The sequence below is a fragment of the Anolis sagrei genome, chromosome 1, assembly GCF_037176765.1.
Source record: "Anolis sagrei isolate rAnoSag1 chromosome 1, rAnoSag1.mat, whole genome shotgun sequence".
NCBI lineage: Eukaryota > Metazoa > Chordata > Lepidosauria > Squamata > Dactyloidae > Anolis > Anolis sagrei.
This window is the reverse complement of record NC_090021.1, coordinates 260,619,972-260,764,150: the sequence shown is the minus strand read 5'-3', so window position 1 is coordinate 260,764,150 and position 144,179 is coordinate 260,619,972. Positions and strand designations below refer to the sequence as shown.

General features: G+C 42.0%; 1 protein-coding gene across 5 annotated transcripts; it reads right to left on the bottom strand.

Annotated features, from left to right (window-relative positions):
* Positions 1–23,493: 23,493 nt before the first annotated feature.
* BDNF (brain derived neurotrophic factor) lies at positions 23,494–114,485 on the bottom strand. Of its 5 annotated transcripts, none has more exons than XM_060766049.2 (2): positions 113,900–114,485; positions 23,494–24,592 (listed from the first exon to the last, which is right to left on the bottom strand). In XM_060766049.2, the coding sequence occupies exons 1-2, from the start codon at positions 113,900–113,902 to the stop codon at positions 23,831–23,833; spliced, it is 765 nt and encodes a 254-aa protein (XP_060622032.1). In that variant the 5' UTR covers positions 113,903–114,485; the 3' UTR covers positions 23,494–23,830. The 5 variants fall into 5 exon arrangements, with proteins under 5 accessions (XP_060622032.1, XP_060622050.1, XP_060622020.2 ...); XM_060766067.2 differs by lacking the exon at positions 113,900–114,485 and adding an exon at positions 112,659–112,960; XM_060766037.2 differs by lacking the exon at positions 113,900–114,485 and adding an exon at positions 112,471–112,545.
* Positions 114,486–144,179: the final 29,694 nt, after the last annotated feature.

Genomic DNA, 144,179 nt, shown 5'->3' with positions numbered 1-144,179 from the left:
GAGGGAAGGGAGAGGGGATCCTAGAATTGGTGGAGCAAATGTGCAACCCTAGAAGGAATCTGTTCCATTGAGGGGAATGATGCTAGATATAGAATTGTTACCCAAGGCAGAGTTAGCAAACATTGTCAAGAACCTTGGTCAATGAAAATATAGTCAACCTCTGCCAGAATGATAGAAATCTCAGGACTAGGTGAGTTATCCAGAATGCTTTTGATTCAGTACTCAACTGAAGTAGCAAGGAGAAAGGAGATTTAATCAGCATAATGCATAATGCTGATCATACCCAACTCTAGCTCTCATTCCACCTCAATAAAAAAAAGCTGTTGTAGTTCTAAACCAGTGTCTAATGGCAGCAATGGACTAGTTGAGGACAAATAAATTCAAACTGATCTGCCTTTCAACCAACAAGAAACACTTCTATCTTAGCTTGGTGAGGACAAATAAATTCAAACGTCACCCAGCTAAGATAGAAGGGTTTCCTTGTTGGTTGAAAGGCAGATCAGCAAACAGGGTTTCGGTTTATGTTTTGGAGGAACCTACCAGTGGATGTGTACTGGACTCAGTATAGGATGCCAGGAATGCATAAGAACAATTACAGTTAGTGCAGGAATTGTATCTGTCCCCAGTGGCATTTGACTTGGCCACAGGAACCCTAGAACTGTTGGGTGGGGTGGTGAACTTTAGCAAACAGACTATTATTGGTTTTGACTATATGCATGTATATTTTTATAAAACACAGAAGTCTTGGTAGTCCAATTTTGCCTGCCATAGCTGGGAGGCACAGGTTTTCCCTTACCATCATCCCAGAGGCAGTGCTGCTAGTAAAATCATGTAGCCAGAGGATGAGGAAGAAAGGAGGTCTGGGTGGATATAAGGTGGATTTAAGGTTGAGAGGAGATATGTTAGCCATGTATAAATATTTGAAAGGATGTCATAAGGAAGAGGGAGCAGGCGTGTTTCTTGCTGCCTTGGAGACTAGTGATTGGGGTTTTTGTGACCCCCTTTTCCTCTTTTGGATTGGGCCTGCTGAGCACCATCAAACAATGCTGGCTTGCCCTTGCCCCCGTTCCTCTCAAAGTGGAATGAAAGCCTCACAAGATTCTTCCTCTGTCACAATGTAGAGGAAAGTATGTCTTGGGGAGCTCCAATGGAGCTACCCAAATTGCTTTGCCCTTTCCTCCATCTGATGGTGCAGGGACAGGGACAGGGTGCCAATGTACCTTGTCCCATCCCTACCATGAAACAGAGTAAGGAGGGAGGGCGTGCGGAGTGCCTGCCATTTCCCCAGTTACTGCCAGTGAAATGAAACAGCCTCAGGGGCCCTGTGAAGACATCCTAGGACTTGGAGCAATGTGTTCCAATTACAGGAAAGGAAATTTGAACTGAATATTAGGAAGAACTTCCTGACCGCAATAGCTATTTAGCTGTGGAACTCTCTGCCTTGGAGTGTGGTAGAAGCTCTTTTTTGAGGAGAATTTTAAACATTGAAAGAATTAGCGGAAGTCATCTTGGAACCATTGGCAATAATCTTTGAGAGTTCTTGGAAAATGAGAGAAATCCCAGCAGATTGGAGGAGGGCCAATGTGGTCCCAATCTTCAAGAAGGGAAAAAAGGACGACCCAAAACAATTACTATCTGGTCAGCCTCACATTGATACCAGGCAAGATTCTGGGGCTAGGTTAGGTGGATCTGTATATGGTTAAACGGACGAACCCAGAGGATGCTCACCAATGCTTCCACTTCATCCTGGAAAGAAGTGACGAGTGGAGTGCCATCAACCGGGTTCCATCCTGGGCCCGGACCTGTTCAACATCTTTATTAATGACTTAGATGAAGGGTTAGAAGGCATGACCATCAATTTGCAGATGACACCAAATTGGAAGGGATAGCCAATACCCCAGAAGACAGGAGCAGAATTCAAACGACCTTGACAGATTGGAGAGATGAGCCAAAGCTAACAAAATAAAGTTCAACAGTGACAAATGCAAGATACACCACTTAGGCAGAAAAAATGAAATGCAAAGATACAGAATGGGGGATGTCTGCCTCAACAGCAGTACATGTGAAAAAGATCTTGGAGTCCTCGTGGACAACAAGTTAAACATGAGCCAACAATTTCATGCGGTGGCAAAAAAAGCCAATGGGATTTTGGCCTGCATAAATAGGAATATAGTGTCTAGATCCAGGGAAGTGTCTACCCCTTTATTCTGCCTTGGTCAGACCACATCTGGAATACTGTGTCCAATTCTGGGCACCACAATTGAAGAGAGTTGTTGACAAACTGGAATGTGTCCTGAGGAGGGTGACCAAAATGATCAAGGGTCTGGAGAAGAAGCCCTGTGAGGAGCAGCTTAGAGAGCTGGGCATGTTTAACCTTCAGAAGAGAAGGCTGAGAGGAGGCAAGATGGCCATGTATAAATATGTGGGGGGAAGTCATGGGCAGGAGGGAGCAAGCTTGTTTTTTGTTGCCCAGGAGACTAGGACGTGGAATAATGGCTTCAAATGACAAGAAAGGAGATTCCATCTGAACATTAGGAAGAACTTTATGAGTGTGATGGAGGCTTCTTTTTGGAGGCTTTTAAACAGAGACTGAATGGCCATCTGTTGGGGGTGCTTTGAATACGAGTTTCCTGCTTCTTGGCAGGAGATTGGACTGGATGGCCACGAGATCTCTTCCAACTTTATGATTCTATGATTCTATGAGAGACTGGGTCACCATCTATTGGGAGTGTTATAATTGTGCTTTTCCTGCATCGCAAAGGGTTGGGCTGGATGGCCCATGTGGTCTCTTCCAACTCTATGATTCTATGATTCTAAGAAGGAACTTCTTTGTTAGTTAAGATATGCCTGCATAGACCTTTTTCAGGGTCTTCTGCAATTTGTTGACATACGACATAGAAGTAGGGCTGAAAACAGTTGCTTGGTTTGCATTGAAATACACCAAAAACATGACCCATATATGTAGAAAGCAATTTGAAAAACATTGTTTTGATCACTACTAAAAGAGACATAATGCTCCCGAGAGAAAACCTAGCCTCCTGTTTCTATGCAAACTCATTTATTACACAACCCAATCAAAAAATTCTTGGTGTCTGGCCTAGGCCAGATCCTAGGGTTATTTGGGGGATTGATTCAAAAAAATTGCATTGGATACACTGTATCAGCTCTAGTTTCTTAGAAATGATTTTTAATGGGCAAGCAGATAAAGACTGGAATATGGCATATGTTCTGTATCTCAAAAACTAGAACTGATGGAAAATATTTTTGGAATCAGCAGGTCAAATATACCCAGAAACAGGTCTAACATTTGAGGCACCAAAATGTGTGTTGGCCAGTGTTATCAGAGGGCTATCCCTTGCTGCTCCTTTTTGTATCTCTATGTGAAACACACTAATCATCCAATTGGCTGGACTGGATACTAACTATGCAAACCATTTCCTGTGGAATAAGGCTTTGAGCACCAAAACATTCTCTTTGCCAAGACCCTGTCTCTTTTACACCTGATTTGTGACCCAGATCTCAGGCATGCCTGCTTTATATGGCTCTCCAGCACAGGGTGCCTGGATGAGATCAGATGCCTGTTCGTCCGCAGCCCAAACAGCTGAGAGGTGGGATTAGCACATTAGAAATGGGAGGCCTACCAAAGGAGATTAAAGCTTTGGCTTGCAGTAGCCACTGCATCCCGTAACACAATGTCCTCTTATGTTTTTAGAAAGAAGAATGCCAAGAGTTACTATGAAAAGCCTGCAAGGAAGAAAGAACTCAATGAACCAGGCTGTTCTGGAATGGTTTCAGTATCTATACCTTCCAACATTTTAGAAATGTAAACTAACACACATGCGGCTGAGCCACATTGGAGTGCGACTAAGATGGCAAAATTTATCAATGTGAAAGAACAAACAAGTGAGGTGAAGGTGAAAAGTTTACTTTTACCTGAGTACACTGGGAAAAGCAGGGCACTGTCTCCCCTTTTCTCCTTTCCCTTATGCTGAGTTAATTGCATGCAAAATACTCCTGCACTTTGAACTTAATTTGCAGCAATTGAAGTAAAAGATGAACAGAGGGAAAAGTGGAGGAGGAGAGAAAAACTGTGACATTTTAAAAACAGCTGAAAAAGTCAAACAGATGATTAATCAGGACAATTCCTGCCAAATTGGGGCAGTTGCAGGACATGAGCTTTGAGAGGAAATGTTGATGCTCAGCATACATTCTTAAAGGGTATCTTTATGGGGAGATGGCAGCACACTTGGAATATGGAGGTTTAAGAACCTGTCACCAACAGGAATGACCATCAGCAGCTTTTGCTTTTGCTGCCACCTTGATGCTTGGTCATGTCTTGGAAGGTTCGAGACCTAAATGGCTTTGTTATAAAAGAAACATTTGGTGCCTTTTTTGGCTTGTCTCATTCTCCCTTTTGAAGAAGGTATGTTGTTACTATTAAAGATTGTTTAATACTATTTTCTGTGCAGGAAATGCTGTTTCCCAATGAAAAAGTTGGGAAAAATTTGCTACCGGGCACAATTCAAAGTGCTGGCTTTAGCCTATAACAGTTCCGGCCCAGCTTACCTGTCCGAATGTAACACTCCTTACAAACCATCTAGGAATTTAAGATTGTCTGGGGAGGCCCTGCTCTCAATCCCGCCTTCTTTGCAGGCACGTTTGGCAGGGATGAGAGACAGGACCTTATCAGTGGTGGTCCCTCGGCTGTGGAACTCCTTCCCCAGGGATATTAGATCGGTCCCACCCCCTCCTGACTTTCCAGAAAAAAGCAAAGACCTGGCTCTTTGAACAAGCTTTTGGAAATGCAGCGTAATAGATAAATATGGTACTATGTAAGAGTGAACATGGAACGGCTTAGACGATGCTAATGGAAATGTTAAATGTTTTTAATGGTATTTATGACTGCTGTGGCATCAAATTGCTGTCAAATGTAAGCCGCCTTGGGCCAGGATAGAAATACTGTAAATAAATACATAAATAAATAAAAAGCCCACATGTGCATTTTGTGCAGAAGAGTCACCCACTATAGCATTTTCTGCAATTTCATACAATTTTTCCATGTAATAAGTCACCATAAACTGGAAACAACTTGAAAGATCACAACAACAACGAAGTCCCACAGTATTAATATTCTCATAGACTTTCTCACAGCAAGATTCAGATTTATATAGTTGCTTGTTGCTTCTTTTGAGAATGAAATTAGTGCACACCTATTAAAAAAGCTTTGATGCTGTGTTACAATCCAGCAAATTAATTCCTAACTTTGTATATTGTAAGCTACTTAATAACATATAGATGCTAAAATGCAACATAGCTCAAAAAAGCTAGACTGCAAGTTGGAAATCAAACTCTCTTGGCTTTATTTTTTCTTCTTCTTTTCTGGCCTTCCATTTGAAGCAAACATATAAAATATCATATTTGACTCAGTTTCCCACAGTCCTTTGGTTCCCTCTCCACCCCAAAACCAAAATAGAACAAAGCAATGTTTGTTCTTGTTAGGTTGAAAATACATAGAGTTCTGACTTGTAGTGCCAGGCAGATGTTTTGCACATGCAGAGCTCTACAAAGAGTTCTGGTTTGCTTGAAAGTTTGTGATCAGAATGGATTTAACAACACAGCATTTCTAGTGAACAAAATTCCCTCCCACTAACATAGATGTATGATCTTATTATATGTAACTATGTTGATGTATATTAATGATATACTCAACTATTCTGAAGGAGTCTCATAGTAAAATCAACCTATTTCCATTGTATGGAAGCTTATAGATGATTAGGCACATACTGGTTTTGTCATATAATATGTTGGCTACTCTGTGCCCAGGGTGATCATGGGGAAATCTAGTTATGTATTAGCCACACAAGCCCAAATACCCTAAAGGCATCAGATCCTGACTGATCATAGAAGTTAAGCAGAATCAGCCCTGGTTAGTATTTGTATGGGTGACTGCCAATCAATTCCAGATGCTGCATGCTGTATTGCAGAGAAAGGAACTGACAAAACTACCTCTGACTATTATTTGCCTTTGAAAATGCTATAAAATGTATTGGGGGGGGGGTCACAATTAAGTCTATAAGTGACTTGAAGGCTCATGTATAGTAAGCCAATTATTGGAAATTTCTAGTTCTTATCTTTCATTAATCTCTCTCTTTTCTTTCTCATTCTCTCAACCTCTCCTTATCCTTAAACTGAAAGGCTATCTTTCACTGAGCAAGTAGATTTATAGAATATATGTATATAAAACAATAATTGTGAAGTTCTACACATTTTCCTCTGAAATCAGAGAAGAGCATCATTCTTTGAACTGCATTCTCATTACATTCATTTCTTGGCCACACCTCTATCAGGGATGTCACCGCTAGAGTACCCAGTCACTCACCAATGCTTAACTCTTTGTTTACATCAAGTGCTTTCTCCTTGCTCTCCACATGTGTCACCCCAACACTTTTCCTTCTTCACTGATCCATGTGCTCCATTGCTCCAGCAGTGATGACAGCAGTAGTGGGGGAAAGTTACTTTTTTGTGTCTAATGCTATTGTCTGGCTCACTGTTTGTGTATTATTTTATTTATTTATTTAAAACATTTCTATTCCACCCTTCTCACCCCGAAGGGGACTCAGGGCGGAGGACAACATACAAACGGAAAATATTCAATGTCGGGACATGAATAAATTATATGCATACATAAACATTAAAAATATATGTTTCAATGTTAAAATACACTGTTTATGTGTCTATGCCGCATGCTAGGAGTGTTAGGTGAAATAATTTATTGTATATTTCTCAATAATCCTTGCATCTAGTATATAGAAACAGTGTGCCAGAGAGGGGAGGAAGGCAGGCCTGTAGCCAGGATTTCATTTCGGGGGGGGGGGGCTGAATTTTTTCAGGGGGGGGGTTTCGGGGGGGGCTGAGTTTCGGGGGGGGGCTGAGTCTGAGTGAAAGAGGGTCTAGCCTAGCAAACCTTTTGTATCATTACCCCAATACCCCCATGCATATGGGATATATTGAGTATGGTGATCAGATCATGATATGAATAAACATAACAGTTTAAATAATGCACCAGTAAGGCCTTTTCGCGAACCACCATGAAAATTTCGGGGGGGGGGGGGCTGAAGCCCCTCAAGCCCCCCCCCCCCCCCCGGCTACATGCCTGGAGGAAGGAGTGAAAGAAAGATAGAAAGAAATCCACTTCTCTTTTCCAATTGCCAAAGCAGCACCTAAGCAAGTGGTTATAAGGGCTTGGATGAGTGTGTGTGGATGATTTGAGAACAGGGGAAGAAGAAAGGTTTATCTTCTTCTCTAAGTAGATGTTTTGTGGATGTTTTACCGAAGGTGGTGGAAGACATCGATTTCTTATATGTAGCACAAGACACCTTTGGGTCTTTTAATGTTTATAATAGGATGGTTTTATGCTTTGTCTGAATGTTTACATTTTATGTATGTCTTATGTTTAATGGTTTTAACTGATTTTAAGTTCATAGTTACAATTAGTAATTAGTTGTTATGATTTCTGAGTGTCCTGTATGCTGGCATTGAATTTTTGCCATTGGTATGTTGTAAACTTCAAGGATGGTATCCTTGAAGTAACTGGCTTGACTTTGAAGGAACTGGGGGTGGCCACAGCTGACAGGGAGCTCTGGCATGGGCTGGTCCATGAGGTCACGAAGAGTTGAAAGAGACTGAATGAATAAACAACAAATATTGTAAACCACCTTGAGTCTCCTCATGGGTGAGAAAGGCGGTATATAAATACAGTAAATAAATACAGTAAATAAATACATACATTTTTATTTAGCATTATATCTTTGTGCTTGATTGTTGAAAGGGCAAACGATTAAGCTGCAATCTCACTGCTGATGCATCTGTCATTGCAGAAGTCTACTTTGACTTCTGTTTTCATCTGAGTTGGGAATGTTTGGGGATTGCTTCAATTGGTGTGAGATGGGGATGTGATACCTGATGTGAGATAAAAAGATCTGTTGCTGCACCTTTCTTCCCTTCTTAATATTTCATAGCAATGGGAATGCAAACAGGGTCAGAAGCAAGAGTACAGGAAACCAAGGTCAGAGTCCAGAAATCCAGCAAAGGGGCAGAAGAACCAAGATCCAGCGCAAGGATACAGAGTTCTCTGCTCCCCAGAGCTACTTCCCAGAGGCTTCTTCATTTAGAGGTCTCTGCTGAAGCTAATCTTCTCCAGCCTCCACCTTTAATCACTGGAACCTGCAACCCTTTTCTTGTTCCACAGGCTTACTAGGATTGCTGGGAAGAGTCCTTTTCTGATGGAGACCTGCCTCCAGCATTAGTTGATTCAGGCCAGTCAGACTGTTGATAGAGGAGAAGTATTTGCATCACTCCAAGATAAATTGAGAATTTATTGGGGATTGACTAACTGTGGGATTTATGAGCTAGTAATATGTTACTAAATGTAGAAGTATGCTTATATGTTTATTTTCAAAAAAAAAGTAGACTAGTGAGAACTAAAAAATCAGAGAGTGAGAGATCAGTGGGTTAATTTTTATGTTTTCCTTTTGTATGTAAGTTTTCTGTATTAGTTTGGTTTAGTACTTTTGTGAGTCATTGTAGGTTAGTGTTTTATATTAAGAAAAATGATTGTATTTTGTGTTTGATGTAATTTGTTTCTTTGCATATATCTTTGTTTGTATGATGGTAGGTTTGTTTCTTTGAATAAAAAATGTTTTTGAAAAAGGAGGAGGAACCATCAGAAGGAGGATCCGTTCAGACTATGTCCTCCACTCATTCTAAAGAAATTGTCTGTTGCCACCAACTGAGCTATACCTGATTGGCTGACTTTCCCTTTCTTATTTAGAGGCTGGAAACTAAGGGCCCTTTCAAACAGGCCCTATATCCTAGGATCTGATTCCAGGTTTTCTGTTTATCCCAGTTTATCTGGCAGTGCAGACTCATATAATCCAGTTTAAGACAGAAAACCTGGGATTGGATCCAGGAATATAGGGTCTATTTGGAAGGGCCCCAAGTTGGCTTCTGGAAAGAAGGTAAACAAGGCACCTGGCTAACATGATAACTAGCCAAACTGCTCGTCCCAGCTTCTTGTAAGCTTTAAAAATATATTCTGAATATGTCAGGAAATACTTCTTTCACTAGAAACCAAAATGTCTAAATTTGAGGCTATTGCACGTTGGACAGATCATGAGACATAAATAATTGAAATCGATTATAATGGTAGATGTCATAAAAGACAGTAGGAAAAGTTTAAGATTGCATTACAGGTGGCTCAACTCAGTCAAAGAAGTCATGATCCTGAATTTGTAAGAGCTGGACCGGACTGGTAATAGGGTCACTTGGAGGGGGGGGGGTCTCTCTCATTAATAGGGTCACCATAAGTCAAGCATGGCTTTACAGCATGTAACAGCAATCATGCTATTTAGGACTAGCAATCTGATTCAAGGAATAGCATTTTAGTTTTGTTGTGGTACTTCTTACTTTTTGTAATTACAGACAAAGCCCTAGGGACAGCTAAAGTTTATTTTAAAGCTATGAATGAATTTGGAAAGGCTTGCAAAAGAGCAGTACCACAATAATAATAGTAACCAGAGGTGCTTTTATGAGTGATGTATAAAGCAATTTCATATATCAAACATTTTAAGAGCTCATTGTGAAATGGTGTTTTAACAGGGGAATAATGAAATCAATTTTGAGTCTTGGATAAGAGCTCAGTCATTCTGCCACATGTATTTTCCTCTCTACATTATGTTTTGGCTCCTTTTTCAAAACAACAGTTTTGCCCCTGAATTGCAAAACTGTTTTTTCTAAAAAGGATCCAGTTTTTCCAACACCTTTCAGAACTGTCCACAATTGTCAGTATGATATTGTTGTTGGGTTTCTTTTAGAGCAAATATAGGGCATTTATTGTGATGATAACAAAAGATGACATAAAAAGAGAAAGAAAACATATTCACAATATTGAAAAACATTTAGATACATTTATTTTGATGGGGCAGTTTTGATTCTCGTAATTGGTGTAAATGTGCCACAGTTTCTTCTAGACAACTGTAATCTCTTCCCTTGAGCAGCATTATTTTGCATGTTGTCTGCATGTTGCCATCTTCCATTATTAGCAGGCATATAGCCGGGGGGGGGGGGGGTTGAGGGGCTTCAGCCCCCCCCCCCCCCAATTCTCATGGTGGTCTGCAAGAAGCCCTTACTGGTACATTATTTAAACTGTTATGTTTATTCATATCATGATCTGATCATCATGCTCAGTATATCTCAGTATATGCATGGGAGTATTGGGGTAATGATACAAGGTTTGCTAGAATAGACCCTCTCTCTGGATTACCTCTCCCAGAAGTTTCATGTAGATGTTGAAAAGCATGGGGGACAGAATGGAACCTTGCGGGACCCCACAGGTAAAAGGCCAGGGGTCCGAGCAGGTGTCACCCAGCTTCACCATCTGGGAACGACCCTCCAGGAAGGACCGGAGCCACGACAGAGCCATGCCCCCAAGACCCATCCTGGAGAGTCGTCCCAGAAGGATACCATGATTGATGGTATCAAAAGCTGCTGAGATGTCCAAGAGAACCAACAGAGTCACACTCCCCCTGTCCAGTTCCCTGTGGAGGTCATCCACCAAGGCGACCAAAGCCATCTCAGTACCATGACCAGGCCTGAAGCCAGACTGTGACTGATCCAGATAGCTGATGTCATCCAGGAAACCCTGGAGCTGAGAGGTGACCTCCCGCTCCAGCACCTGGCCCAAATTGGAGATTGGTCTGTATTTGCTCAAGACTGTGGAGTCAAGGGAGGCTTTTTTCAGGAGTGATCTAACCACAGCCTGTTTCAGCACAGATGGAAAAATCCCTTGCTCCAAAGTTGTATTAATGATAAATACAAACCAATCAATCAAACCACCTCTGGCCGATTTAATTAGCCAAGAAAGGCAAGGGCCCAGAGCCAACATGGTCACCCTCACAGCCCCAAGGACCCCCTCCACGTCCTCAGAAAGAACAAGTCGGAAAGAATCCCTCAAAACCGGACAAGCAGATGCCTCAGTATCTCCAACTTTCCCAGTGACTCAACATCTAACTCAGTGTGGTCAAATAGCTTCAGTAAAAAGGCACATTGGACATCTTTCATGTAATGCATTGTATCAAAAATGGTGATCTTCACTATTGCTAATGTGTAAATTTCTAATGGACAGATCACAACAGAATGCACCAAATTCAACCAGAGTGATTGTTCCGAGCCAAAGAAGGTTTTGATCTAAGATGAGTCACAGCAATCTTGTCAAGATGCCAGAGGAAGACGTAAAAGGAAGAGAAGACAGCCAGTAGTGTACCCTAAGAAAGATAGCTACAGGCATGGCAGAAAGTATGTGGGCAGCAGTGAAAGACAAACAGTGGTGACAGTAGATGAACATAAGCAGAATTAATCTGCTGTTGATTCAGCAGCTCCTTATGGACTATTATATTGTATCCATCTCACTAGTTTGATCCTAGATATGACATGAATACAGCATGTTATGTTGGGAGTACTCTTCCAGATGAAGCTACTACTGCCATACACCCCAGTGCACAGGGCTTTGACATGTCACGGAGAGATGAGATGCTTTATGAGGGACCATTAGACAAATTCAAGGAGAGCAAAGCTACCAGTGACAGACAGTGTAGGAGTTTAAGCAGTGGACTGGATATCAGGGTTTGATTCACTCAGCCATGGAAACCCACTAGGTGACAGTGGGTGAGTCATACATTCTCAGTCTCCATAATAAGTTCATGTGAGGGTTTTGAAGGCACACAAGAGGAAGACTATCAATAGTCAGGATCTACAATAGCTGTGCACTATCTTGAGATTCTGAAAGAGGATGCTTTTGAATAATGGTTTCTCAGAAAGAAGATGGGTAGAAGCCTATTACCCTTTGCAATCCTCATGTCCTGCCTGGGGGCTTTCCAGAAGCATCTGGGATAGATAACTACTGGAAATTAGATGTTGGACCTTTGGTCTGAGCCAGCAGAGCTGTTATTTTAATGTGGTGGAATGTCTTTTGGATGAGACGTGGACCATCTGGTATCACTGCCTTGAACATTCATCTGTGCACAGCACAGACAAAAATATTTCATGCTCTTATATGCAGCTGGAGCCGAAGTACTGATGTAAAACAGTGATACAGAAATCTTTCTCACTTGGTTCAGTTAAGATGCCACATGCAGTGTTTTGTGATTGTCCCCACTCTACAAGTTATTATCATTATATATTTATTTGGAATCAAATACATACTTTAGGTAACTGCTCCAGATAATTAGACCAACCTTTTTCATTTGTATGTTTGCATGTTAGAAAAATGGCATTAGTTTTCTAGAGGATATGAAATCTCATTTTGTCTTGTCTTGTTGGAGTGTAATGTTTCTGTTTCTGACCTGAAATCATGGAGCATCATTGCTTCCCTCTCCCATGTTTTATATATGGCTTAACTTCTCACTGTTGTCATCAGTTGTTCAGGAATTTAGTGAAACTCATATTATAAGAAATTTCTGATCACAATTTGGACTGAAATATTCAATTAGCTAAGGAGGTGTGTACAACTTGTAGACCATCTAGCCAAAATATCTTGTGTTAGCAGCTCACTATGGATAAAATAAACTTCCTACTTCCTGAGAGCAGAGGGACATGGAAAAGTATTCACAGGCCACAAAATTATCTGGTTCTGATACAGACAAATTGCATAAGCATTTGTTGTCACATGCCCTCACAGGAGTTGTTTTCAATTTATGGCAACCTTAAGACAACTCTATCACAGGGTTTCTTGGCAAGGTGTGTGTGACTGCTTTGCTTTAAGGGGTGTGACTTACCCAAGGTCACCCTATAGTAATCCATCGGCAAGCCTAATCAAAACTAGATAGATCAATGGTCTGGCTCAGTATAAAGCAGCTTTCTATCTTCCTAAATTTAGTTATGACAAATCATCTATTCATGCATTCAAAATAATATGGAGCAGCTGCTGGACGGTACTCACCAGACCGTCACTATCCATTTACAACCGTCTCACACGTGATTATGACATTCTGAATGAGGCACAGAATGCAGCTGAATGTACATAGAATCCTCTCCACAGAATTTCCCTTTAGATCTTCACAATGAACACACAAAGGGTAAGGACCAAAATCAGTGCATGTGGGGCTGGCATTCACAGCCACGCTGCTTTTATAGAGTTTGTGCCCTTACGCTTTCTTTTGAATGACTAAAAAGAAAGCCAAGAGCCTTCTTAGAACAGCAAAATAAGCCAGTTATGTTAAATCCTCTGACTTTCAAGTGGGACCATATGAATTAACTTGCTGTGTAAAAGTTTCTCTTTTTGGCTTGGCAAGAATTATTTAGGCCCAGCTTTGATGTAATAAATCTAAAAAGCGGTTTAAAACAATTACTGCAGCAATGGTCTATAATGGGAAAATGGCCCGGAAGTATCTAGTTCTGTTTCATTAAAAAATCAGACCAAAATGAGTGATTGGAATAGGAAGAGATGACATCCCAGCACAGAAATTACATTTGTTGGCAAAACTTGTTTCACATTATCCCCCCCCCCCCCAATCATAGCCACTTTAAAACACACCTCAGTGTTCTCTAGGGTGCTCTGTAACCAAATGAATAAGTATGCTAGAGAATATAGTACTGTGTATTTAAGCCTCCTGGAAGAATAAACTTATTTAAAAATGCAGTGGGGCAATAAAACATTTTCTTTTTTGTACCACCTTGGATTTTATTTCCTTGCCTTTTCATTGTACATCAAAATCAAAAATCTTTATTATGGTCATAGACCATAGACCATGTTTTCTTTCCTTTGGTTTCTCCATATAAAATTCTTAAGTGTTTGTATCTCTTGATAATGTAGCCCCATAGCACAAAGACAGTCCAAGACATATTTACGCCAGAGGTAAAACATGAGATGGTCCTGTCTCATTCTATGTATAGAAGTCAGCTAAGGTGGTGATACTACATGTTCTTCATTACACCTACAAGTAGCAGCCCAGCTTAGAGGATACTAGGCAGGTTGTATGGTAAAACAAAGCAAAACAAAACTATGGTCTGTGACAGGTTCTCTCTAGTACTTGTTGGCTCAGGTGATTACATCATCCTACCAGTTAGTTTCCAGGCAAAGTATAAGGAGTTGGTATTTATCTTTAAAGCCCTATATGGTTTGGGTGCAAGTTACCTACAGGACAGCCTTCCTGCATATAATTTGCCCCAAACACTGAGGTCCTCTGTGGGACAGCTACTCCAGCCTGCCAGAACCCGACTGATGACCCAGAGGACATTTTCATTGACTGTGCCATGACTATCAGGCCTACCCAGACAGTTGTAATGATGAATTTAAACTTCCACTCTATGTGTAACTTTTGTTTTTGTGTATTTTAATATGTATTTTATGGGAATATGTTTTAATATGTGTATTCTATAGAGTACGTTTAAATTTCTATGTGTTTTAGCAATGTTGTAACATGCCTCGAGCCGTGAAGAGAGGCGAGTAAGAAATAGTACTACTACTACTAATAATAATAATAATAATAATTCTACCAAATAGTAGGCCTGATGTTGTCAAATGCTTTCAGGATTTTTGTGATCTTTTAGGGCTGTATGGCCATGTTCCAGTAGCACATGTTCTCTCCTGATGTTTCACCTGTATCTGTAGCAAGCATCCTCAGAGGTTTATTCAGAGGTCTGTTGAAAGTGCAGCTGCAAAGCTGCAAAGTCAATCAGTGAGGGTATTTGCATAGAGGTAGCCTGGCTGTTGTGCCAGGTGTTGACTGGCACCTCATTGTTGGTTGTTTGCAGAGGTGACCCTAGGTAATTTTCAATGATAAGCAAACAGTATTTTGCCCCCCCCCCCAACCAATCACTGATATATATTTTCTCTTCGTCGTGGGAGTTCTGTGTGCCATATTTGGTTCAATTCCATCATTGGTGGAGTTCAGAATGCTCTTTGATTGTAGGTGAACTATACATCTCAGTAACTACAACTCGCATATGTCAAGGTCTATTTCCCCCCAAGAGTGCCTCAAGAGCGCCCCTGGCCAAAATCAACTATACTGCAAATGCTTACTTTGCGTAATGGGTTGAGCTGCCCCTGGTTGTTTGGGATTCCCCTGCTTCTGAGTGGTGTTCTTTATTTGTCTTGATTCTGGTGTTTTTTTAATACTGGTAGCTAGATTTTGTTCATTTTCATGCTTTCCTCCTTTCTGTTGAAATTATCCACATGCTTGTGGATTGCAATGGCTTCTCTGTGTAGTCTGACATGATGGTTGTCAGAATGGTCCAGCATTTCTGTGTTTTCAAACCATATCCCTTGCCCAGGTTGGTTCAACAAGTGTTCTGCTATTGCTGACTTCTCTACTGAATTAGTCTGCAGTGCCTTTCATGTTCTTTGATTTGTGTTTGGGCGCTGTGTTTGATGGGCCCTATGTAGACTTGTCCACAGCTAGGGACCACCAATGGGTGAGACGCTCCACCTTTCCAGACACCAAATAGCACTTTTCTTCTCTTTTTTTCTCGGAAAGATGAAGCTGTGTTGATTATGCATTGGTATTCATGAGTAAACCCATTCTATATACCATATTAAGAAGACCAGGTTTAATTTCTTTCTATGCTTAACCTTGTGTAGAGGCTAGTGATTGTGGACTGGACTAGTGAATTGCCCAACTTCTGCCTACTGTATTAATTACTCTGATTGTGATATCCTTTAGCCTCTCATGTTTCCCATCCTGTTTTCCATCCTGCTTGACTTCCAAAACCAGACAAGAACAAATATGTTCAGCATTTTATAGTAGCTTCCAAGTTGTTTCGAAATGTGTGTATGTGCATATGCTTTCAAGTCACACCCCATGAAGTTTTTGATAGGAATGCTCAGGCGTGGTTTTGTCAGTTTCTTCCTCTAAAATATAGTCCACAGCACACTGTATCCATTGGCAGTCTCCTATCTAAGTACTAACCAGAGTTAATCCTGCTGAACTTCCAAGAGCAGACAGGAACCGGTGCCTTTAGGGTATTTAGGCCACCTCTAAATTATTACAAAGAGGTATCTGTATCACCAGGGACTGCACCATTAGGGCAACTGCATTATCTCAGCATTGTAGCAGAGCCCAATGTTGATGCTGTTATGCTCCCCCAAACCTATCACACTGGTCCAGTAAGACTTGGGCAGCTTGGAATTGCCTATTAATTTCCCTTCAGTATTCCAGAGTGATACTCCCAAAAATCAGAATTCATAAAGTTGCTTTTGGGGCATTTAAACTCTCAGAATAATTAGTCTAGTGTTTCTCAAACTCTACTCTTCCAAATGTTTTGGGCTTCAGTTCCTACAATTCCTCACAGCTGGTAAGCTGGCTGAGATTTCTGTGAGCTGAATCCTAAAATACCTGAGGAGCACAGTTGGAGAAAAACTGCATTATTGGATGGCTTGAGGATTCTGGACATTCTTATCAAAAAGAGTAAACTTTCCAAGCTGTATTGTGAATCTTGAGTCTGTTTTAACTGCCATGGCAACATCCCATGGAATCCTGAAATTTGTACTTTAGATAGTAATATTTATGATTCTTAGCCAGAGGGCTCCTTTAGTACTCACCAACCTGCAAACCCCATTATTTCATAAAGTGTTGCCATGCTGGTTGAAATGCAATCATAGTGCTGTCATTATGGAATGTGAAAAGGAACCTGGTTGTAGCTTTTTGTCACACCAAAGAAACCCATCAGAAACATGTGAGAAGGACTACCAAAGTCCTTTCATCAAACACTCTTCAAAACCGTTGTTATTTGGGATGACACACCATCTAAATTAATTTACAAAGTACACACATGAACTTGTTTGGTTGTGTCAACCTAATTGGGATGTTCTTTGGAAAGAGGATATGTTGTAATGTTTTGCCGCATATTTGGAAGGTTGTCCTCCTTTCCTCTACTTTTTAAAAACTAGAGTACTTTAGGCCAATTTGATTGAAGTGGGATGGCAGTTCTGCTTTCATTTTTAAAAGTTTCCCATATATAGTAGCTTTCCTAATGCAAGCTTATGAGTTAAGAATTACTTCTTTACAAATATTAAGCAACATGACTACAGGACTGTTTTGTAGAACCATTTGCTGTCATTTCTCTGAAGAGCAAAACAAGTGAACCAAAAAAGGAAATATGAGAAGAATGTGCTTTAATTGTAAAGAGGTTTCAGGTGGTTTCTGAAGAAATTATTGGCATCTATATCTGGCCAAAAAAACCCAATGGATTGGATGTTTCCATTTTAAAAAGGGGGGAGATATTTAGGGATCACTGTCATCCCCAAGAGTCCGCAGGCTTGACAATGATGGGAGCAACTGATTTATTTAACAAAATTAAGAGTATGTCAGAAAAATCAGAATCAAATCTAAAGGTGCGTTTCATCGGACAATCACACTTGTTGCATGATAACCTTGTTGAAGCTCTAGGGCAGTGGTTTTCAACCTGGGGTCCCCAGATATTTTTGGCCTTTAACTCCCAGAAATCCTAACAGCTGATAAACTGGCTGGGATTTCTGGGTGTTGTAGGCCAAAAACATCTGGGGACCCCAGGTTGAGAACCACTGTTCTAGGGAAATAGGAGTCTGGAAACATGGTTGTTTTGAGAACAGATCCATTTAAATCAGTGGTTCTTAACCTGTGGGTCTCCAGATGTTTTGGCCTTGAACTCCCAGAAATTCTAACAGCTGGTAAACCATAGGCCAAAACACCTGGGGACCTACAGGTTGAGAACCACCAAGTTAAATGAATGTGACTTCAGCTCGTTGTGGCTCAGTTAGTCCCATCAATTTCAGTAGGTCCATGTTAAGTATGGCCAAATTTTGATCCAGCCCATTGACTTTGGCAGGGTAATTTTCTACAAAATGTGGGACCATTTCTTCCAGCAATCTAGAATTCCAATACCACAGGATTGTACAGTGCATTTTTTCTGTAAGTGTAAAAATTGATATAAAGGTGGACCCATGTTCTAGTTTACAATTTGACAATCTGTAAATAGTGGCCTGTTTTGCAAAAGTTCTAACCAGGAACATGACTGGATTACAAATCCCATCACCACAGGTTACTGAGGATTTTAGGATCTGTAATCCAGTGCATCCAGATGATGAAGATCTCATGAAACCTGTGCTTTGACATGTTATGTGCAAGAAAGAGTTCTTTTACAGTCACAGTATTGTTTCTCATAGCAGAGGAGTCCTCAACTCCACAACGAAACATGCGTATATCGAGCCCTTACTTGTAACCAGGACTCAAGAGATCAAGGGATACAATTTTTAGAAAGATCATGAAGTCAGAATGATCCCTTGTTTTGTAGATGAATGGAACTCACTGTGTTGAGTTCATAGATGTTTTTGAGGCTAGGCTTTTAATGTCCTAAATTAAATGGAAAGGCATTTTTTTTTCACTGTGGAAGAGGAACTCTTGAAACTCCAACCCGGTCTGCCAACTCTCCAAATATCAAACTGCTGCCTAGCTGCCTTACCAAGAAGATTTTATTGTTAAAATAAAAGTAGATTTTGTTTTGGGAAAAAAAGAACACACATCTTCATTGTAAAACGCATGTTTGGTTTACAATTAGAGAAAAGTCACATGGTCCCAAAACCCCCGAGTTTTTTTATATATATATTTTGAAAATATATTTAAAAAACATAAAAATCTATATTTAAACATATATTATATGTTAATCAGTACACTTAAATATAGCTTAATTATATTTACAATGTGAACCAGATGCCTGTAAGATTTAATGCCAGATTCAATATTTTTTCCAAAAATCCCATAAAATTATATAAATATACAATAAATATTTGTTACACATGGTGAATAATAGAGAACAAGGCCACAGACATTAACTTACATTTGCAAGAGGTCTTTTTAAAAAAACAAAACAATAGGGCCAATGACATGCATGAAATACTTTTGCCACAAACAGAGCACAGCAAAACTTCAATTAACGAGTGACATTTTTGAAACTTCAGTACAACTAAAACTGCCAAGCCCGTGATCACATATTTTTAAATAGTAGGTTTGGCATAGCATCACCAAGTGTGTCCAATAGTGCTTTTGAACTATGGGGGAGTAACCATGCTGGTTTGGGCTTACAAAAATTACAAATATCTTGCGGACTAATTTGTGATAAAATAATTTGTTGCATAGCAGATTTCTTTGATAGTCTTGTACCTAAAGAAGGAGCTGTATGTTGCTTTCTTCTTTGCACATTTGCAAAATGCAACAATTTATTCATTTTTAGTATCGAAAGGTTTACTTAGCTTTAGTCTGTAACCTATAAACCTATGAGTCTATTGATAAAACTGGACAATTACCTTTTTTGGAGGAAGTGAGTCTTACTTTGCATTATTTGAATGAAGAAATATTATTAGTCTGTATTGAATCTTCTGTCAGTGCAAAATATTTTCTTTTCTTTTTTCAGGGAAAAGATTTATCATTCCTAAGCAATTGTGTTGTACACTATCCAGATTTTGCTATACTGATGACAGAGCCTTGGAAATCCATGGGATCTAAGTTAATCCTTGTGTGTGTGTGTGTCAGGAGCGACTTGAGAAACTGCAAGTCGCTTCTATTGTGAGAAAATTGGCTATCTGCAAGGATGTTGCCCTGGAGATGCATGGATGTTTTTGACCATCCTGTGGGAGGCTTCTCTCATGTCTCCACATGAGCTGGAGCTGACGGATGGGCGCTCACCCCACTTTCCGGATTTAAACCACCAACCTTTCGGTCAGCAGTCCTGCCGGCACAAGGGTTTAGCCAATTGTGCAACCGGGGGCTCCAAGTTAGTCTTAACTAATTTCAAAGTAGTAACCTATAAAAGGATCCAATGCATCATGGTCATCAGGGAAACATTTATTGAAAGCTAATTAATAGCAAATAGGTACTAAAATATTTTTAATTGCTTCCTGTAATGGAAGACATTGCATCTTAATTAACTTCCTTTCATTGCTATACTATTAATCCAGAAGGAGGATTATACTTGTATTCCAGGAATCATTTGTACAGGCCAAATTAGGATGGTACACAATACATGAAATACAATCATTTTATTTTTCAGACTTTCCCGTCAATTCAACTGTTAATTCCATGACTTTAAATGATATCTTATTGCAATATGTTTGTGGGAATTTAGTTGGCCAATTTAGGTTTCCACTTAGAGACGAGTTATTGACTCAGCTAGTTATTGACTCAGCTAGAAGACAACCCTTTAATAGAAACAGACATGCTTTGGGAATGTGACTCCTGTTTAGAGTTGCTAAATTAAAAAGTGAAGAAGGTTCCTGTATATTTAATGATTCTGTAGCAGAAGGAATTTTGTCAAGTGTTGTTTGTCATGCAACCAGGTAACAAGCAAGCCCTCTGACAATACTTTTTCTACACAACTATTCAAGGTATCTTCTCTCCAACTCTACATAATGATCTGGGATCTAAGCAGGATCAGCCCTGGTCAATACTTGGAAGGAAAACTACCAAGAAATATCAGCTGTTAGAATATATTAAGAAGGCGGCAATGGCAAACTATCTCTGAGTATAGCCTGAGAAAATGCTATGAAATTCATGTAGTTGCCATAGACAACTTGAAGGCAACATCAAGCCACAAAACAGGGGAACAGCTATAATTTTGAATGAAATCAGAATCAACATCTGTTATCATAGTGTAAGAAGAAATACGGGAGGGATTACAATTCCTGACCTCAATTTCCACTTTCAAATGTGCAAGCAAAAGTAACCTTTGTTTAAAACATAATCTTAAAAAACCTTTCCTTTTCCAAATGTGGATTAATGCAACTTTGATTTTTTTTGATTTGCCTATACATTACAGCAGTATTGAATGCATATTTGAACATTATAATAAAGATTTTCTGGGATGTGCGCTAAAGTTGATAGTGGGAATTGTTTTTGGACGGTAAGGATTATTCAGTTGTAGTTGGGTCTCCTGTTTAAAATGGACAGTACCAACACCTGCTTTCTTTTAGGGGAACTTTTTATTTGCCTGACATGGACAGACAGAATTGATTAATGGAATGGTATCTATTCACATTGATCAATTGAGCCGATGTATTCTAACGGTGAACACATGTCTAAGGATGAGAGGCACATTTTAAAACAACCTCACTTTTCAGATAGTTGAGATCAGTCATAAACCTGGAATTCTTAACTTTTAAACAGTTTTCTCAGTTTTAGTTAATGGCCAAATTTTAGTTTTGATAATCATGCAACCGGGTGAGTATTAATGATAGTAGGTAGACTACTTTGCATTGCTAATTTAATTCAATGGGTAAATTATTAATATACATTTGAATTGCTAGGGCTAAAAAATCAAAGCTATCGAAAGCCACAAATCTTTAAAATGCTCAAATATCACCTAAAAAGCATAGTTTTATTCATAGCTTAGTTCACTGAAACAGCAGGTGAAACAGTAACCCAGTTTCTGGATTGTACTGTTTGAAATAAGTGGTTATCAAACTGGATCTCCAGATGTTTTGGACCTCAATCACAAACATCTTTGATAATTAGCTATGCTGCTGGAAGATCTGGAAACTGAAGTCCAAAACACCTTGGGGGCCACAGGTTCAGAACTACTGTTCTAGATGACCCAAGGGAAACTAGATGCACCAAGAGGGCTCTGGTCTAATCTTTTGTCTGACATACAAAGTTTGTAGGCAGAACATTAATGTAGACTGAAAAGAAGACTCCATCTGTAATGGTACATCCAGATGCAAACAGATCTCAACAACTGTTTGTACAAACTACACTCTACAGCAAGCCAAAATAATATTTCTAGCAAAACTCTAAAAGCCAGGAAGCATGCATCTTTACTGTGAAATATGTATGTGAATGCCCCTTGCAAAATTACCTTGTGTATATTGTCATACATGGGCCATAGGATGCATACCTTTACAAGGGTGGGAGTCATGTGGCCCTTCAGAGGTTGTTGGACTGTAATTCCCAGCATCTCTTAACATTGACTCTCAGGGCTGCTGAGAGTTGCAGTCCAACAATTTAATCTATGACCAAGTTAATTTCTTGCTGTATTATGACTTTGTGTACTCATTATCTATTTGTGCTGTAGGTAATTCTGGGGTAGACAATAATTATCCTTCACCTGAATCTTCAGTTCTGTGCTCAGTTACTGATATATGCATCTCACTGAAGTCAGCTTTAATTAAAGTGCATACTACTGATGCCAGGATTGCATCCTAGGGTTAACTTTTAAACAAAAACTGTGGTTCTACAGGATTATGTTCCCTGTAGGAGTTAAGGCTATTGTGTGCTACCTCTCCAAAAGACGTAGACCTTTACAGGCATATTTAGATGCAACAGGTAGTTGGGTTTTGAGGTAGAAGGCTCTGCCTACCTGATTCCAGAGCCACTCCTTCAGGCCTGGATTCTTTCATATTATCTCAAGTACAGAAAGTAGCAGGTGTTTTGAGAACTAGGGCATACTAGGCATTCCTTTTGCAATAAGAGCATCAAGTGGCACTACGTATTTTCCTTCATCAAAAAAGCCTTTCCTGCTTCACTGCAAGGCTATATTCAATGGGAATTGGTGCCACCAAAAGCCAATTGATTGTAGACCCACAAGGAATGGGTTGGATCCATGCATTACAATGTTGTGGCACCCCCAAAATATTTCCTTAAATGGAATCTGATCTTTGTGTGATCCCCTCCTGTTGTGAAATTTTCTGTGGTATTTCCAAGAAGCCATAAATACAAACCCTATCTGCTCCTGCTCCAGTTCTAGTTGCATGGCTGCTGGCCCTTAACGGGGATGCGATTTTCTGTCCTCATCAAGAGGTGTGCTTGTCAAAAGCCCAATGCAACCTGGCACCAAATCCAATGGGTGCATATCACCTGTGTAGGTGGCTCTCCCTTGCAACTGCCTTTGTTCTCAACACCCTAGGAGAACGGGAAACGTACTTGAAGACACTGTGATTTATTTCCTTCCCAAAAGAGGGAAGGTGAAATGGGGAAAACCCATTTACAACCAACATGTAACAAGCAAAATGCAAGCCTTTTCAAGCAATAATCATAGAATTGCATGGACCAACATGAAAGTGCTGCTTGCAGACTAGGAAAGAGCACTCATTGGGAGGAACATCAACACTGCCTTTTTTTTCAGTTGCCTCTTTTTTTATTATTTTTTTCAGTAGTCTGATTTGATATTGCAAACACCTTCACAACATACAAAAAAACCCCAAATTTGTTTTATCCAGAACATATACGGTGATGATGGGGAGTTCTCCCATCTTTTAAAACCATGTGGGAATTTCAAAATTAAAATTAGAAAAAAAATCAACAGTAAAACTATGACAACAGCACCTTGACATTGTTTTAATTCCAACGCTACCAGAAGAATTTTAAAGCAGTAAACAGATATAATACTAACAAGAATAAAGATACTTACTGTCTAAAATGTAAACGGAATGTTTTGGTTCAATTTTTTTTCTGAAAGAGGACAGTTTATCATCAATTCACAATTTAAGCAGCATGCAATTTTATTTTTTTAATTTTTTATCATTTTCAATTCTTGGCAATGGCAACAAACCACAATGTTAGAGGAATGTAATGCAAATTTGTTTTGTTTCTCAAAGTTGTGCGCAAATGAATATCTTTTTTTCCTCCTTTTGTTCCCCTCTAGGTCATGGATATGTTCAATAAATAGATTGTGGAACCACTGTACTGTATAAACCTCATTTATACATGCAGTCCATAAAATTATTTTCTTTCTTACTGAATAATTTACCCTGTTATGTATATATACAAATAGATAAATTTTGTCTCAATATAATCTATACAACATGATTCCACTATCTTCCCCTTTTTATGGTCAGTGTACACACACAGGAAGTGTCTATTCTTATAAACCGCCATCCAACTCTCTTTTTGTTATCCATGGTGAGAGCTCGCACGTAAGACTGGGTAGTTCGGCACTGGGAATTCCAGTACCTCTTGTCTATGCCCCTGCAGCCCTCTTTCGTATAACCCTTTGAGTTGCATTTGGTCTCATAAAAATATTGCTTCAGTTGGCCTTTGGGTACAGGTACTTTTTCCAGAACAGTAACCGTTGCCCCTGACATGTCCACCGCAGTCTTTTTCTCAGCCGCTGTCACCCATTCACTAGTACTGTCACACACACTCAGCTCTCCACGGCGAGCAGGATCGGAGTGACGCCGGACCCTCATGGACATGTTTGCAGCATCCAAGTAGTTTTTATACTCCTCAAGCAGAAAGAGCAGTGGAGGCTCCAAAGGCACTTGACTGCTGAGCATAACCCGAGACGAGTACAAGTCTGCATCCTTGTTTTCCTTGCTGGGCTGGACAGGCTGCTGCTCATCCAGGAGCTCCTCTATGACATGTTCAAAGGTGTCTGCCAAAGATGTCAATCCCCGTGTGGCATCATTGGGCCCACCTAGGTTCTCCAAGTTTCCCTGTGTCCGAAGACCGGGATAAGCCAAGCTGCCTTGTCCTCTGAGGCTAACTTCTTTCATTGGGGCAGCTTTCATGCAACTGAAGTATGAAATAACCATAGTAAGGAAAAGGATGGTCATCACTCTTTTCACTTGGTGGAACTGTTCAAGAGAGAGAGAGAGAGAGAGAGAAAGAGAGAAAAGAAATTCAAAACCAATACATTTTAAACATCCACAAGGCACAAAACATGTCTAATAACTGTTGAATAGAATTATGCATGCAGAATAACCTCATGTCTTTAAACCCATAAAGGCATCAGGTCTGGTTGAAGATATTTTGTTTACATAGTAAATGACAAGATGGTTCATCCTCCCATTCCATGAACTAAACAGACCAGAATGACAAGTGAATCTTATTTTGGGTGGAAAAATAAGACTATATACACTGCATCAGCAGGCTAGTGTAGGGGACCCAAGGGAAGCTATGTGGCCTGCATGGTTGTATACTCCATCATGTTGGCCTTTCAATATCAGCTGCCTGATGTTCAACTGTCAGTCTAATCAGCTTAGTATATGGAATGAGAAGGGCACCAATTTGTCCTTTGCCACAAAGCTAAGCATCTATTGGTTGCTAGAGTAAAACCAATTGAAAAAATGGGTTGAAATAGATTCATGTAAATAGACCCCATTGACAAAATCCAGTAGGATTTAGGCCAATACATCTAGGGCATAAGGTAACTATATAGCATAAAACAGCTCCATACATATTATACCTTCTTAATGATAGATCTGCCCCTAAGAGTTATCACTGATAGCAATTCATATTAAAGACTTCCAGTCAAGCATCAGAAATTCACACCAGGTCAGTTGATGTGCAACAGGAAACAAAAGTCCTTTTGGCCAAGGGGTAATGCCGCTGGGACTGTGTATTCTTGGTGGGGTAATACATGTAAAGCCATGTGCAACAATGTTTATGCACTTTCCCAGTTTCATCTTTTATGTCATCACCAAGGCATTCATTTAGAGCGCTAGCTACAGCAGATGCCAAGGATTGGACCACCCCGCTTAGAACAAATCTGAAAAAATGTTGGCCGGGAAGTCTCAAGGCCCTTTTGCAGTAAATGTCACACTTTAGGCATGATAATTAATTATCCTCTATTTGCATGACAAGTGTAACAGCATGTTTGGAAAGGTTACTAAGCATCTGTGGTATGCCTGTAGTAACAAGACAAATTTCAGTAAGTTGATTGCCTTTCACAAAAAGATTTCAGCCTGGAGGTTGGGACTATTGGAGCTATAATATATTTAATTTTAATCCCTCTTCCCCAGCTCTAATCTTGTGGCATCAGACCTCCCCCCCCCCCCCACACACACACCAGAACAACACCCTAGGAATCAGGGAAGCAACATCATATCATGTTATACAGAACTGAGATATTTTGGATAAGGGGAAGTGGTTGAGAAGAAGAGACTTGTTGACACACTAGGATGGGACATTTTTGTTCCCCGAAATAAGGCATTCTTACTGAACCTGCACAAGACTAGTCTAACAAAGTATACATCCTGAAACATTGTAACCTGAGGGCAGACAATGAATCAGTTTTGTGCTATATACATGTTTCTTATTCTTATTTGCAGATCGCTCCCAAACATGTACATTATTCAAAACCTGGACAATCCTGTATCTCTTCTATTAGAAATAATTATATAGCCTAGGGATACAGACTATGCAACTCTTAAAAATGGCTAGATCACAATTCCTATCATTCCTTAAAACTGGCCAATTGCAGCCGGTGACTTCCGTGTCAGTGAGATTATATATCCACTCTAGTGTTTGATTCCAAATTTTCCACAGAGTTGCCCAAGGTGATGAACCCTTGTGGGAGACAGAACCTTGGATAGTACCTTTAAAAATCAGACGAAAGCTCAAAACCAATCAGCCATCCCACAGACATGTATGTTATCAGGCACCACTTCCATAGGCCAAGATGGTTACAGTTAATGGGAACTGGCCATTCTTTTTCAAAACATTATTGGTTAGATGTAAGTTATTTGTAACATTGTCACAATTGCATATACACAACAATATATTATTATTATTTACCTCATATAACAGTCTGTTGATTACATTTTATCTTTTACAGTTCTATACATCTATTACGTATTCCTATCCATTTCCCCCCTCCCTCTTCCTCCAACCCCCCTGCCTCTGGAAACAGAGGTGACTCTACTCATTGATTTATATTATTTGTTCAATCATGAAGATTTTTTGGTTCACTTCCTTATATTTTTCTTTCCCTTTTGCTCTGGTTATAAGCTCTTTCCATTTCAACTCCCAGTTCTCCTTTGAACGACCATTCATATGTTTTGTTCTCCTTTCAATTATGTACATAGAGCTTAGAAAAGCTTTTTTTGTTTAGCTTTCCACATAGTCACTAGACTGGGTGATTATGGGATTTGTGTCCAAAGAAGTACAATTTCCAGCACTGCTTATACTGTACTATAGCACTTTTTCTGATGGGTCATGTTGCTCCCTAAGTCTCCCAAGGAACAAATATCTAGATTTCTGCACTTACTACTACAACTACCTATTGTCTGTCTTCCCAAATCTGAAAAGTTTGCTTCTCTCTTTTCTGTGCCTGTCTAAGCCGTTCTTGTTAGAAAGTATTACTCACATTTCTAGAGAAGCAGCTAACCCTCATTCCAGTGCTTTTGAAGTTGTGTCGGAAGTACCTCATACTTGGCAGCAAATACTGGAGTAAACATTCTTTCTGTTTGCCAACACGGTACCATGTAAAAAGACTTGCTTTCATAATAATCTATGTGGAATGAGGAATCCTAACACTTGTCAGAGGAAAAGCAAAACAAAGAAGCTTTACGTACTAAGGCAGGAATTGCCCAGATCTGAGGCCCTGGCATTTATATGAGGAAATGTTCTGCTGTTAGAAGAGCATAATCTAATTTCATCATGTCCCTTGGATACAACTCAATCTTCTTATTCATATATATCATTATGGCATGGACATATAAATATTAATCATTTACCTGTCCCTTGCAGGTCATACCTGAATGAACTGTTTCTAGCAATTATTCTAAGCCCTTATAAATGTGTTGTTTAACTTCATTAGGAACATTTTCTCTTTTCACAAAACTTGCCTGAACTGTTACAATGTAGAGGTGACCACAAAAGAGACACAATGCAGTGGTTATCACTTAACTGATAAACAAGCAAGTGGCAAGATGTAACAGCAAAAAAAAGAAGAACTGCATATTCTCACCCTGGTCCCACGGGTGCCTGAACGCTATACACCACCCACCGACCACATGGATTGCCATCTTGCACTTTGTTTACTGCCATTTCACTCCAAAGAATTACACTCAAAGGCTGCTAAAGCTGTTTGAGAGTCAGGCTTGTTCCATATGATGGTGTTATACACCCCTAAATCACAATACTACCTAAAAGGAACTTCAAGGAATAGTGGAACGTAACAATGGAGAGATCTGAATGGCTTGCACAGAAAAGCAGTAATGGACTTTATTTCAGGATCTTTGGCTTTTTCATACTTAAAGTCAAATATATCTTCAAGAAGAGGAAACATAAATTGGGGCATCCTTGTTTGGGAGGTGTTAACTGGCACTGGATTGTGAGCTGTTTGGAATTCCGCTGTTTCTGAGTGTTGTTCTTTATTTACTGTCTTGACTCTGGTGTTTTTTAAGTACTCTGGTGTTTTTTAAGTTCATTTTTGTAGCTTCCTCCTTTCTGTTGAAATTGTCTACATGCTTGTGGATTTCAATGGCTTCTCTGTGTAGTCTGACATGGTGGTTGTCAGAGTGGTCCAGCATTTCTGTGTTCTCAAACAATATTCCTTTTCCAGGTTGGTTCAACAGGTGCTCTATTATAGCTGACTTCTCTGGTTGAATTAGTCTGCAGTGCCTTTCGTGTTCTTTGATTTGTGTTTGGGTGCTACATTTGGTGGTCCCCATGTAGACTTGTCCACAGCTGCATGGTATACAGTAGACTCTTGCAGTGGTTACAGGATCCCTCTTATCCTTGAATCTAATGTGCCATTGAAGCTAATGTGCACCTCAATTTTCAAAACCCTGAAACCAAAGAAGTATTTGCTGGCAAATGTAATGTGCAATGGCAAAAGTTGTGCTCTGTGAAATTTGGCAAAAAAAGGTATGCTTTACAGTGGTCACATGCTTAGAATTCCGTCTTTAAAAACAAAAGTGTTAGAGCACCAAAGGACCCAGCAATGGAAAAGAAAACCTTGGAGTGCATCTATACTGTAGAATGGATCCACTTTAACGTCTCAATCGTATATTATCATGTAGTTTTACAAGATCTTGAACTTTCTCTGCCGAAGGTGCTCCTGAAGAGACTTCCCTTTTTGCTTTGACTCAGAACTAAGATTACTGCATTATGTAAATCCAATGGGAAGGTATTTTAGCAAAAAAAGGTGAACATTCAAATAAATACAGTAGATTCTGAATCATTGCTCCTTCTTAAAACCAGTTCTTGTTGGCCACAAAGAACAATAATTTCCCCAATTGGCTGAAGTTTATTTCTGTTTTCTTGTACTTTTTTCTTATTTCCTTTATCATGATGACGGGTTACATTCAGACAGTTTCCACTGTGAATTAGCAAGAAGTTTCAGCCAAGCACAAGTTGTTCTGATGGTAATCTGGCTTTTGGTGTCCACTGAAGATTTGTATTGCATCTTTCTATCACACAAATTGTTTAGCAACCAATGCACCAAGCTTTTGATGACCACCTTTACCCCCAACTTCTCCTCCAAACACTTACAGAGTGTACCTTCTACATAAAATGAGTATGCTAACCAGGGAAATCTGTTAAACCATTTGGGTTGAAAACTTAGATGCCTCTTCTTATCCACAGGAAATACATATCCTGGTAATGGATTTTGTACTAACTGAGCTTTCATTTGGTCATCAGAAAGTCTTATTCATATAAAGTCCAAGATCTAACAATGCCTCAGCTTCTTGACTTTGCTCCTGTTCCATGGTTTCTTTGGAAGGGCTTGGATTAGATGGCAGGGCTTAGATTAGTGCTAGACACCACAGTTTCCACCTGCAGTCCAGGTGTGCATGTTCTGAGGTCTTCATCAGTACCATCAGCTGTAATGGTTCTCAATCTGCTGCCTTCTTGGTCTTAAATATTTGGCTTTTTCTTTTTTGCCATGAATTCCATAATGTTCAGTTGCTTTGATAGACATTTAGGCATCTTCTGGAGTTATCTGGATAAAAAGAAACACTAACAGCAACTAACAGGGATTTAAGTTTCAGAACAACAACTCAAGCTAGTAGACAATTGCACAGTAGGACAGCTGTTTTTGGAATGATCCACAGCTGCTTTCATGCCTTCCTTTTATACCCCAGTGGGAGGAGCAAGAGGGGGGCATAAGAAAGAGCTCTGAGAAGGGGGAAGAGCAAGAGAACAGTGATGTGACTACTTTCAGGTGTTTTAAAATAATATTTCAAAAACTATTGAAGATAATTACATGAGGTAAAAAACAAATGAAACTACATAATAAAATTTATAATTGTGTTCGAATTTCATGAAAAAAAATGTTGATTAGAATCAGACATACAGTATTTTGAAAGATCTCTTCTACATATATTTTCACTTTAAATTGGAATATCTTAAGACCAAGATCTATGACCCACACATATGATTACATTTTTAGAAACTACATAAAAAACTTTTAATGTGATACCTAGCTATTAAAAATCCTTGATAGTTTAGGAGGAATTAGACTTTCAAAGCAAGCACAAATGATCATTGATATATGCCTGGAAACACTGTAAATTATATTTACACTTAAGTTTTCCCCAGGAGTTTAACCTGGGGAGTCTGATTCTGATGTCAGTTTTGGTGGATTGCATCATCTTCACACTGAAGATGTTGATTAAACACCTGCAACGTCAAAATTTGGTCTTTGCCACTATGTTGGCTCATGCTGCAATTGCAAGTAAATTGGCAGAAAGGTAGGTAATGATAGTGTGAATAAATTACCAAAATTTGGTTGAGATAATGCTTGCAGTTCTGGAGGAACTCTAATTTTTGCTACTCATAGACTTAGCAATTGGATTTGGTTAACCAGTTTAAATTCATGGGTAAACCAGGTTTTTGTTAACCTGAAAGGTTTCCTGGGGGGAGAGATTTGAACCTGTAATACCCCCACCCCATCCCATCCCACGCCAGCTACAGGCTTGGATATGGCTGTAGTCAACCAGTATGATGGTTTGAGGATTGGATTGGAATTCTGAGGAAATTATGATTCAAACCAGGGAAACTTATGGGGCAACCCTGGGTCCATCCCACTCTTAGAAGACAATGTCAAACCTCCTCTGAATAAATATCATTTCTATGATACTGCCATAAATCAGATTTGAAAGCACCCAACAATAACAAAAAGGGTATTTTGTTTAAATAAAAACATTTTAAAGGACTCCTGAAAATTTTTGGTGTGCTTCTAGTGAAAGAGGCTAAATGCAAATGGTAGTCCAAGCTACCTTAAATGCAATCCCCTCAATGGACATTTGGGTCTGCGAAAATGATTAAAGTTGAATGTTGCTGAATGGAAATATGTAAGCGCAATAGCTCTGATAAATCTACTCCACTTTAGGCTGGACTATAAGAAGCACAATGCACACATTACAGCCATTGGTTAGACAGAACTTGACACACCACTCCATTGATAGGAACTGCACGGATATCGAAGAAATATGGTTGAAAGGATCTAGAAGGTGAATTTCTATTTCCAGTGCCCATTTTGGTGCTGGTTTGTCAGGTTGTGCAAGATACAATAATGGCAACTGAACTGTCTGTTCATTATTCAGAACTTCTAACCCACCTTTACCAGCCTAAATGGAACACTTAAGGAAAGATGTAATCAACAAGGGAAGCTAATAAAATCACTTCAAAACTCAACAGAGGATTACAATGGTAACCACATTAAAATTAAAATGTCAGGTGAAAATTAAAATGTCAGGTGAAAGAAAGGGAAATCAAATAAAGAACTGACTGAGAAAAATATCACTGAGCAGTAGTGGAAGATAATTTTAGAAACTGCAATGGAAGAATATATGAAGAAGTATGCTGGAGTATGCTGAAGAAGTATGATGGAGCCCCCGGTGGTGCAGTGGGTTAACCCACTGAGCTGCTGAACTTGCTGATCAAAAGGTCACAGGTTCGAATCTGGGGAGTGGTGTGAGCTCCCACTGTTAGCCCCAGCTTCTGCCAATCTAGCAGTTCGAAAACATGCAAATGTGAGTACATCAATAGGTACCACTCCAGCGGGAAGGTAACGGCATTCCATGCAGCCATGCTGGCCACATGACCTTGGAGGTGTCTATGGATAATGCTGGCTCTTCGGCTTAGAAATGGAGATGAGCACCAACCCCCAGAGTTGGACACAACTGGACTGAATGTCAGGGGAAAACTTTTACCTTACGGTGGATAGGACAAATAATAATTTCACACAATTGCCCAGAGAAACTCATTAGCAGGACACGAGAGCAACTGCACTGTCCCTCTCAGCTTTTCTGGCAACCACTAAGATATATTGTTTTTGACACGGAGTATATAATACATGGTTTTCTTTACTGGTAGTCTCTGTTGGCCCTACCCCTCCCCCCACCATGAATTTATCTAATCATCTTTTGACAGATATTCAGGTTAGCAGTGATTAACACATTTTTGATTGTGAATTCCACAATGCAACCTTTTAATCAGCAAGGTATTCTACTTTCTAGGCACTAATATGAAAAAGGTCTTTGTCTCTGATGGTAAAGGGACATGCAGATTGACCCCTTAAGTATCCCATTAGTGCCATAACCTTATTTTGTGCAATGTGATACACATGTGCTTCTCCTTGCTTTTTGCTTTTGGGGAAGGAGTCAGATTTAAACACCAAGACTAATTCACCTGTCAGGTAGTTTGAAGCAAAACTTAGGCTAGTGCCCACTTCACTGTTGACCCCTATCTACCAAGTGCTTGGTGCTGCCAGAGTTGACAGTGTCGATGATACATGAATGCCATCTGTCTACCCTAGGTGGGATCCAGAGAATTATACCAATTCATCTGTGCAGCCAAGAGAGCTTTGAAATTGTGTTTTTAAACTATGTAACAAACTGAAGGGACTTTCAAAAACAGATTGTGATGTGAAATGGCAGCTTGCTGTTCTAAGGGGAAGAGAAGTCAGAAATTTCACTATACATAGCCAAAGTTCCCGGTGCATCTGAAGTAAATTTTCCATTCCAGTCCTTTAGTACAAGATGCAAGGTTGTACTTCTAACATGAGCAACAGGGAAGGTTCTGCATAAACTATCTGGTTATCTTCCAGGTTTAGTGTGCACATTTATTTATCGTGTCAGGCAACCGAACAGTTGTATTACATTTTTGACAGAACAAACATACAAAAGACACAGAGTTTGCAAGTGTGGTAGTTGATTAAATGTCCTTTGACCAGTATCTGGCCACTTGGAGTGCTTCTGGTGTTGCCACAAGAAGGTCCTCCATTGTGCATGTAGCAGGGCTCAGGTTGCATTGCAGCAAGTGGTCTGTAGTGCACATGAAAATCCTAAATAAATGTGGAAATTGCAGCCACAATTAAAAGGCAAAGCTAGGAAAAATGCTTTTGAGGAAGGATAAGGGAATCGCAGCTCCCAGTGAAAGGAATTCTAGTTATTGCAGGACAAAAATTTAACTTTTCCATGCTCTGATTCTCCAGCAATATGTTCACTCTAAAAATCCATTATCATAGAAGATAAAAAGTGAAATACCTCTTAACTATTGTCAGATATGATGTTTTATATGCTTCTGTTCAGAGACAGAGAGGACAATGTATGGCTGACTATTCCTCTTTCGGAAATCCAAAATCTGAAATACTCTAAAGTCAAAACTGTCCACATGGGTGGCCGAGATAGTGAAACCTTTGCTTTCTGATGGTTCAATGTACACAAATTTTGTTTCATGCATAAAACTATTTAATATATTGTGCATACACAGACTATATGTATAAGGTTCATATGAATCCAAAATGCACTTCATGTTTAGTCTTGGGCCCCATCCATCTCCAGGATATCTTGTCGTATAAGGAAATACATATATTCCAAAATCCAAACATGCTTCTAGTTCCAAGCATTTGGGATATTTAACTTGTACCAATAAACTGTTCAGACATCCATGCCTACATTATTTGAATTACAAAACTGAAGGAGGCAGGACAATCAGGTTCAAATGTGCTTTCCTGTTTCTATTAATATATTTGCCCTCTGCATATTAATTGAAATCATGTTGAACCAGATTTATTTCTCAAGGATGCTGTGCCATCGGAAACAGTTAAGATCAAATCTCAGGCAGGACCATAACTGTCAAACAATCCCATTTTCAAAAGAATGATAGATTGCATGATCAAAAATATGAGCCTTCGTGTGATTTTCTTTTATGTGTTTGGTCAAGTTATCAAGTTATTGCTTGGGCAAGTTATTTGATTTGCAGGCTATTTTCAGCTCAATCTCCTTTTCTCTACTGAGGCACAGTATAATCCAGATGGTACCAGAAAGATGCAAGCTTGAAAACTGAGGAATGAAAAAGGTTGTCTGGGCAGCTCCTCTGTAACTGCGAGTCTTCAGTAGACCTTTCAACCCATCTAACATACACAGCCTCAGAACCAACTATCTTTGTGTTTTTGTAAAAATCAAGCAAGTGAGCAAGCAAACAAAATGCCCTGATCAGAAATAGCAGCATAAAGCACCCCATAAAATATGCAGACCCTGGAGTACAAATCATACTCTGTTGATTTAAAAAATTACACTACTTCCATTTGTTGTTTCTTAAAGTGGTTTTGAAAATGGCCATATGCATGTGTGTGATAAAGAGAAAAAGAGCTGTGCTACTTTTACTGTTCAATAATTGTATAGGTGTGTGTACTGTACTGCAAAAGAGACCATGTAAGTGTACAGTTTTTACAAGTTTTATGTATGAGCATAAACCAGAATTGATATTGTTTTACTCAAAACTTCCTATACTTTTAAGCTCAGTGGATAAATGTGAATTCAATGCTGTTCTGGAACTGCATGCTCTAATACCCAGCATCTTGACCATTCCCATCTACTACCACCACTGGTTTAGTAGTTGAATACAGTGATGGAAAGTAATGGTGGCTAGCAGTTCCATATCTGTGGGGTGGAGAATCTGTTCCAGATTTTAGTGCAAACTTTCTTTGCGGCCACTATTGCGTCTGCAAAGAACCGTCCGGCCGAACTGTTCCGAGTTGTCAGAGGCCTGTTAAAACCCACCACTCAGGATGGGTGCCCTGATGACTCGGCAGCTCGCTGTGAAGCCTTTGCTCAGTTCTTTGCAGACAAAGTCGCTTTGATCCGCTCTGGACTGGACACCATATTAAAGGCAGTCTCTGAGGATGTAATACGAGCATCTGCTTGTCCAATTTTGATGGATTCATTTCAATTAGTTCAAACCGAGGATGTGGACAAGGTGCTTGGAGGAATGAGACCTACCACATGCATCCTAGACCCCTGCCCATCCTGGCTTCTAAAGGAGGCCAGAGGGGGATTGGCCGAGTGGGTTAAGGTGGTGGTTAATGCCTCCCTCCGGGAAGGCATATTTCCAGCCAGCTTAAAGCAAGCTGTGATAAAACCGCTGTTGAAGAAACCATCACTGGACCCCACTCAATTGGTTAACTATCGGCCTGTTTCCAATCTCCCCTTTTTGGGCAAAGTCATGGAACGTGTGGTGGCCTCACAACTCCAGGCATTCTTGGTAGACACGGATTATCTGGATCCGGCACAGTCTGGCTTTAGGCCGGGGCATGGTACCGAGACAGCCTTGGTCGCCTTAGTGGATGATCTCCGTCGGGAGCTCGACAGGGGGAGTGTGTCCCTGTTGGTGCTACTCGACCTCTCAGCGGCCTTCGATACCGTCGACCACGGTATCCTTCTGGGATGCCTTGCGGGAATGGGTCTCGGAGGTACTGCTCTGCAGTGGCTCCGGTCATTCCTCGAGGGCCGGTCTCAGAAGGTGTTACTGGGGGACTCCTGTTCTACCCCACAACCTTTGTTTTGTGGGGTTCCTCAGGGTTCAATACTATCCCCCATGTTGTTTAACATCTACATGAAACCGCTGGGCGAGATCATCCGGAGTTTCGGGGTGCGGTGTCATCTGTACGCAGATGATGTCCAACTCTGTCACTCCTTCCCACCTGCTACTAAGGAGGCTGTCGAGGTCCTGAACCGGTGCTTGGCCGCTGTGACGGTCTGGATGGGGGCGAACAAATTGAAATTGAATCCAGACAAGACAGAAGTACTCCTGGTCAGTCGCAGGGCCGAACAGGGTATAGGGTTACAGCCTGTGTTAGACGGGGTCGCACTCCCCCTGAAGACACAGGTTCGCAGTTTGGGTGTGATCCTGGACTCATCGCTGAGCCTGGATCCCCAGGTTTCGGCAGTGACCAGGGGAGCATTCGCACAGTTAAGACTCGTGCGCCAACTGCGACCGTACCTTGGGAAGTCTGACTTGGCCACGGTAGTCCACGCTCTGGTTACATCCCGCCTTGACTACTGCAACGTTCTCTACGTGGGGTTGCCTTTGAAGACGGCCCGGAAGCTCCAACTAGTCCAATGGGCGGCAGCCATGGTATTAACAGGAGCAGGGCGCAGGGAGCATACAACTCCTCTGCTGTACCAGCTCCACTGGCTACCGATTAGCTACCGGGCCCAATTCAAAGTGCTGGCTTTGGCCTTTAAAGCCCTAAACTGTTCTGGCCCTACATATCTATCCGAACGTATCTCGGCCTATCAGCCCACCAGGACCCTAAGATCTTTGGGAGAGGCCCTTCTCTCCATCCCGCCTGCTTCACAGGTGCGGCTCGCGGGAACGAGAGACAGGGCCTTTTCTGTGGTGGCCCCGTGGCTTTGGAATGCCCTCCCTATAGAGATAAGATCAGCCACCTCGCTGATGGCATTTCGGAAAAAACTGAAAACATGGATGTTTGAGCAAGCATTCGGCTAATCCGATGCGATGAAGTTTTTGATCAAGGACTGGCAATCATAGACAACGAAATTGGATTATGATTTTAATTAAGAGATGCATTGGTCTGTATTGGTGGCCCAATACTGTGTATTGTATATGTATGTGTTTTATATTTTTAATCGGAATTATTGTTGTTTTTAAATGTTGTAAACCGCAATGAGTCGCCGTTTTAGGCTGAGATATTAGCGGTATACAAGTGTACTAAATAAAATAAATAAAAAATAAAATAAACTTTAAAAGAGGTATCCAAGACACTGAACTCCATCCCAGGAAACTGAAAGAAAGCTTCTTTCAATTTTGGACTAAAATATGAAGTCAAACTTCGTGCCAATGACACAGAAGCCCCCGCTCTCCATTGAGGGCAAACCAGATTAACTAAAAGCCATCCATGAGATGTAGGAGGAAAAGAAACACCAACTTTAATTTAGACACTGGATTCCACAACTATGAAAAGAAACTTGTCACCTCCCTAGAATTGGTAAATCAAAGAACAACCCTGCACCAAGGTGATTTTCAAGCTTTCTGCCTTCAGGGAACAAACCAAACCTCTCAGATAGTCAATATATTGATTAGGACAAATTAGAGAACTTGGGAAGGAGGTGGATTTCAGTTCAGCACTAATGAGAGGATAGCATTCCCTATCATACATGAAGACAGCAGTCTAAGTGGTGGGGAGCAAAATGTCACTGGGGCAGTGAATCTAGTTGTAGCTACCTGCAGTTTCTCATTTTGCTTAATGGTAGGGTTGGCTCTGTTAGCATGTTAGTAAGCCTTCACTCTCTGTTGCCTCCACTCTTCCTAGTAAGGCAATTATGGTGGCAGCATGGGGTGAAAAACAATGACAGTCAAGAAAAAAATCTGGGTTGAGCTTAGTTTATAGTCCTGTCATACAGAATAATAAAATGTAGAAGCCCATTTCCCTGTTTGGCATCTTTGCAGGTTTCCTATACAGTCAACTTAATACTTAAGATACATTACAACTTAAGAGACACTAACTGGGCATGTTTTGAAATGCAAATCCTAGGCAGATAGTGGCAACTGATGAGTTTCATCTTAGTGGATTTGTGAATTTCCTCTAGATTTTAGTCCAAAGTTGAAAGGAGCTCTCTGAAATGTTGAACCCTTCCCTCAAATATGTTCAGCCTCTTGGACAACCCCTTCAAAAATCAGACAAAAACCCAGAGCAGATTCACTATCACACAGATATTGAAGCCATCAACCACCAGCATATGAAGTATTTTTGTTCAAGTTCAAGTCTGCATAACACAAGCGTAGCAAGGTGAAAGGCTACTGTTAGGTTGCAGTTGTTCTAAGATCTGAGGTGGTAAAGTAACCACTGTGTATCTGTTAATTATTCTTATAGAGGCAAATTAATGATATATTGTCGAAGGCTTTCATGGCCGGAACCATTGGGTTGTTGTAGGTTTTTTCGGGCTATATGGCCATGTTCTAGAGGCATTCTCTCCTGTAAACTGTGGCAAGTTCTTGGTGGCATGGGGATACTAAATCACCTTGTCTGTCTCCTGAGGAATCTGTATAAGGACCAAGTAGCAACACTAAGCACTGACCATGGAACAACAGACTGGTTTAAGATTGGGAAAGTTGTACGGCAGGGGTTGTATACTCTCACCCAACCTATTCAACTTGTATGCAGAACACATCATGCGATGTGCAGGGCTTGTTGAATGCAAGGCTGAGGTAAAAATTGCTGGAAGAAACATTAACAACCTTAGATATGCAGATGATACTATTTTGATGGCTGAAAGTGAGGAAGCTGAGGAGCCTTCTAACCAAGGTGAAAGAAGAAAGTGCAAAAGCTGGGTTGCAGTTAAACATAAAAAAAAAAACCAAGATTCTGGCAACCGGACTGATTGATAACTGGCAAATAGAGGGAGAAAACATGGAGGCAGTGACAGTCTTTGTACTTCTAGGTGCAGAGATTACTGCAGACGCAGACTGCAGCTAGGAAATCAGAAGACGCTTACTTCTTGGGAGGAGAGCAGTGACCAATCTTGATAAAATAGTGAAGAGTAGAGACATCACACTGGCAACAAAGATCCACATAGTTAAAGCAATGGTATTCCCCGTAGTAACCTATGGATGTGAGAGCTGGCCCATAAGGAAGGCTGAGCGAAGGAAGACAGGTGCTTTTGAACTGTGGTGTTGGAGGAAAGTTTTGAGAGTGCCTTAGACCATGAGAAGATCAAGCCAGTCCATACTTCAGGAAATAAAGCCCAACTGCTCATTGAAGGGAAGGATAGTAGAGGCAAAGATGAAGTATTTTGGCCACATCATGAGAAGACGGCAAAGCTTAGAGAAGATGATGCTGGGGGAAATGGAAGGAAAAAGGAAGAGGGGCTGACCAAGGGCAAGATGGATGGATGGGATCCTTGAAGTAACTGGCTTGACTTTGAAGGAGCTGGAGGTGGTGACGGATGACAGGGAGCTCTGGCATGGGCTGGTCCATGAGGTCATGAAGAGTCAGAAGCGACTGAATGAATAAACAACAACAAATCAATAAATGGACCCTAAATACCCTAGGCCAGTGGTTCTCAACCTTCCTAATGCCGTAACCCCTTAGTACAGTTCTTCATGTTGTCGTGACCCCCAACCATAACATTATTTTCGTTACTACTTCATAACTCTCATTTTGCTCCCTTCATGAATCGTCATGTAAATACCTGACATGTAGGATATATTTTAATTCATTGGACCAAATTTGATACAAATACCCAATATGCCCAAATATGAATACTGGTGGGATCCGGGAATGGGGAGTCATTTTGTCATTTGGGAGTTGTAGTTCACCTACATCCAGAGAGCACTGTGGACTCTAACAATGATGGATCTGGACCAACTTGGAATGAATACTCAATATGCCCAAATGTGAATACTGCTTGGGAAAAATAGACCTTGAGATTTGGGAGTTCTGGTTACTGGGATTTATAGTTCACCTACAATCAAAGAGCAATCTGAACTCCACTAACGATGGAATTGATCCAAACTTGGCACACAGAACGCCCATGGCCAACAGAAAATACTGAAAGGGTTTGATGGGCATTGACCTTGAGTTTGGGAGTTGTAGTTCACCTACCTCCAGAGAGCACTGTGGACTCAAACAATGATGGATCTGGACCAAACTTGACATGAATACTCAATATGCCCAAATGTGAACAGTGGCGGAGCTTGGGGAAAATATACCTTGACATTTGGGAGTTGTAGTTGCTGTAATTTATAGTTCACCTACAATTAAAGAGCCTTCTGAACCCCACCAATGATAGAATTATGGCAAACTTCCCACACAGAACTCCCATAACCAATGGAAAATACTGGAGGGATTTGGGATGAATTGACAGTGATTTAGGGATCCGGAGAGCACTGTGAACCCAAACAACTATGCCAAAGGAATTCCGAAGACCATCAGAAATATGTGTTTTCTGATGGTCTTCAGTGACCCCTCTGAAACCCCCTCGCAACCCCCCCCAGGGGTCCCGACCCCCAGGTTGAGAAACACTGCCCTTGGAACACTGATCTTGGGAGCTAGGCAAGGTCAGCCCTGGTTAGTACCTGGATTGAAGATCACCAATGAATACCAGGTGACCTTCCAGAGGCAGAACTGGCAAAATCACCTCTGAGTATTCCTTGCCCAAGAAAACCCTATGAAATTCATGAGATTGCCATACATTGACATCACTGCTAGATAAGGAAACACAAGATTACAGTTTTGCAATAAAACAAATGTAAGTTTAATGTATCCAATGAAGCAAGTGGTAATCTATCCACCCTTTTTCTGAAAGTCAGCTACACTGAACTTCATGCAAATTATTTCTGAATAAACTCACACAGAGTCAAACTAGCATGTGTAACATATATAGCCCAGAAACAAGTCAATGGTATACCAATTTTTACTCCAAGTAATGGTAATAAAATTAGGCAACTGATTTACTTCTGTTACCATTTGTGTAAAATTTCAGGCTGCTGAGGTTTACTAAAAGAAACCTTCAAAAGAATCCTGCTTTATTTATCTTTTCATAGTGTGTTAACAGATACAAAAACGGAGTACATGTCAGCACATGATTTGCAAAGAACAAATGTACTGAGAGCAAGTGGGGATTAGCATTCAAATGCATGTGCCATTGGCTGTTCAACACACACAAATTATCCTCCAGGATATTTATTCATCCAACTCTATAATTATTTTTTTAATTACTGAAAACACCCTAAACAAGCATACTAAATGCACGCTAATGAATTTGAATAGCTCTAAAATGACAATCCTCACATTTGCCCATTTGGTAGTTGATGGGTTTTATTCAGATAATAAAACCAGTCAGCCATATCACAACAGATAGTAGCAATCAACATAAAGCAAGCCATTGGAGGCTTCAAAATAAATGGGGTTAAGTGGGAAATGACTTATTTTTCCAAATGAGGTGGCACTGTTTTGTTTTAAAGGCATAATTGTTCTTCATCCATCAGCAAACAATTTAACTATCAATTACCTACTCAGTATTGTTAACTGCTGCCAGAATTTGTAAAATTGCAGGCATCTTCCATTCCAGGATGCAAGTGCATGGAATGTAAAGGCCATCTCATGAAGCACACCTCCTCCTTCACAGATCTTAAAAATACGATAATCACAAAATAAACAGATGTCCAAAAACAGTCCCTGGAAGCTTAAAAAGGGTGAATCCAGCCTAACTTCATTCTACAATGGGGGTGCTGCTACAGAGCTCTGTTACATGCCCCCACCAACCTGACTTCATGGGGTCTTTGAAAAAATAACAAGGCTTCCTATGAAGATCTCAGATTTCTGCAATACCCATATGGGATGAGACAATCTTTCAGGCATCCTGGACTCAGGCCATTTAGGGTTTTGCAGGTCAAAATTAGCACCTTGAATTGTGTGTAGAGGCACATTGGAAGCCAGCATAGTTCCTGATGGACCAGAGTTATATAGTCTTTAAAATGCACTCCTGACACTAGTTTGATTGCTGTATTTTCACTAGCTACAGCTTTGAAACACTTTTCAAGGACAGCTCCATGTAGTGAGCGTTACAGCAGTCTAACTGGGAGGCAACCAACATAAACTACTGTGGCCAAATATGTTCTCTCCAGGAAATGGTGCAGCTGGAGCACCTGGCTGCTGCAGCAATCTGGCTTTCTGGAAGCAGAGTTAAGCTGAAGAGCACTCACAAGCTATAAAACCGATCATTCTGAGCAAGTGTAACCTCATCCGGAACAAGCTAGGATCCCAACCCCAGGTTGACTTTTCTAATGGTTAACCGCACTGTTGATTAAAACTCGGTTATTCAGCTACACCCAGTCCTTTGCTGCATTCAGACAATGTTTCAGGGCCTCCACAGTTGTAAAGGAGAGATATAGCTGGGTATCATCAGAATATCCAACCACAAAATTGTGGATATCCTCTTCCAGTGGCTTTATGTAGATAATTGGTTTTCACCCTGTGGGTCCCCAGGTGTTTTGGACTACAACTCCCAGAAATCCCAGCCAGTTTACCAGTTGTTAGGATTTCTGGGAGTTGAAGGCCAAAACATCTGGGGACTCACAGGTTGAGAACCACTGAAGATGTTGAAAAGCATAGGGCACAGTATTGTAGAACCCCATGTGCTAATGGTAAAAAGACTGAACAACGGTCCCCAGCACCACCCTTTAGGGGGATGCTTAGACAAAGCAATGCCCCATATCAGCCAAACAAACCAATGTTCTACATTGAGTTTTTTAGACCCAGGTTCTCAAATCCCCTATATTTGCTTATTTTCAATAGTTTGAATATCAAGTCTAGACCTTTCTTAGAATCTAGAACTTCATATCATTACAACCTTCAAAATACATGTCTTAAATATATCTATTAAGAGATGGATATTTGGTCTCCAGCTTCTGTAGTGAATGGATAGTAATGGGATAGTAATGGTGGTGAAGCATTTGAGTATGGCTTAGAATTTGGCTAACTCTACAAGATCCATAACTAAGGTTTCTCCTTGTGTAGTTCCACAGGCAACCCTTTCCCCAGCCTCCTTACCCATTCGCTACTGTAAGCAAACCCCAGTATGTCATCATTCCCATTTCCTGCCATCCTATGTCCTGTCCACCAATCTCCAGAGATTTGTGATCTGGAGATCATACAGATCACATTGTTTGCTTTCACATTATTTTCACCCCTACTCTCCATGCTACCAACAGTTTGTTGGTGTGGCATGTTGGAAAGAGAAGAATGTCTCTAGAGTTAGGAATAGCCTCCTTTCATTTCCTTTTGAATTTATTATTTAAGATACTTTTACCCCACCTTTTTCTGCCAAGTAGACTTGAGGTGGCTTATAACAGATAATGCAATGCGAAGGTTTAAAACATAGTTAAAATCACAATTACATTGACCCCTTACTACCTCCCCTTTCTGGCCCCCATAACAATGTACAGATGAATAATAATAATAATAATAATAATAACAATAATAACAACAACAACAACAACAACAACAATCTTTTATTTGTATACCTCTCTACCTCTCCGATGGGACTTAGGGTGGTTTCCAACATAGGTAAAACATTAGAATTACTGATATAAAAACATACAGAAAATATTATAAAAACATACAAATAATACCATATGACAGTCATACATATCAATTGACCTGCTAAAACTCATTGAACCCCTTAAAACTCAACCTAGCCCTGACACATTCCATCTTTAGTTAAGGACCTGAGTGGAGATAAGGGTCTCCCCTCTTGACCTCAATGCTCACTCTGGTGTATGTATATAGGGGGACACAGTGTTCCAGGTAGGCTAGGCTGAGCCATATAGGGATTTATAGGTAAGAACTGGCACCTTGAATTGAGCCCGGAAACAAATGGGCAGCCAGTGGAGCTGCCTCGAGAGCAATGTGGTATGCTCCCTGAGATCAGCTCCAGTTCCAATCTCTCCAGGAATGGGAGCAGATGGCACATAAGCTTTAATTGTGCAAAAGCCAACCTAGACACCTCTGCCACCTGGGCCCCCAGATTTAAGGCGAAGTCTAGGATGATCCCCAAACTGTGAGACTGAGGTTTTAGGTGGAGTGTAACCCCATCCAGCTCAGGTTGTAACATTATTCCCAGACTGATCTTCCACAAGATCCGCAGTACCTCCATCTTGTGATGCTTTGGAGTTCTGCATAGGGCAGAAAACTCAACCAGGTTATCCGTGTGAAGTGTCAGTTTTGCAACAATAAAGGTTACACAAGGGCATGACTAGGCCCTTTCTAGGCAGCCAAACAGGAATGCAAGATCATGATTTGTAGGATCCTCTTAGTTCATCCAAGCCTTTGGAGCAACAAAAAGTTTATAAGAAAAAGTGCACAGTTCAGAATAGCAATGGACAGACATGCTCATAATGAACAACTTTTCATGGGCAGAAAAAGAAAGCAAGAGGGAGAGTGGCCTCTCCACGTCCTAAGTATGATACTTACCTTTGCTGATATTCTCACTGTGGGTGGCACTGATAAAGGAGGCAATGAGAAGAGAAAACACTTTGCCATTATCCATCGCCAACAGTCCTCAGAATTAAGAGGAGTTAGCAATATGCCGTGTTCAACTGGAAATGCCAGTTTGCACGGGCTCCACTAAGTATTTGACAACAGCAGAGGTTTGTTTTGCTTGTTTTGAAATGGTTATTTGTTAGCCACATTGTCAATCATTCTCTAGTTATCCACATCTTATGTACAGTTGCCTTTCAGCCTTTCAGCACATGCCCAGTCTAATCAGTTGCTCAACATAGGTATTAGGATGCTTTCCTTATTTGAACATAGAATCAAACTAGTCTTTTTATGTCATGGTAGCAAAGAAAGAAAATCTCACCATGTGGAAGCCTGGGATTCCACAAAAACACAGCATAAAAGGACAATATGCAGAGATTTGCTATCATGATCAAGACCTTAACAGCTGAGTATGGCCAGACTAAAGGAAGTGTTTGCAAAAAGTAATCATGCAGAGCTAATGCATCCATGTTAATTAATCCATTAAGAAACACTTGTAAGTCATGGCAAATCAGTCATGGATGATTTCTTGCCCTGAGTAGTACTTCCTGATTATTTACTATCACGACACTTTAATGACATGCTTTATTGCCATGTTAGTAGAGTTTCATTGGAAATCTCTGATCCTTGAAGAACTCTTGGAAAAAGAGACCCACTCCACAATTAGAAATATTTACACACACACACACACAACCATTTTATCAAGAAATAACAGTAAATTAATTGAAAACCACCATGTACTGGTAGTATATAATAATTAGGCATGAGTGCTGCTGCGGAATTTGCCACAACCTTTTCATGCCCCCAAATGTATATAAATACACCCCTACCAAAAATAATACAAAGTGATTTATACATTTATCAGATTTATAACTGTATACGCAGATATGCATTTATATAAATTATTTATACAAAGCTCAATACAGCTTTAGACAGAGTTTCTTTCTCCATAGATAGCAAAGGCGTTTGCCCCTTGCTGGAGAAGTTGTTTGAACCTTTCACTCCTAATTTATGGATTTCCAACTTTCCATTTTAAACCATTCAGCAAAAGGAAAAACCTGGTTTATTTCAGGCTTGTCTTTAGATTTAGGACCAGATTTTGGTGCCTCCTGACATTCTTTCCATCAAAAGTAATGTCTTGCTTCTGTGGTAAATTTCTGAAAGGCAGCATGTGACAGAAACTTTGCTGACATAAAATTGGAAAACTTTTGCTTTGTTGCTTTTCAACCAGCAAATCTTATGAATGGTTACATGGAAGTTATGACAAAGGTAAGACAAACTCAAAAGTAATTATATTTCAGTACAAACACAGGAAGCAAACCAAATGCTGGACAGTCATGTCCTCGGGGCATTTTTCAGCTACCCTCTCATTCCGAATCCTACAAAGCATATTAGCAAGGCAGGGGTCTACAATGCCTTCTACATTATGTGAAACTGATTGTGCCTTGGGATCTGGGATATACTGGGATCTGTTACAGAGTATTAAAGGGCTTAACTCTGACTTCCCTGAAATCTTCTTTAATGGGCTGTAGTGTATACCCTTTAATCTGAGGTGAAACATGTACTGACATGCCACAGTTTCAAGTCAGCTTGGAGCCATATTAAATGGTCAGGGTTGACAAGCCCCAAGTCATTTCTGACTCATGGTGACCCTAAGACAAACCTATCACAGGATGTTCTTGGCTGTCAGGGTGTGTGGGGGGATTGAGGGATTATGGGGATGTAGTTAAAAACTTAAAAGACAGCCAGTGTGATGTAGCACTTTGAATGCTAGGCAAGAAATCTAGGAAACAATGTTCAAATCCTTGCTCATGGCATGGGAATCAATTGGATGAGTTACACTTTCTTTCAGCTGCAGAGGAAGGCAATGGGTAACCTACTGAGAATAAATCTTGCCAAAGGAGGACAGCATTGCTATAAACCGGAGTATGTTTGGAGGCACATGTGTATGGTAAAATTAAAGACCCCAGAGGGACAAAAGTTCCTGCTATACAGGCATCCTGTGTGAGTGTTGTTTGTCTTTGTATAAAGGTCACACTATTACAATCTCATTTTGTGCCATTTAAGAGATATACATGACTAACAAGAGTGCCAGAGCATATCCCAAAGAGGTCAGAAGTTTCACTGATTCACTCCTCTGGCCACAGAATATTGCTAGATTTAACCACATGGCAGATGCAAATACTGTAGATTGTCCATTGACTGAGAAGTCTACTCAAGAGAAACAACTACGTGGAGGCAGAATATCATTCTTTGTACAAGGGAAGATTTCTCTGTAGTCACACTGCTAGCCAATTCTATCCACTGGGGGCAAGTAATTTACAAATACAACTTGAGCATCCCTTATCTAGAATTCTGAAATATCTGAAATAGTCTACATGGCTGTTGTAGGAGAGATGGAAGATGTGACATACTTTTGCCTGGGTAGAACTTTATTCTATGTCTCGTGACGCAAGTTCTTGGCCATGTCTTTGCATAAAACAAGGCATGAGGGTTGTTTCCATCAAACTAATATCTGTAGTTGTTTGTGAACACTGTAGGCACATTAACAAGGGTCATGAATACTGCCTTTTAAACAGGTTTTTCCCTTAGCTAAGACTTAAAAGGAAGGAAAAACTTACACATTACATGTGCAGTTATCAAGGAAGGAATAGTGCCAGAGTCAGAAAATATATCAGTGCATGGGTGTCTATTTGCTGGTAAGATGAAGAGTAAACAAGAAAAAAGTCAGGGAAACACCAGGACTCCTTTGTTTATAATCCTATGAAGTAAAAGTGAATAACCACTTTTAAAGTCCAGCTGCCAGAACTGAGAGCTTGGAAAAATTACTTTTATGGACATCTCCCAGAATCCCTCATTAAGGGGCATTGCAGGACTTGACACCCAACAAAATAATGTGTCCAGGCTTTGTATGAAACAATATGGGGAACTCCTTCTATTGAAATATAAATGTATTTTGAACAACTGGGAGACATAAACTAAAATAAGAGAACACAGTCTTCCTGCATCCATACAATAGTTACATAATGTAAACATTTCTCCTTTCTTGTTGATTAAAACATTCCTGTCATTCCATATTTTTCCTCAGACCTCCAACCTTATCATATACTTAATAGACTGAAACAGGTCAGCAGCCTTTCATGACTTACCTGTAACCACACAGTAGGAGGAGTGCTGCCCCAGGAGACAGCCCCACTCTCTAACCATTGCAAGGCATTGTTTCCCCATAGGCATCATCTGAATATTTTGTAGAATTTTCTCTGGCCATACTTGGGCTTCTTCTAATACAGAAAGAGGCAAGACTGCTGATTAAAAACCTTAGGGGTATTAATTTTTTTCCTTCTCCTCCTTAATACATATGCTAGCTCACTCCCATCTGTGTTCTTAATTAGTTCCTGACGGTAGGTTAAATGTAGGGCATGTAGTCACGAGCCTTAAGGTGGGGTGGTCAGACCTCCTGCTATTGCCATATGGCTTATTTTTAACTCTTTGCTTCCCGTCGCAGCTTCTGATTTATAGGCATGCAAACAACAGAATAAGAAAGTAAGGAACTAGTGTGGTGGGCGGGGTATAAGGAGGATGTTGGTTCAAGTTCATGTGCAATGCTAAGTGGAAACATACTCTTTATGAAAGCAGATCCCATCCAGCCACCCCCAATAGTATTGATTTAAGACCGCAGCTTCCCTTCCTCTCTCCTTGCCTCTCCCCTATTTGCATCACACAGAGCAAAATCATCATTAAAAGCAGGAAATAACTATCTGCACAGGGAGAAACTACTGCACAAATAGGTGTTTCCAGGAGTCCCAGTACGTGCTTTTATGACAGCTGCATTGGCAACTTGACAAGAACTTCAGGGTCACCCTCGATTATCTTCTAATGGAGAATTAGGCTATCCCCACAGATGATAAAGACCCATGAATGAGAACTGCTTTTATGGTGTTAAGAGAAAGGACCTCAAAAGTTTCTTTTTCAGGGAAGGGACCTGAAGCATATGTAGGCTTTGATGACCCCAAAGTTTTCAAGCTTGTGTTTAAGCTAAAGCTAAGGTAGGCTTGTAGTATTCCACACCCTGCAATTCTGGACAGTCTAATAGGCCTACTATGCAAAAGATCTGCTAATGATGCCAATCGTATGGAAACTAGGAAGGGAATACCCTCTCCTCTTTCACACACAGATTTTTTTGTTCAGATTACTTCCTTCAGAAGTTGCTTATAGGAAGGAAACAGATGGCTAGGGTTTCTTAAACATTTTTGCATGTACATGTGGTTGAACTCTCAATTGTTAAGGAAAATTTAAGACCATTATATACTACAAGAAATTTCAGTTGCAGCCCTAGGTTTGTTTAACCCAGAAATCAGCTCCAATGAATTCAATGGCATATAATTCTAGGTAGACATTGAGCCTATATTTCAGAGGAAGGAACTAGCAAAACATAAGAAAATCCTATGAATTCATGGGGCCACAATGAACTGACAAAGAGAAGGCCTTCTTGGTGCCCCCCCCCCGGGCTCTGGAATACTCTCCCAAAAGAGATTAGAGTAGCCCCCACCCTTCAATCCTGAATGTTCAAACAGGCTTTTGACCTTGAGTAGGCTGAATAGGCCCATATGAAGTTGACACTTGGCATTTTGTGAATTGATGGCAGCTAGTTTTATCTACTATTGTTTTAAAATTATATTATTTTGATTTTATGCTGTATGTGTTGACAGGGGTTGTTGTTATAGTTTTATGTGACTTGATTTATACCTATGCACTAATTTTACCTATTGTATGTTATATGTACACGCTGGGGTGCCTTTGTAATCCACCCCTAGTCCCTTCGGGGAGATGGTGGCAGAATATAAATAAAGTATTATTATTATTATTATTATTATTATTATTATTACACAAACATTTATATGTCAAGAATTGCACCAGCAGATCACAATGGTCCTTATTTCTTATCAGACACATACAAGCTGGAATTCTATTGGTAGTATGCATATGTGTTACTTGGGGTTATTTGCGCAAATGCCTTTTTGTTGGCAATGCACAGGGCATTATTCACTATCACCACCCCAAAAACTGTGAAACCATTGGGGAGGGCCTGCCTGGCCATCATTGGCTGAGGGAAGGAGGCAGGATGTGATTCGAGAAGATTGCCTTGACTGTAACTTCAGCCAAGGGAAGAGAAGCACCAGATGGAGAGAGACTTCCTTTTTATTCCCCTCACAATTCAAATGGACATTTTCTTGGTTACCTAAGTTGCATCCACCTCTACCAGCAAATAGTCAAAATGAATGGGAATAGAGTGTGGAGAAGCATTATGTTCCACACACTGTGCAAAAATATTGGCCATTGGTTTCTTTGCTGATCTAATATAGCAACGTTAAAACTTTCATTGCCAAGAATATAGTATCCTTCACAAGAAGTCATTCCTTTGCTTATGCATGGACATTCTTACTGTACAGTGAGCCTTTGCTATCTGCTGGGGTTGGTTCCATGATCCTCTATAGATACAAAAATCTGTGGCTGCTAAAATCCCATTATAGACAATGGCATAATAAAATGGCACCTCTAAAATAAAATGCTTCGCCTTTTCAATTTTGGAGGGGAATATTTTTAGGCTGTGGATGATAGAATCCAGGAATGCAGAATCTGTGGATACGGAAGGCTGGCTGTACTTCTTTCTGCAAATAGCTTGATAATTTCTTTTCTTCTTTCATTGGAGATTTTAGGGGACATTTTTATTTCTGGCTCTGTGACTGCTATTCTTAAAAGCATTCACAAATGCAATTGTGATAACATATGTAAGCACTTAATAAGGGATAAAAATCCATTTTTGTTTGGGCTGGCATTCCCTAATGAGAATTAAGTTGTTGTTTCAGCTCAGGAGGATAAATTACATGCAAACATTTGAGGAAGTGGAACAAAGCCAGATGAAACAAATGCATATAAAGATACCTAGCTGTTTGTTATGTTGTTTGTGCAGTGTATAAGATGAATACCCACCAGGTCTATCCTAGGTCTCTTGCAACATGCTTCTCATTTATACAACTGTTGCATAAAGCATTTGAAAATTTCAAGCAGTGTAGATATGGCCGCCAGATTGGTTTGTGAAGCTTGTTTTTGCTGATCTTATCTCTCTAGCTTTCTTCCATCTGCACTGGCTCCTAGTTAATTTCTTTTGGCTTAGAGATGTAAATCTTCATTTATTTCACACTTATGAGCAGAAACAAATAATTTAAACTATCCCTGACTGCTCCCCTGCAAAGAAGCCCTTGCTTTTAAGAACTTCAAAAATTAGGATGTATTACAAAGAAAACCAGCATTTTTCCTGTGCAGGAAAGCATCAGTTTTCAATGACTATTTAAAAATTAGGATAAATTCTGCAGAAACCAGTGTTTTAGCACAGAAAACTTGATTGCCTGTACATATTTTTTCTATGCACAAAAATGAAGCAAGTTTCCTGTGTGTGCACAGACATAAACCCCCTGTTTGCTGCAGAAAAAAAACATGCTTTCTGTACAGCATTTGATTTTACACACTTTTTTCACAGAATAAGAACCAAACAGTAAAGAATCTCACATTGTCTAAATTTCCTCAATGGTGAGTTCTGACAATTAGGAAACAATTAGCTTCCTTGATTGAGTCAATTGACCCATAGAATGGTCTCACTCTTTTCCTAGAGCTTTCCACTTTGCCCAGCATTATTGTCTCTTTCAATGAGAAATTGTCCAAACTATGACAGCTTCAGTTTAGTCATCTTTCCATCTAGTGATAATTCAGACCTGAATTAAGACATATGTATTTGCCTTTCTAGCAGTTCACATTATCTGTCAAACACTTCTACAAGTTTCTTCACTGTCCAGCTTTTCACAAGTTCTTACTGAGCCCTGGATGATTTTGGGCCACTATATTTTTCCAGCCTGATTTATCTCACAGAGTTGTAGTAAGGATAAAGTTGGGGTGAAAGAAAGCCTGGGCTTGTTGGGGGAAAGCTGGAGTATAAATACGGCATGCAGACAGACACAGGAAGTAAATGGGGGAGCAGGTCTAGGATTCATCAGACCTTATTGGGAGTCTACACCAGTGAAGCATCTGTAGCCTTGGTTTGGAATGGCTTCAAAGAGATGGTGTCTCCAAATATGAAATAATTCCAGCTTTGTTTGCTTGCTTTGTTTCTTCTCTCTTTTTGTTTTGTTTTTGCTTTCATACTGAATTCCATCTTCCTCAGATGTCTGTGTTAAAATGCTATAAAAAGTCTGCATAGCAGTTGTCAACTCTGTGCTCTACAATGAAGATGATGAATGAGGAGAATGTCTTCTAATGCATGCCAAGAACCACTGACTTAATACTTGAAGATTCCCAGAGTCTGAATCTGCCTCAGTTTGAGCACCTTATTCCCTATTACAACCACCCAACTTTTTCGGCTGATATTCATTCAGCCCTGTTCCTCGCATCTGAGGACACAATTGCTTGTCACTTTTAGTCATGTGTGAGTGAATGCATCTTGATATCCTCTGAAAATTCCACTTAGTTGACATGGAAATAATCACTGACTGTTGCTTATAGGGGTGGGAGAAAGACAGATAGAGTTTGAACTAGAGAAGCCACCAAATCCAAAACCCTGCTCCGCCTCTGAGACATTCAATTTCATTGCTCCTGTGAGAAGTAAAATAAAAGCAATCCAAAACATCTTCCCTTCATCCAGGAATGTGTCCAAAGTTGGGAGAGGTATGTATCAAAACAACCCGAAGCTTCCTTGGATATCTTCTTAGTCTATTTCCTTTTCTTTAAGCCAGGGCAAAAGCTGCATCTGTAACGGAAAGGTTTGCAAGGATGGGCCTCCTTCTTTTCCCACATGCCTCTTTCTTTGTGGTGCTCCTGTCCTCAAGCTACTGGGGTGACCTTCTAGGGACCACATTTCTGAAAAGTGAATTCCAGTTTTCAAACATACAAAGCACGGATCAACTGTATGCATGTTTCACCTCCACTACAATAGGTTCTCAGACAACCAAGTATGGTTCAGTTCTATGCAATAGCTTTCAAAGCTTCAAAGATGTAACAATTTAAACAGACTCTTATATCAGCTCAATAATTAGATATAAGAGAAGAAACCTGCAGCCAGACTGGAAACCTCTTCAGTTTGCATGCAACCTAGAGAGCGCAGACACCCCCCCCCCCCTTTCTGCATGATATGAATGGTAGAAAACAGTTGAAAATAGCAAATTTTGGACTGGAAAATCTTCAAGACAGTTGACTTCTCTTAAGGCTAAGAGCCAAACATATGCATGTAACAGCGACTGCATGAGCATGTAGCCCTGAAGGAACTTAAAATCTAAAGATAGGTACACATATTAGATAAGCAGTCCCATTACTACAGCATAAACATTAGTGGCAAGAGTCCAAAATCCAGCTTGGATTTGGCAGTAAACTGAAACTCTTTGTGTGGCCACATTTCTCATGCTCAGGTTGATTGTGTCAGCCCAGAAGGTGTGGTTAGTTATCCATTTGGGCCACCTCATAATATCACATATGTGTAGTAAAAGTTCTTCCCACTCAAGTCTCTTTTTAAACTCTAGATATCAGAAAAGCTGAATGTATGTGGGCAGAGATGGTGGGGATAGGAAAGTGAATTCTAAGAAAGGCAAGCAGACCACATGTTTTGGGGCCTCATCAGAAGGGCCAGGTAAAGCATCATGTTTAACCTGGCTTCATCAAGAAAAGAGAGGGGCAGTGGAGCAAATCTGTTGTTCCACGTGCAGCTCCCTCTCAGCGATGCTTTCCCCATCATATGGGGAAAGTGTCACCCTCCTGGTGAGGCTCCATGATGGCTCCCTTGGAGCTAGTACAACACAGGAAACCTCCCATGTTCTGGGAGAAGCATCCAACGGTGCTTCCACCCCAGGGGTGGGGGTGGGATCTCTGCCGAAAGTCAAACAACATTGTGTGATGTTAAGCATGGGACTCTGTCCCCAAAAATGGATGGGAGTGTCTTAGGATGCTAAATTCCTTCTATCTGATGAGATCGTTGGAGTCCAGATTATAAACAATCCAATCACTCTGTTTCTCTGTTCTGTTAAAAGAATATTTCAAAATGACCATTCATGTTGTCCATGGCTATGCAATACAATAAGATGTATTATTGTTGCATCTTATTCTAGACTCAGCACAGAACTGACAAAATCCTCAGCAACACCAAGTAAGTTTGCCACTCCCTTAAAATCATAGTGATTTTCCCTCAGAAAATATACATGAACTTAAATCCCTAGTTATAGCAATTTTAGTGAAGAGGACAAAATTTTAAAGTGGTAGTTCATGAGTTAGTGGCTGTGGTTCATGTTGAGTTTCCAGGAAACAAATAAATAATCAGAGTCCATGGGCCCATCACATGGTGTCAGTTCCAGGTACATTGGGGGCGGGGGGTGGGGGGGGGAGAGAAGAATTGCTGGTCTCCCATATCAGAGAGTCTGAGAAACATTGCTTTAAAGCACATCCCCCAATCATGAAGATACATTATATGGGCAAAAGTTTACTTTGACACCAGGATCAACTGCACTTTAGTCTTGAGTATGCAAAGTGTAACGCTGGCATACATGTGTCTCCTTTGGTGTATTTGTAGTCTCATGCCCATTTTTAGGGTGGAAAGAGTGATTACACATTGTACAGATCTCCTGAAACTATTATTCCATTTTTAAATGCCCCCCCCCATTTAACATTTTGAACCCATGTTTCAAAATAAAGTGGACTACCAGTCCCTCCCAGTTTTATCCCATTTCACCCTTATTTGGTTGCCCATGTTGCCCCAGAAAGCCTCTTGGGACAGAAAGCTGTTCCATAGACCTACAAAGATGCTCACCCTTGCTTTAGCTTCATACTTGGTTTACTGACTGGGTTTTGTTTCAAGCTTTTATGCAAATAGGCGAGGAACTAAATTGTCACCAACATCAGCTTGTTCAAAGCTTAACTGTAGATAGTACGGAGCAAACCTTACAGTGACAAGCCAATTAATTCATAGCATTTGGGGCCAAATTAGTAGGCAAGCTGTGTACTCTCTACTGGGCAGATGCTCTGGGAAATGTAAAACATTAGTGAGAAAAAGGTGTGGTGCCTTGGAGTAAGGCACGTATCAACCAACAGTAAACACAATGGGAGCAATCATTCTAAGCGTTCCTCCCTAATTGTTTCCTTTCTAATGTTTTTTAAAAAATTTAAACAGAAAGCAAATCCTTTAAGAGGTTTTGCATGCTCTGGACTTGATACATGGATGCACGTCTCAATGACACCTGTAACAAGACCCAGGAAATTTAATTTGCAAATAGTGCTTGCCTGGTGAAAGCAGGCAGGTAAACAAACACCTTGTTAGCGATGCCAGTCCTTGACATTCGACTGTTTATTCTACTGAAAAAGTGGGAAGGATTTACAACTGGTTTTACTGAGCTGTTTCAAAGGGAATATTACATTTTTGATATCATTCTCTATGAGTCATAGTCCAGCGTCATCTTAAGAGCACTTTTCATGTTGAAGGTCTTGAGATCTGAACAGGCTCTAGTCCTGAAACTTTTTTTAGTGGCAACAAGTCTGAGCTTTTTAATTTAAGAGAAGGAAGTGCCAACAAGAACTGAGCAAATTTGGAATGTGACCCACAGAGTTTAACAAACCCAACTGGAGTATAATTCATAGTATTTCCCATATTGGCTGGGGAATGATAGGTGTTATAGTCCAAAAGGTCAGCTTTCTGCTCTCTAGAGCAGTAACAACAGTTGACTAGAAAGTTATCAATTTTTTTTTTAAAAAAAGCTGGGCAACTGTAGGAAATAGGATTCTTGTTCATTTTTGCAGTAGTATATTGTGAAAGCACTTAAGGAAAGTATTCCTTGTGTGTGCCCTTTATGGCGATGATCCATACAAAGAATACTCACAAGGGATGTATTATGAAACATATCACTGAGTTTTCATGCTTCTCCCAACCACAACCAGATGCACCCCTTAAATGTGTATGTCTACAATTATCTCCATGAAGAAAGTAAAGAGAAATTTTAGCAATTTTCTTCCTGCTGGAAGAAAAACTTAAAAAAACTATGCAGTTTTCAAAGCTTATTCACAATTTGGGACTTGATCTGCAAAAAAAATGTGCATGTGGCTGTTTTCCACAGGAAACAACATTTTATTTATTTATTCATTTACTGTACTTGTATACTGCCTTTCTCAGCCAATTGACGACTCTAGGCGGTTTCCAGCAAATCAGTATACATAAAACATAATATAGATAAAAAACATTAAACAGTATAAGACATCACAAAAGCAATAACATTTTTCTGCTCAGGAAAATAATGTGCCTGTGTAGAAATATTATTTTCTGTGCAGAAATGGCTGTTTCATGCTCCATTGTGAATGTAACTATATAAAATGGCCTCTGAGGGCTTTCTCCAAGGCCTCTTCCACACTATAGAATAATAGCATGGTCATTCATTCCACTTTGACTGCCCTGGTTCCCTTGTATGAAATCCTGGGAACTGAAATTAGGGGAGGGGCTTTTTGACTTCTCAGTCAGCGAAATCTAGCATGTCACTAAACTATGAGTCCTAGGATTTGAAGTGTAACTCCAGCCTACACACACACATATAGAAAAAAAAGAGTTTTGGATGTCATAGGGAAGGGTTGCTATCTGTGCCTCTATTCTGATGATTTCACCTCACTTTCTGTCCCTGTGACAATTTGATTTTGAACATGTTGGCTTGTTGTGGAAACAAGGATTGGTGATAAAGCTCCAGTGGAGATACATTTCTCCTTTGATAATGTTTACAGGAGTGAATTTCCCATCTGAGGGGCAGATTTCCTCTTACTTACTGTTTTCTCACCCTGTCCTTAACCATGAGTTGCATGTAAGTCGGATGTCTGTAACTCAGGGACTACCTGTATAATGTATAGTGTGAAAGAACCCTCGCTGCCCCATGCACAAAGCTAAGAAGAGTGGCTACTGGGTTAGGAGTTCTCTCTCTTTTGCTGTAGAATGTAATTGGGAACACATTCCATAGTTACATTCAGTATCATGATTTTAATAGTTCTGGTTTTAGACACTCATTCACCTGAGTTCTCAATAGGACTTGACTAATAGCTTATGTCTAGGGATTTTGTTTACCTTAGCCACAATATTTTCATGATCTTCTAAATTTGTTATAATAGCTTGCTTGTTTTTCCTATCAGTTTTCTTTTGTTTTATATAATGTTTATTTTTCTCAGATGTGAATTTAGTAGAAATAAATATTCTATATAAAATAATCAAAATATAGTCCATCCCAGTTCCATATATATCATCACAGAAGAGACAATAATTCATCTTAAGCATTGAAAAAAAATATTGACACATTTTTGGACTTCTTTGTCAACCAACAATTGTGAAGAAATAGGCTCTAGGTGGTGCTAGTACTGCAGATTTTTTCAATGTATAGAAATTATTTCTTACATTTTTTTCATTTTGAAGTTATGACTCGGTCTTGTGAGAAAAAATGACATTCTTTAGTTCCATTAAAATTAATGAGACATGCTTGTTTTGACTAACTTAGGTCCAAATATTATAATGGGACCAAAGCAAGGCATATTTTCTCAGCGATTTTTCAAGATTGTAAGTTTTTGCGATTAACTTTCTGAAGCGTTTGAACTTAGTAAGAACATGAGACCATTCCAAATGCTATACATAAGAGTAATGCATAATTTTTTAAAGCTAATGTAGTGGAATTAATATTTTTCCTTCCCAAAGATATGCAATGTCTGTTAAAGAAACAAAAACCTGTGGGAACTAGCACCCTGTTTACATTTTACTTCATCCCATGTAGACCCTGAACTAATGATGAGGAGTCCCACATCTCATTGTGGGAGAGTGTTGGATAGGATAGTAATTAGTGAGAGCCAACTCAGGGTGGTGAATGTACTACAAGACCAAGGGTGGTGATTGGGGTGTTGAACTACAAGACCAAGTCCAGGCCATTAACCATGGGAACCTACTGCATGAATGTGAGTTACTCCAGAAGTCCCTGTGATATGTCTGCACCTTAGGGTTGCAATAAGTCAGTAACGACTTGAGGGCATACAAAAGCAACAAATCATCATGGGAAGAAACAAATTTGCATGAAGTTTTGATGGAAAAGAATTAGAAAACTTAGCTCTATCTCAGCCCCTTCTATAATAAGCTGGTAGCATTACTTTGGTTAGAAGACAATCATATCTGTGGTAATGCTTTTTCTGCTGCTTTCCTTCTATAGCTAGCAGCAAGATGAAGCAATTGAAGAACTAAGGGAGACCACTTATCAGAGGTTCTTCACATGTTGGATCCATCAAGTTCTACAATAATAGGAAACTCTCCAAAAACAAAATCTAACACTGGTAGTATAGCAAGGTGATTATTAGAAACAGAATTTAGAAAAGTCACTTCTTGTGGTTAAGCTCTCATAATCCTCCAGCTGGCTGAAGGATTCTTGGTTTGGTAGTCCCAAAGAGTAGCTGCACTTATAAGTAGTAGAGTCATGCAGCCATAAAGAGAGCCATCATGGTCCAATGGGAAGGAAGCTGGTTAGATTCATTAAGGCTCTTGCTTTGACATGAATGTAATTGTTCAGCTTTGATAAGCTGTGATATTTGTGAGGCCAGATATCCAATACTGAGCCACAATAAAAGAGAGCATGTTTGTGAAAGGATTATACACATTTGAAGTACTCTTTGAGGATTAATCTGCTGGTGTTTTTGGTCTGAGACCAGCACTTCCTTTCTTTCTATGTGCTATACTGCCTCACCAGTCTGTCAGCAGGGAAACAGCTGGCGCTGACTGTATCCTGCTATTCCTGGTAGAGAGCTTTTGGGGTTGTGCAGCAGCTCTATGCTGAAGCTCCTCCAGTTCTGCTTCACCAATCTCTAGAGGCATGTTGGGGATACAAACTGTACTGGGAGACACTATCTGTGGGGGTGACACTAAACCACTCTCTGTAAAAAATTTGTGCAGCCGATCAGCAGAAATTTATTCTTTCTTATTAAAACATTACTGTAACTAGATATAACCACAAGAACATTTTTATAAGCCTAGCTTACATGCACTGCATCAATATACTTACAAAGCTAAAACTATCTTAATGTGTGTCTTCTAATACACATGTGCAAAACGGCTTTGAAGACTATTCCAACTGGCATGGGCATTTTATCTCAGAGTATCTGCCACCTAAGTTAGTTACTCCAATCAGTCTACTGAAAGAATCAACTCTGGCTATACTGAGGACTTCATTCCTTCATATTGCTACAATTGGACACGGTGGGAAAATGTTCCAAGGCCCATTGTAGGTGTTGGAAACTTTACCAGCCATGTGGCTTGAGGATTTTCAGTTGTAGTCCGAAGAACCCCTTTCCCAAACTCTGCACATCAGAAAAAATCATGCTGCTAAGTTAAGTTTATGGAACCACAGACTTCAGTTGGTCCGAACTTACTCAAACACAAATACTTGAGTTTAACTAGTTTATCATTCTCACTGAAAAGAGGGAAAATATTTTGCAAACATGTTTAATGAACTTTGGTTTAGAGTCCATCATTGGCTTATTAATAGAAGGCAAAGTAGACATGACAGGCTGTGCTTCCTCTCAAAACTGCAGCCCCCTAAAGCTGCTTTCCATTAAAGCTGAAAGACAACAACAATAACAACAGCCAAGTTGGCAAGGCCACATTGCACCCATTTATGTGCACTATGTAGTTTTGCGCCTCCGGGTGAAAAGAAAAAGGGCATATTATTTCAGGATCCCTTGTGTCAGTGACATACAAAGAGGGCTTGTTCTTTTTTCCTAAGCCAGAGCCGGGTTTTGCTTCATAATCAGAACAAAGTACTCCAAGCAACAGTTCACTTTTGGGTAAGAGAGAGAGAGCGTGCCAATGTATAAACCTCCTTCAAAGATGATTGAGAGTTGTTCCATTAAGTTGCAATTCTGCAATGGAGGGAGGGGGCTCTGCGCTCATGACAATTACACACCAACAAGTCAATGCAGGTTAGTAATTAACCTATTAAGAGGGATATATCCGCTCACACAGAAACCTCTGTCAGGCTGCACAGCCCACAGAGCAGCATTTCCAATGCTGTCATAAATCAATGGCTGGAAACAGCATCTGTAGATATTAAAGAGGCAACCGCTTAAAATGAAAGTAAGCATTTCAATGTGTGCTATCCATACCTTTTGCTCACTGTTCTCATAGCATCCTGTTGACCTCTTTCCCCATAAAAAGAGCTTGACAATGACCTTATTTGAGCCATAGCTGCTCAAAGGTACAGTGTTCCTTCTCCCTGCTCTGTTTTGAGTTCACTGGTACTGAAGCCTAGGGTTGCTTTTGGACATCAAGTTCAAACTGTGCACATTTATGAGGGAAAGCATGAACAAACCAACATTTCATAACCTCCTTACCAAAAGGTCACAACCTCTAACAGGCTTGATTTGGCAAGGACAGTCCTGATTAATCCACTGTTGTCCCATTTGTTGCAGCTGCTTCTAAAATATTTCAAAAAAATCCGCTCTTTTCCTCACTTTGTTCTCAGCCTACTTCCACTGGTGAAAAGTACAAAAGTAGTTTCCACTCAACTCAGCAAGGAGAGAGGAGAGGAAACAGTTGAATCTTGCCCTTTCATGTAGGCTTAGGCAACAGAAAACTGCTGCAATGCCTCCTAGCATGCCTTCTTCATTGATAACGCTGACCACCATCTTAGGATCATAGAGCTGGAAGAGCCACATGGGCCATCCAGTCCAACCCCCTGCCATGCAAAGAAAACACAATCAAAGTACCCCTGACAGATTGCCATCCAGCCACTGTTTAAAAGCCTTCAAGGAAGGCGCTTCTGACAGACTCCAAGGCAGTGAGTTCCACTGCTGAACAGCTCTTATGGTCAGGAAGTTCTTCCTAATGTCCAGGTGGAATCTTCTTTCCTGTAATTTGAACCCATTGCTCAGAGTCCTAGTTTCAAGGCCAGCAGAAAACAAGTCTGCTCCTGCCTCCTTTTCAAATGTTTACACATGGCTATCATATCTCCTCTCAACGTTCTCTTGATTTTACTCAACCCTTTCAATCTTGATTATACTTCAGTCTTGCTTGAGTACACGTGTTCTAGTTTTCATCTGAGAAATGTTGGAAGGTATTAAAGATTTTGTAAAGTTTGAAATTCAGGCCCTCCCAAGGACAGTTTCTAAAGTGAGTCGTCACACAGGATCCAAAGATGAATTGATAGTGAGGATTTTCCAGTGCTTTTCATCAGGAGCAGGTGTTTTGCAAAGCTTACCCATTCAAATCCAAGCCATTCTAAAATATTCTGGATTATGCCAAACTCCCACAATCAGCATGGGAATTGTAGTCCAAAGCCTGTCTCCCAAGGGTGTCATGGCACTAGTCTAAATGATGTTGCACTTGGGAATTTGGAACCATGCCCGGGGGAATCCCATTACTGTCTGATTGTACAACAGATTGCTCATTTAGCAACCACAAAAACCAATAACTTACCACTTGCACAATAGAAAAATGCAATGCAACTTGACGTCAACATTTCACAGATGAAAACTGAGATATGTGTAGCCAAGCAACATTAGAGTGTGGCCAAGATAGCAAAAGTTATTAATGAGATAGAAAGACAAGCTAGGAGAGACTGCAGCAATTTGCTTTTGCTTGAGCCTACTGCAGTGGTTCTCAACCTGTGGGTTCTCATATATTTTGGCCTTCAACTCCCAGCAATCCTAACAGCTGGTAAACTGGTTGGGATTTCTGGGAGTTGTAGCCAAAACACTTGGGGACCCACAGGTTGAGAGCCACCTCTCTTCTTTTTGCTTGCTGAGTTAATTGAATATAAATCACTTGGACACTTTCAAGTCAATTTGCACCAATGGAAGTAAAATGGGGACAAAGCAGGATTGTGGGAGAAGGAAAGAGAAGCTGGGATTTTTTTTAAAAAAAGCTGTAAAGGTGGGATGACAGAGGATTAATCAGGACTGCCTATGCCAAATCAGGTTTGTTGTAGGGTATGAAACTTTTCTAGCACATTCTTTTGCTCTGTAAACATTGCATTGGGTTTAGGTCCCCCAAAGTAGCTTTCCCAAGCTCTGACTATTACTTCTCGGTTAGTGGGGTAAAATGTTTATAGCTATTACTGGTCAGTTTCAAAACTGGAGGAGCTCTTCTGTGTTTAATCTTGGGCCCCAAATGTTCTTAGCCTGCTCATTTTCCAGGATTTCACAAAATGCTACCCATATAACACTATTTCCAAACTTAGATTTAAATAAGCAGAGGGACGTTTGTCTTCTCCCTCCAGCCGTGCATCCACCCTTTTGCCTCCAGTCAAGCTATTTGGCCAAGAATAAAATGTTTGAGTCTCTTGGCTTGTTATGCCAACCGCAATTTACAGCCTTTGAATGATGACATCCTCCCTATAACAAGAAAAATAAGGCTCTAACAGAGAGTGCAATTTTTTAAAATGGGTTTTCCAGCTGTGATTCAGTGAAGTTGAACACTAAGTGGCAGTACTACAGAGGGAAAATTGTTTCGTGTTGTTGAGTCTCAAAGGAAGGCCTTTCTTTTTTATCTCTTTTCATTAAACAAACAATAGTGAACAGCTCTTTTTCAATTGCCTCACATTGGGAGTTAAGTTGTGGTTTTATCTATGGTCCCAAGTAAGACAGCCTGGCCTGAATGCAGACAGTTCTTTTTTTCCCTCTTTCTTTTTCTGGGAGGCCCCTAATCCTTCTTATCACTGACCAACCCAATACTAGAAACAGCTCATCCCAGGGCAGCAAGTGAAGAGGGTGGAAGCTCATGCAAAGGAAAACAGGACTACTGTACCTTTTAGAAATGTAGTAGCTAGATGGGTAGCTAAACAGGCACAACTTTTCTCGCATATTGGATAAACTATTGTGAGCGAGTGCGGTGTACTACTCCATGTGTCAGAAAAAGACTGGAAAGATTACGGTTTGAACCCCCATTCAGTCATGGAGTGGCAATGGAGTGACCTTAGAGGTGAGGAAAGTTGCTTTTTTAGACTACTACTTGCAGAATCTCTTGCTACCATGGTCCTTGGCTTAGGAACTGGGAAAGCTGAGAGCCACTATTGTGTAATGGCTTCAGCGTTGGACTAGGACTCTGGTGAACCAGGATTCAAACCCAGTCTCAGCTTTAGAGGAAGTCAATGGCAAATCTCACCAAGAAAAACCTAGCACGAGGTTATCATAATGCACCCTCTGTTTTGCTTTGTTCTGGGCTGTTCAAATGTTCTTTTCTGGCTAGAGTCATACCAACAGAAGAGAGGACAGCTGCATTTATTGTTGCTGCCTTGAACTCCCATGGAGGAAGGGCAGGCTAAAATGAATTCAGTTAAACAAACATACTAATTTTTCTTCCTCTCTGGAAGGGGTAGGAATCATGTTGACCTCTAAGGCTGGCTCTACATTGTAACATTAATGCAGATTGACACTTTAACTGCCATGGCTCAATGCTAGGTAATCACGGGAGATGTAGTTTGGTGAAGCACTAGCACTTTTTGGCATAGAAAGGACCTACAATCCAAAGGTTCTCTAATTTTCTCCCCTACTCTATGAAGTACATCATGGCTACAGAAGCCATGGCCACTTTCACTTCTTGTTACTCATTACAGCTCAGCGTGTATCCTTCAGTTTTGATAGCCATAATCGGGGGCTCTGTGAAAGCTAACAGGAGTAGAAGAAAACTATTACATCAAAAAGTTAGTATTATGCTTCTATGCAATCTTCAAGGAATCCTCTGGAAATGAAAGTAGCTTTCCCTCTTCCCCACATCCAGGGCCATAGCCAGAAAAAAATTTCTGGGAGGGTTGAAAATTTGGGGGTATTTTGAAAATTTGGGGGGGGGGTATGGTCACGCTGAAGCAAAGAGCACATCAGGGGGCAGAGCAGCCTTAAATAGCCTGCAGCTCCGCCCCTGTCAACCACCTCCACCAAGTCTGGCCTCCTTAATGAGAGCATTCAACCCCCCCCCCCGCCCCAACTTGGTTGCTTCGCTACATTGGCTATTGCTGCAAGTAATGACATAAATTGTCAATATTTGCTTGAGATAGCACTTGCAGTTCTGGAGGGACTCGTTAATTTTTTGCGTCTCATAGACTTAGTATGGGGATTTGGTTAACCAGTTAAAATTCATGAGTAAACCAAGTTTTTTTTAACCTGAAAAATTTCGGGGGAGGGTGTTGAACCCCTAACACCCCCCCCCCCGGCTACAGGCCTGCCCACATCACACGTCATCACCAGCCCTTTTAGGGAGAGGGGTTGCAAGTCTTTGCATTAGTGCTCATGGTGGTGGGGTTTTTTCTAGGAGTTGCAATCCCCTCAAAAGAAACATTTTCAAACTCTGTTTCTGGCTGAGGCAACGGATGCAAGGAGAAATTCCTGACAACATTTGGAAATCCCATTGTTAGTAGAGAGAGTTTACAAAGCTCTGTGACATTCATGGCGGCACAATAATGCAAGTCAATGTAATGACTTTGCTTAACAGTTGACACATGCAGGAGAAGATTGGCAAATAGCAACCAAGGACTTGTTGACATTACAGATAGTATTTTTTTCTGAGCACTTGTGGTTTCATCCTATACTTTTCAAGTAAAATCAGAAATGTAAGTACAGGGTAGAACTGAACCACTTGATATCCACATGGGCTGAACACATGTTCTTTACAGTTACAGTGAAGAACATATGACAGAATCTACATAGTTTCAGGAGGAGGACAGTACAACAATAAGGAAGATTGAATCATTTGATTGGATCTCTGTGCCAAGACTGAACAAAACGATTCAAAAAGAATTCTCTGGACAACTGCCAGTACATATTAATGTGGCAGCAAGATCTTAATATATATATTTTAAAAATTAAAAATGGAGAACTACTTCATGTACAGCATACATTAGTTTCCTAAAAAAGATATGAGTGATCAAATCCCACTAGCACGATTGACATCTTATTTGAAAACCAAATTGCTATGAATTCAGAACCCTGTATTCCTTCATCAATCTTCCCCCAAATGGAAAGCAGCAAGTGAATCAACACCAGGACTAAGTAAAGGTATAACTTTACCCAACACATGACAGAGAAGCAGAACGGGCACTTGGGCCAATATCCTCCAACATTTCACAGATGACAACCATGACACATGTGCCCAAGCAATATCAAAATATGGTCAAGATGGCAAAAGTTATAACTAAGGAAGAGATGGCCAAAACATATGTCTTCTCATTCATGCTGCCAAGTACTGGCTCAATGGGATTTCACTCAATGGGCCACTTCATTGAGTGAAATCATCATTTTTAAAACTCATGCTACTCCAACCTGGGCCACTGCCTCTTTGTCTGGATGCTTCCATTTACGCATATCACATTACGTTCATTTCTATCAATCCATTTTTATCAATCCATGAATTAAAGATAACACAGGTACTCACTCTATACTACCAGGATAGATTCTCTGCATACATTAAAACTCAGTTACTAGAAGCGTAAATAATTAACTGCTATTGATCTCAAAATGGCAATAACCTCAAAGAAATGTGTAACCAAGTTTTTTAAAAAATGTACTTTTGGGAAAAAAAGCCATGTGAATATTCAAGGCAAGATGCTAATGGCAATTCTGGGAAAAAAGCGTGCATGTGATTGTAACACATTGCTCTCTTAATCTTATAAAAAATTGAAGAAACTGAGCAATCAATAGTGCACCACAAAGCTGCCAAACAGCATGTGCATAGTTCAGATATCCGGAAATAATTACTAGGTGCGTTTTTGAAAGCATCTCATTTAAGAGACTCCAACCATCATTTGAACCACATTCCTTTGGAAGAAAGACCTTTTCACTTTGCATTTATATGAAAGGACAAACAGTGAGAGAGTACAGTAGAACTGCAATCCTAGACACACTTACTAGGGGGCAGCAAGCCCCACAGAAGGGAAGGAAAACACTTCCGAGAATTGGTGTGTGCTCACCGTCAAATCTCACATCAGCCATAAAATTTCTAGATTGCTTCATAGAAGCCACAATTATCAGCCTCACTTCCTGTTTGCCTTATATATGAGGCAAAATGTGATTGTACCCCCTTAAAGGGCTTTTGTAAATGGAACTGCAATAATGACAGGGAAGTACTTTATTAATGTTTGGTATAACCCAACTTCCAAGAAAGTGTGCTTCAAACTCCAACTTTTGTGAGGTTTGCCGATTATGCCATCAAAAGAAAAACAGGGTGACATTATACCACTGAATCAGGAACTGGAAGCCACAGATACCCTCCTTATATACTTGCTGTTTATTTATTTACAAATCGCATATACATGGCAAACATTCAATGCCAGACAAAGAGTTGCATCACATTTCTTGGAGTTCTAATGGTGCAACTATCAAGATATCGGACGGCCCCTGCATTCTCCACATAAAGTTCCAGAACTAAGTTTTGTGCATCAACTTCCAGAATCCCCCAAATAGCAAGGCCTGTGGGAAGTATAGTCCAAAGAGTCCGGTTGGGGTAACAAAGAGTGTATTCTTGCATAGTTCTCTCCTTCCCAAATTAATACATTCACATTATACCCAATCATGATAAAGTTGCAGGGCAATTCTGTAGCTCTGTCAGTTTGACTATATTTGGGACCAGTGCTTGGTGGCCAGAACAGGAATGTGCCAAATCTTTTGTGCTTCTACAGCCATTAGTGAAGGCCCATCCACACAGTCATATAACCCAGAATATCTGCTTTGAACTGGGTTATCTGAGTCCACACTGCCATATATCCCAGTTCAAAGCAGATAACGTGGGATTTTATTTGTGTAAGGGGCCTGAAACTTTAGATCACACCATCACTTTAAATATTGTGGTATCAGGAGCTCAGTGCTGCAATTATGCCACAAATGTCATATATGCAGCAGAGCCAATCTGAAACTCTGCATCACATCTCCTTGTGCAGCTTGATCCCCAAAGGGCAACACCATACACTACATGGAAAGGAGAAATGTTTGTACTGTGTGGAAGGCAACCCCACTGTGCAAACTAATGGATGAAATGGAAGTAGGGTTGAAAGCTTAGGAAACTTACTGGTCTGATATACAACTATCAGAATTCCCTCCCTCAGCATGCCTGCTGACTATAGAGGCTTCTGGGAGATGTGGTCTAAGGGCCCTTCCACATAGCCCTATATCTCAGAATCAAGACAGAAAATCCCACAATATCTGCTTAGAGCTGGGTTATCTGAGTCCACACTCAAATAATATGGGACTTTCTGCCTTGATATTCTCGGATATAGGGCTGAGTAATTATCCCTATCCCTGATGGAGTCCATGTGAAATTATAGATGAGATTTGAAAGAATGGAGAGCCAGTGTGGGGCAGTGGTTGCAGCATGGAAGTATGACTCTGAATTTCCACATAACCATGGGAATGTTGGTGATCCTGGGCAAGTCACATTTTCTTAGCCTCAGAGGGAAACCCTCTTCACACATAATTTATAAAACCCCATCAGCTCACACCTTAAGGTTGCCATAAGTTGGAGATGACTTCAAGATATACAACTATCCAAAAAGGCTAGCCATCTAGTGGACATTTGAAGGCTCTGCCAGCTCAATCACATGCACTGCTGCAAAGACATACTTGCTCATTGTAAACATCTGCTAAAGGTCAAAAGAGTATTGAATAGATCCTTGGAAAGGGCTCTGTGGGCGCATAGGATCAGTCCAGATAGCTGTGGAGTCACTTTGGATATGGGCAACTGGTTATTATTTTAAAAATTGGAATGCCCGTTCTGTTTTGTGGGCAAAGAAACTCCAAGTATTGGTGGGCTGCAATGTCCATCAGTTCTAGTAAGCCTAGATAAAAGAGCGGGGAGAAGTGAACTGCAACCAACAATATCTTGAAGGCTATGGGTTGTCCATCTTGAACTTTACAGAGTCACTTCCCCCTGAGAATTAATAAATAAACAAAGAATGTCAATCAGATAAAGTTTGCAGATCAAAAAAAGAGCAGAAGACACAAAGGCTCTCCATATAATGAATCAAATTACATGGGTAATTTCCCCTTCAAAATGCTGGATTTTTATTATATTCCTCTTCCTCTGCCCCACCACAGACTGAGCACACATTATAAGTAGTTTAATAATTTACTGCAGATGCGGAAACCCAACCTTCCATCTAGCAAAGCAGGCAAAAAGGACAAATAACTTTATGGCCCTGGAATTCCAGTTATGGTAACCAGCGTGTTTGAAATTCCAGGAAAGCTTACATTTCAACAAGTGTTTCTTTCCGCTCACTTACAGATTCGGAGTGGTGGCCAAAGAGGTGCTTCCCGTTACATTCCATTTATAACCTTTGGCAGCGTCCCATGCCTGGCATAGAGATGCATGCCCACTACACCACGCCACATCCTGATTCTCTTTACAGCTACAGCAGCTTCAAGTTGCCCCAGACTTAAGGGACAGCAATATTGGGCTCAACTTTTGGGTGCATAATACTTCAGCCTTCCTAATGCCATGACCCCTTAATACAGTTCCTCAGGTTGTGGTGACCCCCAACCATAACATTATTTTCGTTGCTACTTCAGAACTGTAATTTTGCTACTGTTATGAATCGTAATGTAAATATGCATTGTCGAAAGCTTTCATGGCTAGAATCACTGGGTTGCTGTAGGTTTTTCAGGCTATATGGCCATGTTTTAGAAGCATTCTCTCCTGACTTTTCACCTGCATCTATGGCAAGCATCCTCAGAGGTTGTGAGGTCTGTACTCACAACCTCTGAGGATGCTTGCCATAGATGCAGCTGAAACGTTAGGGAAGAATGCTTCTGGAATATGGCCATATAGCCTGAAATACCTACAACAACCCAGTAATATAAATATCTGAAATGCAGGATATACTTTCATTCACTGGACCAAATTTGGCACAAATACCCAATACGCCCAAATTTGAATACTGGTGGGGTTGGGAGGAGGAGATTGATTTTGTCATTTGGGAGTTCTGGTTGCTGGGATTTATAGTTCACCTTCAATTAAAGAGCATTATGAACTCCACCAATGATGGAATTGAACCAAACTTGGCACACAGAACTCCCATGACCAACAAAAAATACTGGAAAGGTTTGGTGAGCAATGACTTTGAGTTTTGGAGTTGTAGTTCACCTACATCCAGGGAGCACTGTGGACTCAACAATGATGGATCTGGACCAAACTTCGTATGAATACTCAATATGCCCAAATGTGAACACTGGTGTAGTTTGGGGGAAAAATACACCTTGACATTTGTGAGTTGTCATTGCTGGGATGTATAGTTCACATACAATTAAAGAGCATTCTTAACCCCACCAACGATAGAATTGAGCCAAACTTCCCACACAGAATCCCCATGCCTTGAAGGAACTCGCTAGCAGGAGCCTCCATCCAGCCTTGCACACTCCCTTGCACATGCGCACCATGCTGCCATGTGCCAAGCACACCTGCTCTCCCCTCCCCACTTGGAGTCTCAGAAACAGCCCTCCTTTCGGTTGAGAGGCTGGCCAATCACAGTGGAGGAGGGCTTTTGGTGAGAGGATTTGCCTCTATTTCCAAAAAGGAAGAGAAGGAGGGGCGGAGAGATCTTCAGCCTTCTCTGCCAAAGGGGTTTCTAAGCATCAGAAATATATGTTTCCTGATGGTCTTTGGTGATCCCTTTGAAACCCCCTCATGACCCCCCCCCAGGGGTCCTGACCTCCAGGTTGAGAAACACTGGCCTAAAGAGCTTAATCTTCAAGCACAATGTCGGAAAGAACGACTGCAATAATAAAGGCTGGTCCCTAGAAACTGCAGAACCCACAAAAATGAAGCTACATTCCTTTCCCTGCCCCAGAAACATGATACAATAGTTCAAGAGAACACTCTTAATGGAAGAGGTTGAAGTTGATATTCTATCATTCCAACAGAACAGTGTTTCTCAACCTGGGGGTCGGGAGCCCTGGGGGGGGGGGGGTCATGAAGGGGTTTCAGAGCAGTCACCAAAGACCATCAGAAAACACAGTATTTTCTGTTGGTTATGGGGGGGGGGGGGGTTTGTGGGAACTTTGGCCCAATTCTATCGTTGGTGGGGTTCAGAATGTTCTTTGATTGTAGGTGAACAATAAATCCCAGCAACCACAATTCCCAAATGTCAAGGTCTATTTTCCCCAAACTCTACCAGTGTTCACATTTGGGCATATTGTGTATTGATGCCAAGTTTGGTCCAGATACATCATTGATTGAATCTAAAGTGCTCTCTGGATGTAGGTGAACTACACCTCCAAAACTGAAGGTCAATGCCCACCAAAATCTTTCAGTACTTTCTGTTGATCATGGGAGTTCTGTGTGTGCCAAGTTTGGTTCAATTCCATCCTTGGTGGAGTTCAGAATGCTCTTTGATTGTAGGTGAACTATAAATCCAAGGAACTACAATTCCCAAATGACAAAATTAATCCCCCTTTCCAACACGACCGGTATTCCAATTTGGGCGTATCAGGTAGTTGTGCCCAATTTGGTCCAGTGAATGAAAATACATCCTGCATATCAGAAATTTATATTATTATTCATAACAGCAGCAAAATTACAGTTGTAAAGTAATAATTGTATGATTGTGGGGTCACCACAGCATGAGGAACTGTATTAAGGGGTCATGGCATTAAGAAGTTTGAGTAACATTGAACTAGAAGGAAGTTCAAAAGCAAATCCTAGTGCTACCTCATAGTGGAGCTCCTATCTCCAGGGTCTAGAACAGGCCTGGGCAAACTTGGGCCTTCCCGCCTGGTGTTTTGGACTTCAACTCCCAGCATTCCTATCAGTCTCAGCCACTTAAGCGGCTGAGGGGGAAAAGGAAGGGGCCCGAGGCTGTTAGGAATAGTGGGAGTTGAAGTCCAGAACACCCGGAGGTCTGAAGTTTGCACAGGCCTGGTCTGCACTCAATATAAAATGCCTTTCGATTGCATTATATGGCAAATTAAACCCAGCCAAAGCCACATCTGGAGGCCCTGAATCCCACGGTCTTTGGTTGTGAGTTTAGAGTGGGTTCCCCAAATGATCTCAATGATTTCCCAAATGATCTGGATTCGCCTGTGCCTCTCCCTCCCTCCCTCCCTCCCTCCCTCCCAGGTCAAATTCTCTTCTCTGTGTTCTTAGATTTCTGTCTCAAAATATTTCGGAACCTCGCCTCCTCCCCTTGACCTGTCTCGTCAAAGGAACCAGAAAGGATCCCCCGGCAGATTGCGTGTGTGTGTGTGTGTGGGGGGGGGGGGGGTGGTCCTCCCGTGCTTCCCGCCCTGCGTCACGTGTCGCTTCGCTGCGCCGGGCTTTTGGCCAAGTCCTTGGGGAAGGAAGGAAGGAAGGAAGGAAGGAAGGAAGGAAGGAAGGAAGGAAGGAAGGAAGGAAGGAAGGAAGGAAGGAAAGAAAGAAAGAAAGAAAGAAAGAAAGAAGGAGTTCCTCGGGGCTCCAAAGCGGAGCCACGCACATCGCTCAGCACGCACGCCAGCCCCTCTCTGGGGACAGGAGGAAGTGGGGAAGGAGGAAGAACTGCGCGGAGCCCCCACTCCTCCCTCTGGCCTTGGCCTCCCTTTGCTCGGCAGGGGGCGCCCGTCCCCGTGGAAGAGCCACCCACCCAAGCAAGCGGCCACGGGGGTCGCGGAGGCAGGAAAGCAGCCCCTACTCCGCCGGGTGTCCAAAGGGAAGGCAGCGCGCCTTCTCTGCGCTCCGCACGCACTCCCCCCTCCTTCCATGGGCGCCCCCACGAGCGAAATGCCCCCCCCCCCCCCATACACACACTCCACAGCCCTTTTGCCTATCCCCTTCTCCACTTCAAAAGCTTGAAGGACCGGCCAGGGGGCGGAGGAAGGAGTCTTGGGAATCCCCGAAGCGGCAAAGAAAGTGCGCAAGGGACGGGCGGAGAGGAGTCCGGAAAGAAAGAACGAAGGAAGGAAGGAAGGGTGGGAAAAGAATGCGCGCTTTTTTGTTGTTGGGTGTTTTTTTTGTGTCAAAAGCGACTTGAAAAATTGAAAGTCGCTTCTGGTGTGGGAGAATTGGCAGTCTGCAAGGAGGCGGGGTGTTTTCTTGCTACTTCTCTCATGTCCCGGCATGAGAAGCTGGAGTTGACAGAGGGGAGCTCACCCCACTGCCCAGATTCCAACCGCCGACTTTTCGATCAGCAGTCCTAGAATCATAGGATCATAGAGTTGGAAGAGACCTCATGGGCCATCCAGTCCAACCCCCTGCCAAGAAGCAGGAAAATCGCATTCAAAGCACCCCCGACAGATGCTTTCTTGTAGTTTGAAGCCATTGTTCTGCGTCCTAGTCTCCAGGGCAGCAGAAAACAAGTTCGCTCCCTCCTCCCTATGACTTCTTCTCACATATTTATACATGGTTATCATGTCTCCTCTCAGCTTTTTCTTCTGAAGGCTAAACATGCCCAGCTCTTCAAGCCACTCCTCATAGGGCTTGTTCTCCAGACCCTTGATCATTTTAGTCGCCCACCTCTGGACACATTCCAGCCTGTCAATATCTCTCTTCAATTGTGGTCCCCAGAACTGGGCACCGTATTCCAGGTGTGGTCTGACCAAGGCAGAAAGGAGGGGGAGCATGACTTCCCTGGTTCTACACACTAGACTCCTATTGATGCAGGCCAAAATCCTGCCGGCACAAGGGTGGAGCCCAGTGGTTCTCAACCTGTGGGTCTCCAGATGTTTTGGCCTTCAACTCCCAGAACTCCTAACAGCTGGCAAACTGGCTGGGATTTCTGGGAGTTGTAGGCCAAAACACCTGGAGACCCACAGGTTGGGAACCACCATTGCGCCACGGGGGGGGGAGGTCCTTGTTGTTAGTGGGGAGGCGCGAAGGGAAGGAGCCCGAAGGCACACTTGGGCGAGCCGAACAGGTGCCTGGCGCGGGAGCCAAGCGGCAGGGAGCAACCTTCTTCCAGGCGCAGGCTCAAGTCTGCAGGGAGGGAAGCTCCACCTGCGAGGAAACCCTCCACACTGCGCTCCCACCCGCGTCCAGGGTCTGTCGGTTGGCGGAGGAGAGCGGCTTCTCCCCTCCCGTCCGCCATCCTCCTCCGCCCCGCTTCCCAGGCACAAGAGGCCCCCTTCCCGGGTGGGTTTCCGAGAGGCACAGCCCTGCTCCCGACGGGTCTTTTCCCCTTGCCGGCGGGGAGCCTGCCCTTACCTTGCCGTCCCCACAAAGCCAGCCTGGGGTCCCCTCCGGAGAGTCACATCCTCTCCGCGCCGTCCGCTCCCTCCAGCCGCAGCCTCCTGCAGCTCCCGCAACCCAGGACGAGGCCGGCGGCTCAAATGTCTCATCAAAGCTTCATGAGGGAAGGAAGGGGAGGGGAGGGGGAAGGAGGAGTGGGGCTGGGAGCCTCTGTACTCTCCCGCCCGCCCGCCCGCCCACGGCCCCCTCCCTCAGCCTCGGCACGAGTGGGACCCCCTCCACCAGCCTCCCTTTCTTCCTCCTCCGGAGGAGGAAACGACTGCGCTCCCCCAAAGCCCGGCCAAGGGGAGCAATGGGAGCTCAACTGGACTGCCGAGTCCCCGAGAGGCTTCTCGCCTCCTCCAACCTCTCCAAACTTTATCGGAGAAAAGGAGGGAGGGAGGGAGAGAGGGGATCTCTGCCTTGAAGCCGCTCTCCGGAGGCTCCGGCTGGGAGGGCTCCGCGCCCACAAACACACCAAAAAAGACACGCACACGCGCTTTCCCACGTGCCAGGCTCGTATTCCCCGGCCACCACCTCAAAGCGAGAACACGCTGGAATAACTTCGTCAGACCCGCATCAAGACTGGGCATCCCTCATCCCTGCCCCTCTTTCTCCAACCCAAGCGAGGCAGGGCAGATAGGGCTGAGTTGTTGTGAGTTTTCCGGGCTGCGTGGCCATGTTCCAGAAGCATTCTCTCCTGACGTTTCGCCTGCATCTATGGCAGGCATCCTCAGAGGTTGTGAGGTCTTAGCTTCTCAGCGTGGAGGGAGGGAGGGAGGGAGGGAGGGAGGGACGCACAGGGCGCATCTACAAGTCTGGAGGAGGAATGCCAGGGCAGAGAGTCCAGGCGATGGAAGCAATGCCAAGCGATACAGATCAGGCATGGGGAAAGTTGGGCCACCCCTCTAGGTGTTTTGGACTCCAACTTCCACCATTCCCAACAGCCTCAAACCCTTTCCTTTCCCCCCTCACCCGCATAAGCGAGGAGAAGAAGTAGAAGAGACGCTTAAGCGGCTGAGGGGGAAAAGGAAGGGGTCTCAGGTGAAAGTTGGAGTTCAAAACACCTAGAGAGATGGCCCAACTTTCCCCATGCCTGTGTAGATGCATACATTGACACAAACACACACGCGACGACTTAGAACCGCTCTTTCTTTCTCGACAGGGAAAACACAGGCCAAGCAGTTAAGAAAAGTTCCTTCTCTGGGCTGTTGAGAGTTTTCCGGGCTGTATGGCCATGTTCCAGAAGCATTCTCTCCTGACGTTTCGCCTCCATTTATGGCAGGCATCCTCAGAGGTTGTGAGGACCCCATAGATGGAGGTGAAACGTCAGGAGAGAGTGCTTCTGGAACATGGCCATAGCCCGAGGACAATACATCAGACAAGAGTTCTTTCTCCCACCCTGGACATTCCACAGATATATAAGTCCCACTTGCCTAGTTTCCAACAGACCTCACAACCTCTGGGGATGCCTGACATAGATGCAGGCGAAACGTCAGGAGAGAATGCTTCTGGAACGTGACCATACAGCCCGGAAAACTCACAACAACCTAGAGATTCCGGCCATGAAAGACAATACAGTTCCTTATGTACTTGGGGACGAAGGAAAGCTCTCTCTCCCCCCCCCCCCCCCCCCCGCCCTTTGACATACTAGAAATCCATTTTAAAAAGCGGGAGACGATTAACTTACTGTTTGGTGGAGGCAATAAACAAACCAGATCCATTTAAATCTAGCTCCCTGCCTGACCTCGCCGTCGTCGGCCCTATTAAGAATGCAATCAAGATAATCAGGCGCATGGTTTATTCATGGCGGACCCGGAGGATTGCGTTACAAGCCGTCACTTTGGCCGGGCGCACGCAGCGGGCACAACGGGGCCCCGTCCCTCCCTGGATCTCTCTCTCTCTCTCCCCCCCCCCCCCCCTTCTCCTCTCGCCTCCAGAGGAGAAAAAGACCCGGAGCAGGGAAGCAGCAAGCGAGGACTCACCTTGCGCTCTCTGGCTCGCCTCCTTGGCTTTCCTTAAAGCGCCCACTCGCCCAAAGTTACCATCCGCGCGCGGGACGCATGGAGGGCTGCTTCCTCCCCGGCCTCGTCGCTGCCTTGGAGATGGAGAAGTCCACGCATTCAAACAAGCGCCACCACTCCCCCAAATATTGATCTTTTCTCTCTTTCTTTCTCTCTCTCTCTCTTTGTGAGTCCGATGCCTCTTTCCAGTCTCTGCCCACCTCTCTCTCTCTCTCTCTCTCTCGCTCTTTTTGGGAGTGGGTGGGTTTGTTTTCCAAATGGTTAAATTATTGATAGTGGAAATTGCGTGGCCAAGGGAATCATGGCATCCTCTGATTGAGTTCGCTCCATCTGATCTTGGTCGGGACGGAGAGATTGCATGCTGCTGGGCGGGAGGAGGAGGAAGAGGAGGAGGAGGAGGAGCAGGAGGGAGAGAGGAGCAGCACCCAGCGCGCTCCTTCTCTCTCTCTCTCTCTCTCGCTTTCTCTGTCTTTCTCCGTGAAGGGGAATCCACGCGCGGGTGCTGGGCCCGCCCTTCTTTGACGTGGGATGTCATATGACACCCTCCGCCCCACCGACTGCCTCGGGGAGAAAGAGAGAGAGAGAGAGAGAGGAGCAAAAAAAGAGGCACTCCGCAGCAGGGATTACACAGGACCGCAATCCCGTCGACACACACCAACGCCTCCTCCTTTCCTATCCCAAAATGAGCCTGGGGTTGCCACTCCTCGCACGTGCTTGCCCCCCCCCCCCCCCGCCTTCACGTGAAGCAAAGGGAGGCATCCCCACCTCGCCAAAGGGCACCCCGGCTGGGAAAGGCTTCCCTGGCTCAGCCTGGACTCTCCCTCCTCTTTCTCCCACTCTCTCTCTCTCTCTCTCTCTCTCTCTCTCGGGAAAAGGGATCCAGTGAGCCCGGATTTAGGAAAAGAGTTGTTTGTTGTTTATTCGTTCAGTCTCTTCCGACTCTTTGTGACCTCATGGACCAGCCCACGCCAGAGCTCCCTGACGGCCGTCACCACCCCCGGCTCCTTCAAGGTCAAGCCAGTTACTTCAAGGAACAGAATTCCCTCTCCAAAATATTGGGAAGAACTCCCTGGCTGTCAGAGCTCTTCAACATTGCACAGCCTGGGAGTGTGTCTCCTTCTCTGGAGGGTTTTCAGCAGAGGCTGGAAGGCCATCTGTCCGAAGGGCTTTGATTAAGTGTTCCCCCATGACAGGGGATGGGCTTGAAGGGACCTCCTAGCTCTATGGCTTTCTGAGCTTAGCATCACAGGGCTCGTCTACACCAATGGTTCTCAACCTTTCTAATGCCGTGACCCCTTAATACACTTAAGTTGTGGTGGCCCCCAACCATAAAATTATTTCTGTTGCTACTTCACAACTGTCATGTAAATATCTGATACACAGGATGTATTTTCATTCACTGGACCAAATTTGGCACACTCAATACACCCAAATCTGAATCCTGTCTTTTCTGATTTTGTCATTTGGGAGTTGTAGTTGCTGGGATTTATAGTTCACCTACAATGAAAGAGCATTCTGAACTCCACCAACGATGAATTGAACCAAACTTGGCACACAGAACTCCCATGACCAACAGAAAATACTGGAAGTGTTTGGTGGGCATTGACCTTGATTTTTGGAGTTGTAGTTCACCTACATCCAGAGAGCACTGTGGACTAAAACAATGATGGATCTGGACCAAACTTGGCACAAATACTCAATATACCCAAATGTGAACACTGGTGAATTTTGGGGAAAATAGAGTTGACATTTGGGAGTTGTAGTTGCTGGGATGTATAGTTCACCTACAATCAAAGAGCATTCTGAACTCCACCAACGATGAACTGAACCAAACTTGGCACACAGAACTCCCATGCCCAACAGAAAATACTGGAAGTGTTTGCCCAAATGTGAACACTGGTGGAATTTGGGAAAAATAAGAGTTGACATTTGAGAGTTGTAGTTGCTGGGATATATAGTTCATCTACAATCAAAGAGCTTTCGGAACTTCATCAACGATAGAATTGGGCCAAACTTCCCACACAGAACCCTCATGACCAATAGAAAATAATGTGTTTTCTGATGGGTTTTGGCAATCCCCCTGATATCCCCTTGCGAAGCCTCCAGGTGCCCCAACCTCCATATTGAGAAACTCTGCTCTTGCAGGAAAAGGGATACAGTGAGTCTGGTTTTAGTGGATTCAAATTCTAGGGAAAGAGATCATCTCCAAAACATTTGGGAAGAACATGTCTGTAAGAGCTCTTCAACATCAGGGTGGACTGCCTGCAGTGCCTGGGTGTGTATCTCCTTCTCTGGAGGTTTTTAAGCACAGGCTGGAAGGCCATCTCTTCCAAGTGCTTTGACTGGGTCTTCCTCCATGACAGGGGATGGGATTGAAGGGGACTTCTAGCTCTATGGCTTTCTAAGCTTGGCATCACAGGGCTTATACACATTCAAAGCAGCTTGAATATCAAGCAGAGTGACTCCCTCCTGGGCACACAGAAGACTGGGCAACTTGGAAAGCGCTGAACAGACTGCACTCTGGCACCACGAGATGCAGAGCCAACCTTAAGAAATGGAGCCACAAAGTGGAGTCCACAAAATGTGAGTGTGGAGAAGAGCAAACCACAGACCACCTATGCAACCTGAGCCCTGCCTTATGCACAATGAAGGACCTTCTCACAGCAACACTAGAGGCACTCCAAGTGACCAGCTTCTGGTCAAAGGACATTTAACATAATGCCAAGTTTTTAAACTTTGTTTGTGTTTTCAAATACATGTTAACTGTACCCTCAACCCACTTCTGACACAATAAATACATTTATCTGGTTGGAGGACACTGGGAATCTAGAAAGGTGACTTTTCCAAGCTCTAACGTGAGCTCTTTTTGCCTGGATATAGTCCAGGCTGGATGTGAACCCTTTTGCACACCGAGCTGCTGCTCCATCATGTAAAAGCAGTTGCCTTTAACTGCATATAATAATATGATAAAGTGGATAGGCAATCTTACATTTGTATTCTTTTTCAGAGAAATTGAAAACTTAATTAATTCAAGTTAAGGACCCGCACCCTTTCAGAGTCACATTTAATCTATATATAACAGCTATCCAGGGTTTTCTCATTTTAAAAGATGAGAAAAATCTCTACCACCAACCATAAAAAATACTTTCCTCCACTATCTTTTTAACCATCTGTTTGGTTAATGCGATTTGATCCTAGCCCAATTTTCTAAGAAGAAGAGGTCAAGAAAAATAGAGGGAAAGAGAGGGATTCTCATTTTCCCCCTCCTCATCAGGAAATCTATGTTAATCCTGATGATAGGGATGAGAGTGATGTCAATGAACTCAGAGTTTTGACAAGAATATTTTTTTCTATTAATATTTTTAATTGGTTGAGGTCATGTCTAATATTACAAACAGCATTTTATGTTTATGCATGTCTCCTAGTTACTCACGTTGTACTGTTTCCCCTGCCCTCCAATCCCCTTCCTCTAATTCCTAAAGGAATCAGAAACATCTTGAGATCAACTCTACCAGAACTTGGTAGAAAACCAAAATAAAATAAGACTGGATATCATTTAAAACAAAATGGAACTCACAGATAAGAGTACCACTCACACTACACAGTTACAACACTATTGTTCCAGGTTGCTGTGAGTTTTCCAGGCTGTATGGGTATGTTCTGAAGCATTCTCTCCTGATGTTTTGCCCACATCTATGGGAGGCGACCTCAGAGGTTGTGAGGCCTGTTGAAAACTAGGCAAGCGAGGTTTATATATCTGTGGAATGTCCAGGGTGGGAGAAAGAACTCTTGTCTGCTTGAGGCAAGTGTGAATGTTGCAATTGGCCACCTTGATTAGCACTTAATGGCCTTGTAGCTTCAAAGCCTGGCTGATGGCTGCCTAAGGGATCAGTTATATAAAACTCACTTGCCTAGTTTCCAACAGGCCTCACAACCTTTGAGAATGCCTGCCACAAATGTGGGTGAAATATCAGGAGAGAATGCTTCTGGAACATGGCCATACAGTTTGGAAAACTCAGCAATCCAGTGATTCCAGCCATGAAAGCATTCAACACGTGAAAATGTGGCTGTTCCAGTGTGCCTTTCCAGAATAAGGAAACTCCTAGCATGATGTCCCAACACACTTTATCAGAGATCCAGGATATCTGCATGCCCATCCCCCTCCAAACACCCCACCTTGTCATGCCCAGCACTTTTAATTCTAATTATTACATTTGGCCCAGCCATTGTTTTTAATTGCATCATTGGGTGTTGTTAATTGTTATTGCTTTGTTTTTTGAGTTATTGTGTTGCTGCTGCTGCTGCTGTTTTTATTGTTGTATTTGGGCTCGGCCTCTTGTAAGCCACACCGAGTCCTTCGGGAGATGGTAGCGGGGTACAAATAGAGGTTATTATTATATTATTATTAACAACACTATTATTCCACTTTAACTGCCATTATTCCCTTGTGTGGGACCTTGGGATTTGTAGTTTAGCAGGCACTAGAGTGCTCTGGGTAAGAATTGTGGCTCAGCTGGCTGAGTGTCAGCTGCATTAAGATCACTCTGACCAAAAGGTCATGAGTTCGAAGCCAGCCCGGGCTGGAGTGGGTGTCCAGCCATTGTGTAGCCTGTTGTCGACCTTTGCAACCCGAAAGACAGTTTCATCTGTCAAGTAGGAAAATAAGGTACCACCTTGTGTGGGAGGCTAAATTTAACTAATTTATGAGGCCATAAAGAAAAAAGACTCCGGGGAATGTGGAATGCGGAAGAACTTCATCGGTGTCGTGGATGGACGATGAAAAGCAGCAGCTCCCCTGGCGGCCAGAAAAAAGTTAAATAGACTCGGTGTATTTGTCTGTTAAATGTTGTTTGTCAAACTGGCATTGAATGTTTGCCATATATGTGTTTACTGTAATCCGCCCTGAGTCCCCTGCGGGGTGAGAAGGGCGGAATATAAGAACTGTAAAGAAATAAATAAATGCCCCTCCCTAAACTGCAATCTCCAGTATTCATAGGTTGCTGGTGCTAAATTCCTGGCTCCAACTGACTTTGGGTATATATAACATAATCTGTTTTATGTGTGCATGCAGCACCTATCCCAAAAGGCACACTTATGAAATAGTGGATATTAGCAATTTATACTCCATATATTGTTGGATTGCAATCCTTATAATTCTTCACCATTGAGTGCACCATTGACTAAACTGATATGAAGCAGCATCTTACTCTACAGTTATTCCATAACATATGGCAAGATATGGTTGCTTCAATCAAATAATAGGTGGATTAGATATGGTAAGGTTTTAGACATGGGTTGGTGGTTTCATTATTGGGAGCATTGGTGGTGGTCTTCACGTGTACTCTGACATTTTTCCAAATTGCAGACACTATCCTGGGTCAACCTACTTTTCTGAAAACATTTCAAAATGTCTCTCAAAACTTCCACATAATCATGTCAGTCGGTCAAGATTATCAAGTTCACAGAGCTAATTAAACACAACTATTTAAAACCATGATGTAGAAGAATATTTCATTGATATTCAAATAATTATACGTGTGTGTGTATTCACTGAGGTGAATGTTGCAGGATACTAGTTTTGTATTATTTATATTAAAAATGCACACATAGGTTATAAGAGGTTGCACACAGAAGGCACAATTCAGCAAATATTTGTTATGAGAAAGGCTGAGGAGTGAAGTCCACTGAACTTAGTGGGACTTGTATCCTTAAGATCACCTGAAAATATGGGACATTTGTTGCTATGTGCCTTCTAATTGACTTTGGCTTACAATGACACAATCATTCAAAGATTTGCTATTGTCTTCCTCTTAGTCTGGAAGAGTGGGCCAAAACTAACAAAATGAAGTTCAACAGTGACAAATGCAAGATACTCCACTTTGGCAGAAAAAATGAAATGCAAAGATACAGAATGGGGGACAATGCCTGGCTCGAGAGCAGTACGTGTGAAAAAGATCTTGGAGTCCTCGTGGACAACAAGTTAAACATGAGCCAACAATGTGATGTGGTGGCAAAAAAAGCCAATGGGATTTTGGCCTGCATCAATAGGAGCATAGTGTCTAGATCTAAGGAAGTAATGCTACCCCTCTATTCTGCTTTGGTTAGACCACATCTGGAATATTGTGTCCAATTCTGGGCACCACAATTCAAGAGAGATATTGACGAGGACTCCAAGATCTTTTTCACACGTACTGCTCTCGAGCAGCATTTCATTTTTTCTGCCAAAGTGGAGTATCTTGCATTTGTCACTGTTGAACTTCATTTTGTTAGTTTTGGCCCACTCTTCCAGACTAAGAGGAAGACAATGTGTCCAGAGGAGGGCGACTAAAACGATCAAGGGTCTGGAGAACAAGCCCTATGAGGAGCGGCTTAGGGAACTGGGCATGTTTAGCCTGAAGAAGAGAAGGCTGAGAGGAGATATGATAGCCATGTATAAATATGTGAGAGGAAGCCACAGGGAGGAGGGAGCAAGCTTGTTTTCTGCTTCCTTGGAGACTAGGACGCGGAACAATGGCTTCAAACTACAAGAGAGGAGATTCCATCTGAACATTAGGAAAAACTTCCTGACTGTGAGAGCCGTTCAGCAGTGGAACTCTCTGCCCCGGAGTGTGGTGGAGGCTCCTTCTTTGGAAGCTTTTAAGTAGAGGCTGGATGGCCATCTGTCAGGGGTGATTTGAATGCAATATTCCTGCTTCTTGGCAGGGGGTTGGACTGGATGGCCCATGAGGTCTCTTCCAACTCTTTGATTCTATGATTCTATGATTCTATGAGTGTGACTTGCTCAAGATTATCCAATGGGTTTCTATGGTTGAGAAGGCATTTGATGTCAAGAAGGTGGCATTTTTATATTGGTTACATTGTTAGGAAATTTGCTACACCCTTCCATTAAAACAGAGATAGAATCATAGAGTTGGGAGAGACCTCATGGGCCATCCAGCCCAACCCCGTTCTCCAAGAAGCAGGAAAATTGCATTCAAAGCACCCCTGACAGATGGTCATCCAGCCTCTGTTTAAAACCTCCAAAGAAGAGAGCCAGTCAGCCAGACTTCCACTGCTGAACAGCTTTCACAGGAAGTTCTTCCTCATTTTCAGGTGGAATCTCCTTTCCTGTAGTTTGAAGCCATTGTTCTCTGTCCTAGTCTCCAGGGCAGCAGAAAACAAGCTTGCTCTCTCCTCATATATTTATACATGGCCATCTTGCCCCTTTCAGCCTTCTCTTCTGTAGGTGAAACATGCCCAGCTCTATAAGCTGCTCCTCATAGTTAGCCAGATTCTTTATCATTTTAGTTGCCCTCCCTCCTCTGGACACATTTCAGCTTGTCAACATCTCCCTTAAATTGTGGTGCCCAAAACTGGACACAGTATTCCAAGTGCAGTCTGATAAAGGCAGAATAGAGGGGTAGCTTGACTTCCCTTGATCTAGACATTATACTCCTATTTCTGCAGGCCAAAATCCCATTGGATGTTTTAGCTGCCGCATTACATTGTTGGCTCATGTTTAACACCTGCATTCTTGTGGGCTACCCTATTTTCTAGAATACATGGTCACTCCTTATTGTGTTCTTCCAAGCCATTTCCAAAGTATGATGACCCCAAGGCAGACCTATAATAGGGTTCTCTTGGTAAAATTTGTCCAAGAGGGATTTGCAATTGACTTCCTCTGAAACCGGGAGCCTATGACTTGCCCAGTGTGACCCACTGGATTTCTATGGCTAAGTGAAAATGAAGCCTGGTTTCTCAGAGGTCTAATTCAGCACTCAAACCATCTCACTACACTGGGTCACTATAGCTAAGGAGCTTGCCATGAATCACATCCTGGCTGGTTCATAGCTCTCAAAAGAATCACACACCTCTCTTTTTGGGGAATAGATTGGGTCTAGCTCCTCTTTGATCACTTAGAATAATTACCTGAAGCACTGTTTTTTTTGGTAAATATTTTATAGAACTGTAGTATAACATGTGCAAAAGAAAATGTTAAAAACTTCTGGGATCCTTCAGTATCATCTCCATTCTCCACATTGCATTTTATAGCAGTATTTTGTTATTAGCCAAAAGTTAAATGTGTTAATGTCTTGCCTATTCTAACTGCAAGTCATCACTGGCAACAAAAAAAGGCCAAACAAACAAGAAACTAATATCCATTCAGACAATACAAATTTTGCAATGTAGTATAATGCTAAATCCAATTGCTGGTCCCAATTAGAGTAGACCCATTGAATCAACAGAATTTATATAAGTTTTAGCTTCCTATTCACCTGAGAAGAGTAATTGGATGGAGGCCACAAACAGCTTGCCAGTTGCGGAAATCTGCACAATTTGTCTTATTTTGGATTGATTAATGTGCCCATCTGAGCTGGGTGTTGGAAATTCAGCAACTGAAAACACTGAACCTCTGAGATGTTTGCAGGCATTACTCACATGCATTTCAGCAGTCCCTTACCTTAGTAGGACTATAGCCTTTGGGTTTTTTTTAATGTGAAAGCTAGATTTCATTTCCAATTATACTGAACTCACACTTTCCCTGCATCCCAATGGAATTGCAACCTACTACACAGTCCTAATTATTATAGAGGTAAAATTTCAGAAGTCCAGAAAAGAAAAAAGTAGGCTAATAGAGATTCTTGATATTTTAAACTACAGCAAAGAAAGTGTCTGGGGTGTGGGGGGAGGGGAGGGGTCAAGACAAAAGTTTATAATTAAATGTACCAGCAATGTATGCAAATGATAAAACATAAGTGAATGGAGAATGAAACTACTGTTTGTTGGAGAAATGTTGCCCCCCTCCGATCTTAAGAGAGCCAGGCAGTGTCTTCAGTGGTGGCAGAGTTACACCTTGAGTCTGTGCACTCTTGCACCCAGAGCTCAGAGGAACTAGGAATTAATTTCACTGGTGTTACTAGATTACTCTCATGTGCTCTGGGCGGGCATTAAAAAGTTAGTGTCTGAGCAGAGAGCAAAGTATCTGGGTATCTGGTGTCCAGAACCTGAGTATATTTCTGCTTCTCACTTCTTGATTCTCCTGCCTAATAAATATAAGAGATCTCCAGTTGACCACTTAGCGGTAGCATAAAATGAAGAGAGCACGCAAAATTACAGGAATGAGAAGGGTAAGCATTGTGTTCACAGAAAACCTGAGCCACAGGGAAAGATAGGTGAGCATTCTAACATAGCAAGATGGAGTCCTGTGATGAATCTGGGCATTGGGTCTCCCTGACAGAAGGAGGCTCTGCCATACAGGTAAAAATGAACACTGGCTTTTCACACTCGTATTGAGGTCTTCCAGTTATGGTGGGCCTTCAAGTCATTTCTATGCTATGATGACTCTAAAGTGACCCTATTACAAGGTTTTCTTAGCAAGGTAAAAGTAAAGGTTTCCCCTTGACATTAAGTCTAGTCATGTCCCGACTCTGGGGGGTGGTGCTCATCTCCATTTCTAAGCCGAAGAGCCAGTGTTATCCATAGATGCCTCCAAGGTCATGCCACCGGCATGACTGCATGGAGTGCTGTTACCTTCCCACTGAAGTGGTACCTATTGATCTACTCACATTTGCATGTTTTTGAACTGCTAGGTTTGCGGAAGCTGGGACTAACAGTGGGAGCTCATCCCGCTCCCCAGATTTGAACCACCAACCTTTTGGTCAGCAAGTTCAGCAGCTCAGCAGTTTAACCCACTTCACCACCGGGAGCTCCTTCTTGGCAAGATTTGTTCAGAAAAAGGTTGCCATTGTCTTCCTCTGAAGCTCATAGAGTGTGACTTGCCCAAGATCACCCAGTGAGTTTTAGGGTCAAGCAGGGATTCAAACCCAGTCTGCAAAGTGGTAGTCCGACACCCAACCACTACATCTTATTATACCTCATAACCTATTTAAAAATGCTCCCTGCCCAATATCCTAAAATACAAACAAAATAATATTAAAAAACAATAAAAATAATGAGAGATTTAAGTGTTAAAAATATGCAGTGACCCAACAAAGCAATGGTGAACAAATTACTCTTCAGGGTCTCTCTGAAAGTCTGCATTGATGAAACATAGCAAGTGCCATGACGGTAAAGGCCCTACCCTGTTGGCCTTACACACAAACATACATATAGCACCATCAATATTGATCTAAAGGAGTCACTAGGATGGCAAGGGTGATTCTGGTTTACCAAACACACACACGCACATATGCACACACACAAAGATACCATTCTCTTGTTGTCTGTTATGCCTGGGACCCATTCATAGAATACTTCTGTGGCATCATAACTACACCTAGTTTTAAATTCTTTTTGAAGATTTTTTCCTTCAAATTCTATCTCAGGAAGCCACCTTTTGAGGCCTGAATGTCATAAAGAGAAAGAACAGGTTTAAGTTTAATTTTCCTAAGAAAGCCCTATGAAATTCATAGGGTTGTCATAAGTTGATAAGCAACCTGAAGGTGTACATCATATGAGCCAACCTTTTGCAAGAAACTTTGGCGCAAGGGATGGACATTCATCAGTAGAGCTTACAGTAATCAGAGGTGACATTTCTCTTGAAAGAATGGAGGGGGAAATGCTGGTTTTGGCTGAAAAAGGGCTTTTGTCTGACCCCCACTCCACCCAAAATGGGATGGAACCAGGGGCAAGTTAGGCCCACTAATGATCATACAAACCCATGGAGTTCATGACACCCGCTCCTAGCATAATTTCTTAATGACTCACTGTACAAGAAAAAGGAAAGGAAGGGAACGTTCATATTACCACATTTATCTTTGCTTCACTTCTTTTCTTCCCATCCCATTCAAATCTGCATTGCAATTCTTCTTGAGATAGACAGATATGTGTCAGGTGCTGTAACAGGCACTTGATGGCTTTCTTTTGTTATGCCTTGCTGACTGCTAATAGATTGTATAAATAAAAGACTCGGGGAACTCTAGAGACCTATGGGACTATTTTGGCTTGCATAGTGTTAGTGTCAATTGATGGATAAAAATTAAATATCTTACTGGAAACCAATCAAACCACATAGATGCCTTGAGCCAGTACATATGGCTTTGTGGTCAGAGACTAGCTTTATATTGGATTACATATACATAAAGCAAAAGGTTTCCTTATTAAATGATTCATTTGTTAGCTGTCATTCAATTCATTGAAAATTCGAGGCAGTGAATCTACCTTCAATTGAAAACCCAGACTTTGCTGGACATCCTGTTGCCATTACTTACTTACTTACTTACTTAGGCGATCCCTCGTTTTCCGAGGATGATTGTCTTCCAATATTCTTGTGGGTCCGTATGTGGCTGTGGAGCCCTATTCTTGCTCTGCATCTTCTTCCGCAGTGAAGGCATTGGTTTCCAGGTGGAAGACGGTCTCGGTCGGGGTTGGCTTGATGCGCCTTCCTCTTGGCACGCTTCTCCCTTTCGCCCTCCATTCGTGCCTCCTCAAATTCTGCAGCACTGCTGGTCAGAGCTGACCTCCAGCTGGAGCGATCAAGGGTCAGGGCTTTCCAGTTCTCAGTGTCTATGCCAGAGTTTTTAAGGTTGACTTTGAGCCCATCTTTAAATCTCTTTTCCTGTCCACCAACATTCCGTTTTCCATTCTTGAGTTCTGAGTAGAGCAACTGCTTTGGGAGACGGTGGTCGGGCATCTGGACAACATGGCCGGTTCAGTGGAGTTGGTGGCGGAGGACCATCGCTTCAATGCTGGTGGTCTTTGCTTCTTCCAGCACGCTGACATTTGTCTGCTTGTCTTCCCAAGAGATTTGCAGGATTTTCCGGAGGCAGCACTGATGGAATCACTCCAGGAGTTGCATGTGACGTCTGTAGACAGTCCACGTCTCACAGGCATATAGCAGGGTTGGGAGGACAATAGCTTTATAGACAAGCACCTTGGTATCCCTACAGATGTCCTGGTCCTCAAACACTCTCTGCTTCGTTCGGAAAAATGCTGCGCTCGCAGAGCTCAGGCGGTGTTGTATTTCGGTGTTGATGTTGACTTTGGTGGAGAGGTGGCTGCCAAGGTAGCGGAAATGGTCAACATTTTCTAATGTTATACCATTAAGCTGTATCTTTGGCATTGGAGAGGGGTTGGCTGGTGTCTGCTGGAACAGAACCTTGGTTTTCTCAATGTTCAATGACAGTCCGAGCGTCTCGTATGCTTCTGCAAAGGTGTTTAGAGTGGCTTGTAGATCTTCTTCTGAATGCACACAGACAACGTTGTCATCAGCATACTGGAGTTCTATAACAGATGTTGTTGTAACCTTGGTTTTGGCTTTCAGTCTGCTGAGGTTGAATAGCTTGCCATCTGTCCGATAGATGATTTCCACTCCGGTGGGAAGCTTCCCATTAACAAGGTGAAGTATCATAGCAATGAAGATGGAGAATAAAGTTGGAGCAATAACACATCCCTGTTTGACACCGGATTCCACCTTAAATGGGTCACTTTGGGAGCCATTGCTGTCCAAAACTGTTGCCATGAGGTCATCATGGAGGAGCCGCAGGATGTTCACAAATTTGTTAGGGCACCCGATTTTTTGGAGGATGGTCCCAGAGAGCGCTGCGATTCACTGTGTCGAATGCCTTTGCAAGGTCGATGAATGCCATGTACAGAGGTTGATTTTGTTCTCTGCATTTTTCTTGGATCTGTCGTGCAGTGAACATCATGTCCACAGTTCCTCTGGAGGGGCGGAAGCCGTTCTGGGATTCTGGGAGGGTGTCTTCTGAGAGGGGTAGAAGGTGGTTTGCAAGGATTCTTGTGAGGATTTTCCCAGCGGAGGTTAGAAGGGAGATACCTCGATAGTTTCCGCAGTCTGTTCTTTCCCCTTTTTTGAAGAGGGTGCCATTAGAAGGTGGCTAAATGCCAATGATGTTGGCCCCTGCTTCTGGAATCAAGCCAGAAGAAATTCAGCATTGTGTAGTGCAGTGGTTCTCAACGTGTGGGTCCCTCAGATATTTTGGCCTTCAACTCCCAGAAATCCCAACAGCTGGTAAACTGCCTGGGATTTCTGGGAGTTGTAGCCCAAAACACCTGGGGACCTACAGGTTGAGAACTACTGGTGTAGTGGTTTGAGCATTGGACTATGATTCTGGTGGAAACCTGGATTTGAATTCTTCTCAGCCATGGCAACCAGTAGGGTGATCAAGGGCAATTTACACTCTCTCATCCTCAAAGGAAAGCACTGGAAAATCCCTCTGAACAAATTGTGCCAAGAAAACTCAACAACAGTTTCAATTTAAGATCGTTTTAAGTTGGAAATGAAGTGACACAACAATCTGGAAATTGGCAGATGCATCTGATGTTGTGACCCATTTAGTTGACTTTTGACATCAATGAAAAAGTTTCTACTATGGAGGTCAGTCATCTTTATGCAAGGAAGAACATTAATCCCAATAAATCAGTATCCAGTTGTTCTAGAAATCATTTCATGCTCTACTGTAGAGCTGCAATACATTTTCATGCAAAGCAGTCCATGCATTAACATCTCACTCTGAAACTCTACATGACTTCATAGAGATCTTAATATAGATCTTCAACAACATTAGAAGAAAAAGTAGGTCCCTATCAGATCCTATATAGATGAAATGGTGATGGGAAGGAGTTCCACAGCATCCAAGTCAAATAAGCCATCCAAGTCCAAGAAAAACCATTGTGAAAACAATCCGTCCAGAAAGATGCCATGACAGATGTTGCACCATCTCTCCCAAGTGTGGTGCCTCCCTTTTGGTGATCCCTTGTAGCCTGAGGATGATGTTCCTCCAAGTCTGGTGTCATCAGACCTCCATTACTAGTTAATGTTAAGAATTCCAATTATAGTAGAGCCATTGAACCATTGGAATTCAAATTATTCCAAAGATCTATTTGGGAGTAGCAATTGGATTTGGACAGATGTTATCTGAACTGGTTCTCTTTCCCAAATGTTATCTAAATTGTACCCTCTCTCTTTGAGATTAGAAATAAATGCTTCTTGAAGAGGCGGTTCCCGTCGAGATTTTTCTCTCTAACTTCCCATTCAACAGTTGGCAAAATCTTTTTACTAAAGAAAGTGCTTCAAGCAGGTAGAACTTGCATCCTTATTCTGTTTATTAATTCATGCTAAGTTTTATCACTGTTTATGTGACTAATACATCCCAGCAGCACACTGATGAAGTCTAAAGAGCATTTCAGTAATAGGAATGAAGATCAAAAGATAGAGGAGTTAAAAGATTCAACATCTCCCCTTGCCCCCATTTCCATTCAAAGAACACCATACTTGATTACCATTTGATTATAATGCTAGTTACAGGAAGCTGAAGAGGAACACATATGGTTCTGAAACAGAAATTGCATCAGAGAAGACCCTTTTCCTGTGGAGCTATGGTTTTAAATGTAAGATTATTTATTGCTTAAAATCACATGTAAAAGGGCAAATATGTGGAAGTGTTTGTCTCATTATGCTCACCCATCCAACACATATGTGCAGCATGTATACCTTTGCTGTGCCAGAAAGCATGATGTCATGCTGCCATGACATCACAGGGAGGCACTGCTTCAAAAAAAAACAAAAAACTCCAACAAGCTTGTAAAATGCATAATTTGTAATTATTTTAAAGAAGAATCTGAAATAATTTGTGACATTATTTGTGACATTCAATATTTTGCTTAAGAAGGACTAGATGTTAATTCCAGAGTAAATAGTTTTCAGTTTACAAAAATGTATGGAAAACAAGGTTTTGAACATGTATTAGAAAGTTTGTAGTATCTCCATGCTATTCCAATTCATTATTGTAAGCTGAGTTTGAATGGTAAGAATGGTTCAGGATGCAATACTGTGTGATGCAGCAGTTTAAAAAAGCCAATTCAGTTCTAGTTACCAACAGGAGTCTAGTGCTTAGATCAGTGGTCCCAATCTGTGGCCTATGAACCACCAGTGGTCAGCAAGAACTAAAATATGGTCTGCTGCCGCATTGTTACTACACAGTTGCAATGAGAGCAAACCCTCTTATAGTACTGAAACTTATTAAATACGGTCTTCTATGTACGAGCAGATGGCGGCTACTGGATGGCATATGTTCTGTGTCGGAAACTAGAGCTGATATGGTCTATTCATTGCAATTTTCTGAATCAGCACCCCAAATAACCAACTGAATCTAAAGTTGACCAATAACTGATTTGAAACCCTTTTGGTACTAATGTTGGAGAGTGGTCCCTGGTCAAAAAAAGTTTGGGAGCCACTGGTTTAGATTGAGAGAAGTAATAGTACTGCTCTATTCTGTTTTGGTCAGATCTTACCTGAGTCTACTTCTGGGCATCACTATTCAAGGATACTGACAACCTGGAAAGTATCCACAGGGTGGCAACAATTTTTTAAAATGTCTGGAAACAATAAACAGTGTCTTAGGGACCTGGGTGCATTTAGACTGGAGAAAATTCAGAGGTGACAAGACAGCCATGTTTAAATATTTGAAAGGATATTATATTGAACATTGAGCCAGCTTGTTTTCTGCTGCTCTAGAGACAAAGGGACAGAGCAATGGAATCAAACCAGAGGAAAAGAGATTCCACCTAAACTTTAGGACAAACTACCTGATGGTAAGAGCTGTTCAGCAGTGAACATGCTGCCTCAGAGTGTGGTGGAATATCATTTGCTGGAGGTTTTTAATCAGAGACTGGATGGTCATCTGTCAGGAGTGCTTTGATTGTGTATTGCTGCATGACAGGGAGTTCGACTGGATTTTTTGGTGGTCTCTTCCAGCTCTGTAATTCTATTCTATTATTAAAAAGTAATATTTACCTCTGTTTATATGAAACTGTTGTTTCTTTGTACTTCTGCTCTATGACACTAAGAAACCATTGTGTTTTGCCTAAGGCAAGAGGCAGATGTCTGAGCTACCACCTTGCATTTGTAAACATAGGGTAACCCAATTTTGTTTTCATCTGAGAAGGCATTGCTCAATGTCCTGCAATACCGCCACACCTACTGCTGACTCACCAAGCCTGCACTTTCTGCCTTGGTGGTGAGTTTAACCACTGACCTCATGGCTAAGGACTCCTAGTTTTTAAAAATTGGACCTCTGTGCTCTCCCCCTCAACCCATTTTTGGCCATTTATCTTGATGAAGAATACTGAACACTATGAAAATGTAATTGATCCTTTGGTCTACCTATAGATTCTGGATGAAAAATAGTCAACTAAATTTCATATAGCCTTTCCTCCAATGAATTAAAAGCAACACATATAGCTCTCCCCCTCTTTATTTTATGCTTACAATACTGTGAGGTTAAATGTGCTGAGAGTGAACATCTCAAGATCACCAAATGAGTAGGACTAGAAATGTTTCAAGTCCCAAAGACTAAGCACTATATCATGCTGGGTCTCTAGGTTTTGATCACATTGTCCCACAAATTGCAAAGAAAGGTTCAATGTATTTGCCACTTGGTTGCTGTGCTTTTGTCATTGGCTGATGAACTTCACACAGCTTGGTATTTGGTTTGCCTTTGCTTCTTTGACATTGCCACCCATGGATGCATGACGCAAAATGTATCCCTGTCAATTATGAGCATCCCCTGAAGCAGAATGCTAACAGGCATGTGTTGGGCTTGTGAAATACGCAGTTTGAAATGCAAACATCAAAAACAGATTTCACTTTTAAAGGACAGACACGTCGGGGCATTATGAAAGTCAGAAGGGTATTCCTTGTGGAACTTCTGCTGAGGAAATGCATAATCAGGACTGAAGTCCAATTTTGCAATAGGAGAACTGGCTAATTGATTTCAGTTTTGCAACTGTTTCTATTGTACATTAGCAAAATCAAATTCAGAAAAGGTGGGCATGTGTTTCTTTTCCACCTGCAGAGCTGTCTCCATCTGCACTAGAGGTTCGAAGTCAATGCTTAAATAAATAAATCAGCCTAATTTGGATTTGTAGTAGCACATGGATAAATAGGTGTTCAGTGCTTTTGTTAGCAGCAACTGGAAGTTAAATAGCAAGCTAAGCAAATGCTGCAGCAAATGTGACTTGAATTGTAAACACACAAGTCTGTATTGCTACTTGAATTGATGGTATGCTGGGCAACTACTTGTTATTTATATATTGACAACCAAAAAAAGCTGTGACTCATAAAAATGCAGTTGATTTGATATGCAGAAACCCAGAAGACTCATAAATCATCAGAGATCAGGTTGCTTAAAATACTGTCTTTTTAAATATGGAATTTCTGCTTCCATCCCACTATTTTTGCATTTGTAGCCTTTTATTTCCCACTAGACAGGCCTTAGCAAAGGCTATTAGCATTCTCCCAGAGATAACTTGTTGGTGAAATGGAAATGCCTGACACATTATCACGTTGCTACCAATCCAATTACCATCATTTACTGACTCATAAGGGCCAGCCCAAGATATATTATTGCCCAAGGCAGATCATAAAATGGTGCCTCCACCATGCTACTAGCTCCAGGTTTAAAATACCCTGCCAAGGCCAGCTAAGTTATTTTGCACCTGCCACTGAAAAGTCAACATTATCATGCCATGATATTTCCAGTTTCTGTGTTTGGTTGTGGAAGCTGGAAGTGAAAAAAACTGACAGGAAGAAAGGAAACTTATGTAAAATGTGGTGCTAGAGAAGAGTTTAATCTAAAAAGATGGAGCCTGAACTTTCCATAAATGGAAATATAACTAAACCGATCCTGTCATACTTTGGTCATATCATGAGACATGACTTTTTGGAAATAACAATGATTTTTGGTAAAGTGAAAGGCAATAGGAAAAGAGCAAGAGCTTTTGACAGATGGAAAGATGCAACCAAGGCTCAGAGTTTGCAAGACCTGAGCAGGATGATTGGTGACCAGGAATCTTGGAGATCTTCATCCATTCAAGGTGACTTGACAGGCAAATAAATAAACAACTACAATGCAGAAAACCCATAGCTACTTTCCCTCTTCCCAGACAGTTCACCATCATCACTAAAAACAATAAAAACAACAAAATCATCACCACCATCATCATCTTGTATCCAGAGGAGGGCAACTAAAATGATCAAGGGTCTGGAAAACAAGCCCTATGAGGTGCGGCTTAAAGAGCTGGGCATGATTAGCCTGAAGAAGAGAAGGCTGAGAGGAGATATGATAGCCATCAGGCATGTAGCCGGGGGGGGGGGGGGGGGGGGGCTCGGGGGGCTTCAGCCCCCCCCCCCCCGAAATTTTCATGGTGGTTCGCGAAAAGGCCTTATTGGTGCATTATTTAAACTGTTATGTTTATTCATATCATGATCTGATCACCATACTCAATATATCCCATATGCATGGGGGTATTGGGGTAATGATACAAAAGGTTTGCTAGGCTAGACCCTCTTTCACTCAGACTCAGCCCCCCCCGAAACTCAGCCCCCCCCCCGAAACTCCCCCTGAAAAAAAAATCAGCCCCCCCCCCCCCCGAAACGAAATCCTGGCTACGGGCCTGATAGCCATGTATAAATACATGAGAGGAAGTCACAGGAAGGAGTGAGCAAACTTGTTTTCTGCTGCCCTGGAGACTAGGACATGGAACAATGGCTTCAAACTACAAGAAAGGAGATTCCAATTGAACATTAGGAAGAACTTCCTGTGAGATCTGTTCAGCAGTGGAACTCTCTGCCCCAGAGTGTGGTGGAGACTCCTTCTTTGGAGGCTTTTATACAGAGACTGGATGGCCATCTGTCGGGGGTGCTTTGAATGCGATTTCCCTGCTTATTGGCAGGGGGTTGGACTGGATGGCCCACGAGGTCTCTTCCAAGTTAACTCTTTGATTCTATGATTCTATCTTGTCCCACAAGAATTTTAGGATCCAAACTTATTAACAGTTTGATAATAATATGCCACACATAACTGTAACTGAGAAAAAGATGGTTTTGCTTATAAATGTCACAATCCCAGGGGACAGCAGAATTGAAGAAAAAGTAAAAAGATTATGAAATACTGGGATCTACAGAGTTGGTGCTTCTGGAAAAAAATAATGACTGCTGTTCCAGTAGTGATAGGTACTATGGTAGCAATTCTAAATGAACTGAAATAACATTTCAATGAACTTGGCTCAAATAGAATCACAATATCTCAAAACATCATTGCTTGGAATATGTCACATTATCCAATAATACAGGTCTATTTACTAGATTGTTTGATAGATTGCTGAATTTTTGACAGTCCAGAATTCTAGTTAGCAGCACGTGGTAGACTGGGAAATTGTAGAAAAGGGAGCTAAATACAAGAATGTACTTTCATACCATGCTAAATCAAGCTGCTTGAGTTGGCTGCCTTCTCCTGCTTCATGCTAGGGTTAGCTTTGGATATCATCATGGGAGCAAGGCAAGAACTCATCTTAAGCAAGATGACATGAATTGCATTCATGTATTTGCCTATTGTATGAGGGATCAAAGTGCGGAAACAGGGCAAGGAGATAACACACACTGACTCTGTCCCCTAGCTGGCCACATCTTCCAGTAATCTAGAGTTGTGCTGCAAGGTTCTATCTGTGTTCATTCACATGTGAATCAAAGGCCCCATCTAATCTCCTTCACCATGCTGTCCTGTTTGTGTAAGACAATTTTTTTGCAAAGTTTCCCTGCAAACAAAAAAAAAATCCTTAAAGTTGTCACTGCCTACCTAAGGGAGATTCTCCTGATGTTTTGGACCACCAATATCTCCTGGTGATGTAGTGTTTCAGGGAGATGAAGTCTAACACATCTGGAGAGTCAAAGGTTTTCTACCCCCCACAACGTATCATGGATATGTCCCTCCACATCAGTGCCTTTTGGAGGGTGTTGAGATCCCAATTGCCCAAGCAGAATCTCTATTTCTTCACATGTTAAAGGAAGCTCTACCTCCTGCATACAATTACACACTGAAAGGTCTACTTGACATTGGTACAAATGGACCATTCTGGACTGTTTATAGCTCAATAGAGCTTAATATGTTATGCCTGACTCTACCACTAGACAGAATGAAGAAGGTGGAAGATGCTGGAAGGTGGCAACAAGGGTCCGGAAGAAATCACTGTGTCCACACAGCCTGTGTTGTGTTCCTCTGTGTGATTTCAGGCTCTGCAGAGGACACTGTCCCATTTCCAGTGTTAAAGATTCAACTTCAAAGATCCAGTCAATGTTTGTTTACAGAAGTAGAAATAGTATAATCTTGTTCTTTGCCTCACACAGCAAAATGCCTTGGACCGATTCTGGCTGGTAGACACCATTTCTGTGTATATACATTCTGTTATCATGACAACTGATCCACCATGATGTTTCCCCATGATCAAACTGTTTGATTGGTGACCATGACTGAGCAACTGTGAGTCTTATGTTTTAATGAATGCTGAGGAGCATCACAAGCATATCATATGATTGATTACTCTTATTTCAGTGGGATCTATAATCTGTTTAAGATTATGGCTTCAGTTTGGGATTTGACTAACTCAGGCAGGGAAAGAAACCAGATGCATTCAATTTTCATTTTGTAAACTTTTTCTGATGGCATACTCTGGGATGTAAGCTATTTTCATTAAACACCTTGTAAACTTGTTTGGAATTCAAGCCATCATTTCTGTTTTGTTTCCATTCTTCTAACAATTTTGATGTGTGAAATTTAGGAACAAAGACATTTGCTCTTAGGTTTGTGTAAATAGAGAACACTGCTTTGGGAAAATAATGTAAGGTCTGATTTGTTAATTTCATTTTCTTGGAATTAGGTTCCCAAAAGATCCAAGACTGCAGTGTCCTGCAATGCGATTCAGTAATCGGTTTAAGAATCTTATATTCCTGTGAAAACGTGTGTCTGATTTCATGGGGATACTGAACATTTTTAGTCTGTAGGCCATTGTTTTGTCTTCCGTATCTGTTGAGTGATTTTGGTCAGAACTAGAGTAGATTCTCTCTTTGTAGCTTGAAGCAACTTATTTGTTTGTCATCTGTTCCTGGTGATTGACTTATCCCAAGGGCTTTCAGTGCAGCTTCCTATTCACTTTCTAAAATTGGAGCTTCCAGAATATCACTGTGGGGTCTGACATAAGATCTTCTAAGCTGAACTGCTCCCTCAGGCGCAATGGAAAATCCTGTCCTGTCATTAGTGCTGAAATCAGATTCAGCTAAAATCCTTCATACCTTTTGTACATCAAAACTGATGATGAGAAGCACCTCTCATTTTGTACTACAGGTAGAAAAACGTTTTGGGATTGCCCCAAATAGGGCTAATGTGATGGGAAGAATCAAAGCTAACCACAGCAGCTGAAACAAATACACTGAAAACAAAACCATCCTTAAGACTATTAATACACAAACCATAATGGAAGATTTGGACTAGTAGGGGGTGGGGGGACTCAGAATGATATGCTGGAATTCCTTGCCTCGTACTCCAGCTGCTCAAAGTGGAGAAACATGCAATCAGACGATGTTTCTCTAGGGGGCAATAGAGGCAGAGACCTAGAGCTAGGGTTTCTGTATGTTCCTTCTTTCTCTTGTTTGCTCTGTTGCTTCCTCACCTGTGCAATGGTCTTTCCTGACATGGTTTCCTTCATCATGGCTCTTCCCCTCTGTCTAATATTCATGTAGCCATTGATAGGAAATCCTATCTTTTCTGACTCCCAAATATGTAGTTCTTGGTAATAAAACATTCTCTTCTTGTATTGGTGATTAGAAATACAACCTTCCATAATTATCGACCTCACCAATCCCAGGTTCTCAGAAAGGGGGAATGATAACTGAAACAATTTGGACACCCCCAGTGTGAATAGTGGGTTGAGGAAAGATGTCTGCAACCTTTCCAGCAGCAGATTATCTTCCTCGTCCTCATCCTTGTCCTGCTCTGCCTCCTCCACTGCTGCCTCCTCCTCCACTTCCTTTGTATCCTATTCTGGCATTTCCTCAAAGTGCTGTTTACAGAGAGGAAGAGAGAGGCTAGGAAATGATTGTTAAAGTGTGGTGTTTATCACAGGAGTGGTTTTCCAGAGGAAATAGATGCTTGCAAAGACTTTCTTGGGAGCCATGACAGCATGAATCCTTGTACTTGCCATATTCACTGTCTGTCACACTGGTTTGTTGATTTCTTTTTCTCAGTAGCTGGCTTGATACAAACAGTGGCTCTGAAAACCCAAGGGAAACAACTGACATTTTGCCATCTCCAGCCTTGCTGACAGACTTCTATTCTTCACTTTAGATAGCCAATATACCATTCTGTAATGCCAGAATTTGACATGCAGTCTCTCTTCATGACAGTGCCCACAAGGAGAGTCCACAAATCTAGGCAACTGAATTTATTTGGGTCATTGCACCAATTCTAAGTCTAGTTTTCCTTTCCCCTAAGAATGGATCACAGTTGACCCTCCACATTTGCAGGTTTAACTTTTGCAGATTTGATTATTTGTGAATTTGATGGATACGTTCTCTCTAGGAATCTCTGGGTCCTCCAAATGGAAAAACAATGCAATCCTTTTAAAAATCTGGGACAACACTTGTTTAGGAGTCTCTAGATCCTGTAGGGTAACTCTATGGTCCACTTCCACTGGAGGACCTAGAGATTCCTAGAGTTGTGCTGGAAGCCTCAGAGCAGTGGTTCTCAATCTGGGGTCCCCAGATGTTTTTGGCCTCCAACTCTCAGAAATCCTAATAGCTGGTAAACTGGCTAGGATTTCTGGGAGTTGTAGGCCAAAAACATCTGGCGACCCCAGGTTGAGAACCACTGTCTTAGAGATTCTTGGATATAATACTCCTCTATGAATCTGTATGCCTTTCAGTGGAAGTTGATGATATCATCAAATCCAAGAAGAGTGTTCTCTCGGGTTTAAAAAGTATTTCTTTATATATATATATATATATATATATATATATATATATATATTCAGTTTCACAGGGGGCCTGCACCTCTGAGAAAGTGGTCTACTGTAAAGAGTGTTTCCATCTATTCTGACTCCGCAATTCCAGGGGCAACTAACTCTTCAGGAACTGGAAGATTCCAACATAAATGTTCAATTGGATAACTGACAAATCACTATACTTAATCTGACTGTTACAGCTTGATAGAGGACCATGATCTTTCCCCTCAAAGCTGAAAATAGCCTTTCATAATTACAATAGAACAAGAATGTCTATATCCCCTAGAAACCTTTGTGTGAAGAAACTGTTGACAAATTTCAACACAAAATGTTTATCTGTTATCAAGCAAAGCTAGTCTGGGAATAGATATGACAGTAAGCTATGAAAGGGATGACCTGTGAGAGAAATACAAACTAGAGCCAAGAATAGCAACATAAGACCTGGAAAACATCCAAGGTATGAGAAACGCACAGATCAGTGCAAATTCAGCCTAAAGATCAGCTGATGAACAGCGAGGGTTTTGCAATGAAGAGCTGCAACGGGATATATTTGGGGGGGGGGGGGTGTTAATGAGAACTATATGCAAAGGAAAATGAGAACTTTGGAATCAATAGATGTTTGTGAATGAAGGAGGAACACAGAAGGCCAAGTATATACCTTGCTATGGCTTCTGCTACTGTGGCTGCAGTAACTGATTTACAGTATATGCACTGATAGCCTTTCTGCCAGCCCTGGTCTCCATGGAAATTATACAAGCTGATCCACCACTCTGAGATCACTACCAGGTGTTTCACACAGTTTACTAAATCCTGAGACAGAGACAGTCAGGGAAGCCTCAGATATAAAAAGTCCTCCCTAAGCACCTCCTCTTACTCCTCTAAGTCCCAACTCTATATATTAGCATGAAGGGTGAGACGGTGTGTCCCTTCTTCATCTTGTTTCTCTTTCCCTGATAAGGAGATAACTGTCAGCCAAAGTTGGTGAGAACCAAATGAGTGTGTTTCTTTTCTCTTTTCTCCTTCTGTTTTCAGAAAACACTATCAGGTGAGCAAAGAGCCAGATGAAAAAGGAACTTTGCTTGGTGAGTCAATAAGTCAGGAGGGTTGCTGTTGTTATTGAGTAGAATCCAGTCTCACACCTGATTCCAATTCCCCACCTCTGTACTGGGGTTGGAGCATTGGCTATTGCATGTAAAGTAGGACTTTACACACAGTAGTTTTGACTACTGCATGAAAAGAATTTTTATATAATCTCACATTGTCTCAGATGCCATGGTTTCCCATGACACCTCTTTCCATCTTCATCTTCTGATTATGTTATTGAATGTACAATGGGCACATGTATTTACACAACTACAAAGAAATACAGTTATGCAAATGCATTTGTCAGTTGGGTCAAGATGACAGGGAAATGGGCCCGAGCAAACTTTTGTACATAATACCGGGCAATAACAATATTCTGCCTAATTATTTGTGCATAGAAGTTGCCATCTAATGCTATTACTAATGAGTTCTGAATGTGCCTGATGAAGAATGTTTTCCATTCATTCTAGGCCTTATTGATCATGTGAACTAGAAATCTTTAAAAAGAAATTAATAGACTGAAATTTAACCAAAATGAACCATTACTGTTCTCCAGAAAAAGAAGTCAAATGGAAACGATTCCAATCCCAGAATGAAATTGGAGAACTTGCCTATCATTGTGCATTTTCTTATGCAGTGCAGAGACTATTTGCAAGGCAGGACATCTTTGCATTGTAATGAATATATGAGTAATTTGCTATTTGACTCTTCGTGGATACAACAAAATATTAGAACTCAAGCGACAGGTTGACATTTATTGCAGTGACAGAATCCTAGACAGGGACCTGTCAACCACTGAGCTGAAGACATCATTTTAACTCTGGCATCCTTTATAAAGTCAATAACAGCCGCATCAAAGGGCAATCATGTCCAGCGTGGGTGTCTGCCAATTGTGTTTCGGACTGCTGCAATAAACTAGCCGATCTATGGGATTAGTTTGCTAGGTTGTTTTTTTCTTTTCTTTTTGACACCCACATTTCTTCTTAATTGTGTTCATGAGACTGAGGTAGTTAATGCCAGATCTATAGCTCTTCATGGATGTCAAAATGCCCACACACCTTATGCAATCCTTGGGTTTCCAGCCTGCTTTCGCATTCCTCTTAGCTGGCCCATCCAATTATCATTGATCATGCTTGTATACCATGCATTATTCATGAACTTCAAGGTGTAAATAGCTCCTGATTGAAAGGACAAGAAGATGTCTAATTACCATCGCCTGTGTGTATGTGAGTGTATCCTTTCCCCATTGGAAATAATAAATAAATAAATAAATAAATAAATAAATAGCACACACTAGTTCTGATGATTGAGAAATAAACAATTACTGTTTCTAATGATGCTTAAGTCTTTGAACATTTCCCCTGAGTTCGAGGCTAAAATTGCACACTCTGGTGGTTTCTAATTGCCTGTTCTTGTCCCCCCCCCCCCCCCCCACACACAAACACAGAAGCAAACTCTTTCCTGTAAATGATGTGGTGAGGAAAGGATCTAAAATGGAAAGCGAATTAAAAAAATGAGGCTTAATGACCCAGGTTACTTAATCATCCCATTTGAATGTCAGGATAAATTGGACACCATAGGATATAGGTTAAGCGCCCAGCTGGAGAAATTATGTCCTCCATGTAGGGCAGAAAGAGAGTCAACTTTCCAGCTGCACATGCCTGTGGGAACAGGAAAGAAAAAGAAGCATGTGTGCCTTTGGAGTGGGCATTTGGGCAGGAATGTTTCCAGTCTTGGTGAATTTACACATGTTGTGTATTAAATGGGATGTTGACTCTTCTTTTCATAGCACGTTTCACCCTGTTTGCACTTAGGAGAGCTCAGTGGTGGCATGGCGGCATTTTTCTCACCCCATCAATCTGTGTGGACATCATCCAGACAAAGCTAAGAAGTTTCAAGACCCCTCAAATTTAAGTGAAAATAATTTAAGTATCTATTTTCTTCCATGAAAGCCAATAAGACTTCATTGGCTTTCTCTTTATCTGTATCTTGCATTTGTTTTGTTTTGTTTTGTCTCAAATAATTTTAAGAAGTAGCTGGAAAAGTTAAAATACAACATGCATTTCTTTTTAAAAGCTACATATGGACTAAAACATTTCAAGTCTAATGATTCAAGCAAGGATTCTAAAATGGAATTAAAAATGGAATTAAAAATAGTTTAGCCTTCTCTCCTTAAATAATCCAGCAAATCGAACCACTATAGTTGGCTCCACACTGTAGAATTAACAGTTTGACACCACTTAAACTGCCATGGCTCAATGCTATGGTATCCATGGAAGTTGTAGTTTGGTGAGGCACACACACCTTTTGGAAGAGAAAAATAAATACTTTATAAAACTACAACTCTTACGATTCCGTTGGTTTGAGCCTTGGCAGCTCAGTGGGTTAGACTGCTAGCTGCAGAAAAACTTGCTGACCAGAAAGTTGGTAGTTTGAAGCCACAGGTTGGGGTGAGCTCCTGCTGTTAGCCCTAGTTTCTGCCAACCTAGCAGTTTGAAAACATGTGATGTGAGTAGAACAATAGGTACCGCCTCGGTGGGAAGGTCAAAGGCACCCATGCAGCCATGCTGACCAAACAACCAGGAGGGGGTTTATGAACAACAGGTGCCTTGGCATGGAAAATGAAACAAGAGCACCTCCCCATGGCCACAGTTGAGCATTACCTCCTGATGCCAGAGATGGAAAGGGAAACCTTTGCCTTTGTTTGCATATTGTATGTCATTGCTGTTCACTGTATAAAAAGGCATCAAATGTGTGTGTGTGTGTGTAGAGTAATCTGCTCTGAGTCCCCTTGGGGAGATAGAGCAGAAGATAAATAAAGTGTGTTGTTGTTGTTGTTGTTGTTGTTATTATTATTATTATTATTATTATTATTATTATTATTATTAAGTGGTATCAAACTGTCCATCAAAACTGTACTAAATGACCAATCACTTAGAAATATTAGCATACTATTGTTCTTGAAGCCTCCCAGAATTAATGAAATCTCTTTGCAATGAGAGTGAATAGGGTGTAAGCTACACTGACTCCATGAGCAATATTTCTAAGTAAGATCTTCATATTTAAAGTTATTTCAGTGATAATGAATGGGGGAAGTAATCTGCCCCCTCCTGCAAATATCTGGTAATAGGAATAATTAATAACAATCTGAAAACCAACTTTGAGCCAATTGAATCTTCCATAGTTGACTACTAGTATATTTTACAACATTCAGTGGCAGCAGGGTAATTTATGGGGGTCATGCAGAAGAACAGGTTTATCTTCCAACAAAGGGGTAATGGTTGGTTAGGCAGCTCAGGTCACACAGGTGAAGTACTGTGTCAATATCCCTAATGGTCAAACTGGCTTGGCAGTAGCCTAGGAAACTGGGAACTGAAATGAGCAGATGAAATTACTTCACCACAGGTCCAGAGGCAGAAAAAGACAAGTCATATTAATTCTTCTTGTGTACCTTTAAGTTAGTGCTGGGACTTAAGAGAAGCCTCCCATAGGATGGTAAAACATCCAGGTATCCCCTGGGCAACTTCCTTGCAAATGGCCAATTTTCTCACACCAGAAGCAACTTGCAGTTTCTCAAGTCACTCCTGACACGAAGAAAAATTAGTGCTGACTTGCAGCAATCTTATTCTAGGGTTTTCCCACCAAAAAACTGTTTCTCCAACTTGGCAGCAGCAGGAAGTACCTATCCAATCCAAGTGCACAAACCTCTACGGCTGTGGATGCCTGTTTTCTCCAATAAGGCATAACCAGGTAATCACCTTTGATTTCAGATTTAAAAAGGTTGGGGTGGGAAATGAGAATGGGGAATCAAACCTAGCTTGAGTCTTCTGGGTGTGTTCAGTGCTCAATTTGGGGAACTTTTTTTTGGAGTGGTGGTGTCAAAGAGTTCTGAGAAGTTACTTTGGAGGACTTGGTGGGGAACACACTGCTTACAGAATTGCAAATGCCACATCTAATCAAAAAGTACATCAAGAACACAACCAAGAATACTGTTAACACACTATTATTCCTTTGAGAAGGGAGCAAAAATGTATTTTAACTTGTGTACTCTTTGTACTAAATGGGTACAACTGCAACTTCCTGGCTGCATCTGAAAGCTCAAATGTTGAGCTCTTTACTCAGCCCTGTCACTGGCAAGCTCTACATTTATTTCAGAGATTTGGCACAGCTCCTTCTACATATCATGCTGTGCTGCCAAAATTGTCTAAAGAACTTATTTTGGCACTTAACTTTCCTCTCCTTCTTCACAGGAACATTGCTAGGTTGGAGTGGTACCTGCTGCAAAGTTTAGACATGGGGCTAAATGTGTTGTGGAAGGCTTCCCTTATCTGTGTCCAGTATAGGCATGTTTACTGCACAATCACATTCCTCATAAAGAATATATTTCTGAAAGTGAAGTGCAAATTTGAGAAGCAGGTGATGGAGAACAGGTATGCTCATCAGAAGGGTGGGATTGACCTCTGCAACTAGTAGCAACTCTAGTGTGTTGTTTTGTAATGTGTGAAACAGCATGATATATGTCAACCGTCTCTCATCTAGGCTTAGAAGAACTGACTAGCTTTCAAAATCCAATTACATCATAGGCTTTCAGTCCATTCTTAGTACATGTCTATATTCGCTATTACACACCAGCTATGCCCTTAACATTGTGGGCTGTGATCTGCAATGTATGTGTTCTCAAGTTTCCCATTTGACAGTGGCCCTGGAGTAAATGGGCTCTGGATAGCAGCCATATGACGTCAAAGGGACTACTTCAGAATAAGTAGCTGAAGGGTTGCAGCATAAGAATAGAAACAAGATGTAAGCAGATGGAAATGTTAGCGCTGCCAAGGATGACAGCTCACGAGAATGCATCACACATTTGTGGAATAATGAAAAAGGGTGGGCAGTTGTTATGCTAACTTCATGCTGCTCGTTATGTTTTTTTCTGACTCCCAAATCTGCTAGAGAACAGAGGGGGATCATGCTTGTTGCTTCCCAGAGATATTTTCAGCTAAGTCAGAGCAACCAGGGTAGGTTTCTTGCTTGCTTGTGGGTGGAGGACAGACCTGTGTGTGTGCATCTGCACATACGTACAAGCACACACACACATACACGTACGTCATACTGTCTCTGTGTCTCTCCCTTTCTCACAAATGTACATACAAACGGCACTGGTCTTGACCCCACTCTAATGAAATATAAAAGGTCAATTGGAAATAATTCAAGATTTGCGGTGCTGTAGCAGACAAAAGTCAGAGTCACAAAATTATTTGCAAATGAACACTGAACATCTCAGAGTAGCATTCCTTTTATATCACATGCTGATTGTGAATCAAGCTGATAGGAACTTCCCTATCAAATTTTGGGATAAGTCCCTACCATATGGACAGTGTTTAACATATGAAAGTTAGGAACTCAATGAAACATGGGTGATAGTCTACCCATAGATTTCCTCTTAACTGTGGGGTTCTGTACTATGAGTGTAATTATACTTTCTCCATCACATACCTTTGCATCATTGGATCACTGTCAAGGATCACAAATATTATTCTAGAAAGAGATTATATACATTACTTGAAAACAGTGACCAAGATCTAAGAGAACTTTGAAACAGTGCAATGAAAACAAGATAGCATTGGTCTTCCTTCCTTCATCAGTGGAGCCTGATCTTGGGACTCCAGGTATTATTGAACTTCAAGTACCAAAAGCCCTGACCAGTACAACTAATTAATAGCAGTTCTGGGAATCATTGTCCAATGACATCTGGTTCATTTCATTAAGGACTGGTTTGTACCTTCTCATGCAAGGTATGAGATCTTCTCATGCATATACAGTACCACACCATATCAATTGGCTCTGGTATTCATGTTTTCACGTATCCATGTCCCACAAAATATGGCATTTTTGGCCCAACTCTATGGTATTTTCAGTCCAAAGGTACTATATTTCAATAGGCTTCACTATTATCAATATCCACACAAAGTTTGGGAGCACATCACCCTTGGATATAATAGCTGTACTGTACTAAGCATGAGAAGCAGGACTTGGAAAGAGTTACTTTTGTACTTTTCAGTCCAGCATGGCCACATCATGCATAGCCTCCTCCTCTGTTCATGTTCTCGTCTCCCTTTAAAGCTGCTCACTTTAGTGACCATCATTACATCTTGTGGTAGATAATCCCACAGTTTAATTATGCAGTGTGAAGAAATGCTTCCTTTTATGTGTCTTGAATTTCCCACCACTTAGTAAATGACCTGAGGTTCTACTATTTTAAGAGTGGGAGAGCAAATTATCTCTACCTGCTTTCTAAAAGTATTCCCATGTGAATCATGTCCTCCTTACTCACCTTTCCCACTAAGCTACAGTTCCCCAGAAGCACACTTTCTCATGGAAGAATTTCTCCAGTGCCTTTATCATTTTAGTTTTCTCTTTTTGCATGTTTTCTAACTATACAATATCCTTCTTCGGCAGCAGTGATTAGAATGTTATGTACGGGGCATATGAAATTGCCTTTTAGTTACATTGTATAGATGAATACAGATCTATATTTATAGAATGTAAGCTATCAAAACGACCTCTGAATATTTCTATGAAAACTTTATGAAATTAATGTCATCACCATATGTCAACACATAACTTGAGGGTGTGCAGACACACACACACACACTATTAGAACTTCTGTAACTACTTAGTAAACCAATTGCAAATTCCAAAAAACAATAGAGAAGAATTGAATGACTAATTGTATTTGGGAATCTGGACCTTCTGCCTAGCAGGCATATGGAGTTATGTATAGTAAAAACATTAAAACACAACATAAAAGAAGAACAAAACCTGTATAGAGAAAATTTATGAGCAGCCATAAAAATAAAGAGCAGCTAAACATTAAAGGTTCAAAGCCTGATGGAATAGGACAGCCTTTGAATATGAGAGTGCAGTAAACTTTCTCAGTACTTGGCAAGATGGTATAGTTTTCCTATGTGGTATGTAGGAACTTTACATAAATATTTAGGTGGACCATCACTTAGGGGAAGGTCTGTGTGTATTAGTCCTGCTTCAGTATTATTGAGACCCAAACTTTAACAATTGTACCAAGCATTTCTGCCTCCTGGGTTGGAATGACATCTCTGTGATTATTTCTTATAAGAAAATTGGTTGGAAATACATTTCTACATGAATGCCAATATTGTGTAATGGCTTGAGTCTTGAACGAGAACTAAAGAAAACCAGGGTTTGAATCCCTGCTTGGCTATGGAAGCCCATTGGTTGACCTTGGGCAAGTCACACTCTCAGCTTCAAAAGAAGACAAAGGCCAACCTTCTCTGAAGAAATTATGCCAAGAAAATGCCATGAGGTCTCCTTAATGTCACCATAACTTGGAAATGACTTAAAGAACATAAGATATTTTTTTTAATGTGGGTGAGATGTTTGAGAGTCAGACAGTGTTTCTCAAACTGTGCTCCTCCAGGTGTTTTGGACTTCAGCTCCCAGAAATCACAGCCATCTTACCAGCTGTCAGGTATTGTGGGAACTGAAGTTCAAAACATCTGGAGGAGCTCAGTTTGAGAAGCTCTTCTTTAGAAAATAAGGTGGCCCATAAGAATGTGGGTTCACCATCTCTATTTTAAGGAAGGCCCATGAAGCATGTTCTAATGCTGTAAGACAGTGGTTCTCAACCTGTGGCTCTCCAGTTTCCCAGCTGTTAGGATTTCTGGGAGTTGAAGGCCAAAACATCTGGGGACCCACAGGTTGAGAACCACTGCTGTAAGAGATGTGAAAAATGCTTCATGACTTCAGTCAGATCTTAAACAAGGGACAGAAAAATCCAAAGTGATTAGGGACCACTCCATTCACTGTGTAAATTCACAACATAAACATGCATAAACATCCCATTTCCAAAATTGATCCAAGTGAAGCCAACAGTTTGGAATGTACAGTTCAGCATAAAAAGCTCTGCAATGATGAAATACATAAATCTATACCCAACTGAAGTAAATGATGCATTTTTTTGTTTTCTTTCATTGCAGAAACCTAAAAAGAAGATTCAGGGATGCTCAATGGCCAAGGAAGCTTATTTGCTGACAATCTTAGTAGATAGAATTCAATTACAACAAAAATACACCTATTATCCTAAACATATTCTGAATTGACTGGTTTCTCTGAATTTCCTGGGACAAGTTAATCTTATTTCAATTCTATGTAATTCCCCCAACACCATTCAGAAAAAAGAACTGTTAGTATTAATGCTTCGAAGTCTAAATTTGATTACTAATTCATTCATAGTTAAATAGAAACATTGTATAGCACAAAGTGAAATCCTGGTATCAGTCAAGTCTGTACTGAAATAGAAAGGACATAAATTGCAAAACTTGAAACTGATTTTTTAAACCAAAACCTCCAGAATTTCTCAGCTAACATTTATTACTGGTTAGCCTGCACTTGCCATGCTTGCAGCAGCATTTTGGGAGTATTGCCCAGCTCTGAGCCCCCCCCCCCCAGCTTTGAACCAAGAATTGCTGTTCTGGACTGTTCAATTCATCCACCTCCTCATATCCCACAATGCCCACTTAAGCAGCTTTGGAAAACCACCTGCAGGGCAGAAAAACAACAGCCCCCTCATATGTATTACTGATTGCTGTATTAGTTTGTTGTATTTTCCTGTGGAATATCTTGTCATCCCTCCACTGGGCTTAAGGTGGCACACATGGACTTCCCCTCCCCACTTTTTCCATACAAAAAGTGGCAAATAGTGGCTTATATATCAATGGTGCATTGAATCTACTCCCATTTGATTTAAACTTTTAAGGAGCTATCCAAGGTGCCAAATGCCCTCCTGAAACAGATTCACCACTTTTACTGACAGCAAATCCCAAAGGTAAGTCAGACTGAGAAAGAGTAATAAGCCCAAAGTGACCTGATGAGTTTTACTCTGGGTCTGCAAACTTCTAGTTGTGTAGTGGTAAGTAGTGACCTTCATTAACAGTCCCATAAGAGGAGGATGGGGTCGGGATTTCTAGCATTTTCCAATTCCACCAGGACCAGAGGTTTTGTAAAATTAATGATCTTACATTTCCTGTATTCACATTCTCTTGGTCACTTTGCCTGCCCCTGTATTTTTAGTCTCAACTGAACAGCAATGTTACAACAATGCTAGAAATTTGGGGATTGAAATAACATTTCATTGGGATATTGTTTTGTGTGTCTTCTAATTTCCCCCCTCTTATTGCTATACCCCTGTCTAGGACTCAGTATATACATGGATTCCTACTTGCCTTTCATTTACACTGAGTCCAAAATCTGAACTGGCATGACAGAAGGAAGGGGGTGGGGAGGAAGTAAGTAGGAAAGAAAGAGTTAAAAGATGGCTGGATCAAATAAGAAGAACTTTGGGTAGATGGAGGGTCTGTGTGCAGACAGAGTAAATGGGATATATTTTACCCCATCAACTTTTGGTAGGTGTTAGTCACAGCTAAAGCAACCTCTCTGCAAAAGGCAAGAGAAAACTATGCCTTAAGTCCGGAAATGGGGTATCTGGCCCTTAGAAGTTGAAAAGAGCATAGGCAATGATGAATGATGAGGAGAGTTACAATCTAATAGTATCTTGAGGGCTACACAATCTTTATCCTTGCTTTAAATGCAAGGATAGTGGATAGTGATTTTCAATTAAACAGAATGCAAGAGAGAGGGGGAAAATATAGAATGGGAATGGGAATCAAGTTTTACTACAAGGGCAGAACTTACTCCAGCACCCAGCAAAAACATGCAGTGGTTTAGTTTACTTTGCTTTTTAGAATCACAGAACTAGAAGGAACTACAAGGCTCATCCAATCCCAATCCTTGCGGAAAGGGAGGATGCCCCTCCAAGCTCTGTTTAAAGGAGAGTTCTCCACCACCACCACCTTACCACAGGCTGTTTTTTCCACTGCTAAATATGCTTTACATTAAAAAGTTACTTCTGGCATTTAGGAAGAATCTCTTTTTAAAATTTTAATATCCATTCTAGTTTCTGGAGCAGCAGAAAACAATTTTGCCCCATTTTTCACATGAAGGGAGTCTTTATGTCACTCTCTGTCTATGCTTCTCCGAACTAAACATTCTTGTCTTTCTACACCATTCCTCAGAGTTTGGTTTCTAGACCCTTGATCATCCTGATGGCCTTCCTCCGGGCACTTTTTTCACCTTGTTAATATCCCTCCTGAACTGTAATGTCCAGGACTTGACTCAGGATCCCAGGTGAGGTCTGACCAAAGCAGAAGAGAGTTCGCAGCACCACTGAACAGCTCTTTCAGTCCAAAAGTTCCTCCTAATGATTCAGTGGAATCACTTGTTTGTCATTTCAACCCATTCAACAACAGATAGCAAGCTTTCTCCATATTCTACATGCCATGCCTTCATATATTTATATATGGCTATCAAAAAAGAGAAGATAGGGGATTGGAAGGATGGGGTGATAATACCCAGTCTCTAAACATGTGTATGGATATAATGGGATTAGCATATATTTATCCTACACACACATTTATGGAATTGTTCACTGGATCAAAAGCTGCCAGGGGTGTTTTGGTCATATGTCCCTGCATGGCAGGGGTTGGACTGGGTCTCTTCCAACTCTATGACTCTATATGTGGCAATTTTAGGCAATTTTAGGCAAGGTCAGATTAAGACTTATCCTGGCGCTAAACAATATTACATTTAAGGGTTTTGATTTAAGAATTACATATATTTTGAAAAGTCAGGTTGTATCAAATTGTGGAACTAACCTGAAACTGGTTTAAGTTGTGCATACACCCAGTATTGATAGTTGTACCTGTGTGGGAGCTTCACCTGGGAAAATAAGCTGGGTTTGAAAGTACCCTGGTCTGAGTTTACACCTTGTCCCTTTAGTTCTCCTGGTAAAGGCTTCCAGCCCAAGACTTTTGGTTCAGCAGCCCTTGGGTTTTAAGACTTGTGCTGCATCATGCAAAGGCATCAACAGGCAAGAGTCCCTGCGCATGTGCAAAGTACTTCATGCATTATAACCCCTTTATACAGACGTCTAAAAATTAATGACAAGGATTTGGGTGGGTGGGGGGAGGTAGAGGGCTTTTCTCCTAGATTCCCCAGGACCTACAAGTTCAGGAACTAAGTTCGGAAACGCCTAACCCAAAAGCCAAATGACTGGGGCATATGTCTGCAACTCTACCTTCACATTTGCCAAATTACAGCCCAACAGACAGATATGCAGGAGAATTCGGGACCAAAAAGGATGGAAGCTCAACAGGTAGGTCTGCACTTGCTCCGCATTTAGCCTGGCTTCACCAACAGGGATTTAGGGTGATGGAGGGGAAACTATATCGCTGGCATGGGCAAACTTGGGCCCTCGCTCCAGGTGTTTTGGACTTCAACTCCCACCATTCCTCACAGCCTCAGGCCCCTTCCTTTTCTTCCCTTCCTTCGCTTAAGTGGCTGAGGGGGAAAAGGAAGGGGGCTGAGGCTGTTAGGAATGGTGGGAGTTGAAGTCCAAAACACCTGGAGCGAGGGCCCAAGTTTGCCCATACCTATGATGTACCATTTGGGTTATGAAACCCTTCTCTGACTTGCCCCTGAGGACATTTCCCGCAGAAGCACAACTAGGAAGAAACTCCACGGTTTCAGGCTCTGAATACGACACGATCTCACTTGGGCCATGGGCTCCGTTGCGAAGCCCACCCAAGGGATGCCGCCTGAGGGCTTTCAAGGGACCCTTCGCCCCAGAGGCCGGCCTTTGCAAGACCAAGAGCCTTGATGGCCCCTTGCCCTCCCTCCCTCCAAGCACAGCAATGGTGAGGAACACAAAACATTTCCTTTGTATTGTCGAAGGCTTTCATGGCTGGAATCACTGGGTTGTTGTAGGTTTTTTCGGGCTATATGGCCGTGTTCTAGAGGCATTCTCTCCTGACGTTTCGCCTGCATCTATGGCAAGCTTCCTCGGAAGTTGTGAGGCCCTTTTGCATTCTTTCCCTCCTCTCTGCTGCCGGCCAGGAGAAGAAGACCTCACAACCTCTGAGGATGCTTGCCATAGATACAGGCGAAACGTCAGGAGAGAATGCCTCTAGAACATGGTCATTAAGGCCAAAAAACGTACAACAACCCAACATTTCCTTTTCTTCCTTTCCTGGCCCGCAGCAGAGAGGAAGGAAGAAAAACAAGAGGGCGAGAAAAACCCGCGCGGCGCCTTTAATGCCTCTTCTGCCCCCCCCCCCCCCCCCCCCCCGTTTTCCACCGGGCCTTTCCCCGCTCCGCATTGAAAGGCAGCGAGTGGGGAGCCGCCACCTCGGAATCCCTTCCTTCGCAGCACGGTCTGGGGAGTGGCGCCCGCTCCAACAGCCCTTTTCCCGTGCCTTCCTCCTCCTCCTCCTCCTCCTCCTCCTCCCCGAAGCCGGGCCCGGGGCTCCTCCTCCCGCCCCTGCGCCCTCGCTTCCGAAGGAGGCCCCTCCTGGCTGGGAGCCCAAGAAAAGAGCGCGCGAAAGCCAGGGCGCAGGGGCGGGGATTGGGGGGCTTGCCGGGTCTACGGTGCGCTCCTCGGCCTGGGGTCCCGCTGGAGCCAGCCTCCCTCCTGGGCGAACCACACCCTGCTGCGAAATCCCCGGCTGCCTCGACGGCTCCCGCCTTCCTGCCTTCCTTCCTTGCTTCCTTCCTTCCTTCCTCCAAACCCGCCCCGCGCGCTTGCTCGTGCTCGCTAGGGATTCTCCCTCCGTCGTCGCCTTCGTCGTCTTCCTGCCCTGCGCGGCTACGTGAGCGCAATCGCGGCAGCGGAGGAGGAGGAGGCCCAATGAACGGCCAAGGCAGCGAGGCGGGAGGAGGAGGAGGAGGAGGAGGGACTGCAAGCCGGGCAAGGCAGGCAGGCGAAGGAGGAAGGAAGGAAGGAAGGAAGGAAGGAAGGAAGGAGGGAAGGAGGGAGGGAGGGAGGGAGGGGGAGGAAGGAAGGAAGGAAGGAAGGAAGGAAGGAAGGAAGGAAGGAAGGAAGGAAGGAAGGAGAGGGAGTATGGAAGGATGCTCGGATGGAAGGAAGAAGAATGTGGATAAGGAAGGAAGGAGCAGTCAAGCCACCCAGCTTATCCGCTCGCCTAAGCCGGGCCACGGCGACTAGAAACAAAGCACCGGCTTGGCCACTGGCCTCTCTTTCTTTCTTTCTTTCTTTCTCCCTTCCAGAGGCAGCGCTTGCTCTTCCTTCCTCTCTTTCCCTCTTTCTGTCTCCCTCTGGGGCAAGAAAGAGCGAGGAGGTCCCTGCCGGCGCCTCTCTGGACCTGGGGGCGACAGGGGGCTCTCCCCATTTCTTTCCAGTCCCTCTCCAGCCCCGTCACAAGCCTCCTGGGTTTGTGACACCTCCTGCCCTTCTCTCTTTCTCTCATTTGGGCGAAGGAGGTCCATTGGCGACAGGAGGGAGAAAGAGAGAAGCCTCCTCCCTCCCTCCTTCCTTCCCTCCCTGCCTCCCTCCCTTCCTCCCTCCCTGCTTGAAGAGGCTCGACTGCGTCTCTGGTTCGCTCCCCGGTCCAGATCCTCCCTCCGCCTCCTCTCCTCGGGGCCCCTCTGTCCAGATGGGCGCCCAGACCCGGGGCCAGGCTTCACCCCCGGCTCTGGCTGCTGATGGGGAAGGGAAGGCGTCCTTTTGGGGAGGAGAAAGCCATGCGCCTGCCCGCCCGCCTGCCTCTCCGCCCCGTAGCAGCAGCGCCCACTAAGCGGAGCTCTCTCCCTCTCTTTCTGCCTCTCCCTACGGCTCCAAACTGCTGACTTTCCCCGGCTTATTTTTAGCCCAGCGACTCAATATTCTTAGCTCCGTGTCTACGTAGGAAGGAGCATCGCAAGAGGGAACGAGGGAGGGGAGGAGCCGGAGGACTGAATGAGCGCAGGATGGAGTTCCCGTCGGAGAGAGCTTTCCCCAGCCTCCCGTTTCCCCGCAGAGGAAAGTCTAAGGAAAGGAAAGGAAAGGAAAGGAAAGGAAAGGAAAGGAAAGGAAAGGAAAGGAAAGGAAAGGAAAGGAAAGAAAAGAAAAGAAAAGAAAAGAAAAGGGGGCCCCGGTGGGAGGGAGGCTACGCAGGCGAAGGCCAAGGCTTGGAGCAAAAAGGGAGTTTTCCCCCTCCAAGTGCGTGCAGGCAGCTCCCCTGCCCCAAATAGACTGTATTCTCCGTTGCTGGGATGCCTCTCTCTGCTTATCGCTCGCTGGTGATGTAGTGAGTGATCCCTCCCTCCCTCTCTCCATTCATTCATTCATTCATTCATTCATCCCTCCAGGAACTGCGCGCTTCCTCCCTCCTTTCCCCCCAAAAGCACACAAACACAACCAATTCACTGGGGGCTGGACGGAGTTCTGGCCAACTCCGGAGAGGGAAGGGAGTGAGGGGCCTCGCTGGCGCCTACCTTGGCTCCTCTTTTCCTCTGCTCCGCCAGAGAGAGGACACAGACCCGGCCGAGAGCAGCCCACGGTCCCCCCATAATAATAACAACCAGAGACTGGGGCAGGGAAGGAGGGGAGGGAGGGAGGGAGGGAGAGGAAGGAGAAGGGGGAGGGGAAAAGCCCCGCGTGGGAGAGGGAGGGGGAGCCTTACCTCGGTCCCCGCGAGCCCCCCGCCACTGGCTAGATGGCGCCGGGCAGAGGCGCTCGCATCGCCCAGAGTGGCCCGCGCCGTCGGTGCCCAGGCGCCCCCGCAAACTCGGCTCTGGCGCGGGTCTGTCCCGCTCTCCGCCGCCGCCGCTCCGGGTTGGAGGCGGTTCCTGCCCAGGTCCGCCACAACCGGGACGTAGGAGCAACTCTGAAGCAAGGAGGGAGCTCTCCCTCTCCCTTCCTCTCCCTCTCCCTTCTTCTTCTTCTTCTCTCTCTCTCTCTCCGTCGCTTCCCTCCTCGCCAGATCTTATCACAGTGTGAGGAGGGAGGTCCAGGCTGGCCGCCTTTTAAGCGCTGAGGGATTCACTCCGGATTACCTGGGCTGACAAACCCCATCGCCTCCCTCCGAGGCCAGCCCCACTCCTTCCCCAGCCCCCACCCGCCCCCCTCTTTCTTTTCTCCTTGGGAAAAGCGGGAGGAGGAGGGGAGAAGAGGGGGAAGGTCTGGCGTTGACATTTCCATGAAGTCACTTGGTGCGGCCTGAAGCCCCCTCCCCTCTTTCCTGAGTCACGTGAGCCCGGCTTTTGCACGGGCTGTAAATAGAAGATCACATGTTGGACGGACCTGGGGATTTGGGGAGGGGGTGGGGGCAGAGGAGAGGAATACCCCCTTTCGCTTCCTTTCTCGCCCCATCGCTCTGACCCTCTTTCCCAACACATCCCCCCATGCCCTCCATCCAAAGCCAAGCGGTGTGTGTTTTGGGAGAAAGGGGGAGGGGGGTCCCACAAAGTAAAACAAGAGCCAAGCAGCAGCTCCTTTCGGAGGAAGGAAACCCGGGCTCCAAGTTTCTTCTGCGTAGCTCGAAATCCCCGCAAAGCTCGGCCCTTCCTTCAAGTTGGGCAGACGCACCGCGCCGCCCTCCTTCCCGGGACGCCCGAGGCTTGCTGGGGCTCTGCGTGGCCAAACGGAGGCGCTCCAGAAAGCCGGGCTTCTTTTTTGGCGCGGGGGGGGGGCGGGGGCGGGGAGGAGAGGCAGGGGAAGGTTTCGGAGGGGAAGGGAAGGAGCGGCGAAGTAAATTGTTGTCAAGCAACAGCCTTCTTTCTTCCCGCTTTGGAGAGAAGCTCTCCCTGTCTCTTTCTTTCCAAGCACAAATTGGGGGGAAGCACGCCCCGGGGCGCTCCCCCCTCCCTCCCTCCCTCCCCCTCCCCGCACCAAAGCCTCCCCTCCGGAGTCCCACTCACTCACCATGGTTTCGGGTTCTTTTTTGATTGTTTTTTTTTGTTTTTTTCCCCGGCCGTCCTGGAGCCCCGAAGCGCCTTTACAATCCCGTCTCTCCTCCAGATGCTGGGAGGTAATGTGTCTCGTTTGAAGTCATCATGTGAGAAGTTCTCTCTCCGCTCGGCTCCGTGGATCGCCCACCACTTGGTGTGACTTATGAATCTAATAACCACCCTGTGCAATATCCGCCGAGCCGCCAAACTCGCCACACACCGCCACCTGGGTGACTTACAGGAAGGCAAAGCCAGGCAAGGCAAGGCAAGGCAAGGCAGGCAAGGCAGGAAGGAAGGAAGGAAGGAAGGCAGGGTGGCAGGGAGGAAGGAAGGAAGGCAGCCAGCGGCGGGCAGGAGGCTGCTGGCTAGCTGGCTGGCTGGCTGGCTGGCTGGCGGGGAGAGCTTGCCTTCGCACTCACTCACACATATAGACACACACTCGCTCCCTGTATCACACACACTCACACACGCCCCACGGGCACACGCGCCCCACACACCGCCGCCGGCCCTCGATTTACGCAAACGCCTGAGCTCACAGGCACGTTTCTCCCCTTTGGGTAGCTTCTTCTTACGTGATCTTAATGAAGGGGGGGAAAGGCTGAGCCACGAGACCCAACCAGAACAAGAGGGGGGGGGGGAGAAGGGGGGATGTATGCCCTTTCCTCTCTCCCTTTCTCTCTCTACCCTCTCGGGAGCCGCACGTGAGGAGTGGGCTACAAACTTCTCCAGCTCACTTTGTGTGCCTCTCGTTCTGTCCCCGGAAGCCTTGACATGAGTCTTTCGTGGCAGGGCCGGGAAAGGACTCAGGAAGCAGCCCCTCTCCTGGTCCCACACCCTCACCCCCCATCTCTCATTCACTCTCTCTTCCCTTCTCTCTCGCCTCCCTCTCCCTCTCCCTCTCCCTCCAGACACTCCGGGGACTTGTTGCGTCCCAGGCGCAGCTCCGCAGGTGGCAGGGCTCAAAAGGAGAGCAGCGCCAGCCGGGCGGCCAGGCGAGGCAGATGGGGAATGGAGGCCCCTGGCGCACTGGCCCAGGGACAGGTGCTGCCTCCACCGGGCTCTCTCTCTCTCTCTCTCTCTCTGTGTGTGTGTGTTTACATTCACCTGCCCGAAGCCCAGGCAGGGCTGATTCACGGAGGGGCAGTGGGAGTCTGGGTGTGGGCTGCTGGCGCGCCTACTTGCGTCTCTCGGCGGGGCAGGGAGAGCCTATAAAGGGCCCTTCCCGCTCCCTTCCAGCCTCACTCTCTGGGCGCCTAAGTTTAGCGTCTCCAGGCTGGAGGGGCCCCGGGCGCAGGTAGGTTGGCACACCTGGGCTGGTGGGGATCTCTCTCTCTCTCTCTCTGGCGTGGTGAAACGTGCCTTGGGTGTGCGTCTGTGTGAGTGGAAGGGGAGACTATGGGGTCCAGTGATGCTCCTGACTCCCAAGGCAGCCTCTTAAAGGCTGAGAAGCGAGCCTCCTTATTCCCCCCCCCCCCTTTTATGTTTCTCCCTTGGAAGGGACCCCTGAGGTGTTCCGTTAGACTTGCTCTCCAGGGAACACAGCGCGCCATCTCCAACCCCATCTGCACCGGCTGCTTAATGCAGTTCGAAGCTAGCTCCCAACTTCGGCAGCGGGACAACAAACTCCCACCATGCGCCTCCCTGCCCTGCGGGGTGTGTCGTCACCATTCGGGCCTCCAACCGGCGCCAGAGTTTCCTATCTGCCCAGAGACACTCGCTTCCTTCCACCCCGCTTGGGGCTGCGCTCCACAGTCCCTCGGCCTCTCTCCAGCCACCCGCTTCCCCCAACCCGGGGTCCCGTCCTCCCTGGCCGAGGCCTCGCTGCCTTCCCTCGCCGCTGTGAGGCCCGCTTTGGAGCACCTTGGAGAGCTCCAGCTCCGCGCAGGCTCAGGAGCCCCGGGCTGGTGCTCGTTTCCCCGACCTGCCTGGGTTTCCCTGGGCTTCGACCCTGAGCCCTTTCCTCCTCGGGTGACCGCTCTCCTCCCAGGGGGACCATTCCGCCACCGGCTTGCAGAATAGCAGTGCGAGAAGGGGAAAGGCTGGGAAAGTGGGTGGGCGAGTGGGTGGGCGAGTTTGACTGCCCCACCGACGGGATGAGTCAGGGGCAGACTTTTCCAAAGAGACATGCATTGCACCTGCAATAGCAGAACAGAAGCAGTACTGGAAGGAGGAGGCGCACCGGAGATTCGTTTTAGTCTTTTGTAAGAGACTGGAAGAAGAGTCCAGAGGCTCCCACTGGAGGAAAAGTTTGCCCGAAGTTGTGGGTGGGCGGCTCCCTTCATGGGATGGAAGTAAAGACATGCTTCTGGAGCCAACCTGGCACCAGGGAGGGAAAGCCAGTTGGGACGCCCACAACGACGCGGGTTTGGCTTCCCCCACATCTCCGGCTCTTCCCCTCGACGGATTGGCGGCGCCAGCCCAAAGAGAGAGGAGAAGGCTTGGGACTCGGGGGATTTGCAGAGTTGGAGCCAGATTCAAAGGCTCTCTTGGCAAGGGCTTGAGCGGGAGAGAGGGGGGGGGAGGGGTCAGCTCTCGAGGGGACAAGCCAGAGGAAAGCCTTGAGCCGGGGTCCCAGGAAGGGACCCTCTCCACTCACAAGCAGTTCAGAGCCCATGAAGCCATCCTCCAAGCGCTGTCACCCTTAGGATCTTGAGGAAGTGTGTGTGTGTGTGTGTGTGGAGGGGGAGAAGAGGGCGAAAAGGACTTCGGGGCCAGCCTTAAAGGTAACAGATCATGCCTGAGCTTGGAACCCAAGCAGGGCCAGTCCTGCTTAATACTTGGATGGGACACTGGCAATGAATATCCCACGCTGTAGGCTGTATATAATCTAAGACTAAGACAGTGGTTCCCAACTTTTTTTTGACCAGGGACCACTTGACCAGGGGCCACTTTGACCAGGGACTGCTTGACCAGGGACTACTCTCCAACATTAGTACCAAAAGGGTTACAAATCAGTTTTTGTCAACTTTACATTCGGTTTGGGGTCCTGATTCAGAAAATAGTATTGGATAGACCACATCAGCTCTAGTTTCTGATTCAGAACCTATGCCATGGTCAGCAACAGGGGAGGAGTGGCAGGCGGTGCAAAAGGAGCGGAATAAAATAAAATATAATAAAGAGGAAGGAGGCTTGCAGACCAGATTTTCAGCTTCGCGGCCCACTTGTGGTCTGTGACCCACAGGTTAAGAACCACTGGTCTAAGAGTATCCCTTACCAAAGACAGCCCCATGAAATACGTTTTGCACTAAGTTCCAGGTAGGGGGAAATGCTCCTGAAAACTGGACACTGGAGTTGATTTGAAGGAAAAATCCCCTGAATATATTGTCTCTTTAGCCTGGTATGGTCGTTTACATGTTGGACCAGGACTCTAGGGGAACAAGGTTTAACTGACTGCTCAGCCTTAGAAACCCACTGGGTGGTCTTAGGCAAGTCACTTTCTCTCAGTCTTAGGAAGGTGGCAAACTGTTATGGAGTAAGGTTTGCTAAGGAAAGCCTATGATATGGGCTCCATACCTCAGAATCAGATTGAAGGCCCACATCAAATGTCTCATGTTTTCAGTTGGTCTTGTAGATTGTTGGAGGTAAGTCCCACTGAAATCAGCAAATCTTATTTCAAGACAATTTCCCTAGGGATGTCGTTAGATTGGAATAAGTAGAAAACTTTCAACAACAACCACCTTGCAAAACCCAAGGTGAGAGTGGACGCCCATAGAAGGAAAAGGCCATTTGGATTGTCACCAGGCAAGTTTCCATGTCAAAGCAGGAGGGAGAGGAGAGCAGGTGCCATCTTTAAGTGCCTCTGTGGAAGTGGGTTGCAGCCTCCTGAAGTTGATGCTCAAGCCAGTTATTGAGATTAGAATATGCTTAGTGAATTCATGAGGGAAAAGCCATCTATAGGTGTGGTGGTACTGAAGCTTTGGCCTTTGAGAGGCTGTTGGACTTCAGTTTCCAGAAGTCCCAGTCAGCATGGACAAATGGCTTGGAATTTGAGATCCAAAACATCTGGAAGGACTAATACTTGGAAATCATAGAACCCAAACCCCAAAGACAGTGGGGGAGTTGGGGGAGATCTGGGGCTGGATGTATCTCCTGCCATGTTCTCCTTGCAACCCATCATTCTCCAGACTTCCCAAACCATTCCTTGCTCACCCTTCCAAGGGTGACTTTTTGTCTTCTGGAAACTTTCAGAAGGAAGGACAAGAAAGTTTATAGAGAATGTAATCCCTCTCTATGTAATGTCTAATACTTTTTCTCTTTAAAAAGCTATTTTCCAAAACCAGAAGTAAACTTGGACATTGATAGTAATGTCCAAGGGTGGCATTTGATTTAGTGATCTTATGAATGGAAACCTCTTGAGATATATTACTGTATATCTTGGTTTTCTTTCCAAATGTTCAGAGGGACGTATATGTGGCCCTCCTCCTCAGTTTTGTCTCTGAGGTGGATTAGACAGAGAGAGTGAGGGGCTGGCCCAAGTCATCCAATAAACCTGATGGTGGCATTGGCATTTGGACCCCTGTCTCTGCAGCACCTGAACCAGCATACCAGGTTGATACTCTCCTCTTTACCGGTCAGCTATTGTGTTCACCTAAAAATGTACACCTACACACCATTTCAAGAGCTTGCTTACATATTTATAGAGAAATCCCTTCTAAAATATTTTAAACCAGGCAGGATTGAAGTTTTTGATGGATCCTCCCATTCATTCTGCTAAAGAAAGCTCCTACCACATAACAGAAGAAAGAACAATGGAAGGCGAGATCATTGAGACTGAAAAACTTAGTATCCAACAACATTTTTGACTTTCCTCTTATAGTTTTTCATTAAAAATACAGCTCATCCCTTGATGTTGTTGACCATTTTAATCTTTATGCCTGAGGCATGTGTTTAAAAGAACTGGCCATTTCCTGTGCTATATCAATGTCCACTGCAATCCCAGTTGTTATTTATTCCTTCAAGTGAACAATAATGGGATTTTTTTTATTTGACCATTTTTTGTGTATTGGCACAAACAGAACCAAAAAGCTGTTGCATGCTCTCCATTCAATGCAAGTACCACAAATATTTATTTATATTATGAACTGAAAACCTTCCATGTATTTGATCATAACAAAATATCAAGCTATGAATCATTCTCGAGCAGCTCGATCAAACTGCAGTATCTCATGAAGCAACTGAGAAAAAGAGAGAGAAAAGACAGAGAAGGAAAATTACCACCTCTCTATATAATTTTAAGGAACTTCCAAGTTTAAAATTTAATTTAAATATCTCATTTTCCTATTTATTTTGATTTTTTTCTTGGATCTGGAAAATAAAAGAGAAACAATTTCTTGAAGTCAAAAGGTTTTCTAAAGGATTTAGTTAGAAATGGGGGTAGGATGAATTAACATTGCAGGAATAATTAAATAGAATTAAAGAAAACATTGACCAAACGTCCCTTGGTAAAAGCTAATGCTTTCCAGAAAAGATGACTGAAGATGAGACTTATCTCCGAAATGCTTGTTTCAAAACTACCCACCTATTTGTTTTCAGGCAAATCCCACACATGTATAAACCTTTGTAAACCCCATGATTTCATACTGATTGTAAATACAACTTACTCTTACCTTTCTGTGTAGATGATAATAGCCTGTAGCATATACCAGGCTCACCCACACGAAGCTCTGAAGCCCTTGATGCAGCAAAGATCTTTGTCTGGAAGGCAAAGCAAAACAGAGTAACCTTCCAAGACAAATATCTATAGTGAGCCATGGAGAAGCCAATATAATCTAGTCAGTAGACATAATGCCCTGAAGTTAAAACTTTACTATCCATAGCTTTGCCACTGGAAGTGCAAAAATCTTCTGCCAAAATAAGTCAAACATTTGCTTCTATTGCTCATATTATTCAACAGGAAGCTTGGCATTACCATTTGGAGAATAGAAATGGTACTATTTTATGAAGATCCTAGAACAACAATAAAAGCATTTCAATGATCCTATGCACAGCACTCAAAACTCAAACTTTGTTTGCAAATGGATGAAACTTTTTACATTCCCCAGATGCCATTTTCCTGTGAGGACAGTGGAAATGGGATTTCAAAACTTTATATTAAGGTACAAATCTTGGGATTTGTAGTTTGCTGAGGCAACACCACTTTTTGGCAGGGAAGACGAAAGTTCTTTTAAAATTACAGCTCCCATAATTCCATAGCATTGAGCTATAATAATACTAATAATAACTTTATTTTTGTACCTTGTCTCCATCTCCCCAAAGGGACTCAGGGCAGCTTACATGGGGACCAGCCCGATCAAGATAGTTAAACTATAACATACTGAAATTCATGAAACAACATCATAAAACAATATAAAATGAACCACAATACAACACTGTATAAAAACAACCACTGAGCAAACAACTAATGCCCTGAGTAGTAAACAGATTCTGGGCTTGGGCAGGGTGGGCTGATGCAAATCAGTTGTGAGGACAGGGCTGATGGATAAAGTGCAAAAGCCAGATGACAAAATTAGGAATGGAGGACAATATGAAATAGAGCACTATATATCTGGGTAGGGAACAGTAGTAAAATAGTAGTATAGACGTTAAAGTGGTGTCAAAGTGCTTTAATTCTGCATTGTAGATGCACCCTGAGACATTAGTAATGCTAGAAGGTTTCATGGATTTCCTTACTTTCTCTCTCTATAACTGAATAGACCACTTTGCTTTTTAATACATTGTTTTCAGGTGAGATAAAGGTGGAGAAGATGTGGTAATGCAGTTGTTTGCTAGATTGCAACTTCCTATCAGTTTTATCCAGCATAACCAATGCTGATGGATAATGGAAGTTGTCTTCCAACAGCATCTGGAGGGCTATAGATTATGACATGCCCTAAAATAGATTGTTCCAACAATACAAACTAAATTACTTTTGCAAAAACAGTTAAGGCAAATTTCAGGGGCAAACAGTTGTTGTTGGGATTGAGGGAATACAGTACGGTCAAGAGTAGTTGTTTTAACCTTGGCTATTGAAGACTCACAATGTTAGTACATAGGAAAGTTACAATCCGTACATGAAGTAATCTTTGATGTAATACATGTTGGGGAAGTTAGTGATTCACATAGTCCTTTGAGAAGCTGTTATTGTTAACTACCATCAAGTGACCTTGACTTACAATGACCCTATGAATGAAATACTTGAGGTTCTTTCTCAATGATGATATCCATGTACTACCTAACACAAATGATTAAGATTTTCCCCAGCAATGTTGCTTTCTTTAGTCTCAAAATGTGCATGCTGCCACAGCACAGCTCCCAGTCCACTATTTTATCAAATTTCCCTGCCCTGATAAAGAAGCTTGTTGTCTCTGAAAGCTAGTTTGTTGTATTTTGTGTGTTTGAGTTGGCCCAATAAAAGTATCATCACAACACCAGGTTTTAATGTATGAGTTAATGTTATAATAATCATACAATAAGATAGACCATTGAAATATTGAATACATTACATGTTTACCCAAAATCTTTCAGGAATTAGCATTTAAGAAAATTAATTAGTTGAAAAATAGTGAATAAACACTGAGAAATATCCAATACCTTACACATAAGTAGATGTACATTTATAAATTAGCAAAATGGAGAAGTAATGAAGTGGGAAGACATCTTAGTTTTGTACAAACATTACATGCACAAAATGAATTAAATAATTAGGAAATAATGAATCATGAATAAATACTAATTTCCATTCTCTAATTTGCTTTCCAGTATTCAGTAAATGAACTCCATTATTTCAGTGTTTCCTTCCACTATCTTTTTTTCTTACTATCTTACTAATTTTTTAATTAATTGCAGTACTTGCCAGGTTGATTAATTCATTCTTTACATGCAATTGATTTTATAGTTTCCCAGGGTTTTTTTAAAAGCAAAGATAACTTTTGCAGCTCTCCAACAAATGAGCTGGCATGATTTTGATACAAGAGAATGGAAAAGATCTAATACCACTGGTTTTGGATTTAAAGTCAAATGCTACCCAGTTATTCTAATTACATATCTCTATGAATACTACAAAAGCACATAAACAAATATTTACACTTCTAACAAGCATAATTATTCTAAGAAGATTATGTATATGTGTTCTTAGTGGTACTGAATACCAGCAATCACAGGGCAATCCTGTTCTTCACTCTGAGGAGTTCTGAATTTCTTCTAGCATGACTCTTGCCTGCCATGTCCCTTTGCTCCCCACAATATCAAAATTACTGTGTTGGAAAGAGGCCATCGATGGGGCCTCACCCCTCTGAGGCAGCAGAGAGGGGTGAATTCCAGTTGTAAGTGTGATTGTGCAAGTGTCAAATTTAGAACACAAATGATAATTTGAGCCAGCAAAACCTAAATTCTTAATATCTTGAAGGACATTTTGGGAAGAATGGGTGGGAAAGAAATGGAGGCATACAACCTTTTTGACCCTGATGACACTTTAGTGCTCACTGAAGTGGGGAGGGGTTCAATATGCATACCTATAGAGTATGATCAAAAGGTACTGCCTCAGAGAGAAAAGGTAATGATGCTCCATGCAGTCATGTCAGCCACATAACCTAGGTGTCTATGGACAATGCAGGCTCTTTGGCTTAGAAATGGAGATGTGCACCAACCCGCTGAGCTGAAGATTACCACCACCCTTCAGAGCCAGAAGGGGAAGGCTTTACCTTTATCTGTGTTATGGTTGTTTCTAGGCATTTAATGTTTGCCTTTGTGTTTGTGTATGCTGGAATCTGTCCTGAGTCCCCTCAGGGAGATAAGGAGGAATACAAATATATTATTATTATTATTATTATTATTATTATTATTATTATATAATCATCATCATTGTCATCATCATCATAGGCTGAGTATGATCATCTTCCAAAGGTAGTGTCTTAGTGGTGGATTTGAAAATAACTACAAAGACCTATTCTGCTTTGAACTTGACTTTCGTGTTTCTTGGCAGGGGATTGTACTGGATGGCCCACAAGGTCTCTTCCAACTCTATGATTCTATGATTCTATGGATCCACACAGTCTTGTGGTCACAACAAGGGATTGCTTGACATGCTTTCCTCTTGATATGTTTCTTCCTTTTGCCCTGTATTCATGCCACTTCAAATCCACAGCATTGTTGATAACAACTGGCCTTCAGTGACAATCCTCGAGTGCCAGGGCTTTGCAGTTCTTAGTGCTTATACCACATATTTTAGGTTAACTTTAAGCTCAACTTTTAATACCTTTGGTTGGCCACTGACATTCCATTTTTTGTTCTTGATTTGAGTTGACCATGTATGAGAATGCATACATGTACACACACACACACACACACAAAGAGGAAATTGGACCCACATTAGTGCATGTGGTCCTTGGGCCACAGATTATGTATCGCTTACTTAGCAGACTTCTGATGACTTTCCAACAATCGGGAAAAACCTGGAGCTTTCCTGTGGTAGTTCATTCAGTTCATGCACATCTCCTTCATTTGAAGACTGCACCTTCTTAACTGAATGGGAGACTGGCTCTCCTTATCATGGATCACATGAGCATGGTTCAATGTAGAGTTGAAACTGAGAAGTACTGCAAAACAACTGAATAACAACATTGTAAATAAAAGTTTCGGATGGTATTGTACTTCTGGTAGAGGCACAAAGGCAGACCTCAAAGGTCTTGAGTACATGGAGCAAATGCATCAGAATTTCTTTTGTGCCTTTTGATGGGTATAATAAATGTATAACTGGGAAGTATATAGAAAAAGCAGCTGAACTTAAGATTTTCTTCCATATCATCCCACATATGCATGACGACCAACACAATTGAATACTCATAGCCTACATCTCCAGTTGCATTGACTACATAACCTTCCCTCCCACAAAAGAAAACTGTCCTTTTAGTCCTAACATACACTTTTCCTACAGATTATTTATTCCCACCACAACACATATATGTCCAGTTATCATAACAGTTCCTAATGAAAGACATAACCTTTGGTGTTTATGGGAGAATTGGATGTATTGGTAATGTTGGAACAGTCATGAATGGTGACTCACAATTGTCCATGGAGTGCTGAAATTCTGAGGGAAATGTCATGAAATCCGCAGGCTCTTCCTGACTCCATCCAATTTTAGATGAAACACACCACTCCCCATAGCCTTCAGTTAGCAATGGGAGATGTCACAATGGCTTAAGTGGAGGGAGGCAATTTGCCTGTCCCCTCAATAAACTCAGGTCACTATGTCCTCAGATTGGTGAGGAAGTGGATCACAGTGGTAAGAGACAGATTTTTTACAAAAAAGTTCAGTTTTCTTTATGTGGAGTACAAAATAGTCTTGTAGCAGGAGATACATGTAAAATTACCCCAGTCAAACAGGGTTAGAAGAATGCATAGTCCTTCCAAATTTAAGGACAATTTGTCCTTACTTGGTAAAGACAATGTTCTATACTTCTCATCCCTCATGTTGAGTTCAATACCAATGGCTACGTTTACATGGGCCAAATAATGAAGTCCACATGATGCATAGATGGATTAAGAGCAGAGGCATGGCATCCAGATGTTAATTTGACTTGAAGGCAAACAGGATTTACTCTAGAGCTTCTTGGAAGCTAAAGAATAATCCTGGAGTTTTGGAGGTGTGGGACAGGATGGATCCAGCCTGATCCAATGTCCATACATCTAACTGTTCACACATCCAACAGACCCACTGCTGAGTCAGAAGTAGGACCCTCCCAGAAGCTTGCTGGCAACATCACTTCGGGTGAGGTCACAACATTGCACCCAGGAAAAGCAATATCACTTGCAATTCTTTGCCAGAGAGCTGCTTGTGGCTAACGATGCATCAGCTCCAATGCTGGAGATCTAGATGTCAAAAGGGCTCTGAGGATGCTCCTAGGCTGCTTTAGTCTGGATTAATTGACTGAGTGTAGACACGGCCAATGGTATACCACTTGAGTAGACTTATTAATGGTACATGAAACTCTTAGATCTCTGGAGATGGATGGTTAATGGAATAAGAGGGAACAGGAAATGGGAAGTGTTAAAATCAAAAGAGGCCAAGGGGAGCAGAAGGAGATCAATCTAAGAAAGAAAGATGAGGCTGCATAAAGGAAAGAAAAAAATGTCATTGGACAGAGTGTTAAAGATAAAATCTGCACATTTTGAAATAATGCAAACCTTAACATGGAAACAGATAGTTAAGAAGAGAAACTGATACTATGTTCAGAAACAGTGGTGGGAGAAGTAACTAGTTGAACTATAGCTCCCAGAACTTTTGAGTTAGCATGGACAATTAAGAAAAGATGTAATTGCTTTTGGTCAAAATAATTCCTTCCAAAAGACTTGTGTTTTTGTTATGTGATCGGTTACAGTCCCATTAGAATGGGACTGTAACCAATCACACAAGTTATAGTTGATGCAACAATTCATGCTTAAATAAATGAATAGTTCCCATGCCCAACTATTTCTTAGAACTTTCCCAGGATGTTGTAATAACCCGTAGGGGTTTCTTTTAAAGTAATTTTTTATGAGAGTTGCAGCTAATAAATAATACCTTGCTTACAATCTTCGGTTTAAGACCACTTGGCTTCACTTTGCAAAGAGATGGAAATCTACCCAGAATTGACATTCAAAATTTGACATTAGCTAAAAAGTTAACTGCAAAGTCATTCTCAGTGCATTCTGGAGGCCACATAATTTTTCTGACCTGAGTTTTTGTTCCAGAGGCCTGCATTGCTCAACTTTCCCCTTACTCCATCCCACTGGGGGAAGCGTCTGCTGCCTGGCTTCCACCCAGGTGTTGGCTATGCAACATGAGAAATTGCCAGTTGTACGATGGTCCTACTCTACTTGCACCACAGAGCCCCGTTGGAAGTAGTTTGATGTCATAGGATGAGAGCCGGCAGGCTCCGTGGTGCAAATAGAGTAGGACCATCGTATGATGGACAATTTAATACTAATAATAATAATTTTATTTCTTACCCACCTCTCCTTGTGGCTTGAGGTAGGTTACAGAATAATTAAAATACATAAACTTTGTAAAAATATCACAAATACACATATTAAGATGTATTTTTAAAATAAAAGATACATATTAAAACACACAAAACAAAGGACACGAGTTTAAAATTCATGCTTAAAGACTGTCTGGGTAGGCCTGTCAGAAGAGATAGGTTTTTAGATGGTTTAAAAAATTCTGACAGCTCATTTAACTGTCAGAGCTCTTCTGGCAGGTCATTCCAGAGTCTTGGGGCAGCCGATGAAAAGGTCCTATGGGTGACAGTTGCCAGTCAGGTGCTGGCTGGTTGGAGTAGCCACACCCCAGTGTAGGGTAGATTGTGTGGGAGAAGGCAATCCTTAGGTAATGTGTACTCAAACTACTGTATGTAGGGATTTAAAGATCAAAACCCATCTAATGAGGTCCCTAGAGCCCTTTTGAAGTCTAGATCGCCTTCTGGGCCAACAGCGCATTGGGGCTGCTGCTACCTCTGCTATGTTGCCTAATGGTTTTGGAAGTGTGGCCTGCTGGATCCCATCTAGATGCCCTGTAGCAGTTGCAAGGTGAGCCCACTTTATTTGCCCCATCAAACTCATCAGGATTTCTAAAAGTGCTATACACAGGGTTGCTTCTAAAGAAATTTGGATTATATTTTTTCCTAATTTCAAATCCATTTTAGCATGATTGTTTACAAACAGCTCAGAGAGGTACTGTATCTTCCAATATAATGCAGTTATAACTTTATATCCATTACTTTTCTACCAGGAAAATCTTGGGATCAGTAGACCTGTGGTGTGTGCGTGTGAGTTGGTGTAATTACTCTACTTTTGACAGTTGTAATATGGAATTTCCCAGGATTCTTTTTAAGAAATAACAAAGATAAAACTGGCACATTTTGTAGTACAGTCAGCTCTCTTTATCCATAGATTCATCCATGAATTTAACAACGCAAGGCTTGAAAATCTTTTTTAAAATCCAAGGAATATCATTTTACTTGAACATCAATGGATTTTGGTATCTATCTATGAGGATTGTAAAACCAAATCACAGTGGATACCAAGGATTCACTCTCTCTGTGTGTATAGTTTAAGGCTCCTTGTCTTCCCAAACTACATTTCCCAGAATTCTGTACTTTCTCAGTCTCTTTTCCAGCAAACTCTGCTTTCTCCCTGCTACTTCTCTCTCCTAATGGTGAGAGGCCATTAATTTAAAGAGGAATGGCAACCTTTTTGGCTTTGATTTGCTTGCTTGCTTGTACTGAAAATGAAACTGACTTTGGAAGGCTTCCGAGATTTCCAGAATGCAAATGAAAAAGTATTGCGCAGGATGATATCCGGAAAATTCTAGAGATAAAGATTCCATGGAGGCCAGAAATATTCCTGTTAGATATACATGATATGAAAATAGAAAAAATACATATAAATTGCTATTTCTGATGACCATAGCAGCGAGGATATGCTCCGCAAAACTATGGAAGAAAAAAAAAGAAATTACAAAAGAAGATGAGTGGATGACAAAGATCTTAGAGATTAGAAATATGGATAGACTAACTTTTCTCATATCTAAAGAATAAAGGGGTGAAAATGCAGGAAACAGACTGGAGACAAGTTACTGAATACTTCAGATAAAGAAAAAAATATTGATCTGAAAGAGAACAAATTGACACATGGGAACACAGAAATCGAAGAAGGGAGGGAGAAAGTTGTGAAAAGGAGAAATAAAAGAAGGAAAAGGGAAAGAAAAAGGGAAGATATTCAGAAGTCAAGAATCTTCAACTCAATATTCACAGTTTTTTTTAAAAAAAATTACCTTTCTATTTTTTTCTCTTCTTCTTCTCTTTTCTTTTCTTCTTCTTTTCTTTCATATTTATTTGAAATGAGTTTTAATTATAAATTTAAATAAAGATAATTTTTTTAAAAAAGAAAAAAAAAGTATTGTGTAAGTTTCGATTCTTATGTTTTTGGTGCAGGCCATGCCCACATGTCAGATATTGGTCAGATATTGTGTTGTAAATACAGATGTAACAAATTTGATCCAACTGACGAGGACTAACAATAATTTTGTACAGCCCATAGAGCCTATATATATATATATATATATATAGAGAGAGAGAGAGAGAGAGAGAGAGAGAGTTATACTTTAAAAATGTACCTATTCTGATTTACATAAAAATTCAACTTATGAACAAATCTACAGAACCTATCATTGTAAGTAACTTGGGGACTGTGTCTACACACACACACACACACACACAAGTACTGAATGCAACCAGGCTATGTTTAACAGATATATTGGATTCAGGCTCATATAGAGAAACAACAAGCATCACTCTGCCCTGCAAAACACCTACAATTCCAAGCATAAGTCTATGTATAGAAATCTTAGCAAATACCAGACTATATATAGCTATACAGATTAAGCATCCTTTATCTGGAAATCCAAAATCCAAAACTGTCCATATGGGTGGCTAAGGCAGTAACACCTTTGTTTTCTGATGGTTCAGTATTGTTCAACTTTGTTTCATGGTCAAAATCATTACAATTATTATGAATAAAATTACCAACAGGCTCTGTGTATAAAGTATATATGAAACATAAATTAAATGCCACGTTTACACTTAGGTCCCTTCTCCAGGATATCTCATTATGTATATGCAGAAAAATCCAAAATTCAAAACACTTCTGATCCTAAGCATTTTGGACAAGGAATGCTCCACCTGTATCTTCAAGCATGATGGTACTTTTGTTAAAATCACTGAGAGGTGTCTCTTTTTATACTGTGGGTTGTGTCTGTTTTATCCAGTCTTCATGTGGCATGAATGGGCCCTTAGCATAATTTACTCCAGTAGTAGCCAATCAGCTGAAATTCAATGACTTTGGTTTAAAATAATTATTGCTGGCTTAGGCTGAGTGAATGTACTATATAGGCAATGCTCCAATTGCTTCTATTTTAGTCACAAATATATGCCCACGGGAATACACAGTCTTATTGGATTTAGCACATCCTGGAACTGATCTGCAGCTAATTTGTACATGTTTTTTTTCTATCTCTTGATAACAATTCCCTTGATGAATCTCATCTGATCTATTATGTTCAAAAAGCATTGTCTTGGAAATGACTGGAAAGCCTTGGTTGTATCCTTTCATTGGTGGCATCTGATTTAGCTACACAAGATTTTTCTAGCTACTTCAACCAAGCAATGCATATGGAGGTGTCTATTCATGTTTAGGTTGATGTAACAAAGCACATCAGCAGCCACTGGGTACCTAAATCTGCTTTTACTCCTTGTCTTGCTGTCCCAGTGCAATATTACAAGTGGCAATGTTATTTCTGCTGGTTGCTGATAACTTTCCTGCACTGAGCATATATGCAAGTACAGGTATGTAAGTACAGTATCCCATTTTGAATATGGGATACACAACCTGTATCTTGTTTTTTCACCGTAATCTCATTGGATTTGGGTAACTGAGGGATTGGCTGCCCCTTTGTGCATCATCCTGGGGATTAAGTTCTACTGGAAGGACCTGTGTCCCAACAGTGAGGTCAATATATAATGTGAGAGAAGGCCTTCTCAGTCATAACACCCAAATGAAGGAATGCCTTCCCCTTGGAGGCATGATTGGTGCCAACATTGGCTCCATTTAATGCCAGGTAAAAGTATATGAAGATTCACATAGTTAAAGCAATGGTATTCCCTGTAGGAACCTATAGATGCGAGAGCTGGACCATAAGGAAGGCTGAACGAAAGAAGACACTTTAAACTGTGATGTTGGAGGAAAATTCTGAGAGTGCCTTGGACCACGAGAAGATCAAACCAGTCCATCCTCCAGGAAATAATGCCCGACTGCAAAGATGGATATTAGAGGCAAAGATGACATACTTTGATATTAGAGGCAAAGATGACATACTTTGGCCACATAATGAGAAGACAGGAAAGCTTGGAGAAGATAATGATGCTGGAGAAAATGGAAGGAAAAAGGAAGAGGGGCAGACCAAGGGCAAGATGGATGGATGTTATCCTTGAAGTGATTGACTTGAGCTTGAAGGAGCTGGGGGCGGTGACGTCCAACAGGAAGCTCTGGCGTGGGCTGGACCATGAGGTCACAAAGAGTCAGAAGTGACTGAATGATTAAACAACCACAAAAAATGTATAGGATTAAACAATAAGAAATCTAAGGGTAATGCTCTCAAATTGTCTCTACCAGTCAATACACTTTTCTATTGTTCCTTTGTAGTGGTATAAGACTTTGAATGTTTTAATGACAGTTGGAATCAGGAATGGTGGACAGAACCTCATTTCATTTATCTTTTCTTACATTTATAATGAAATTGTTTTCTGAAAGCAGTAAGAGAATGCAAAGCTGGACCAGACATAATAGATGAATGCTGTATTACAGACACAATAGAACACCTTGCTCCAGTCTCCTATAATTCAATGAAAGCAGCCTCAGATGTGACAACTTGTGATGGTTCTCAGCTGGTGACAAAATGGCTATGTGTTCTACTTTTCAAGTATTCAAAGCAGTGTTAAGGAGCAGTCTTCTATTTGAAGGTGCCTTCTATTTGCATTACTCAACGCAAGTCCAATTTATTATTATTTACAGAAACCCCTACAAAAAGGAGGACAACCACATAATCAATCAATCCATTAACAGTTAGCACCTGGAAAGCAGACATGAGGTCCATCTGCACTGCCATACAATACAGTTTGAACTGCATAATATGGTCAGTGTAAGCTCATACAATGCATATTGAAATGCACTGAACTGGACTATATGAGTCTACACTGCCATATAATCCAGTTCAATCTGCATTATAATGGTAGTGTAGATGGGGCCTGAGACAGAGTGTAGATTACTTGGTTACAACTTCTCCCGATGGGTGAAATTTATTTGCATTTTTGCTTTGTCAGTTCTGTCCCCCAGATTTGTCTTTATGTAAATTGCCACATGAAAAGCTCACCTTTTAAAATTGCTCTCTCTTTCTGTGATGTATTTCCTCTTTTTAGTGCTGCATAAATAGCCAGTTTAAAGGGCAATGGGTAACAATATGACGGGGAAATACCTCCTCCTCTTCAATTCCAGTTACGTGTGTTAGGCTTATAGCTAGATGGATCTATCCCTCTTCCTAACTGATCATCCTCGGACTCAATCTGCTTTGATTTGGTGCTTTAACTTGTCTTAGTTATAAATCTTTCCTGTACAATTTCCCCATTCCATAATCATCATTTATCCTCTAACCACTAGAGAAATAGTTTGCAATCTGAGCTGAACTGAGCTCCCCCTCCTTGCTTGTTTATTTTAATAATCTCTGATGCCATTTCCCCTTCTGGATCAGCTTTCTGTGCCTAAAAGCCATTCCCAATTATGTGAATTCCTCCCATCCTGTAGCATACAGATGAAAACCACTGAGTCACAATGCCATTCAGATAATAAACTCCCCTCCCACCACCACTGAGTACATCTGCACAGCATCACAATCTCTCTTCACGCACACCCCTTCTTTTCTTCTCTTTCAGGCTGTTTCTTAAGACATCAGGAAATATTCTGTCTTACACCAGCCTCAGGCACTGCACTTGTTACATCCGACACCTTGGGGGCACACAGGGAAAGGCTTTCTACAGAATCATATTTAAATGATAGTTGGAAGAAAAGATGGGATCCTTCACATCACTTGTTATCACCTGAAGAGTTATGAGGCAGAATAATAAGATAGGCTTTAACATTGACTCTTGCATTTCCTGTTGAGATGAAACTCCTGGAGCAGTCTCATTTGAATCAATGAAAGGTCTTAGAATTTAAGCAATCCAGGATGCTACCGACAAGCAGTGTTGGTCCTGGCATGACCAGGAATATAGTATGTGAATGGAAATGCAGAATTTCACATGAACCCATATCAATAGCTGGTTACAAGGATCATCACTGACTGTCAGGACTTTTCTGGGCATTATTCACAGTGCTGATTTGGTCAAGAAACCCCAACATGGCTCAGATTTTGTGAAAGAATGTGGATACATCTACACTGTTGAATTAACGTAATTTAATTGCCATGACCCAATGCTATGAAATCCTAGGAGTTGTCATAAAGGTTTCTAGCCTTTTAGGTCAAAGTATGCTGGTGCCTCACTGGACTACATGATTCCACAGCAGTGAGTTACAACAGTTAAAGCAATATCAAATTGCACTAATTCTACAGTGTAGATGCACAATAAAACTCTCCATAGAAGCCTGTCTGGACCCTGAGATTCTCAGGGAACACCATTCTCTCATTCCCATTACTTTGACAGGTATGGTTGGAGGAGATACGAGACAAGGCCTTTTCATCAGGCTCTGGAAATCTCTCCCTATGGAGGCTAAAATGGTCTTCTCTTTCTTGGTCTTCCATAAACAGGTGAAGATTTTTTTTTAAAGTTCTGACTTTAGAACTAAAGGTTTTTTTAAAGAGAATAGCATAAGAGTTTTTTTTTTAAAGAGAATGCTATATTTTTGCAGAATGTTCTCCCTTTTAACCCTCTAAGGTAGGGTTGTGCATGGAATAGTTTTCTTTCATTTCATTTGTTTTTTTTGTTACTTTCATTACCTTTGGGAGCACATAACAGGAAGTCCCCTTCCAGTACAAAAATAAGCTTGACACAAAAACAAGTGGGAGCCAATCCCAGCTCCTTACCTGCTTTTCGTGAGAGCAACTTCCTTGCCTTGGAAAGAGTGTGTGTGTGTGACTTGCCTGAAGCCTCCTTACCTCGGAAAGTGCATGTGGCATGCAACAGGCCCAGAAAGCACACGTGTCTCCTCTGGAGTAAGAGAACTTGCCTGATGCCTCCTTGCCTTGGAAAGTGTGTGTGGCATGCAACAGGCCCAGAAAGCATGTGTGCCTGCCTGCAGCTGACCTCTAAATTAAGAAACAGGTAAGAAATCTCCTTAGAGCATGTGCTTACCTGAAGATGAGCACCTCTCTTCTAGAGTAAAACAGCTTAAATGCCTAAAATGACAGAAAGGGGAGCCTGGAATGCCCTCTCCCATAATGGGCCAATAGAAACAGATCTTTTGGCACCCCAGAGCAAAAACAGATATCTGCCCTCCCGACTTTGGGAGATTCTCAAAGAATGGACCAGGGCCCCTACCAAAACCTAGGATATGAAAATGGTCAAGGTTTATCCCAGAAGCACAACCCTACTCTAAAGTTTACTTACAATTGCATTTTTACTTGGTTCCTAGTATATTTTGAACTATATTATAAGCAGCCACAAGGCCCACTCTTGGGGAAAGATGGGATTAATCATCATTGTTATTGTCATCATTGTCAATATCATCACTTGAGGCCTGACTCATGATATTTTGCTGCCTGAGGCAAAGGAAAAGATTCTCCCCCCTTCCTTGTTGTCACTTGTTTTCCACACAGAAGCCAACCGGAATGGCATTTTTTCAATAAAAACGTGTACATCTGTCATTTGCCTTCTGAGGCAGCTGCCTCAAACTGCCTAATGGTAGAGCCATTTCTCTCTCTCTAAATGGGCAAGTGTATGTGTGATTCATAATAGCAGAGAGCAAACTTAGATCGGGGCTTTGTACTAAGGTAACAAGAAGGGCATGCAGACAAATAGTTTTAAGCCATTTCTTTACTCTTGCTTCTTGGTTTGGACACCAGCCAAACTAGTTTGTACTTCAGGCGAAAGTAGCTGGAAGGCTGCTCTAATTTTGTCAGGATGAAAAAAAAACCTCTCTCGGGGACTCTTCTGTTGGCCCAGGATTGCTGTGCTCTGAGTCCACCCTCTATACCTCCTACACACCATGCCAGAGGCAAAAGGCAGAGATGTTTGAGTCTGTTTGTGCTGCTTTTGTACCAACAGAGACTGTTTTCCCCCCAGCTTCCTGATAATATCTGACATTGCTTTTATTTATCGTTGGTTCTGTGTAGATTGAGTATTATGCTGAGTATTGCTCAATTATAGCTGCAGCCAAATACCCCCCCCCCCCGCCCTCACTGTAGTCCATGATCTGTTTAGAGTCTGCAGTGATCTGTCTCAGGAGGGAGATCCTTGGGCATCATCAAAAGAGAACAAATAGTCAAGGATTTATGTTGATGTTGTTGGACTACAAGTCCAACAGTACTTGACAGCTTGGCCAAAGATTAGGAGTGTTGGGAGTTAGAGTGTGACAACAACTTTTCCTGTAAATTTTCCTTTTCTGTTTTGGGTTTCATATTTCAGGACAGGCATGGGCAACTGCATGGGGTTCAGCAATAAATTCCTCCCCACATCATTTGTACCCCTGATGGTATGCAAAAATGTCATCTTTCTTCAGCTCCAATGCACTCAAGATGGGGCTTCAGGGGTGGGGGAGGTGGGGTTGGCTTGATTTTTCATGAAGATCATACCTAATATTTCAATATTAGGTACGATCTTCATGAAAAATCAAAGGTATTCAGGAAAACTGGGGGGGGGGGGGGGGCTGCAAAAGTGGCATCTGTCTGGACACCCCACCGGATTTGCAGTCCACATTTTCTCTCTCCTTGCCATGGAGAACCCAGAGTCATTTTCCCAGCATCAACTACATTTAAAATACTAGCAACTCACCCCAATAACATATTTGTCTTCCCAGGTTCTTTACTGATTGTTAACTAATCAGTCATCCTTAGGACCTTATCCTCCATCTCACAATGCAGGGGGACTTCTTGTCTGCATCTGTCAAAGACTGAAAGCAGTGTAAAAAAAGGGAGGGAGGAGAAGACAGGAAGAAATCGTGTCTGAAGTCCAGGATGCATGATATTCTATTTCTAAAGTTCCAAAAACACATGGAATGGGAGCCATCAGAATCACCTACATTGATTTGAATAGGATAAGATGGGCAAATAGGCTATCCTGTGGATGGTCTCCTCACCAGCAGCGTGTCCCTGGTTCTCTGCCATAATGCAGCTGCTTGAACCCTTTTGATAACTGTTTATATTTAAAAACTAAGAAATACCATTACTTTAGTAGATTGCTAATTTTCTTTGCCTTTACTAATCTTGATACCATGAGAGTTCGATTATTTGCAATGTCAAAATAAGATCCAATATCTTTTTATAAAAAGGGGAGAGAATGGATAATCCAGAAGAAGAAGCCTCCACTACACTCCAGAGCAGAGAGTTCCACTGCTGAACTGCTCTCACAGTTAGGAAGATCTTCCTAATGTTCATGTGGAATCTCTTTTCCTTTTGTTTGAAGCCATTGTTGGTGGACTACAGCTCCATCATGTCCAACCAATATGACTAATGGGCAGTGATGATCAGATTTATAGTGCAAAATATCATAGGACAAATAGTTAGGAATAATTGTTTTTGAAGTAGGCACTGGCATAAATTAAATGGCATTATATAATCATACTGTAAGTATTTGGTTGAAAAACCACAGAGTGGAAGAACATTGAGATTTTTTCTTCTTTTCTTGTGAACACTTCCCCAGTTGTTTTGTTTTAAAACACTTGCTTCATCTGTAGCAACAAGATTGTTTGGCAGTGTTATGCAAAAGGTCCTCCTTAAAGCTTTCAGTATTTTCTGTTTAGTTAGATCAAACTTGCCTTGCAAGAGATCTGGACTAAAAACCCAGAGACTAACATGTCAGAATATACACATACAGAATAAAATGGTACATTATGCCCAAAATTTATTTTCAAAAGGTAAAAAACAAGGCCACTATGCCCAAATTTGCAAAGCAAAATCAAAAGATGCCTAATGATACAAATCTGTTCACTGTTCATTTGATCAGTGCATGTAGTTTTTGGAATTTGAGAATGCATACCTAGCCTGAGTTTAAAAAGCAAAGAGAGAATTGATCCCAACTTTACTCACATGGAAGTAGGCATGTAGAAATGGAAGTTTCATGTCTACAAAAATGTTCTGCCACAAAAAAAACAAGTTGTTGTTTGTCTTCAAGTCATTTCTGATTTATAGTACCTTATGCTGACTGTCATAGGTTTTCTTGGTAAATTTGTTCAGAGGGGATCCATCTTTGTCTTGATCTGGGGCTGGGAGAATGTGATTTGCCCAAGGTCACCCACTGAGTTTCCATGATCGAGTAGAGATTTGAACTCTGGTCTCATGGATCATAGGCCAATGCTCAAACCACTCCATTACACTGGCTCTCCCTGAAACAAGGTAAATCAATGTCATTTGGACCAAGGCTGATTCTTTGGCTTAGCTGTTTGGAAGCTTGCTTGTGTGTTTTTGTGCCTCTTAGGCCATGCACTCTGCTGGAGCCCATGATCTCAGGCATGATGAGGAGAACTCCTCAAGAACAGGAAATGAGTAATAAAAATAAGATTTAAAAAAGAGAAAACAACAGGACCTCACAGAATAATAGAGCTGGAAGATATTACAAGGTCCGGTCCAACCTCCTGTTATGCAAGAACACACAACCAAAGCACTCCCAACAAATGGCCATCCAGGCTCTGTTTTAAACCTCCAAAAAGGGAGAGTCCGCCGTATTCCACACAGCATATTCCACTGTTGAACAGTTCTTACCTTCAGGAAGTTCTTCGAAATGTTTAGGTGGTTTGAATCCATTGCTTCATATGCTAGTCTTTAGAGCAGCAGAAAACAATGTTGCTCAATTTTCAACATGACATCTTTTCACATATTTATACAAGGATTTCATGTCAACTTTTAATCTTCTGAAGGCTAAACATACTCAGTTCCCTAATTCCTAATAGGGTTTGGCTTAAAGGGATATTTTGTATGGGCATAGGGCAGGAATCCTTGAGGGAGAGTCCTATGTCCACATCAGAGAGGGCTTTTTAAGCTTTGTAGGCTGCTTCACCAGCAGTCCAACGATGGATGGGCTTGCTGCCCATCCCATAGTGTTGCTGGACTTCTGACAGAGGTTTCACCCAGAAATGGAGTAAAAGTGTCATACCAAGCTTCCCTCCCAACATGAGAACCTCACTGTGATGTGCTGGCTCTAATGGAGTCAGCACAGATCCTTGTTCCTCAGGTGTCCCTTCCCACGTGTGAAGCATCGCCGAGAGGGGTATGCATGTGGAGCAATGGATTTGCCCCACTGCCCCTCCTTTTTTCAGCAAAGCCAGGTGAAGCAGGATGCTTCATCTGACCTTTGTGATAAGGCCTCAGTGTCACTATGGATTAGCCATAGATTCCAAATAGAGTTTGGAAAAGTTACTTTTTAAGGACCAGAATTGTCATAATCAACCTTACGTACAGCCTAAGGAATTTTGCAAGCAGTGGTCCAAAGAAGCATTGTATTTACGCAAATCAAATGCACACCTTTTTTGGCTAAATGACCTTGCCAAAAGTAGGATGTGCATTACATTCATGTAACATGGTAAAGAGAATACTTGGACGGCAGTCTTGTGAGTGCACACAGGAGGGGCAGCAGGAGCATGTGCTGGTCTCCCTGTCTGACCCAAGTCCTAGGGTGGCATGGGCAGGGAAGCCCAGTGGCACGAAGCAGGTTGGGCAAGGTGGCAGGTGGTGGGTCCCAGCAAGCAGAGGTAAATGGAGCAGGTGCCAGGAATGGAGGAGGAGGAGGTGAAGGCGTCTTCATCTTGGGGCAGGCAGAGAGACCAGAACATAAGTTCTTGCCCCTTTTAACTTTTCTTTCTATCCTTTCCATCTTTCCCTCCCTTTCTTTTCTTTCCTCCCTTCTTTCTTTCTCATTTCCTTCTTCCCTCTCTCTTCCCTTTTTACCTTCTCCTTCTATCCTTGTCTCATCCATCTATCCCTCTTCCTTTTTCTTTCCTTCCTATCTCTTTCCACCCCTCCTTCTCTCTTTTCTTTTTCCTTTCTTCTCTTCCTTCCTTCCCTCTCTCTCTCTCCTTTCCCCTTTCCTTTCATCTTACATTTTTCTTTCTTCCTTCTTCCCTCCCTTCCACTCTACTTCCTTTTCTTTTTTTTCTTTTTTCTTTGTTTCTTCCTTCTTTTCTTACCTTCTTTCTATCTTCCATCCATCTTCTGCTTTCTAGGTTCTTGTCCTCCTTTTTTTCTTTCCTTCCATCTTCCCTCCTTCCAATTTCCCTTGTCTTTCTTTCCTTCCCATCAAGGGTTACCCAATTATCTGGTGTTACTTTCCATTGCTGGAAGATTTGGTGACTGAACACTTATTATTATTATTATTATTATTATTATTATTATTATTATTAAAATGAATTCTAAGCACACAGCAACTGTAATGCAAACCTTTTGGAACAAATTACAAAGAGTGCATTTTTGCCATTGCACATTACATTTGCCAACATATTTTTTCAGTGTCAGGGTTTTGAAAATTGAATTGCGCATTAGATTCGATGGCACATTACATTCGAGTAAATATGGGTAATTTTTCTAAACTCTGAACAGTTCCTATGATGAGAACTAGTTGGGATATGCTGGAACAAGAGAAAGAAAGAAATAGAAAGAGGTTTTACTTCTTGAACTTCCCATAGACTATCCCTACTATATATAGAACCATCTCTCTCTCTCTCTCTCTCTCTCTCTCTCTCTCTCTTGTTCAACCAACTTTGGGCAGAGTTGCTTTAATAACAGATCAGTTTTGTATGTCAGGTAGTTCTCCCAATTCCCATCCACACCTGACAAAGAATTGTATATCTTATGGGTATTTATACATAGTATTACATTTAGTTGTGAAAGAGCAGATAATGTGAAACCAAGGTAATGGAAACTATTGGTTCAGGTAAGTTGTCTACGTTGACCCAGCAAAGTGAGCCTTTAGGTATCTCTTACTAGGAAACAACCATAGATGCAGAGGGAAAACAGATCTTGAGAAAAACAGAAGCCTGTTGCACTAATCTTTTATTATTTAGACTTTAACTATGGGGCTCTTTGAACAGCAGCATGGGCCCTTTTTAATCAGAATGCAAAAATCTATTACTCAACAACTTTCACCCGGGTTCAGTTCATTTAAAAATATATATTTCAAATTAAATATTAGGATACATCCTAAGAGGAAACCAATTTGAGAATTAAAACAGTTTATAATAATAATAATAATAATAATAATAATAATAATATTCTGCCCTCTCTCCCCAAATGTTGTGTCACTGTGTTTTTAAGGAAAACCTAGTCAATATTAGCAAAATACTTGAAAATAATTTCTTTAACTTTGGAAGTTGTATGTGGATCAGTTCAAATGAGGATTTCTACATGCTAAACATTAGGAACCTGATGAAAAAAGTGCAAAGTGGGGGTACAGATACCAGATACTGATAGAGGGTCGTGTCCCGAATTTGGAGGACAAAGAACTATGTGGTGAGGAGTCCTGCACACTGCCCTGCTATTGACAGATGTTGTCTTGTTGCCAGAGTTAAACAGGGATGGAGTCGTGTGCATCTTGTTCCACCCTGGAAAAAGGTCTTGTGTTAACCCTATGGTACTCCACTTTTATTTTTATTTTTTTTAAAGAGGAAGCCTATACACAACTCTAATTAAATTTCCCAAGTACATTTTACTTGAATACTTAGAAAACATCCATAAAAGTAACATATTCAATGAGAAGATTCAAAGAAAGCAACAAGGAGAAACGTGTGCATGGCTGAAAATTTTAGGATCTTGTAGCCATAGACAGGTAAAAATGCAGACCAGTTTGAAAATGTTCCTGCATCTCCATAGTCTTTAAACACAAGCAAAGCATCTCAATATTTTCAGTGACATGAATTGATGGGATGAGAAGCGTGGTTTTCTTTACTGTTGCTTTCTCCTGTTCAGATTAGCTGTAAAAAATTAAGTTCTAATACAAACACCATAATATTCTTTTTTTAAAAAAAACACCTGCCTAAGTATAGGAGGGGAAAGCAACACAAGACACTCCTCGTAGTAATAATAATAATACGGTAGATTCTCAGTTAACCAGAACTCAAGCAACCAGAACTCTTAAGCAACTGGCAAAACATTGAAAAAATAATACCTCAAATGACAATTAAAATACATTAAACTACATTTAATTTAGTTTGCCTTTATTTATCTTAATTTGCTTTTAATTACTGTATTTCAGCATTAATATCAAGTCAATACAGAAATGGGAGGTTAAAAAAATCTTCCAGTCGGTGACATCTGGCAGACTCTGAAACCAAGATACAATCAACAGTAATCAAGAGTAATAAAAACTCTGGCTGGCTCCAGGAAAGGCGCTATAAAAATATTCAAATAAATAACCAACTAATTAAATTGTAGAGAAGGAACCGGAAAAACGTAAATCCCAGCCAGGTTTGTTAAAGGCTACAGAAGTGTGCAGAAAAAGACAATAAAAATTGTCAATGTCACTGTCACTGCTGGAGACCAATATTTACCCTTTCCCCACTAGTACTTATTTACTTCATTGGGTACAAGGAAAGAGTGGCCACATTCTGTTGTATCCCCCCAGATGGATTTGATACTTGCAGCAAATCCATCTGTGTGGAAGTATATATCATAAAGGCATCAACTGTAGACCCCAGTTCCACTTCTAATGCTGAGTACATGTTGATTCCATCTCACAGAATACTCCTTGTTGTTAGATGACCAAGGGTCATTAACTTCCTTTGGAAGCTATTTTGATAAGTTATTCCTAGAACCTGGATTGATATAGTTAGCTAATGATTTGACAATTCATTTTATTTTAAAACCAACAGATAATTTCTAAATGTCTCTCTGCCTGATTCTTTAATATATTAAATGGGAAGGAACATTGATTTGACTCCCTTACCAATTGGCTCTTACCAGCTGGCCATGCTAACCTTATCAATAAGTAATTTGAAGGAAACACTGGTAAACAGTATATCCTTTTGCATTAATATAAAGAACTGGATTAAGAACTTATAGGAGCATACAGGGACATAAATGCAGATATTCTCTTTTGTCACAATATCATTTCTATCTGATGTGTGCCCTATTTGAACAATACATTTGAATTCTCAAATAAATGATGTTAGGAATAATACTATAATCCCAATTTCTAGCTGTCCATCTTAATAAGCTTTCTCTAAAAGATAGAAATACAATAATATTAATGATAAATACCTTCCAAAGTTTTCACCCTCTGTATGAACTGAAAGGAAGATTTTACTGTATTTTAAAAAAATGTTATAGCTCACAAAACCATTTTGGAAACAAACTGATCTTTCTAAAGATCAGGTTATCCATCTGTACAAGTCAAGACCACACAAGTGATTTAAGAGAGCTGTTCAAGGGTCTACATACGTCAGAGCTGAAAACAGAACTAGGAAGTTCCAGGAACTTGATGACAGAATTCATCAGTTTGAATGAAAATTTTAAAGAATGCCAGAGTAAAAGTATGTTATAAAGTTTATGTCAAAGCTCTCATAGCAAGTCTGCCAATTGCAGGTGACTCATACAACCTTCTTCAGCCATTTTCACACCACTTCCCAATATGTGTCATAAAGATGCAAGAACAGAACTGATATGTTAGAATTGTACCAGTGATGAAAGTGAATTGTGTGTGTGTTTTTCTGGAAGTCCCATCATGTCTTGCCAGTAATCTAAGAAGAGAGCAGGCATTGTGTGAGATATCAGGCTCCTACTGAACATGACATTCCCATGCGGAGGTGGTACCTTCTCTATTGTTAATATGTGCCTTCAAGGTGACTCTGACTTATGGTGATGCTATCATAGGGTTTTCTTGGCAAGGTTTGTTCAGAGGAAATTTGCCATTGCTTTCCGAGGAATATAGCCTTACAAAATGTAGTATTTATTTATTTATTTATTTATCCTTTCCTATATCTAAGGACCTCAGGGTGGTATAAAATAATAACCATTTAGCACAATAAATAACAAGACTGATTTTGAAAAATGAATGCATATATTAAATCATTTATCACTTAAAACTTAATAATATAAAACAATTTTGTCAACCAATGTGTTGTTATTATTCTTGTTCTGTACCTTCAAGTCATTTCTGACTTATGACAGCCCCATCATGAAGTTTTGTTGGCCTAAGCACCTCATCACATGAAGTCACCTAACACGGGTGGCGGGGGGGGGGGGGGTTACCAGGCAGCATGGTGAATCCAGTGGGCAGCATAATAATCCATCATCCAATGCCCTGCATTGCCTGTAGCAATGCCTTCCCCATCACACAGGGTAAAGCATCGCTGCCTGGCTTCTCCCTGCACTCATCCCATTGTGTGTGTGTGTGTGTTTTTTTTAATTACAAAAAACACAATCTGGATAAGACCAGGTCACATGTCTTCACACATCCTTCCTTTTGGCTATCATGAGGGCATGGGAACCCCATTCCATAGGGTTGTCATGTATGATGTCCTACAGTTGATGGTGGTTGATGGTGGCAGACCTAGCAGTTGGTGATGGAAGGGTTAATGTAAGTCATAGTTCTAAAGGACTGAGTAATTTGTAAGTAACAGTTTACAGGTAAAAGCAATTCAGGGTGGAGGCATGTAAGGGATAGGTTGCAGCTGCGTGTTACTGGATTTAAAGAGCTAACCTTGGGGCTGATCTTTGGGAGAAAAGTATTTGTTTTATTTTGGTGGTAGATGCTGCTGGTCCCCCCCCCCCCAGGTTTCTGGATTTCTGGGGTCCTGACCTGTCTTCTGAACTCTTGGAACCTTGTATCTTTGGACTGGCTTTTGACTACGGTTTAGACTCATGATCCCTGGACTTTGCTCATTGAACTCTCTGCATTTGACCACTGGACTAGACCCTTTGACTATGGTATAGCATTTACTATCAGTTTTTGTTTTATATTCTGTGGTTGAGTGCCATCTTTATGTTTTATATTTTGGACTATTGAAACAGCCAGGAAGTAAGTGCTGCTTTAATTAAACTGTTCAATACAAACTGGGTGTTTGTTTGATTCACCTCTGCCTGAATACCAGCAGAGCCCTGGCATCGTGACAAGGGGAGTGATTCATTTTTTTCCTTCCTCTTTTCATTTTCACCCTACAGATGCTCCTCCTCATGAGGTTTAATTCCAGTTTTGGAATTTCCCAGGGCAGGAGTAGGGATGACAGGGGGTTAGCTACAGGGGAAAAGCAGTGGGTAGGGAAATGGCTCTCCCACCTAGTGATTCTCTTTTCAAAGCCCTATATCCACATCAGCATATTAAGCAGTACAGCCCTCTTACCAACAAACTTGAGATGAATGTTTCCATTTGCCTACACTTCAAAAAATATCCCCCAACTTCCTATAAGTGTTTGTGGGCTTCTCTAGGTTCTTTAATGCTATTCTATGGTATGCATCTGGTCCAGGAATAGTCAAAATATAGGGTTTGCTATTATCCATGGTTTCAGACAAAGGGTTTTGAAAATTATCCCCCACAATTATGGTGGTTGTACTGTAATGTGTGGTTTCAGATTGTGAGAAGAATCTTTTATTGGATTAACACTGCTAAATTTTATTCTATTGGATTGTAATGCTATGCCAGCATTAGCCACAAATCTTATCTTAGTGAAATATCCTTGTCATCATTTGTTCCAGGTTATAATTTTATAATTGGTGTCATTTTTTCTTCTCCATCCCTCCCTGAAATGAAACTAATGACATCCAAAAAGTGATCAACGGTTAGCAGCAGGAATAAGGTAAAGAGTGTACAATACTAAAAGGAGAACCAAAGAACAACTGTGGATTAAGACTGAAGAGCACAATTTAAGACAGACTTTCTATCACAGTTTCTATGAAGCAGTCTATTTACTACAGTATGTTTCAGAGCCAGACTAATCTCTCATATTTCAAATCAGCCCTTGAACCTACTGCAGGATCTACCTTTACTCTGTGTAACAGAAATCCTAAAAGAGTCATTCCCCTTTTCTATAGGCTTTGCACCCCATTCCCATCATGGTTTTGCATTAATTGGTCCTCTGGTGAAATAATATCACAGATCACCATGTGACAAAGGGAAACATTCTACAGGACAAGAATAAATACTAGTTGGATATTGTACTAAAATAATGCTCAAAGCAAATGGTAATAAATGAAAAAAATCATGATGCAATCAATGAGTCCTGAATGAGCACCCAGGAGTCAACAAGCTCTTCTTCCTTACATCAACAGGGTTGGTGGGAGTTTAGCACTACAAGCAAATGTGGAAGGCGCTTGCAAAGTGTGATGAGTAAAAAGGGGGATGAGTAAAAAGTAATGTCTGATATTCTCTTTGACTTGGTTATCCAGGTTTGAGACCTTACTAGAAAAAAGTTTTGAGCTAGAGATCTTGATCTAATTGCAAGTCATAACTAGAGAAGACTGACTGAATCAACTGATGAATGATTTTCCCTTAAGGAAGTCTCTGAGTCAATGTAACTACTCAAATTGGGACTACCAACTGGATTTAGACCAA

What these genes read in the sequence shown, in the direction of transcription:
- BDNF (XM_060766037.2), bottom strand. Translation starts at nt 112,545, where the DNA reads ATGGGGGGACCGTGGGCTGCTCTCGGCCGGGTCTGTGTCCTCTCTCTG. An exon ending in AGAGGAAAAGAGGAGCCAAG is followed by an intron (nt 24,593 to 112,470) that starts GTAGGCGCCAGC and finishes TCTCTTGAACAG; the next exon opens with TTCCACCAAGTGAAAAGAGT.